The 144,179-nt window shown below is 38.6% G+C and overlaps 2 protein-coding genes across 8 annotated transcripts in view; both read left to right on the top strand.

Moving 5' to 3' along the window:
- The window catches only part of RNF217 (ring finger protein 217), a 117,485-nt gene extending 77,377 nt beyond the window's left edge, over positions 1 to 40,108 (top strand). The window contains exons 3-7 of one of the 2 annotated variants that reach the window (XR_012508634.1): positions 8,015 to 8,179; positions 24,185 to 24,386; positions 26,231 to 26,700; positions 28,884 to 28,955; positions 30,375 to 30,422. Coding sequence is in view for 1 of the 2 variants with exons in the window: in XM_010965507.3 (XP_010963809.3) it covers positions 8,015 to 8,179; positions 24,185 to 24,386; positions 28,884 to 28,955; positions 30,375 to 30,448 (513 nt within the window). In the remaining variant the exon portion in view is untranslated. Of the gene's footprint in view, positions 1 to 8,014; positions 8,180 to 24,184; positions 24,387 to 26,230; positions 26,701 to 28,883; positions 28,956 to 30,374 lie in introns of both variants that reach the window. The other variant, XM_010965507.3, reaches the window with a different exon arrangement.
- Positions 40,109 to 63,082: 22,974 nt separating this feature from the next.
- On the top strand, positions 63,083 to 141,205 carry TPD52L1 (TPD52 like 1). Of its 6 annotated transcripts, none has more exons than XM_045524500.2 (9): positions 63,088 to 63,337; positions 111,498 to 111,613; positions 119,550 to 119,698; positions 128,093 to 128,194; positions 131,443 to 131,457; positions 132,854 to 132,892; positions 135,903 to 135,963; positions 137,385 to 137,466; positions 140,011 to 140,554. In XM_045524500.2, the coding sequence occupies exons 1-8, from the start codon at positions 63,319 to 63,321 to the stop codon at positions 137,427 to 137,429; spliced, it is 546 nt and encodes a 181-aa protein (XP_045380456.1). In that variant the 5' UTR covers positions 63,088 to 63,318; the 3' UTR covers positions 137,430 to 137,466; positions 140,011 to 140,554. The 6 variants fall into 6 exon arrangements, with proteins under 6 accessions (XP_074224510.1, XP_074224509.1, XP_045380457.1 ...); XM_010965509.3 differs by lacking the exon at positions 140,011 to 140,554 and adding an exon at positions 140,561 to 140,698 and having other exon boundaries at positions 63,089 to 63,337; XM_074368408.1 differs by lacking the exons at positions 137,385 to 137,466; positions 140,011 to 140,554 and adding an exon at positions 140,561 to 141,205 and having other exon boundaries at positions 63,085 to 63,337.
- Positions 141,206 to 144,179: the final 2,974 nt, after the last annotated feature.

Here is a 144,179-nt window from a genome sequence, read left to right as displayed (position 1 = left end):
AATTCTGGTAATACCCAGTTTACTCTCTGTGTCTGTTAGTCAACCCTCGATGACCTGTCTTGTACTCCAGAAAGTCGCCTCTTTGAACTGCTTCTCCAGACTCCCTTACCATCTCAGTTTCTATTGGGGTTCAGCCAGCGGTTGGCACTGGCAGGAAATCAGAGGATGAAAAGAGACATAGTAGATGCATTATTTCCTCACTCCCTTCCTAATTCAGTGCAAAGCTCTGGCAGTAGCTGTGTCCTTCCAGGACTGTGGCTCCCCTAGGTGGTCCCTCCCCCATGTTTCTAATTCTCACCGGGCTCTGGAAGCTTCTTTCTTCCCTTCCCTTGTCTCTTGGGCTCCAGGGGTGTTGATGGCTTCCCACTATTTCTGCTTCTGGGGGGTCCTTGTTTGTCCAAAGCCCAGCTGCTCCTCTTCAGTTGTACTTCAGTGAACAATTTTCATTTATAAATAAACAGATACCAAGTAAATAAATAAAATGAGTTTTAGCTTCCTTCTAGTAAAGACGATTTGAGAATTTTTTTTCCACCCATAAAAATATTGAGAGCTTTCCCATGAAAGTGCAGTAAGCATGCCGCTTTGCTTTTCAGTTTTCCCTTGACACCATCACTTTCAGTTGACAGTGTCTACAAACTGAGAATCAGATTCTGCATCAGCCCAACAAGATCAGTTTAGCTTGTGACACTCACTGAATGCTCTTGGCAGTAACACATCATTGACGTCAGGAGCTGACAGAAAACAAGTGTAGTTTCTTAAATGATTGTTGCTAGCATAGAGTTGTGAGGGAGATAAAGATAAAGTCGTCAAGCCCAGTTCAAAGAAGCCAGCTTAAACAAGAGCTGTGTTATACACGTGACCTTTGAAAAGACACGCAGCACTCACCTACGATGCAGGCCCTCTGAATTTTATTAGGATGCATTTCTCCCTCTATTCCTAGTGAGGTGCTTTGCTAAAGTTGCTCGGTGTTTTCTTTCTTGTTGCATAAATTAGCCGTAATATTTTATAGACTCTTTATTTGTGCTTGGAACTTCTGACAACCAAAGCCAGATATTGGAATTCATTTGAAATTTGAGTCTATATCTGACTTTTAAAAAACAACAATAAGTGTAAAATTGTAATAATAGAGGCTCACAGGTACCATAAATTGACCTTCCACGGCATTGAGAAGTGTTTGGTTTTTTTGACTTCATCATGTGATCCCTTGGATCTTCAGCACAAGAGACAAGTGAAGAATCATTTGTCTCTGATGACCTGTGAAGACTGGGTAAAAGTAAGCCAAGTCTGGTGCTCATTTCAAAATGGGCTGGAAGACGTTACAACTGTCCATTTCTCACCTACCGTACTCTGAATTCCTATCTTGCCATATTTACCCTCTCAGAACTGTAAGGAAACCTCATGCATCAGTCTACATGTGCATAAATCCTCTACAAAATGCCTACCAAGTGGCCATTCAGACACTGATTGAACACTTCCGTTGTTAAGGAACTTGCTGCTTAGGGAATTGATCCCTTCCACTTTGAAAGATTCAGTGTAACCTTCAGGCAGACATCTTTCTCCTGCTTCACCTACTGGTCACAGAGAACACTCCCATTTTCTCGTGTATGCTGTATACTTAATACAGCCCTTGTACTTTTTTACGTTGGTATCTCTGTGAGATGTTAGCCTTTTGTGTTGTATTCAGCATAGGGTACCCTTTTGAAAACAGGATGATGCTATACTGTTCTGGCTAGTGAGTCTGAGTTATGCAAGTCAGAGCAGAATCTTCCAGTACCCTTTATATTCATCTCTGATGAAGGGGGTCCTCAGGTAAGAAACAGACTCAGATACTTCTCTGGGCCTTGCTTTCTAGGTTTAGAGAAAGAATCTATAAATATTTAAAGATGTTTCCAGGCAGTAGAAGCAAGATGGATTGGTATGAAGTAGTGATTCTCAAATTGGAGACCAAGGAAGGACTCTTTTCAAAGGACAAAGTGCCCATTCCCAAGACTGGACATACTGCCCAGGAAGCAAGCATGCCTCTTGGGTGAGAATAAAAGCTAGTATTGGAGTGATTGTATTGCACAATAAATAGTGTGTTGCATATGTAAAAGGAGCCTGGAAACCAGTATGAAGGTGGTCAGTAATATTACTTATATGAATAAACATTCTATGTCCATATAGGTTATTCTGCCATGTGTTAATTCTGCATTTTTGTCCACATTAGATCCTCAATCTTCAGGGAAGTTTCCCTTTCATTTCCAGTTTAGTTGAAGCTATGTTGTGAGAAATTTAGGGAAGGGTCACTTGGCCATGTTTGGACTATGTTCAGGGAGCAGTGCCTCCTGGAAGCCCATGTGTTATTGGCACTATCTTCGGGGAGAAATTCCCAAGTAGGAGGTAAAATCTGAGGGCCTAAAAATCAAGGCAAGAAGTCAAGTCATCTTTCCCACGTGGAGAACCTTTCTCCACTACCACTCTTGCTGTGGGATTTAATCTTAGGGAGCAGATGATGCTTCCTTGAAAGTTTTTAAAGCCATGACTCAGACTTCTTTTCTTCTCTCTGTTATACCCAGCCCTTCTTCATAATCTTTTCTTCAAGAAAACCACCTTAAGTTGTTACAAAACTTTTTATAACTACAATATGTCTCTACTATTTACATACATATAGATCAGTTTCTTTAGGATACACTCTAGTCTAACAGCCATAAACTTTACATGGTTCATATAAGGAGTTTCTGGACCACAGCATATTCTGAGAGACACATCAAGAGTCTAGGAACCTTGAATATTTATACCACATCTTCTTTATCCAGTTATCTGTCGATGGATATTTAGGTTGCTTCCGTATCTTGGCCGTTGTAAATAATGCTGCTGTGAACATTGTGGTGCTTGTATCTTTTCAAATTAGAGTTTTCCCTGGATATATGTGTAGAAGTGGGATTGCTGGATCCTATGGTAACTCTAGTTTTTTGAGGAAACTCCATGCTGTTCCCCAGACTGGCTGCACCAATTTACATTCCCACAAACAGTTTAGGAGGGTTCCTTTTTCTCCACACCCTCTCCAACATTTATTACTTGTAGACTTTTTGATAATGTCCATTCTGACTGGTGTGAAATGATACCTCATTGTAGTTTTGGTTTGTATTTCTCTAATAATTAGCAGTATTGAGCATCTTTTCATGTGCCTGTTGGCCATCTGCATGTCTTCATTGGAGAAATGTCTGTTGAGGTCTTCTGCCCACTTTTTGATCGAGTTGTTTGTTTTTCTGTTATTGAGTTATATGAGCTGTTTGTGTATTTTGGAAGTTAAACCCTTGTCAGTCACATTGTTTGCAAATATTTTCTCCTAGTTCATAGGTTGTCTTTTCATTTTGTTTATGGTTTCCTTTGCTGTGCAAAAGCTTGTAAGTTCAATTATTTGTTTATTTTTGCTCTTAATTCTATTGCCTTGGTAGACTGACCTAGGAGAACATTGCTACGATTTATCTCAGAGAATGTTTTGCCTACTCTCTTCTAGGAGATTTATGATGTCCTGACTTAGGTTTAAGTCATTAAGTCATTTAGAGTTTATTTTTGTGTAGATGTGAGGGAGTGTTCAGACTTCATTGATTGACCTGTGGCTGTCCAACTTTCCTGACACCACTTGCTGAAGAGACTGTCTTTTCTCCATTGTATATTCTTGTATACTTTGTTGAAGATTAATTGACTGTAGGTGTGTGTATTCTTGGAAAACTGAATTAGTTAGTTCATATTGTCAATGCTACATTTATACAGGGATATTGTGTAATTTTTTGAGTTGATAAGTAACCATTTTGTGACTTACTTAAAATAATTATAGATAGATAGGTAGATAGATAGATATACATAAGTGTATGGTATTTAGGCAAGAAAAGACTTATCTGAGGTGTTCTTTGGCTTTGAATTCTGTTTTTATTTTGTAGGTTATTTTTTAATTGGCATGATGAACTGTCAAGAGAAAGTACCAATCGCTTAGGGCAAGTGGGTTAGTTTAATTGGTCATCTGAGTGTCATTGTAGCCCAGGATTAGAAAAAGCTAAGAGAACTCAAAAGTAAAAACTGTAATATGAAGTTATTTTATCTTTCATGGGTTCTGGAACAAGTTAATCAAGATTCCTAACTCTAATAACTTTATTTTTGAAATACTTGTAGCCTTGCCTCTTGTAGAAGAGTTGCACATTCATCATGATGTTCAGTAACGTGTCATGTGGATAAAATATTTAGTAAGCATCAGCTGGTAATCTAAGAAGTAATGATACCATCTCAACCGCTGGTCATAAATTAGATGTGTTAGTTTTTCTTAGAATTCACATAATGTTAGCCATATGTAGTACTCACTCTGTGCAAAATAATTCACATTACAAAGAACTTAACTGAGTGCCTACCATGTGCCAGAAGTTCCGTGTTACTTAACTCAGGAAATGCAGAATGAGTGAGATACAGTGAACTTGCAGGCTGCTAGGGAGATTAGGCATCCACATGTCTAAGGTAAGTTCTACAGGACAGGTACTGAATGTGGTCGGGAGAAATAGGGAAGACATCTTGAAGCAAGTAGCATTTGATCTGGTTAAGATTTCAATAGACAGAGTGTGTTCTTTGGACTTTCTCCAATTACAAGAAGCAGAGCTATGCTCTCTCAAGCTCCCTCACTTAATGCCTTTTACTATAAGGCTGCACAGGAAGCAGGAAGAACAGGAAAGCAGTCTCAGCAGCCACCCGGGTGGGCCTCACGGAGAGTCGGACACTAGCTCTGGTAGCATGAGGGCCCCCATTGTCTTCCTAGGAGTGAGTGTCTGCTGTTCCCTTCTCCAGTGATCTGCACTGTGCTCACTCAGCTTTTCTCTGTCTTTGCCTGCACAGCAAGGATAGGGTGCCTGTGTATCTCTTTTTCACTCCTTAAGACAGAAGAGCTGTCTTGGCTAATCTCTGTTCAACAAGGAGATCTCTCTACACACAGCTCCTGCCGTCCAGTAGATACATGCTTTTAGCTTAGACTCAAAGCAAGCTCTTTAATCTTTGTGAGCATTAGTTTCCTTGTCTGTAAACTTACAATGTCCTGGTGTAACCAGTTGTGGCCAGTGTGATAGGGTCACATGGTATAGAGTAGTGCTTCTCAAATTTTAACGTGGGGACCTTGAGAAAACATAGACTCTGGCTCCGTAGGTCTGGGGAGTGACGTGAATTCTTTGTCTCCAACAAGCTCCCAAGTGATGCTGACGTTGCTGCTCCTCCAGCTACACTTTGAGTGGCAAGTACAGGGTGTGGTGACCACTGTATGAATAGAATTACTCAGAAAGCAGGCACTCCAGGCAGGAGGTCTGTGGTTGTGAGAGTGCGGTTCGTGCAGAGGAAGATGCAGTGTTAATGTCTACACGTGTTTTATTAGAAGGCCAATTTTGAATATGGTTAAGATCAGAAAGAGTAAGGCCTCTTCAAACCAAAAAGTCAGTATGTAAACAATTCAGGCGTAGTCTCGGAATAACACGATTGTTGGGATGGGTCATTAGTCTTTATATTATTTGAGTCTAAAGCAAGGCAGTGGTTATTTTAATGTTTTCAGTGAGAAACAGTAAGCAGGTGAGTCTGAATTTAAATTATTTATCTTCACTTGAGAGCTTGCTGCAAAACTCCTTTCTCAGTTTGCCACCAAAGTCTGTGTTGTGTGTCAGGATTGGCAGGAGGATCCCCAGTGGGACTTAGTTGTTTATTATGTGAACTTGGAAGCCAGAGTCCCTGGTGTGGACACTGAGTATCCTTTTCGTTATCGTTCTGGTGCCTTAGGAGAATCATGCATCTCTGATTGTCTTCAGTAGAAATCCATGGATATGATAGCTCAGAAACTCGGTCACGAAGCTCCTTGAACCATTATAATGTCAGACGTCCTTTGAGTTAATTCCAGTTTCAAAGCACCCATTACAGTCATTCTCCTACTATTCATTTCATAAATGTAATCTAAGACTGACTGATTAAAAACTAAAGGGCTTTTTAAAAAAGTTAACAGTGCTAGAGTTCAGTAGTGATTTTGAATTATGTGTAAGTGTAACAGAAGAGAACTGAATTAAATATCTAAGCCTTTCTGACCTAATAGGAGAAGCATGAGGCAAAGTGAATCTTTTTAACTTTTTCTCCATTTCAGTCATTACATTCAAAAATTACATTCATATAGGCCCTGTGTGATATTTACACCTGCTCTTCATTGTTTTTGAATGATCATTTCCCATTGTTTCATTATCTGGAGCATACCCACTTCATCACATTCTTTCTACCTTAGAAATAACTTATTTTAACTTTAATGATAAGAAGAGGCAGAAATGATCAATTTTAATGATTAAATAGTATCATCCCTTTAAAAAAAAAAAACCAGGAGTCTCCTAATTTATCTGAGTAAAATCTTGAAAAGGATTTTCAAAATTCACCTTATGTTGATAGTCATGTAGAATTCTGACTCACTGAATAGATTTACCACATGACCTTCTTTGACTTCTGTATTTTGGTTTTCAGCTGTCAAGGCAAGAGTGCTGTTTAGTATGAGGAAGTGTTTTAGTACAGTGAAAAGAATGCTGGCCTTGGAGTCAGACAAACTTATGTTTAAATTTCTTCTTAACACATACTTCCTATGTTTCTTTGGGCAAGTTATTTAATCTCTGTGAGCATTAGTTTCCTTGTCTGTAAACCTACGATGTCCATACTCACTTTGCAGCATTATTTTGTTGATAAAAATAAATAATGCATGTAATACAGCAGTATAAACATTACCATGTAACAGAATTTCAATAAACAGGAAGATTCTTAAAATTTTATGACAAAATACTATTGTGTTTTGATGTAAAGTAGAAGCAAAATTGCTTTTGTCACACGCATTTGCATAGGAAGAACATTTGCATTGTCATCTATTCTTGACATAGGTGAATGCTGTGGTGCTTCGAGTTACAAACGGAAGTGCTGTGATTGTAACTGCCGCAAAGTTAATCTATAGATTGGAACCACCATTGTCAAAAAAGTGGTTTTCAGAAAAAGAAAGCAATGATATTGTGCACAGTTTACCAAAAGAAATTCTAACTAATCTTCAAAATACTGTCAGTCAGTTCACTCAGGCTCAGTGAAGTAATAAACAGGAGCACAGGGAAGAGTCAGTTATCCCTGTTGTTTGTAGTGAGACATTTTATTAATTCACAAATAGGGCTAGGAAGGTCAAGTGATGCCCGTGTGCTTTTAGAGAGTGCGGGCGGGAAGTACTGTGTGAGAATGGGACACTCCGCTGTTGTTCAAAAGAAAGTCAGATAAGATGTCCTCCATGTCAAGTGGAAGACAAGTATTTTCCATGAACATACACATGCTCACACACACCTCCACGTGGTGAATGTACAAAGGCATCTTCCTGATGTTTTCCTAGGTACAGGCCACAGGACCACCATACATATATGTTTCTAATATGATTCTTTGTATTATTTTTATAATTAACCTTCCTTAGATTAATAGCAAGCCAGGGACATGCATTATTTTAGATGGTGTTTCATAGCAAATGCTGGTATAGCAGTTTATTTGCCAGCATGGTTTTCATTTGATGAAGCATCTGTGGGGCTTTGATTTTATAAAAGTAAATGAAGCCATTAGTAAGAAGAGTAATGAAAGTGCCTGGGAAATTGGTTCAAGGGACAGGTGAATTCACGGGCCGCAGCCTGAGTGTGGATTTGGGGCGTCACGAGCCTTCAGATTTTACTCTGTCCTTCAATCTAGGAGGTTTTCTTAAGGCCAAATTGATTTCCAGAATATCTCGAGTGTTTAATTCTCGTGTGGTCTACAAACAGCCACTTATCCATGTGAAAACAATTCTTTCCTCCTTTAATAACAGAGTAGTCATATCTTATCGTAGTTTTGGTCTTGAATGGGGGAGGTATTTTACATCTGGACATATTATAGCCTTGTAGCTAATTTCCCTGTGCATCACCATGCTTATCTTTTTAGCCACTTCAACTATATCTCCTAGTACTTAATATTACTTTTCCTTACGCAGATCCAGTGCCCCACTTGCCAATTCGTCTGGTGTTTCAAGTGCCACTCTCCTTGGCATGAAGGAGTTAGCTGCAAGGAATACAAAAAAGGAGACAAATTGTTGCGCCACTGGGCCAGCGAGATTGAACATGGGCAGAGGAATGCCCAGAAGTGTCCAAAATGCAAGGTGAGACAACCCTTAGGAGGAAAGGAAAGGAACATGTGCGTGTGGATATCACTGAGCAATACTGCGTACTATATTGAAGTGGATTCTGCGTGTAACTTTCTTAATGCAGGTGTGGAGAAAAGAATATTTGGTGTTTCATTTTAGAAGAGTAATTATATTACATAACTAAAATTGAAGATTTTATATATAAACAATGTATATTCTTATTCGCATTACATTTCCAAATTTAAGGAGGCTACATATAAATATGGACCTTAAACTTCAGAATTCTTATTTCCCATTTAAAAATCGAGATGTGTATACGGGAAACAGCTAGTATGAAAATGATATGAAAGTATTATTTCTAGTTTGTCAACATGTACTAAAATCACTTTTGAGTTGGATAGACTCTGAATCCTTGCAATGCTTTGCTTTTTTGTTTTTCCCTCTGCCATTGCTTATTGCTTTAGGATTACATTAAACTGGTCATTTCCCTTTTTGCAACTCTGGTGAGGTGGATGCTAATAGCTAAAATCAGGACTTTCTGAATCTCATTTTTCAGTTTTCTCTTGATAATTATGCAAGTAGTCAAGAGTTAGCAGGCATTTGAGCAGAGACCTAGATGTTAAAATTCAACCACGCAGACGGCCAGGGAATAGTCGCCTATAGAGAAATCAGCAAGTAAATCCAGCCAGAAAACTTTGAATTTGATGTTTACAGGATAGGGATCTGCTGAAGTTTGAAGTTTTTTTTTTTTTAAGCTCACTTTAGAAAATGATATGTGTGTATACGTGTATGTGCAGTCGAGCATATGTGATTTCCATTTTTTGCCGTATTTATTTTTGGAAATCATGTCTAAACTGGGCCTGTTTTCTTTCAAGAACAATTCGGCAGTTTCTTCCTGGAGACTTAGCACCAAGGTAAATGAAATTTAAATTATTAGAAAAAAATTTTTTAAATTAATCATGTGACCCCCAACTTGAAGTTAGTAAAAGTGTATTCTGAAGTCTATAAACGAGCATAAATACAATGCACAGATTCACTATACCAAAATCACATACCAGTTTATATATATAGTAAGTCAGAGCATTGCCTGAAATAACACGCTGCATTCTTAACAATTGGAAGACATTTTTGAAATAGTTTGGATGGCCTGGCTCTCTTAAAAATTATGTCTACAGATGTTTGAGCTAAAGCTTCCTTTGTTTTCCCTGTAGAAGGCAAATGCATCCACAGCTATCCTTTTGATTTTAGAGCTACTTCAGATCACTGCATCAATTGCTCTATACACTTTGATTTTTCAGCCACTGAAGAACAATGGGAAAATGAGGCCTTGCCCCCTTTCTCTTGCCTTCTCAGTTTATTCAAAGCTACTGCTCAGTTTCATACTAAATATAGGCTGGCAGGAATTCGGGCCTGCTGTTTAAGCCATTCTGCTTTAACACTGCTCAGAAGTATACTTTATATCTCTCTGGAAAGTTGTGAAACAACTACCAGTTAGCCTGGCTGCTCTACGCGTCTGTGCTAAATGAGGAATACTGCAGCACTCTGTGTTAGGGAAAATCTGAACAGGTTGAGGTAATACAGAAAAATATACATTTATTACTGTTATCCCACAATCTGACATTAAATGGACTCTGATGTTTTGAAAGAAAAAGCACCCAATTGTCAAGAATTTACTGAATGCACTAACAGCTGCCCACAGTTTTTACAAACATGGACAAGCAGTTAAAGAAAACATACATGCTGGTTCTTTTTTGAAATTATAGCCAAAAGGTCAGGCTTTTAAAAGGAATTACCTTTTTAAAAGCTGAAGGGAAAGGAGCCAAGGAACTATGGAATCAGTTTACATGACTACCTTGTAGCAGAGAATCTACTTTCTGGGAAGATTCAGGTTCAATAAAATTTATGTCGGTTTAAGTCATATTTTATGATTTGTTCTGAATACAGATAGTTTCAGGGATTTTTTTAAGCGTACGACTTTAAAGTTTTACAGTTTCTTAATTGTGATTTTTTTTTTAATTGGACCATAAAATTGTATTTTCCCATGAGAAGGCTTTCTACTCTTATAAAAGAAATCCATGAGATGTTACTTGATGAATTAATATTTATTTTATACTCCAAAGCTTTATTTCATAAATAATCCTTTAAAATTTATAAATATGAAAAAGGAAGATGCTAGGCGTTAATGAAAAAAAATCACACAATGTTTCCAGGTGAACAATTATCATAAATTTTCATATGAATATGTTTTCAATAATGATAATCAAATGTGTTTAAAATTTTGTTGTGACCAAAGTATATTTATGTACCCTACATAGGTAGGTATACTTGCTTAAATTGATTCATAATATTAACAATTATTCTGATTTTTAAATGATTGTTTGGGTTACAAAGGTCATATGACATATGATAGAAATTTGGAAGAAAGGGAAAAAATTCATCCAGAATCCTGCCACTCCAGTACACTCACTAATAACATTTTAATGTCTCCTCCATCTTTCCCCTTTTTAAGTAACTTAAAAAAACAAGTTTTAATTGTAGTATGAAGATAATCTGATATCCTTTGTTTTTCCACTTAACATGTCAAGCTTTTCTTATGTTAGTCGTTTTCATGTAACATTTATTATCTATGTAATATTTGTTTAAATATCCTTCTGCTATTAGATACTAAAGCTGGCTTTGAGTTTGGGATATTTTTGAAATCTGTATTTTTTATAAGTAATGTATTGATGACATTCATCTTGAGTATGTATTTTTCCATATTTTGGGCCTTTAAAAGCTTATATTTCTAAAGGTAGAATCCCTAGACTAAGGAATATCAATGCTTTTAGCATTTGGCACATACTGCCAATTTGCTTTCTAAAAAGATTGAAACTTTATAATTCCACCAGAAAATCTGAGAACCTATTTTTGTATGATCGTTCCTTATTCAAGCATTTTTAAAATACTGATTTAATAGTTTAAAAATATTTTGTTCTTATATTTTGAATTGTCTTATTTGCTTTTGTATTGAGTATAAGTTCATGTATTTTTGAGTTTGAAATATCCCTTTTTGAGTATCTGTTCATATCCTTTGCCCATTTGTTTCAGTCAGGTTGTGGATATTTTTTATTATCAAATTATATGAGCTCTTTATTTGAAAATATTAATTCCTTTTCTGACAATTTTCTCTGGTCTTCTGTTACTTTCTTTTATGCCAGTACAGGTTTTTGTTTGTTTTTTTTTTCCTAACTTAATATGTGTGTGTATTTTTTTTTAATTTAAAAAAATTTTTGTTTGACCAAAAACATCACTCTTCGTTTTTGGAAAGAAAGAACACAAACACACACATATATGTATTTACACACATATATATGTTTACATTATTCTATGAATATTTTGTTCCTAAGCTTAGAAATTATCTATCATCCAGAAGTTTGATAAATGGTCTATTTCTTTTCTTTTTTGTAAATCTATTTTATTTCTAAATATTTTAGCTCTTTGATCCACACATTACTTGTTTTGATGCTTATTATGCATTGGATATCTACACTAATTTTTTTCAAATTAAAACTAGCTAATATAATTGTGTCCCCCTACTCAGTGATTTGCGATTTTTCTCAAAAAAACATGTTAAATTAATAAATATAATAGTCTCTTTTCTGAGCTCCCTAATCTTACTATCGCTAATTTTTGAAGAAAATTTTGTGCTTTTAGTGGTGAGAGTTAAATGATTATGCTTTTGTAAAATTTGCCCATCCATACAAGGTTTGATAAACAATTCGTTATTTTAATTAGTAATCCAAATAAATCAACTTTTCTTTCATTCACTTATAATTCTTGTTTCTCCCATAATGACTTTTTATCTTTATCTCAAGTGGAAAGACCAGTTTAATATATGGTATAGTATTATGAAGAGATTTGACTTATGCTGAGAAATCAAAATTTTTATTTACATATGAATTTGGCGGATAATCAGTATGAATATTAAAATTTTTTTCCTCTCATACATGATCAAGATACTTATTCCTAAGTGTGATATCTTTATACTAGGGTAAAGGTATATGAACATTTCTGGAAGTTATTTATTTATAGGGTATTTTTATGAAAAGTTAATAGCACCATAGTAAGCTCAACTTTACTTAGCCATTTTTATTTGAGTCTCATTGCTTCTTAAGTCATCGTATTTTTCAATCACTTGTGAGACACCGTTTTTTATCTAAAAATGTTTTCTATTTTCAAATTCTTAACCTACAGAAAAATACATGCTAATTTTAAAATGTCTTTCTTGAAAATAATTATGACAAAACTAAATCTAGTTTATGATCATTTTAAGTTTAAATTATATTTAAAGCAAGTAGCAGATTTAAATTTTGTTGGAGGTATTAGAATATTTAATATTATGCAATTTATTTTGATACTAGTGTCTTATAGCACAGATTAGATATTAAACTCTTAGTTAATAAGAAAAGAATTGCTAAGTCAAAGAAAGGGAAAAATGAGATGCATACCTAAAAAATTAACAAACATGAGGTTATAAATATAACAAATAAGTAAACACTGTTGTAAGCATTTCCACTTGTACACTTTAGATTTAAATTTTTTATGAAAATTTTTGGAAACAGTATTGAGTCAGATAGTGCTTTTTCATATTGCGGTAAAAAAGACACATAAAACTTACCACCTTAACCTTTTTAAAGTGTGAATGTTTATTAAATTTATGTTTTTATTTGAAAGTTTGAAATACTTAAACTATTCCAAAGAGTACACTGATAGTTCTTTAAATGGTAGAGTAATACACCACTAACTAAATTAAAATTTTTTAAAAAGTAATTATTTTATTGTTTCCTTTTTTCCAGAAGCAGCCGCTACCTATGATTTTATTGTTCAACACATACTTTTTAAAAAGTCTCTTTATTTAAAGGAAATTTTAAAATAAATACTTACTTTAATTTATTAATAAATATGTGTCAGGTTGTAGAAAAACCCCAGCTGGATGTTTCTACAGGCCTGAACAATTTTAGATTTTAGAAAAATTAGAAATCACTAATATTATTATCTAATATTATAACAAACATCATTAAAGATAAAACCAGTCATGAAACCTTCAAGAATGTGAATAATTGTAACAATTGTTAATGATCCAATCTCCAATGTTCAAAAGGTTGAATACTGGTCAATTAGTGTTACTTATCTTAACCAGGTTTCGTATATTAGCTATATCATGTTTTTCTGTTTAAAATGTTAAAAAAAAAATGGGGTTTTAATATTCAAAACTTCACAAAGGTCAGATTTCTGCCTGAGTGTATTTTTTTAACGTATGTACTTTCAAAAGAGAGGTGGACACACCTTCAGGCCCTTTTACCGGATAATTTAAGGCAAGCCAATTTAAAGCAAGCAGGAAGTTAAAAGTTAAGAAACAACTATATTAAAAAAGGCAGTATATAAAGAAAGTGTTATCTCTTCAAAGAATATTTCTAAAAGAAATATCATAATATGTTAACATAATTAAATATGGGTGGCAAATCCATGCATGTCTGGTATGTCATTATCTTTAATTTTTTAAATGTTGTAAATGGCTCATGATAAAATTAAAATCTAACAAGGAACAGAGGGACTTGAACATCACAGCATTCTGGAGCTACTTTACACGCCTCTGTTTGCCTATGCAATCTCTAAAGATTTGGCTGTTATATTTTGTTCCCTTCCTTAGGTAAAAGTTAAATGTTACTCAGAATACTGGGCTTACTGAAGCAAAATTGGGGTTAATATTTCTCAGAATAGTTAGCTTTTTTAAAATTTGGAAAATTAAAGGGGAATTCCTCAAACCTCCCTCCCCAAATTACCTTCTTCCTTAATGTCAGATAAGAGAAGTATTTATATAAACATTTATATAATATGGTACAAATATAGTCATAGCCAACTAGATGACATGTAGCTGACCCCCTTTTATTCCTTTTATATAAATGATCTCATATTTCTATTTTGGACATTTTATAAGACATTGCATAGAGATAATTAGGAAATTATACATTTTCATAGGCTAATTTATAAGTAATATGGTTTATGAATTAATGGATCATTGAGTCATTTGTTTTATTTCAGAGTGTGAGCATAGTTCTTATATGTAGGAGGCAGGACATTTCTTTTTAAAAGAAATGCCAAGATATGAAAAGCGAGTGCTGAGTTCTGATATGCCATCTTTATTTTCTTCTGAAAATGCCTTTGTACAATGTTCTTCCTTTGTAATGATAACAGCAATACTACCTAACGTATACCTATGTTTACTACATATCACTCTCTATTGTAGTTATATACATATGCCGTCTCATCAGATCTTCAGATGTGATACTAAGATGCTCAGTTCCAATGTGCCATCCAGATCGTAATTATTGAGTGCCTTTCGGTAAAACTTTAAGGTGTTCCACAGTAATAATAAAACGATAGGCTTGAGTACGTAAGTCACATTTGCTGTCTCATTTAAATCTCAAAAGAAAGTTGTGAAAAGGGGGTAATTACCACCATTTCAAAATATAGAAACAGTTTCAGAGAGGTTAAGTAACTGGACCAAAGGGCAGGCAGGGGAAAGTGAATTATATTCATCCATAATTTATTGTGAATTTGGAATTAAAGGGATTTACTTCTCATGGTATTTCCCTTCAGGTATTGCATTCTCTTCAATCCTGTAGTAGGATGCTTTGGGCAAGAATGTACTGATTCAGAGAAAATGATTGATTTGATCCTATTCACATCAAATTAGCACAAAAAAGCCATGTCTGTGGGCTCTTATAACTGAGCTATAGCTATGTCACCTACGGTGGCTGAAGAAGGAATTTAGGGAATTGATGTTGGATTTTACAGTTAATCCCGGAAGTCTCTAGCACTTTACACACCACTTCAAAAGCAGTCAGGGGCTGGTGACTTTTTAAATAGTGCCCATTAAGAAAAAAATAACTTCTTCTTGACCACTATTTATCCATTTTAACTCTCCAGATTGCTTGAAATCACTAAATTTGAAGCAGTGGTTATCACTGCTACTGTTTTCTTGGAGTGTCAAAGTCTAGCCCTTAGTTGTGTGAAGACCCTGATCGTTTAATGGAAAATATCTTTTGATCTGCTTTGATCCTTGAGATACCTTTGGCATCTAAAGCAGTGCTGGGCACAGTGTAGCACTAAATAGAAAATTGTCGAATGAATGAATGTCACTTTTCTTTCCTCCTTGTATGCGCTTTTAGAATCCATTTTGTGCTCTGTACAACATGGTCCTTTTTCTCCTGAAACTCACAGAAGGGGAGACAGTCTTTAAACTGAAAATGATAAAACACTGTTGCACTTCAGTAGGGATTTGCATGAAGTGTTATAAGGAAGTTTATGATAATGGGAACATCTCAGTTCATCTTGGGGAAACCAGGGAGAGCTAGGCTGTTGAAGATTATTGGGTGGATTTTGGCAGGATGAAAGATATCCAGGGATGGGAGTATTGCCCTGGAAAGTACAGGGCACAGAGCCAGGAAATGAGTGCTGCATACCGGAGCCACGGGCACTCTGCGGTTCCCTTAGAGTAAGGTTCACAGAAGGAAGTGGTGAAAGATGAGGCTATAGAAATGAACAGAAGCCTGGGCTTTGCAAGCAATGTTAAGAAACTTGGATTTTACCCTCCAGACTGAAAAGTTATAAACAAGGAAATGGTGGTATCCAATTATATTTTAGGTTGGTTGGTGTTGGTTATCCGAAGGTAGTTGTAGACATCTAGAAGGAAGTGATGACTGTATGAGCTAAGGTCATGATCAAAGGCTGGAGAAAAAGAGAAGGATTAGATCAACATCCTGGGGCTAAAACTGTCTAATTTTGATGAATATCTGGAGGTGGGAAGTAAGAAGAGGATGGCAGCCGGCTATTTAGGTTGAGTATCTAAATGGATGGTGATACCATAAACTGAGATAAAATGATGGAGATGGACCTAGTTTTGTTGTTGTTGGGCCAGGAGGCCATGGAATGATGATGCGTTTGGTTTTGCTTATTTGACTTTGAAATGGTTGTAAGGCATAAGGTTTATGTGACCCCAAAACAGTTGCTACATGATTCTGCGGCTCAGGAGCCAGATCCACAGTAGAAATTAAGAAATAAGATCTAGAGGAGGGAGGTTGAAACCATTTGAGTATAGAAGAGTTCACCCAAAGAGTATGTGCAGAGTGGTGACTGATGAACAGAATGAAGAGACAGGTGAAGAAATAGGAACCTAAGAGAGATAAGAGAAGTACCTGAAAAAAAGTTGTCATTGAAGCAAGAGTATATCAGAGGTCAGAAGGAAGTAGTGATCAAGTGATTAAATGACACTGAGAGATACAATAAGATAAGAATTTAAAACATGGTCTTTGGATTTGGCAATTAAAGGGTCATGGATAATACTCATTTGTTCTTTTAATAAATATTTGCTAAGAACATGCTATTTGATAGGTTCTGTACAAGTCTCTTTACTAAAATAACGAACAAGATGTCCATGATCTGTGTCCTTTCAAATCTCATCAACTCTGAGAGGAGAGGGTTGGAGCAGAGAGAGAAACAGATAATTAAAAAGTGTTAAAATGGAGAGCGAGGAATGCTGTGACCGGTCTAGTACAGCTTGTTTCTCGTTTCCCAAGTATGCTGTGCTGGGAATAGTCTCCCTCCCTCTGAGTCTTCATAACTGTTGAAGTGAAGACCCACTTGTTCCTCATTTCTCAGATCAACTGTCACTTCCTTAGAGGAGCCTCTTGTGACCCTTAGACCAGATCAAGCTCCTCCTACTAAGTACTCTCTTCATACCTTGTTCTTTTCTTTCATAGCATTTGTCGTGGCTTCTGAGTGTATAGTTATTTGTACAATTGATTACATCTACTCCTTAGACTAAAAGCTCTTTAAGGGCTGAAGCTGTGTCAGATTTTTATCAATGAACAAATAAATATTGACTGACTGAATGAATGAATGGTTCCTGGAGAAACACAGCTGATCTGGATGTTTCAGTAACATGGGGTTGCAGTCAACTGAGGAAGAATTGAGACATTAGTAAGAAAAGCAGAGAGTATCGAGTATTGTTTTAAGAAGCTTGGTTAAAATGGAAAGGAGAGGGCAAACATTGGCTATATGGTCATTTGGAATCAAAGGAAGGATTTACTAGGATGAGGAGATACCTGAATTATTAGCCGGCTAAGCCGTCACAGTCCCAGAGGGGAAAGGGTGAGGATGAACGGAAAGGAGGGGGAAACTGGCATCTGAAGATTTCTTCTCAAAGAAAGGGCAGGGCATGGGGTTAAGGGAAGTATGGTAAAGAAGAAGGTAAAAACTTAGGGGCTAAATTGTAATACAGCTCTACCCTGAGAAATGAGAATTGCACAGTACAGTCTCCTTCAAAGAATTTGTCATAAATCAATCATGAGACAAATATGTATGAAATTTCCTATTACAAAGAAAGCCAGTACCTTGGAGGACAATTAAAATCAGAGTATTTGCTTTAAAAAACTGACATGGCAGGAGACACTGAATAGTTTTGAAATCAATGCCTTATTTATTTTTTGCAATATGATTTACCATAATAGAGGCAGCCACTTTTAATTTGACACAACAGATGAGGATTCATTCCACTTATTTGTCCCTTCCCTTTCTTCTCCTTCCAGTTTTTGATACTTATTATTTTAGTTCTTCTTTTGATTATATTTTACCTTTAAATAGTATACTGAAACCCCTGTTCAGTATTTAACAATTTTGGATGATGTATGAGGGTGTAGCCCTTCTGCAGTTCTTTTCCGCTGCTTCTCTATTTCTTCCCATTTTCTGTAAGCCATAACTTTGTTTGTACATTGTCAAATTTAATTATATTCTCTTCTAATGTAATTTTTAATACTTGCATCTTTTCTAAAGGACAGGTCTAACATTTGAAAATCAATTGAGTGTTTACAAAATCAAGAACATGTAATTATGGAACAAGGATTACATTTCTTTTTCTATAAGATCAAAATTTCTGGGAAAAATGCCCCTTGTACACTTGCTCACTGTCAATTACTCAGTCATGCCTTATTTGTTTATGCCTCTTATTTGGAACTTACACACTTTTCATTTTGTTTTGTTTTGTCTGAAACTTCTCATTGTTCGTCCTTCTTCCGTATTGGGGGCAGAAATAAGCACTTCATTTTCATGTTATTTAATATTTAGCTCCTCAGGAACTTTATTGCCTGGTGTATATTCCATTGTTATTTTTTTGAAGATGTTCTTGAAACCAGCTGACTTCCTGTTCTAAACTGGACTGATTGTGTTTTAGCTCTTTCTCTGAAATTTCTACACTGTTTTTTGTATGTGCTAACATTGTCTTTTCTTGACTTGCACATTCACATAATGAAGTGCTTCCATATGTCATGGTCCCAGAAAAGGAACAGAGAAGTCTTAGCATCTCTGGAACTGTTTGAATTTTGCCCCCATTATTATTTACTTTATAGGTGGACAAGAATTCTAGGTTCATAATATTTTAAATCAGATTTTCAAAGGCTTTGTGTATATGTTTGCTTTTTCAAAATCCCAGTGTTGTGGAGAATTGGTATAGTGACCCAAGTAAAGAACTCAAGAGTTATTCATGGGACTTTTTTTTTTTTAACTTTCCTCATAATTGTTGCTTCTAATGAATTCCTCCAAATATCAGAGCCATTAAGGCAAGCACATATGTTAAAAAAAAAAAAGGCTTTTAAACATATAGTAAATTATTTGTTGATGACAATAATACGTAACAATTAATTTAGTTACCAATTTCTGCTTAAAGTAAAATAAGCCTTCAGTTCTTCGTGAAAGGGGAGATAAATACTTATGGGCAGACTGTACTGATTTAATTATAAAATGGATTGGATATTTAGCAGTTCATTTATTGTTATTCTTCCACCTTATAATTAAGTAGAATCTGTATGAAAGTAACAAGCTGAATTCTTTTTTTAAAAACACCTTTATTGTGGTATGATTCCTGTACCCTGAACTACACATATTTCAGATGTACAATTTGATGAATTTTGATACATGTGTACACCAATGAAACCACCACCACAATCAAGACAGCTAGCATTTCCATTCACTCCCCAAGGGATGCAAATTTTGAATTCCCAATTTATGCCTTCCTACCCCCTTTACCCACTGGTAACCATAAAGCTGTTCTCTATGTCTGTGAGTCTGTTTCTGTTTTGTACATAACTTCATTATGTCCTTTTTTTAGATTCCACATATAAGTGATATTATGTGTTATTTTTCTTTCTCTTTCTGGCTTACTTCACTTAGAATGATAATCTCCAGGTTCATCCATGTTGCTGCAAATAGCATTATTTTATTCTTTTTTATGGCTGAGTAGTATTCCAGTGTGTGTGTGTGTGTGTGTGTGTGTGTGTGTGTGTGTGTGTGTGTGTGTATTCCACATCTTCTTTATCCAGTCCTCTGTTGATGGACATTTGGGTTGTTGTACTTTTTAGTAATTTGTGGTCATTTTATTAAACTAAATGTAAACTTGAAGAAGTCATGTACATATGTTGATTAATCTCTTATTACAGGTATTGATATGAATTATGAAGGCTGTCATAGGCTCAAACAGGGTCCACATTGTCATTTCTGTCTACTACAATGTGGACTTAATATCAAACTCTTATTAAAGAAATATCTGGCATATCCTTAACAATTTATCTCATGACTTATAAGTGTAGAGAGGTATAAGCAGCATTTAGTGTTTAAATATTCAACTCCTTGCATACCAGCCATCCTTATTCAGTATAGATGGTGAGAAGAAACCTTGTGGGTGATAACAAATCAAATGATGTTTGTGGTTTATGAGTAGTCAATTTAATCTAATGGATTAGAAATATCTCATCTATCCTGCTCTGTCTCCATCTCTTAAGTAAAAACAGAATTTTGATACTAAATTATAGCCACTTGGGTGATTCGTTTGTGTTTTTAGAAGAGCTAAAGTGATTAATGTTTTGAAGCTATAATTAACATTTTTTAAAGCTTCACTGAGAAATAAAATGGACTTTGCATAAGTATAATTTAAACCTACTTTTTAAGGCTCTATGTTTTGGAAACAGAGGGCATTGTCAAAGTGTGACCTTTAAAGATATTCTCAGGGAACTCATTTAGCATATGAAATTTGTTATCCCCTGGGTGTTAGGAGTTCAAAATTACAACTCACTTAGTAAATGTGAAAAGTAATATCTCCTGTTACAAGTTAACCTGCATTATGTCAGTTCATTTCTCTTTTAGCATGTAGTTATAAAATATTCATATATAATCGATATATATTTGCAGTCATATTAAAGGAAGCACTGTGTACTTGAGAGCTAGAAATTAGCCACTGTGTGTGTGAAATATTCAGGTTAATCCATAGGACCATAAAATCCTTCAACGTACAAGGTTCCTATATTGTCAGGGCTTAGAATTTTATCACTTCCTATGCAGAAATATTATTGGACTAACAGTATTTTAGTTGCCTGCCGCGTTTCAAATATTCTTTTAGAAATAAGAAAAGGCTGTTAAAAGAGGCTAGAAATTGCAGTCTTCACTATTTAAATAATAGGTGTACCACATAAAGATTTTAGAACACAATGAAACAATATTACAAGCAGATATAAAAAGACAGTGAAAATTGTATGTGCAATTTTGAGGCAAATGAACTGTCCGTGACAAGTTTAACTTATTGGAACAAATTTCCAGTCAGAGAAAGTTTTGATATTATTTTAACGAAGAATGTGAATTGGCCTAGAGAGCAACTAAAATAAGCAGAAAGACTCGGACATGCCTTGTGCCGGAGAGCGGGCATGATTGTGCGGTCAGTTAGCAAAGAGTGCCATTGACCCTCTGCTTTTATCTGTAAGTTTATAACAAGAGGCTGCTTAGCATAATAAAGAAACAGACAGAAGTCAAAATCCCCTCTCCATTCACTCAAGCAGATTAGTTTTCTGAGCCCTGGTTATGAATAAGAATGCCAGTCTCGTGGTGCGGTTTTGAGGCTTAAAGGTGCTAATCTATGTACAATGCTTGGCATATAATGGGCTCTAAACAAATATTAGTCCTTTTCCATTTATAGGTCACACACAACACAATGTTATGTGACCAGGAAATTTGTTAAGCTTTGTTATCTCCCTATTAAGATCTGATTCAACATACGGTTAAAACGTTGAGCACATGATGAAGTAACTTTTATTTTGGGTGCTCAGTGGTTGCCTCTGAGCATGTGTTCCCCTAGTGCTTGGGAGGTCTAAAGGATGAGAAATAGTTCAAGGATTCAGTAGGGCCTTGGCCTAAGTGTTCCTTAATGCCGTCTGCTGTGCTAAGTGGATATGGTCACAGGGATCATTCTTCAGAATCACTCACATCACAACGGGGAGAAGTGCTGGACCAGGGGAGAGATTACCAGGAAGCTACAGGGCTTCAGCTTCAGAGACCTTCCCCTGCACAGGTCCCTTCTTACACCTTGTGTCTACTTTATGTTTGTAAATTTGCATGCTTCTACTTTAAGAGGACCTCTCCAATTAGATAACCTTCAAGCCCCTCAAATCTGGATCCACTCTGACCAGATTGTAGGTAAAAGAAAAAAAATTCAATGTAATTTGAAAAGATGAAATGGCCAATGGCAGGAAAAGCAAGTTTTGCTTCTATTGACAAAATAACGATTGGTCATTACCCTTGACCATAGATGCTCATATGACCTTGACCACAAGCTAGCCCTGGCCTATCCAGGAAGGCGCTGTCTAGTCCAGGGTCAGCCTAAGAACCACCGATATGAAGAAGTGAGAAAGGGGACCACCTGGCAATCAGGGGGTGTGCAGTTACATTGCCCAGGTGTTTGGTTTCTGACATTTTTAGGTGGGTAAAGGGGAAGAAATAGATGGAACCAATATTATATTGATCCGACTCAGTATGTGCTAAACAGTGGGTTAGACACTGTACATATTTATCACATTTTTATTCTCATATAAGTAATATCATCTAAATTGTAGCTTGGGAGACAAGAAGTAACCTCTTTTTCTTACAGCTAGTGGAGCCAAAATTCAAACACAGGGCTTCTTGAAGTCAAAGCTCAGGTCCTTTCAGCCTCCCTGTGGGGCTGAGGCTTACCTGCCCAAGAATCAATCAGCCAGTGGGAAGGAATGGACATTTAACCTACAGTCTACCCAGATTTTGAATACCTAAGATCCTGCCAGCCATTTAGTAAACTTTTCTTTTTTGGTTTGTTCATCTATCATTTATTAAGTGCCTGCTGTGTGCCAGTGATTGTTCTGCCTGCAATGTGCTGCCCTTTATGTAGTTATTACATCTTCAGAATTTGTCATCATCACTTAAAAACTCTCCAGGTTGGTAGGTAGGTAAGTAGGTTAAATGAATGGTTGGATGAATGAATGGATGGATGGATGGATTCACATATATGTATATTACTCCAATGAAAATTTCACACTTACTATGATATCTGTTGTTATTTTCAAAGCCTCAGAAGTCCTTTTAAAATTGATATTGTTCCTTTAAATTGAAGTGTGCAATTTTGGTTAATCACTAAAACTTAAATATTGCTCATGATCTGGAGTTAGCAACTTCAACATTTTTATTCACAAAACCTATAAAATAAGGCTGTATTTTGAAATGGATAATTTTCTTTAACTCTCAACTTTTTAATTTCTCTTTTCACATTAAAGATCTTGTCTTTTTCCTGGATGCTTTTTTATCCCATGTCCATAATCATTGGCTAGTTTTTGAAAAAATATAACTGCTCTACTGCAGAAGCTCAGGAAGCTACACTGTGCAGCAGGGGAAGGAAAGCTTGATTTCAAATGAAATCTGTAAAGGTGTGGACTGTGGCCAAGGCTTAACTGGAAAGAATCAAGCAGCCACTGAAGGGTTTGTCTCACAGGTTACCTGTGACATTCCCAATCACATTAAAATATTCCCTGACACACTGGTCCTAAAGCAAAGTCACGGATAGAAACTGAAAGTAGTCAAAATAGCACTGGGAACATTTTAAATAAATTTTCTAAGGGAAAAACTTACAAGTAAATATATGTGTATATAAATAAATCAGGATGAATGAGATGTGGCTTGAGTGTAGTAAGTACCTACTCTATGGTGAAATGGGAAGACTGTTGTTTCAGGAGATCCTGTTTTAATCACAGGAAAGTTGGGCCAAGTAACCAAATTTTTTTTAAATGAAATAATGTTAAGTTTTGTTTCATAATTATTCCCCTAACAAACAAAGCATACACATACTTGAGTGAAAGATGTCTCTGGTGTATACGCAGTGTCCGTGAGGATTCTGAGTCAAATATCCAGTTATACCTCAACGGGTAGTAACTTGATTGTAATGTGGCCTCAGTGCTTTGAGACGGTGACTACCCCATTGAGGTGGGCTATTCAAGAGGAAAATCCTTGTTACACTCTGAGTGAAGCTGTATTCACATGGAACTTGATAGCAACAGTAGCAGGAGGTGTTTAGTTGCACAGGTGGCATTTGTCTACACAGTCCTGTAAAGGCATCTGCAAATGGTATTTGAGCTGGAATCTAAAATAGTATTGTGAATACACTTTCACCTGCTGTCATTTCCTCCCGCGAAAAGAGACATCTGCTCCTTGATTTTCACAAAAAGTTTTACATCATCCTTTCTTCTAAGGAATCCTCTTCATCTCTTCTTATTCCCCAAGTCACCTTTCCTTGCTGATCATGGCATCGACAAAATATACTTTCACAGCATTTTAAATTGCCTTGCAATGATTGAGTTAGGTCTGCGTCTAGAAAGATAATCGAGTTTCCTTTGGGAAGTGGTTGTTTATATCTGTATTAGTCAAAATAAGCCAACAGCTTGAGCCACCTGAAATATTGAGCTTTATATGTGTTAAAGGGTTTGATACAAAAATGGCCTTGGAGACAAGCCAACAGCCTCAGAAATACAATGTAAGGCTTTTATTTTGGTGAAACTTGTAAGTGTTGTTCCACACATTTGCCAGATTTTGCTTTTTAAAAAATTTAATAACTTGTTTTCTTCCCCTCTTTCACTGGTACAGATCCACATCCAGAGAACTGAAGGGTGTGACCATATGACCTGCTCACAATGTAACACTAATTTTTGTTATCGATGTGGGGAGAGATACCGCCAGCTCCGTTTCTTTGGAGACCACACATCAAACCTCAGTATATTTGGATGCAAATATCGCTACCTCCCAGAGAGACCTCATCTAAGGAGACTAGTGCGAGGGTCAGTCTGTGGTGAGTGTCGGACATGACTTGCAAGATTCTTCCCTGGGAAGTGAGCAATGATGATAACAGAACTCAGGAATGTAACAGAGTAGCCATGGTAAATCTGGGCACCTGCCAGGTATCCTAGTAGAACCTTAACCCCCCACAATAGTTGGGAGGTATTTTCTGTCCCTTTGAGTTTAAAATTTAAAAGTTTGTTAGCAGGACATTACTTACATGAGCAAGCAGACTTTGATCGAGAAACAAATAACTATTTACACTGCAGAAATATGAAGTCATTAATCTTCTGAAACCCTACTGTAAACCTCTTGATGGGAGAGGACAGTGTCATTTATTTTTATTTTTATTTTTCTAGTGGCAGTATCTAGCAGCAGGTCCTCTGTTCATCCATGGAAGACTTGTAGTCCAATTTGAAAAATCCCTGTGTTTCAGAGTCTGTGATGAAGTTCCATTTTATCTATATAGTTGATAAGCCATTGTATATATTTGTGTATATTTTCTACTGTATTAATAGTTAATAGTAATAGCTAACAGTTAGTGAAGTGACCATCTAATGCCCACATTGCATATAAACTCAAGTTTAAACATCCAAGTGCAATGCTTTTATGGATGGACTTTTATACCCCTGCCTTCATCCTCTGCAATATATAGTCTTATAAACAAATACACAGACATAAACACAGATTCCTGCTCTGGCCTCATGTCACCACCTCTTTGCAGTGCAGTTTTCTTCTGGCCTAATAGTTCTCCCAATAGCTCCCTACTCCTCTGGAACAGACCTGACACACATTTCTTTTTCATCATGTAGAGCTTCATTCTTTCTTTCTCTGGCAGTCTTTCACATGTATAGGCAATACTTTCTAACATTTTTCACATTTCTCCCTTTCCACTTGTTGTGCTAATTATAATTCATAAAGCTCTCTTTATATCTCTCTTTCATCCTCCATCACTTCATTACTGTTGTGAACCACTCCTCTCGCTAGAATCGTGTGATGGCAAATCGGAACAAAGCTAGTGGTAATGATATACTTCGGTCAGATAAATGATAGAACATATATTTTAGATTTCACTTCGTCGTGTAGAAACCAGTGCCATCATTTTCTAAAGTCTTTCCTAATCTCTATAAAAACACCATTTCTGAGCTTTAATTAAGCATAATTTTCCACAGCCAACAGCATTCAATATAGACAAAATTGGTTTTAATGATTTTCAGTGCTTTTCTGTTTATTTGTTGTGATGGTATATATTATAATTATACAACCAATGTGCACTTATTAGTTAAATACACTTTGGAGAAATAGCTAAGGAATCTAATCCCTATTTATAACAGTACTCCCATGAGAAAACTAACTGCAAATTAAGTTTTGAGCTGTAACCTACTTGTAAGCCTATATATACTATGAGCAACCCAACCACCAAACCCTAAATTTCCTACATTGTTAGTTATTTTCTTCCCTAGTTCAATGTCACTTTGAGGCAAGATGTTTCCTTCCATTTTTTATTTTAAATAATCTTTGATTTGACCATCTTTTTTTCCCTTCTTGTTTTTTCTGTTTAGTCATTCTTAAATAAGGAAAGTTATTTCCTGCACAGTTTGTCCAGTAATATTTTGGATGCATTCTCTTTGAGTCTTCTCACTGTTTGCCTAGATGCCACTAGAATCCTCTTCTCGGGTCAATAAAAATTAAAGGCCAGTTATTGAATAGCCTGTGGAATGGACAGCCTATAAACATTGTCAGCAGGGAACTATTTTCTTTGTACAGTCTTTTCTGTTTTTATTGAAATGTTTTATGGTCAGCTTTCTGTAAATGGTTCTCTTTTTGGCCTGTTTTCTTCTCTGTATGTGTGTGTAGTTGTGTGTGTCAGGACAAGCCTGACAAAGTAGGAAGCAGCTGGCCTTACAATGAGCTCTTCGCCCTGCACACACTAGCCCGCCTCTAGCTTGGCTGCCTCCAACTGCAGGTGGACTACCGCTGCAAGCAGATGGTCCCCACAAAAGGCAGGGAAAGGAGTCACTCTGGAAGTCTCAAGCTTTACCTTTTCCCTGCCATGTAAGAGAGAAGATGGATTATAGCAAAGCCTCCTGTCCACCATCCTTGTGTGATGTAACCCAGTTTGCTCCTCAGTTTGGGACCACAGCCTCCAGAGGTCCTTGGACAGAGACAGAGAAAGGGCCTGCCCTCCTCTCACAGCTGGAGGATGGAAAAATGGTCTACATTCCATGTGATCATGTGCCCAACTACAGAGGTTCTACCCCTACAGAATAAGGGAGAAGAGAGATTTGAGGATACATAGCAGCTTCTGACATGGAGGTGTCTCCCTGGTAAGAAGTAGGGAGGTTATTCAGTGAATACTGTTGGGGATAAAAGTGACAGAATAAATGCTGAATTCTCTTATTATTCCATACAAATATTCAAAGTATTAAATCATAAAATAGTAAAGGAAATACAGGTCTTTAACTGATTTCTAGATGGCAAATAATTTATATGATGAACAAAAGCAATGGAAACCCCTCCAAAAATAAATATCAATATTTTTGTAGAAAGAAAAGAAGTAGGAACCAAAGTTGAAGAAATACAAATAGCCAATAAACATGTTTTAAAAGGTTGAATGTTATTACCACTCAGAGAAATGTAAATTAAAATAAAATGAAATTTTTTTTTGACTATTGGTTAGCAAATATTTTGTCAAGTTAATACGAAATGCTGGCCTTCCATACTCTACTGAATGAAATGGAAATTTTGTGCAATTCTTTAAGAAAGAAATGTGACAGTAATATGAAGGACATTTTAAAACATGATAAATCTAGGCTGATAGTAGTTTATTCACAAGTATAATTTAAAATGGCAGAAAAGGGAACAAAAATTAAGACTAAAATATTTACATGAGTTAGGGTATATGGATGTGATAGAACATTGTTTCAGCTGTTGAGAATGGTATTTTAAAAGAATTGTTACTGATCTACAAATAAGAGAGTCCGCTTAACTGTCCTCAAGACAGTTTCAAAAGTAGACTTAAACATGTATCAAACATTGATTACATGATTGTAGTAAGTTTATTACTTCCCAAAGAGAGAGTGTGCATGTCTGGTTCTTTGAGTTCTGTGATATTTGGAGGGAAAAAAAAATTCAGTGCCATTACTGTATAGTCATGTTCCATCACTATTATGAAAATATATTGATAATTACCTAAAAAGGAAGCATAAATGAACATACTGAGCTACATGTACAGAAAAAAACAGATTCTTTTAGAATATGCAAGTCAATATTTCTAAACTCAAGCATAGCTTTAAGAATATATGAAATGTAACTGTTCAGTGAGATTTCGTATTACTTGATTGATTCTGTCCGTGCTGAAAAATGTAGGTAAAAACACAGACATTGTGTCAACTGAATGGCAATTTTTCAAAATTAGTTATTAAAAACTGTATTTTCTATCTGTTTTTTATGGTTTCAAAGACTGTTTCTTAAGAATAAAAAGGTTAATATTTTTCCGACAAACTTCCAACAAACGACTGCATTCTGTTTCTATTTTTTAATGTGATTGGTTATTCCAAGTTACTGTCCTTTTGAATGGTGTCACTGCTTTATTCTTCAACAGCTATGTAATCTGCTGTGAAGTCCCTCGGTCCCTTCCTCACCTCTTGTTGTGTTTGGGTTGTGCAGATGTACTGTTGCATCACATGCCTTAAGGGCAAGACTACTACATAATGACAAGATGTTAACTACTAGCCTCCACTGTTGTGCTAGTGCCTTTCAGCATCAGTGGGATTCCAGCTGTGAACTCTGTGCTGGAACTAGAGTTTCTTCTAATCATCTCTCAGTTATTCACTTAGGATGCCAGATGGCATCAGCCAGCATCCAGCCCTCTAAAAAGTGCTTCCATTTAAAGTTTGTTTAATGATTCACCTGAATAACCTTTAATATAATGTATGTTTATTGGTAATTTTCTTAAACAATGGTGTTGAAACATCCCCTTTGTAAGCCAGTGTATTAAGTGTTCATGGTGTTAGCTTCCTTTGGATGGAAGAAGTAAATAAATCACTTTCTCAGATGTGAGCTTGGGCAGAGCCCTCTGTGACTCCTACCTGCTAGCTCTCCATTTTGCAAACTAATTAGATTTTCTGCTACCAATTCAGAATGTGTCACTCCTTTCTTAAATCTTTCAGAATATTAAAAATTAAAAATGGAAGAGATCTAAAGGAAAAACACAAAGATGAATGGTTGTGGTAGAATAAAGTGAGCCAGTAGCTTTGGAATTTTTTTGGTCATAAAGGATAAGTGATCTATGAGATGTCTGACTCATGTGCCCAGGACTTGAGTCAAGTAACTGAACTTACATGTGTATGTTTGTTCTACCCCTGATACGTTTCCTTAGAGAAATACTGCCTTAATTATAAACAGACTCCTTAAAATAACATATGCTGTGATATTAAAAAGCATTGCGGAAATTGTTTTTAGTTTTAGTTTTAAAACTCTCTAAATGGTTTTGCCTTTTATTTTCCAGCTGGAAAACTATTCGTTGCACCTCTAATCCTGGTCTTGGGATTAGCACTAGGGGCCATAGCAGTTGTAATCGGTAAGAAGCACTTAACGTATCTGAGATAAGCGTTCTCTGAGTGCCACAGACAGAATATGAGTGTAAATGTAACAGTGTGAGCCGGTGATTAAGTGGACACAGTACCTGCTCCATGCTTGCTCTAGATAAGACATCAGCTTGTGATTTACAGTTTCAGAGAAGCTTGTATCACATAGGATGTATTTGTATTTTTCAGTTCATGAACACTTTGATTCATATTTCTTATAAAGCATTATTAAGCCCTTTTTAATTCCAAAACTAGTATTTTAGCAAAAGAGTCCAGTGAACTAGAACCCAGATTTTCCAATTCTGAGTTCAGGTTGGAGCATCAAAGAAAAGAGGCCTTGGTGCACCTTTAGGTGTTCGGTTTGTTCTGATAAAAGGGTTCCCTGGGTCAAAAAGATGCTTTTGATGTGTATAAAAACACATTCCCAACATATGCTAGAGCACTGACAAATAGAAAATATATCAGTGATAAATATAGTTTTATTCATACAAGTATATTAAAATGTGTATTTTAAATGAATGGTTCTCAGACTCTAGAGTACTTCATAATAACCTTGAGGGCTGGATAAAAAACAGGTTGCTGGTTCCATACCCACAGTTTCTGACTCAGTATAGGTTCAGGGCACATGATTTCTCACTCTAAAGAGTTAGGTGATGCTCATGTGATGGTCCAGGGACCACAGTTTGGGAACCATTGCCTTAGAGAATTTTAAATTAAACACTATACCTACAGGCTGTTTTGGTGATTATTCCACGTGGTTGATGGGATTTCTTTTTTGTCCTAAATACAGTGATTTTTATAGATAAAGTTCTATTTAGCAAGTAATTTGTATGTGCAGAACAGCTAGAATTATAAAGTAACTGATACTTTAGTTCTTACAGTAAATGAGACTTTCTGAAGTAGATACTGTTACTATCTGCATTTTACAGTCAAGGAAATGAAGGCCGACTAGGACCTCAGAAGAGGGTAGAACTGGGGAACAAACATGACATTTGCTCCCCAGCACATTTCTAAGTAATGTGCTACACTGCCTGAAACTGAGATGTGAATACCAGTATGCAAGTGACGTGACAAAGGCTGATAAAGAAGACTTAGACCTGACTTTGGATATTTTGATTTAAAAAAAAAAACTATTTCATATTCACACTGGTGTTACAGAGGTTGTTAAAAGGGAGAGAGAGACCTAACACAAAATAATAAAGAATGAAATCTTGAGGAATTAAGTACATTTCATAGCAAAGGTATCTTCCCTCTTTTTGTCTTCCTGTCTTACTAAATAATGATGATTTATAAACAGTTTTGCAAAGTGAAAATTTAAAACTAGAAAATTTTCAAATGTGTAAAACTAAATGCCTGTCCTCTGAATTAGCTTTAATCTTGTTTTTTTTTTTTTTTTTTTTTTTAATCCCCAGGTTTATTTGTATTTCCTATCTATTGCCTTTGTAAAAAACAGAGAAAACGATCACGGACAGGAATGCACTGGTGAATGCAGACGACCTCACCTAAGTCAGCAGGGCCGGGTAGGAGCTGCACAGAATTGTACACTCGTCCTGAAAACCGCCAAGAGGACCCTTCCACCATCTCTTCTCCACAATGCCTCTAGCTCCGGTGCATTCCCACCATGGTATCCTGTCCTTTCCTTATACAGATTGCTGCTTTTACAAAATGGTCACTTTCGTAGACTAGAAACATCTGTATCATAACTCTGATCTTCTTAATGGTTCTTGGAAGAAAATATTTTCATTAAGAACCAGTTATCCTCAGCACTGTCTGAGCATGCCTCTCCTGAGCATTGCTTGGACTGTCTTTGTACCTGAACTTCCCTCCAGGCCCTCTTCTGAGACTTGGTGTGAATAACTGAAGCCCCACCTGTACGAACAAGCAAGGCCATTTTTCAGAAGATGAAGGCTCACCGTATGCCCTTGTTTCCATCTGTGGCCCAAGCAGTGTAATTCCTTCATCCTTCAAATGCTATCTCTGTTAAAAAAAAAAATCTCAATGCCCAAAAGGGAACTAATGAAACTAAATTAATGAGAAGAATCGTGAGTTACTGAGGCGTATATGTGCAGGGCTGTGAATGTGTGTATCCATATCTATACTAAAACTAGGTCCAATAACTTGTACTTGTCAAGTTCCATGCCTCTACACTATTTTTCCACATTTTCATAGAAATATTTAAAGATGATCGTTCGTTCCTTTGTGGGCATAATCTGCTCTCATACTGAATTAAAGCCAACATAGACAACAGGTTACTTCAATGTTGAGCCTTTCTTTTCCTTCTCTCTGTCCGTCTCACACACACACAGACACTTGTGCAATGTCTCCTCAAGGATTATCAAACTTTATAAACTGAAAAAACCGATAGACTGCTTTTAGGAAATGCTCAGGACCTGACCATCAGTCTTTTCAGATTTCTTATTTGTTGGCATACTTGCTTTACTCTATATTTAATTTAAATAACAAGTTTGCTGTAGAGAGAACTGATGAAAGCAGCCTTTAAACAAATCCCTATTCTGCTAATTTTTTAACCAACATAGAATTACAATAATTAAGCTTTAGGTTAAACATATATTATTTAAAACCCCACCCTCTACCTCTGCTCTCTTTGTCTCTCTCATTTGTCCCCAAGTTTTTCATAAAAACAAATACTATTTTTGAAGGATTTCTATGTTTACTGCTTAAACACATAATAAATGTGTTGGTATCTTCTTACAGAGGGATGATTTGAAACGAAACTTTGTGTTTTTGGGCTTATCTAAAATATAAACTTCTTTTGGAGAAGAAAACAAAAATAAAAAATGAAGGAAATATTTTCAGGACATTTTACCAAGCTGAGAAGTCTTTAAAAATAAGAAAAGAACAAGTAACAAAACTATGGGGTTTGTTTGTTTTCGTCACGAATGTTCATCAGCAGAAGGGAAGTAAAGACTCTAAGAAGCCTGTCCCACTTGTCTCCAAATCCTTAGCATTAGCTATTGGCATAGATGTAGCATTTATCTGTCAGCAACCTCTTCTGAATTGAAATAGATTATGTGATAAAACATGCATTAACATGGATGGTTTCTCTTGTTGGGCTCCAGAATATAAGAACATGTATCTTTTTTATTTGATCTAAAAAGTCCATGATTGTGAAGATTACTTGCTTGGATAAACAAGCCAGCACTTCCATTCTTTCTGAATGACACTCAGAAAAGCTAGACTGCTCGACGGGTCTATTTCCAGTTAGAGGAGGGTGTACCACTGATGGTCCCGGAATAGCAATTTCTAAAGCATAGTATGATAACAAGAAGGAGCAATGCCTTGGCTTCACAAATTCATCTTTCCATTCATCCAACCATCTATCCATCCAACAAATATTTATTGAGTGCCTATTCTATGTGCTCTAGTATTAAAGCTGAGAGAATAGAATTTCTAGCCCTAAATCTAGAAAAAACAAATACTATGTAATTCTGTTGTAAGAGTGCTTAATTTTTGTAAATCGGTCTCTCTTTTCCTGGACTTAGGTGTTAGTTTGATGATGTGTGCATATGATGAATTCTAAATCTAGTGGGTGTGTTTATGTATGGTATATGTATGTGTCTATATTTAGATATATGTACATAGCTGCATATGAATACATATATACCAACTGGCTAAATAATATACTCTCTGGTCCTGGATAATCTATTTTCTTAGGTTATTGTATCTGTTGTCTTTTGCCTTCTCAGGGATTTTTATTCCTTTCTTTGAATAACTTATCTTTTGGAGGTATTTTTATATTATTTGGAAACGTTCCAATTTTCCAGTTACAGAGTGGCATCTGTCATCAGCCAATGCTCTTTCCTCAACGCTTGCAATAGTGTGCACAGTGTTGCACAGGATTTTCATTTTTCTATTGCATAAAATTAACGTAGCCATTTTTGCTTTCAAAGTTGGTATATATTAGGCCTTTCCCTGCTAGTGACTTAAAGCAGTTATTTGTGAATTTTTTTTTTTTTACTAAGTATCATCAAGATCTTAAAAAGGGAGAAGAAAAATAAAAGAGATTATTTATATGTTAGTGCCAACATTGAAGGTAAAACAATCGTACCTTTTGGGATAAATTCTAAAAACGACTTTAGAAAAAAAGAAGCATGCACTTACAATGAAGACCTTTTTTATACAAGGCTTGTCATTTTTTTTTATATGTTTTCACTGTAAATTTAATATATGCTCCTTTTAAAAAAGTCAAACTGTAGAGAATTATAAAACACAAATTCCTCTGCTTTTCCTCACCCCTTATTTTCTAGGGGTGACCACTGTTAATGATTTGGTCTAAGTGTCCTTCCAGACACTTTTTACAAATATACAAGTAAGTAAACAAGTGTGTGTGTTGTGTATCTGTGTGTGTTGGTTTTGTATGAAGAGAATAATAATATTCTTACTGCCCTGTGACTATTGTTCATTTTACGATGTATTGGTAGACACCCTTCCATAAAATCTTAAATAGATTTACCTCATTCTTTTATAAATTACTACATATTCTGTTGTGGGGCTATACTTTAATTTATTTAATTAGTCCCCCATTGAATGGACATCCGTATCTTTTTCCCTTCTCTGTTACAAAGCGTTAGTGAAGATCCTTTATATATGTATTTGTCACTGTGTGAACATTTCCGTAAGTTTTTTAATTTGGTTTTTATATTTGCAATAAAATTTTAATGCATTTTCAGTGAACGAGATCATAGAGATAATATACTTTAGACAATTTTCTTGGAGAAAGAATGTGTAAAATGGCATAATTTTTAAAGAAAAGCATCTTGTGCAGGATAATTTCTTCCTGTGCTTGATTAGCCAAATAAATATCTTGCCAACACATAAAAGAAAATTCATCTTATTCTAATAAAAATAAAATGCAGTGAGATGTCTGTAAGATAATGTGAGAAAGATGCATTGATATTTGGATTGCCTAGTTTTAAAACTTGAGGGATTTAAATGAAATAGCCAAAGTGGTCATGTTTGTCACATTTTTTAAAAACACTATCCATGTTCATGCATGTTGCTCCCCAAAGGAACTTAATTATGCCGTTGTGAAAAGTAGGAAGCAATACGTTGGCAATTAGGAATGACCACAGTTATCCACAGAAAAATAAATTTGACTATATGTAAGGCTTGGTGGTTTGTTGGGATGCTAATAAATTTGGAATAATATGAAACATTTATTTTATAATGAATCTCATCAGTTCCCTAAGAACTTCTGTATGTGGAGTTAGGAATAAAAAAAGGGGTCAAATCTTTTGGCACAAACAGCATTCTGTTGCCATCACCTTGATTTTCTGATAGGTGCTATTGTACCCTAAAGGTAGAACAGACTGGAAAACAATCAGAGATCATCAAACAGGCTACAACCTATCAGGCTACAACCTGATATCTTTAATTGTACTATTCTCTGCCATGATATCAGGATTCAGTGGTGCCTGTCAGGAAATTCCCTGTCCTGCACCACCCCCGATCTCTTAAATCCTAAGTCCCCAGATGAGTCTTTACTTTTCAATCCTACCCCCCAAATGTATGGCCCATCGCTCCCCTAAAAGACCTTCAAACTACACTTCCGGTTCCTAGTGACTCATCCCCGACTTCATTTTTCTACACTCCTCTGAGACTCTAACAGCTCCTGCACTAGGAAAGACAAGGAGAGACCGGGGGAGTGGGGGGGGGGGGGTGAAACACTCACTCCAGCACAGGCAAAGCATTAGCATTCCTTCTCAACCATTTTCAAACTTGAGGACATCCCCCCATAGCCCAACACATCGATCCAGTTTCTCCTGTGTTCAACAATGCAGTTGTTCCATGCTATCTGCTCAATTCATAATTATAAAAAAGTTAGTGGCCTAAATAACATTTATTGGTATATTTCATTAAGTACCAAAATAAAAAAATTCATGCCAAATGCCATTTTATATTTGAATTTTATAAGCAAGCTGCACATATGCCTTAATGTCAATCTTCCCATTGGACTGGATGCTTGTCCTCAAATCTTGTGGCTGAAATCTAGCCCAGCTATTGAAAGTAATCTTACTCATAGTCAGCTTTATTGTTTTGTGTTAATGTCTATTAAAAATATAGCCTTAAGATCCAATAATGCACTTTAAAAAGTTGTGCCATTTGAATAATTTGACAGAGTTGAAGATACTAATTACGATATTTTGAAGAGACAGTAGAATAACCGTTAGCCAATTTATGTCACCTCTTTAAATTGCTGGGGAGGGGTAGAATCAGAAGCTAAAAATTTTAAACAGTAAAACATACCTGAAAAAGATGTGGCCAAGTTTCTAAAATTACAGTAAGCCTAGAAATTGGTATTAGGAGCTGAAACATAGCAAGTAATTAATAAATGTTACCTAATAACCTAGTTGGAATGTTTGTTTAAAATGTTAACTTTTACTGCAAGTTTTAATGGCATTTTCATTTTTCATGAAATCTATAACATTAAAATCTATAAAAATAAAAAATGAAATCTCTAAATTCTACTGACTAGTAATCAACACTACCATTAACTGCCAGTTTGAGCATATTTTGTTTTACAGATCATTGTATTTTAATTGACATTTTCCTCCTCCTTTGGAAAATAAGTTGCAAATCCCATTTTAGTATGAATATTTATAATTCTTACTTTAATAAAACTGAAATAATGTTATATTCTCATTAAAAAATAGTCTGAACAAAATCACAGTTCCAAATTTGGGGAGTATTCAAGATTGTGAAATGGTACCTTTTCAATGCAAACCAAGGATATAAACCTTTAAAACAGAAAGGCACTCCTTTGTAGCTCTGGTTTAGAGGGTAGAACTAATACTCATTTCATAGCCAGCTGTTATGTGGGGCTTTTATTGTACATCACTGTTCTGGGGCTGGAAGTGTAGTCACCTTTATCAAAACCCAAGAAGCAAGAGAGTCACAGTAGTGTGAGACTTGTAACTGTCTGTTTGGAGCATTAGCTGAAGCCTCCGTATATCACATACTTTACATATCCCTATACGTAGTGCTAATTTTAGCAGCATGTAATTATGCATATTCTGAACTATATTCTTTTTTTGGCTAAAGAAGTGACTATTTTGAGAAAAACAATATAGACTTAAAGGCAATAAATCAAAAACAAAAACCCATGGAAGATTGCTACTGCCTTTTTTTTTTTTTTGCCACTTCCTTTTAGCTTATAAAAGAAATTCTAGTAGGTGTATTAAACTCTGAATCACTTAGATTGCACAGTCTTAATAGCATAGAAAATTTTTTGTTTGTTTTTCAGGTGTATCTCACATTTTTGTCACTCTATTCCATCATATTAAATGACTTTCTTCCCTGCTTGTTAAATGACACATACTTCAACATCAAGTTTCTGTTTTCTTTTTAGATTTCCTATTTATCTTGCTTTTTTCATCTGCAATCCCCTATCCCATCTTGACCAAGTGTGGGGTGAATTCTGTCTCACCATTAACTCTTGACTCTAATGAAATAACATTCAAACTGAAAGGACTCTGTAATTTGGCCTGCATAGTAAACATAATTTATCTTGGTTTCTTTCATCTGTAAGTTGAAGCATCTCAGGATACCTGGAACACTGTCCCTCTTCTTCATAGGGGTTGGAGAACCCTGCCTAGCCCTCTGACAAGAAGTAAAATGAATGAAAAGATGTCAGTTGGATCAAAGAGCCTAGAAGTACTCTATAACCAAGCTTCAGAAGTTGATTCATGAATATTGTAAGGTCCATATTGTGTTTTCATATTGGTTGGACAGAAAGCATTTGTGGTCAATCATCCAGTCTGACCACAAGTCATTCTTGATGCATCCAGGATGGCCAGATGTGTGGTTTGGGGTTTTTGTTTTAACAGAAAGTCCTACAGCTTAGCTTAGGGCTGGTTAATAATAGTGTAGCATTTGTATGTAAGACTTGACCATGGATTCTTACTCCGTAAACATTATTAGACTTTTTGATTATCTAAAGTAGGTGGCATTGGCTATAACTGATAATCAGCCCTATTCTAGAGAAACCATGTGCCATTTGCAAATGTTCTACTTTTTCATATGACTTAGATATAAAACACACTCAAGATATAGTTAGTATAGGTTTATTATATGATATGGAAAAGTTCAAGGGAGAATCAAACTTGGGTGTTAAAAAGCCTCAAAAATTGCTCGGATAATGTCACTTCAGTTTCTTCCTTATATCTGGCAGGTCATTGACTGCTGGAGGTCATTGGTTCCATATAAAGTTAGGCGGTCACCTCATGCCCTGGGTGGAGAAGTAGTCTCAATGATAGAGCCAAGTTCCTAAAAAGAATATTTTTCATTAACGTATTACTTCCTCTGTGTCCACATATTACATTTTTATTGTTTCTAAATATTTGATAGAAATATCTGATTTTTTTCAGTTTATATAAAATTAGCATGCTTTATGTTCCTTTATAAATAAAATTCTAGATAAATTATGAATTTATATCAACTGATTCCAAACCCTATTTCTAAGGCCATGTTTTAAAGTTCTGTACAGCAACAGATTAATTTTGTTATTTGATCATTTTCATCATAATTAAAATTCTATAGATGATGGTGAAAAAAGTAAACCAAACATTTCATATGAAACCTAGAACACTAACTGATACATATATATAACTATTTACCTTGACAAAGACAATCTTTTACAGATTTTTAATATGAAAATTAATTGACAGTCTTGTTGCTTATGAAAGAAATTTTTAACTTAATAAATAGTAAATTCTGAGAGGTCACAGAATAACTGTGTAGAAGGAACACGAACACAGTAGCATAAAAATGTTAACACATTATTTATTAAAAAGCCACAACAGTTAGTTGTCTTGTTTCTATTTTAAACAAATTGATTATCAGATATATTCGTGAAACAAATATATTTATATGTATATATATATTGAGAAACTGTGGGCCTATTATTCATAGTCTCTTTTTCCACAAAGAATTTAAAATGCTAAAAAGAAAAATGTTTGGGTGTTTAATCTCATTACTGTATGTTTAGAAACTGCAGTTCTAAAGAGTATTGTCATCTCCTGTTTGAATTACAAGAATATATCCCATTTTAATTACATTCTGACAAATAATTGCAAATGAGAAGAATTTCTTAATTTTAAGATGAATGACTTTAACTAGTACTTTGTACGAGATCTTGTCCATAGTTTCATTACATTACATGTTTTTCATTTTCTGTAAAATATGTAGCCATTTTCTAAATAGTATGTCATAATATTTTCCATATTTATATACAAGCCAGGTTGAAAAGAGATTTTCTTTACTTTTTCAATGATATTGGAAAATATTTATGTAATTTTATTTTTTAACTTTTTCTACATTTCATTAGTCATACTATTAACTTTGGTATTCATAAAACTATGTGGAGGAAACCATTTTGAATGTATTTTAAGAAAGAAGCATGTAGAAATAAAATTTTAAAATTAGAAAATATTACTAATACCTTATGTAGAAATCCATAAAAGAAAATTGGAAAGGAAAAAACAAAGTCTGTGGCGATGAAAATGTTAAAAAAAATCAGGAGTATTTAAGACTTTAATTTCTTACATTTTTAGAGTAATCAACATTTTATTTCCAAATGATTATTTAATGCTGCCGGTTCCATGAATTATGCTTTTAGCATAATACGTAATTTCCCCTGCTATTTTAGTGTTTTTACATTAATTACTGAAAAGGAAAGAAGAAATTAGTGAATAGAAGTCAGGGGAAACTAGGTTTATTTCCATTTTAAAATAGCACTAATACATAGTCCCTTTAACCTTCCATATGGTGCTTTGTGTGATGAGAGTATAAAACATTTATATACATTATTAGTGCCTTATTTTTTTCACTTGACTTTATTTCTTATCTAAAGAGCCATAATTTTTTTGTGAGTGTTCCTTGATCCCTCTGTTTAAAGTGCTGATGAGACAGTGTATCTTTAGGAATATATATAGAGAGACTGCATTCGCTACTTTCATTCACTGTATTAGCTCTAGAACAGCAGGTTAGCCGATATATTTTTCTTAAATTCATTGCTCATTTTTAAGCTAAGTATTTTTTAAAAGAATATTGAAGCCATTATAATTGAAATGTGTTTTTAAACCACCAAAAAGAATGCTGATTATTAAAGTTTAAAATGGGAGTTAGAATGGCTATCAATCTTTATAGCTCCAATTAGGACAAAATTACTTTACAAAAAGTATTAGAAATAAAAGTAATCATATGGTACTTCAAGAGTATGACCCATTTCCTACCTTTGTCTGTGGCAATATTTTATCTGTAATCTACTTCACACGGATGCTGAAGAATGATGGTGTTTGCTATTTACACAAAGTTATTCATTCACAGTGGGCTTTATCGACATTGAGACATTTTGTACAATATATTACCTTGCTCTTCTTGGTCTTTGTCTTTTGTGTTAGTTTTATACAAAAAGCTGATTTTGTTGTATTCTTTATGTAGCATAGAATATAACTCAACTTTTCCTGATGAATGTATAATGAATAATTAAAATAAATCATGTGCTTAGAAAAGACAAAGACACAGGTTGTATATGCAAATATGTGTAAATATTTGACAAAGAAAAAAGAGGAAACAAATCTTCCTGCCAACAGATAAGTCCTGCTGGACAGGACGTGGAAATTTACAGATCTTTTTTTTTTTAAGCAGTGAAATTAAAAAATCTATTACCTCAAGAATTTTCAATGGATATGTATCCATGTACTGCTCCTTCTTCATAAATACAATCTCACCTGCTGCTGGCGGTAAAAGCAACCCAAGTGTCAGATCACACAAATTTTAAGGACAAATCTTTCAAAAGATGGATACCTTGTGATGTTTTCGAGTTCAATTTTGAACTTTCGGTAAGGTCTCTATGGCTTTTTGTTGTGGTTGGGCTTCTTTGTTTAATTGTTTTTGGTTGATTGTTTTAGAATGGAAGAGTAATCTTAATCCTGAGATTAGATCTCATGGTGGGGTATAACAACATTCTTTCTGCTTGGATGAAAACTATGATGAGAATCAACTACTTTGGTTGTCACTGTATGAACTGTTGTATGGATTCCTGTGGAGTGCTGTTTACTTGCATGATGTGTGCAAGACATGTGCTGCATCATCTAGCAATGCCTAATAAAAGTTTTTAAGAGAAGACTCTTGGGGTTTTTTTTTTCCCCCAATAGACTTGGGAGTTAAAGAAATTAAACAGTAAAATTTGGCAGAGCCAAAATCACATGTATGTAAATCTGGAAAGTTACCTGAGTTAGTGACCATTTCATTATGAACGTGTCGGCCAACGCAAATGATTCTTTGATATCCGTCACAAGTAGTGGAAAATGCTAGCTTAGTATCATTCATAGACACCGTCTTTTGCAGAAAGGCAAATTATTTTAATGGATAATGCTTGACATGCACCTGCTATGTGTTCATATAGGATATGTGTTCACATAGTATGTTCACATGTATTCTTATACAGTCCTTACAGCCACCCTGTGGTGGTATATTATCCCCGTTTTACCAACTTTACAAAAGAAATGAAAAATAAAAATTCAGAGATCTGTTTGAAGTCACGGGGCAAAGGTTTCATTCATACTCGGGGCTGCTGCCTGCCAGTAGGTAGTGCGTTCCCCTGTGAAAATTCTGACATCCTTTAAGAAGAAAAAAGGAAAGAAAGAAAGGAAGGAGGAGAAGGAGGGAGAAAGGGAGAGAGAAAGAAAGAAAAGAAAAAAGAAAAGAGAGGGCAGGAAGAGGAAGGAGGGAGGAAGGAAGGGGGAGATATTCTTTCACAATTTCAACATCCTTTTCCCCAGTCCCTGACAAAAACTAATCGGGATTGCCTTTGTCCAAAGCAGAGACGGCGGCTCCGGGCAGGCGTCTCCACGCGGAGACCCGCACTGCGCATCCTCTCCCAGCGCGCCCAGCAGGCCGGGCCAGGCACACCCGGTCCAGGGGGAGGCGCCCCGAGGACCGGTACAGCCCTGGGATCCAAGGGGGCAAAAGCCTTCCTCTGGGGAGGCGGAGCCGGTGCTCACCTTGGTCCCCAGCAACCCCCGCACGAGACCAGCGGCTGCCCGAGCGCAGGCAGTCGGGTTGGGTGCGAGAGGGCGGAGACCACCTTCCTCCGGTGTCGGGCTCGCCGCTCCCTCCCCGGCTCGTCTCCACTGTTGCTCCCTCATCTGGACGAGGGTCCCAGGAGACGCGGGTCTCCGTGTGCACAAGCGGAACGACGTCTGGGCTGCAGCAACACATCCTAAGGCTATCTCCTTTACCTGAGTGTTTAAAGGAAGAAAGTTGTTTCATTTGTTTTTTAATTGAGAAGGTGAATTTTAAAATTAAATTAAGCTGATTCTTGGGGAGGCTAGAAGACGTTTGCCTGAAAGTGTCCTGGTTGCATCTTCCATTTGCCAGATCCTTTCTCATCAACCTGGCCGATTAATTTCCTACATCTCATTTAAAAAGTTACTTAAAAGAAAAGGAACAGAAGGAGAACAGGATGAAAGGGAGAAGGGAAAGGAAAGAGGAAAGAATGGGAAATTTAAGAAGCTAGACCAGGAAAGAGGAGCCAGGAGTTACCTGGAAAAGCCTAGATCCTGGTGGGGTTGAGGGGAAGTCAGGACAGTTGCAAACCCCATCTGATTTCAATCCCAAAAGCAATTTTCTCTCCAGTACATCAACAGGTACTGACCCAACCCCCAGCAAAACGTTAAAATTACCACTGTTAACATACTTATTAATGTTGACTGAGTCTGAACAACTTGCCCTGTCACATGGCCTGCCCAGGACAGAGCTAAGACCTGAATCCAGGCTGAGACCCCTGAGCCACAGCACTGCACCGCTTCTCAGTCTCCTCATATTACCCAGGGAATTGGAGGCAAGTTACCCAAATGTCTTGTAATGTCTGCAGGTTTTACAAAGGAAACTTGGAAAATAAGGAATAAAAACACATAAAGAGTTGAGGCTCCCATTGAGACAGTGTATCTGCAAGCACACAGTCTAAAGCCAATTATTTTCTCTTTGATTTATTCATTTGTTGAAAAAATCTTTGCAATATTTGTATTCAGTTAATTATTTTTTAATAAAGATGTATTGAACCCCTCCTGTGTTCTAAGAAATATAATATATTTGCATTTAGGAGAAGGCCAGGCCTCAACACTAGTCTAGAGGAGACAGTGTTAGCCAGATGTTTAGGACAAATGGATTCCATTCTTGAATTCTTTGTTTCATTTGCTCTGTGATATCTGGTTAGCCACATACCTTTCCAGGCTTCAGTCTAAATTAAGGAGTGCAATGGCAATCTTTAAGTTCTCCTTTGGTGATTAAATTTGGATCTGGGCAACCTATTTTTAAAGTTAGTTCAAACTATTCAGTTCTAGTATTTCTCCAGCCTGGACAGGCAGTGGATGGCAAGCCCCATTGCTTTTGCACAGACCAGCTCTCTACCTACTCTTGCTTTACCGAACCCCCTCAGCTCCATCGTCCTCAGGCCCAGCATCTTACCCAGCAGGATGCCGTCCTGCCCGTACCTCACAAGGCATATCACCCGAGCCTCTGTGGACAAGCACTCTGCAAATCACTACTGAGCAAGGCCCTTGTGTTCATTCCCTAGGGCTGCCATGATGAAGTACTCCAAGCTCAGTGGCTTATAATCACAGAATTGTGTTTTCCCAAAGTCCCGGAGGCCAGAAGTTCAAAATCAAAGTATCAACAAGGTTGGCTCCTTCTGGAGTTTCTGAGGGAGAATGTGTTTCATGCCTCTCTCCTGGCTTCTGATGGTTACCAGCAGTGTTTGGTGTGCTGTCTCTTGTAGATTCTTCACTGCAATCATTGGATTTAGGTCCCACTCTCACCCAGTATGACCTTGCTATGGGCTGTATTGTGTCCCCTGCAAACTTATATGTTGAATTTCTAAATAGCAGAAACTCAGAATGTGACTATATTGGGAGATGGGGTCTTTAAAGTAAAATGAGATCAGATGGGTGAGCCCTAATCCAATATGAAAAAAAAAAAAATGGGAGCAACAAGAGGACATCCTGTTGCCTCCTTTCTGGAGTGAGAACACTCTGCTAGGGTTACCAGACTGAATACAGGGCATTCAGTTAAATTTTGACTGTAGATCAACCAACAATTTTTAATATAACTATGTTCCAAATATTTTATATTTATAGGAGATATGTATCTAGTTATAGATTAGATAGATAGATATAGATTATATCTATATTATATCATAAATATATATAATATATATATATATTTATGCCAGGCTTAATAGAAAGAGCATAGACAGACATTGGACTCAGGCAGGCAAGGTCACAAATTTAGGGTTGCTTTTTAGCTTAGGGAACTGGGACTAGTTACATAACTTCTTTGTACCTCAAATTCTTCATCGGTAAAATCAAAATACACTTACCTGGAAGGGTTGTTATGGAATTAAAACATCTGGTATGTGGTGCCTCAGTCACTAGAACATTGATACATAGCAATCAAAGGCTGAACAAATACTTTCTGAAGGAGTGAAAGAACACTTTCCCTTCTTCCCTATATGGAACTCTCTGGAAGACTGGGAGAGTTTCCAGCCACCCCTAAGACAGAACATAGGACAGGCCACAGCACAATCTGGGGAGCACCCCAGGCTTCTGCTGGAAAATCCACTCCACATCCTCTGTTCCCCGGAATAGCCCACCTCTAGGATGCAGGGGAATTCTTTCCTAAGACTACCACCTGTTGGACACAGGCATTTCCTTCTACAAAATGTGTGACTGCTTGTTACATACAAAAGCAGCAACATCTCACATTAAAAAGCCACCTAACCTTTCAGGGCCTGTTTCTAAGTGTGTTGCATGGAAATTAAAAGCACCCTCCTACTTGTGAAGATGATCCTAACTAATTGAAATGAACCTAAACTGTTGTTAGACAGCAATACAGGCAAACCCCCTTTCATAAAGAAATCATTTATTTTCTAGATCTGGGATCAAATTTTTCTGCTTCCCTTTACAGGATGCACTTTTGTATGATCAATTATTAACAGTGAAAATTACCAAAAAATTATATTATTTATAGACATAAGGTTGTTTTTTTCAGAAATAAAATTCATTGTAAAAGAATTTTTTTCTTAATGCTACTTTCAACTAGGAATTTTGCTCTTGACTTGCATTTTTTTATTTTGAAAAATCATTTATTTTCATAGTATATTTTTATTAAGAAAATAATGTATGCTGATTATAGCAAATTTCAGACTACAAAAACATAGGAGAAAAAATATAAATCACCCATAGTTCCAGCCCCTAGTGTATTTTCTATTCCAATTTTTATGTATATATAATCTTGCTTTTAAATTTATATTTATTGTACAATATCAGTGTGTACTACTATATGTAAAGTAGATGAACAACAAGGACCTACTGTATAGCACAAGGAACTATATTCAATTTTTTATAATAAGCTATAATGGAAAAGAATCTGAAAATATATATATTTGTACATATATGTATAACTGAATTGCTTTGCTGTACACCTGAAACTAACATTGTAGATCAACTACACTTCAAAAAAAAAAAATAATAATAATAAAATAAAATATCAGTGTGTAAACATAACAGTAATAAAAAATTTTAAAGATCGCTCTCGATTTACTTGCTCTAATAAATCTACTGTTACTGAACTTTAATCCTTTCTAGCCCTGATCCACGTGCAAATGGCAACTTAGGTATGATTTGTAGCATCAGTACAGTTTCTTTTTTCTTTTCAATTTCTACAGAAGCTATTTCCATTAATCACTTTTCTTCCAGTTTGATTGAGATATAACTGACATATGGTACTGTGTAAGTTTAAGGTGCTGTAGAAGTTTAACATCGTGATCTGACTCACATATATCATGAAATGATGACCACAATAAGTTTAGTGAACATCCATCATATAGATACAAAATGTTTAAAAGTAGAAAAAAAATTTTCTTTGTGATGAGAACTCTTAAGATTTATTTTTCTAAGCTTTCATATATGAGATGCAGCAGTATTAATTATATTTATCATATTGTACATTACATCCCTAGTACTTATTTATCTTATAACTGGAAGCTTGTACCTTTTGACCACCTTCATCCAGTCCCCTTCCCCTGACTCCCTGTCTCTGGTAACCACAAATCTGATCTCTTTTTCTGTGAGTTCGTTTGTTTGCTTTTGAAGTATAATTGACCTACAACTACTATGTTAGTTCCCATTTCACAGCATAGTAATTCAGTATTTCTATATACTTCAAAGTGATCACAACTGTTAAATCCAGTTACCATATGTTGACAAAGATCTTACATATTTACTGAGTATATTCCCCATACTGTACATTTCACACCTGTGACTCGCTTATCTTGCAACTGGAAGTTTGCAGAGAGGTGCAAACTCCCAGCTGACTAAGTTCCTCCAACCAAGGAACACATGAATAAGGTGGTCTCGGGTAGTGAAAGAGCATGTCTTGAGTCCAAAGTCCTGGCCTCCATTGCCTGCTCATGGGTGTTGTGGCCTTGGAGCAGCTGTTCAATCTCTAACCAAGTTCCCTTCCTTGAATACGGGCGTACTTAGATCTCTAATACACGATCACATATCACACAAACAGTAATACATAATAAGATCAAACAGCAATTAAAAAGCCTCTTTCACAATTTTACAAAGTTCAATTTTGCTTGAACAACTTCACAATGTAAATAAATATACCATGGATACTGTTCATACAGGAGGCGCAAAGTAGTATTCAATGAATGGAAACACCTTTTTCCCTTCCCTCAAGCAAATCACTCTTGACCCAAGGAATATTCTTAACAATCACTGGGTTGTAACAGTGACCCCAAATTAACATGCTTATGACCCTGGTCATTAATTCAACATTGAATCACACATATTGGCTTAAAGAAGTAGAATTTTGGTTTGCCAAGTTAGACATGATTGCATACTTCAGGACGTTTTAAGGCCTGTTTCTCTTAGCCTATCTGCTATTTAAATTGGGTACAGGAAGTGCCCGGATGAGGACAGCCCGAGAAATCATCCAGGCATTCCATGAGGGAGGTTGGATGATTTCCCCCCTCAGCCAGCAGCACAGAGGCCCTTTCAACATCCAGAAATAGCTCTCCCATTGAGCCACTGTTTATCTCCTCTGACCATAAAAAGCAGCTGGCCCTGCAGGAAAACCTGGCTGCTGAAATTAACTCCAGGAGGCCATAAGCCCGAGTCCCCAGCGACATGAATAAAGGCTGCTCAAAGAACCTTTGGAGTCATGTGGCTAGCTCATTGCTAGAACCATTTGGTCCTCTGAGGAGGAAATCTGTGAGCTCAACAGCACACACGTCACTGCAACATTTCCTGGAACCACCAGGGGCACTCAGAATCATTCCGTTATTCTCAGAGTTGCTTCAGAACGACCATCAAATATCTACAATACGGTTAAATGCTGATGGTGCTTTGTTAAAAGAAAAGCAGGGGTTAAAAAAAAAAAAAAGGATTGATCCAATTGTTCTTATTGTCCATGACTTTGTATTCAAACGTTGCCCAGTATTAGACTAACACTAATGATTAAAAAATGAATCAGATTTTTAAGGCCACTCGAGGCAATAAGAGGTTATTATGGACACTTCACACATTGCTGCTAAACAATTAGCAGGTCATTAGGAAACAGCATCAAACATCTCTCATATCCTTGCTGAGAGCCCTTAAAAACACTATTCTTGTTGCTTATTTTCTATACAAATGAGTTAACAAAGGACTGGAAAATTGCAGTAATATAATTCATTAGTCACGGGCCCAGGAGCAGAACCAGGAAGTCTCAAGTGTGACCTAATGACCATCTGAAACTTACTTCAACTATTTTAACTTGATGCTATTGCTATTAAATAAGCCAGAAAAGACCCCAAGTCTTTACATCAAAACATTCTTTGGAACTGAACAAATGTGCTTAAAGCTACAGGCAGCCATTTTTTATTATAAAAGTCTAGCTCTTTGCTTTTGTTTCATCTAAAATTTGCTTTATAAAGCAAAAATAAATGTTTCTGCTAGGATGGTTTAAATCCCTTATAGCTGGTGCTGGCCCCTCCCTGTTGAGTACAACAAAAATAAAAAACAGCTACCTGAAAAGGTCAGAATAAATAAGATCAAGCAGATTGTGGTGGGGAATCAAAACAAGAAGAAGCAACCCTCAAGGTGGTAAGGGTTTCCATTGTTCTGCTCTAATGTTTTGCCCCAAAGGCATGGTTGTAGAGGACACAGCTGCTCAAATTCCCATAGAACCCTCTGCCCTCTTTATCTGCCTTCAGAACCACAGAAATAAGACAGGGAGGGAGCGGAGACTGGAGGGGAAAAAGTGGAGAAGGAGAAATAAATGAAGAGAGGAAATCTCAGCAGAGAAATAAAAACTATTTTTTAAAGAACCAAACTAAAATTTTAGAATTGAAAGATGCAATATCTGGAAAAATTCACTGGATGAATTCAAAAGTTCATAATGGAGATAGCAGAGTAAAAAGTTGATAAACTTGAAAATAGATCAATAAAAATTATTCTATCTGAAGAACAGAAAGAAAAATGATTTGAGGAAAATAAATAGAATCTGAAGAATCTGTGGGACAATATCAAAAGTTCTAATGTATGTGCACTTGGACCCCCAGACAGAGAGAAGACAGAGATTGGAGGACATTAACTTGATTGTGGTGATGATTTATGCATGTGTGGAAACTCATTCAATAGTACCCTTTAAATTTGAATATAAAATTTAATGTCAATTGTACTTCTAAACTTGTTTTAGAAGTTTAAAATTACATGTACATGGAAAGAAAGAAGAAAAATAAATGTTCTTACACCCAAATAAGATTAGAGTGATTTTTGTTTTCTTGTGTATTCTTTTTTGTATTTTCTAAATTCTCATTATATACATGTCCTTATTTTGTATTCAGTTTCTATGTTTTAAAATTGGGAAAAATTAAAACTATTTTATTCTAAATAAATGAGTTAGGTTAAATATAGTATCATTCATCTGGCTATGAATTTGGGTACTTTCCATTAACGTTTTAAAGAAGACTTAAATTTTATATTTGTCTTATCTATTGGATATGTTGCATGATTAGTGTTTTTTGTTTTAGTTTACTTGAATTAGCACGCCTTAGAATAAAGTTTTGATTTGTGGTATCTGAAAGAGAAGAAAATCACAAAAATGCATGAATCAAAAATAGTGTTTTACCATTTGTAAAGGGTTCAAACTAAGCCCAAAATAGTATATCCCAATCTATAACCCAAAATGTGTATGGGTTAAAATTACCTTCTAAGTTAACGATTAATTTTTTTTACTTACAATGTGAAAACCGGCACAATCACCACGCTTTCCTATTATAAAACTATGACAGTTGTTTCCACTGGCATTTTAAACATTACGTAAGAATTCTGTGTGTTCTTAAAACTGTTAGTTTCCATATGTAACTATAAGAACTCACACTTTGTGAATGTGGGCAGGAGGAATAGATCACTTATTGAGGAAGTGTGTATTTCTTTGTCTTTGACAATTGGCTGGTATATAAACCTTAAATAGAAGAAGCCCAAGGCAACGGATTTTATAAACCATTGTATTGCAAGTATTTTCTTCTTTATATGGGGCCATTTGGATTTTATCACATAGCTATCTTTTTCTTTATTAGAAGTTACAGACTAAGCCAAGTGGTCTTAATTTGCAGTTAAACTGAAGAGAAAGCAAATTAAGTATTAGACAACAATTTAGCAATAACCTATTCAGTGTTGCCGGTGGTGATTACATTTCCTCACCTCACTATCATATTAGCCTTAGCACTAGGCCTAGGGTCTCAGGCCATGCCCTCCAAAAAAGCAGAGCCCAAGATTCCATCTTGCTTGAAGGTCAGAGTTTATTCTGGGGATATGAATTCAAGAAAGAGAAGTGAATTTGCCCACACTAACTACTATATATAAAATAGATAAACAGCAAGTTCATACTGTATAGCACAAGGAACTATATTCAATATCTTATAGTAACTTACAGTGAAAAATATGGAAAAGAATATATGCATGTTCATGCATGCTGTACACCAGAAATTGACACAGCATTGTAAACTGACTATACTCAATAAAAATATATATAGAAATTTTTTTTTTAAAAGAGAAGTGAGCAGCTGGGAGAATGAAACAGGAAAGGAGGGCAGGCTTATTTAAGGATGCCTTATCCAGGCACAGGTGCCTCTGTGAGTACCAAGCCTCCATCAATCTACAGGTCCCTCTGAAGAGCCAGGTAAGATGTGCCTCAGGGATGCCCACCCCAAAGGCAGAAGTTTATTCAACCTGCTCTGATATTCATCCATCTGCTTTAATCCCCACTAGTTGAGGGTTGCTCCATGGAACAGTAACTCCCTTATGCTTCCACGTACACGAATCTCAAGGACTCAACAGTCTCTTCAGGGCATCCAATGAAGTAAAAGTAGAGAACTCCCAAGATGGAAATCTGAGGCAGTTGCCGCCAGGTTACTCCTGCCAGCAACTGATGGCTTCCGTGTGGCTGAAGTCAAAGGATGGGCTAAGGAGACGTGAGAGCATAAGAGGCAGCAATGTAATGGTGTAGGGATAAACAAACCAGCCAAAAAGAGAAATAAGACAATTTGTTAGGCATTTTAGGCAAGAAAAATCACATCAGCCTCCGATATACACACACACACACACACACAAAACACACACACACACACAAGTACATGTGCTTGTGCACGTCCCGACGCTGGCTTCCATCAGATTTTGAGAGTCAGTTATGTTCATCTCTTTCAGATCCCCTGTTCAATATCAAGTCAGTAGTTTCAAATCAGCCAAGATGAGAGTGTTTACACTACAAAAACTGGCGATCTCTACACACCAGAGCACTTTTGTTTATTTGATGAGAGTGGGGCAGAGAGCTGGTTTGCTGGTGCCCGACTACTATGTGTGTGTATATGTTTGCACGTGCGTGTGGACACATAGACACACATAATAAGGACATATAACTTATTTGAAAATTGTACTTTACTAAAATAATAAAAATAAATTAAAATTTTTAAATAGTACCATGTTGGTTTGAAAATAGAAACTATCACAGGAGACTTTCCTTGAAGGAATAAACTTGAAAACATGAGTAAAATGTTAATGCCACCACCTACCAACCCACAGATTAAATGGAGGAGGAGAGAAAGGGCCCTGCTGAGGTAACAGTCACATGACAACCTGTTACGGCCTGAACAATGCACTCATGAAATTTATCAGACATTCAAGGACGGAGCCACATGGTACCAGTAGCCCTCTAATCCTTTCAAAGTTTCTCATTTAAAACCAAGTGTGCTTTTATCATTCAAACATAGCCATTTGGGGTCTAAATTCAAAGTATTAAACTCATCATATGGCTTATTACTTCTGGCACTTAGAAAGATTTTACTTAAAACTTACGATCCACAAGCTTCAATCAATTTAGAGGACAATGTGGTGGCCAAAGGCAGCAAGGCTTGTCACAGAAAAGTATCTGTCCAAAGAGCCAGAACATATGAAAAGGGGAAAAACTTGACAAAAGCCACTACTTCAATTCTGTGATTATCTTTGCTGTCAGGAACCAGGGCTATTCTATTCACGTTTTTACCGAGCGATTTTTTAGTAAATATTCTAATGTAGGACTACTACCACATTTTAAATTCCACAAATTAAATTTCTTTCGTGATAATTCCACTTCAATATAAACTTAAAATGGAAGCTTCTTGTGGGGAACACTTTAGCTTCTGGTGAAATGCAGTCAGCCGCATATAGTAGCTGAACGAAGACATGATTATTAAAACCATAATAATTATAGTGATTACAATGGAATCTCTCTTTGGATCTCTATCTCTTTTCTTTAATAGAGTACTCTCTTGGTCCTGATAAAAAGGCATTCAGTCTTCTTACTTCCAAAATGACGCAGAGTCATATAGCCAACAACGACTTTCGGTTTGAATTTATTCCTACCTTGTTACATGTCACTTTATTATATCATGAAACGCATCCAGTGTACAATGGTGAACTTAAGTGGCTTCTTCTCTTGCTTCTTTATTTTTCTCTGAAAAATAAGCAAAAGAATATTGTAACAAACTTCCAACACTTGTATTGACATTGTTATTGCTTGTGTGATGACTGCTTTTAACACTTTAGCATAATATTACACTGCTATAGGCCAGATGTAATGAATATGCTAAATGTGATGTATTTAATGCACATGAAGAGAAGAAGAGATGAACTTAAAGATGTATGGTGAGGTCCTTGAGAAGCTGGTTGACAGTGAAATTGGAAGCTTTAGTTTCAGACAGAATTGTCTCAACTAATAACTGCCTTACCATGTAATTTGGGGCAAATTAATCTCTCTAAGCCTCAGTCTCTTTGTCTATAAACAAGGAATGCAAAGAATGCAATATAACCGAACTCACATCTTAGTTATAATTCTTGTAAATTATAACTCAGATGATCTATATCAAAGCCTAAGCACAGTGTATGGAACAATGTCAAATTCAAAAGATCAAATCGAAACAATGCATTTTTATTATCAGAAATAATCTCATCTATAAAATAGAGATAATAATAGCTCTTTTCAAGGGATATTGTGAGGAGTAAATGAATTTATATATGTAAATTGCCTAGCAAAATGCTTAAAACAAAATAGATAATCAAGAAATGATAGCTATTGTCATCATTGCATTTGTTGCCACTGAAATAAGGTCATCTTTTACAAGCTTATGTTTTCAAGACATAAGCTTTGGAGCCCTCTGGCGTTTATATTATACACTGCAATTTTGAATTGGTAGAATTAAGCTAATTTAGGTCCATATTTTCTCAAAGTATCATTTACATAAGACTTTGCCATATCCAAAAGAGCAGCTACTTTTAAAATATTTTTATTTAATCTGACATTTATTAAGGGAAAATCAATATATTTCCAACCAGTTTTCTATCATGTTAAACGGAAAAACAGTATTTTTTAACATTTGTTAAATACATAACTGCTAACAGAGAAAATTGCAATTTGGGTACCAACCAGAATTATATCTCATACAACACTTGAGAAATCTTATTTTATATTAGTAGATTTCATGATATGAAGTGTTAGGGGAGTCTTCAAAGAGGGAGCAATTTTTAAAACTTGAATCTTGAAGAATTATGAGACATTAGTTTGATGGACACGAGGACGAAAGACTCTCCCAACAGAAATTAAAGTACGTGTAAATGTAGAGATCTGTGGAAGCACTTGCCTCGTTGCAGAAACTGCAAAAGGTTACAGATGGTTGGACCCCAGGGTACCAGTGAGTAATTGGCATGGACGTGGCCATACCAGGGACGGCCTCCTGTGTCATGCAGAAGACTGTGGATTTGTTTCATGTAAAGTCATCATTTTCCCAAGAATAGAGTTTCCCAAGATTTTAGCAAATACTTCTCCTCACACCCCTCAAAATGTGTGTGTGTGTCAAGTTTGTAAAACGCTGAGTTAAACCAAATTACACAGTATTTTTTTTAATGCAGAAATAGTAACAGCACAGTAAAATTCTGAGAATTATAATATGCATATGTCATGAATTTTAAACTATAAGAGCTAAAAATGGTTCTAGGGCAACACCAGTTTGAAGTCAGTAACATAGGCCTTTAAAAAAGTAAAAAGAAATTCATTAAATAAAGTAACAGAGCTTATTGAAAGACATGACAAAACCTAAGAGATAAAAAGAACAGATAGAAGGAGAGACTTCTTAGGACAAGAGAGAAAAATCACACGCCAAGCAGAAATTAGTACAACAACAAGTAAATCTGAGTAACAGAAAACAGAGAATCACGATGATAGAATAAAAGGTATCATAAATGCTCAACAGTAACACTCAAATTATAGAAAAATTATTTCCTTTTTATTTGAATAATTATATTTTGCACTTCAAAAGTCTTTTGCTGCTTTTATGGAAGATGACAGATGTAGGTGGAACACTTCAGCTTATGAAAAGCAGAAATCAGTTGTGACTCCTAGCTGTGAGTTATCAGAACCAGAGGGCATGTGAGTGCGTGTACGTCTGTGCAGGGCAGTGTTTTGACAAAAGTGAGCTGGAGATAAAGAGAGGTGGAATGAAAAAATCTAATAAGGTAGGAAGAAAAGCTCCTTGAATATATGAAGAGAACAGGGGAGGAAAATCCTTTTTCCGGCAGATATTGAATTATTCAAGCAGTTTGATGGATCCTGTTTGCTCTCAAATTGATTTTATTAACTAGCATTTAGAGTGGCTGCTCTCCTCATTTGACAGTTATGGGGAATAATTACTCATTTTCCGTTCTGAACTGGTTTGGAATGTCACACTGCTTGAGAGTTCCTGCAGCTTGTCAGATCATGTTAATGCTCTTCATTTTTCCTAGTGAATGTTTTAAACTGTTAACCCAGCTCATGAATAGAATAGCCCTTTTCTTCCTCCTCCGAACAAAGATGATTGGTTAACAGATGTCATTGGATATGCAGAAAGTGAAGCATCCTGGTATAGATGTAAGTCAATATTTTTAAGAGAAAGTCAGCATATTTTTTCTTTTCTTTCAAATTCTTCCACTGATGTTATGCAACATTTATTTCAGATGAATTTTGTCAATTAAATTTGGTTTTTAATTTATATTTTCACTGAATATCCCCTATATTTTCACTGAAAAGTTTACATGGTGAACTCTGATTGTAATTTTTTTAAGTGTTCCCAGGAATGAAGGGAAAGAAAATTAGAAATTGGAGGCAGTCTGGCATCTGTGTTAAGAGCACAGGCTGAGGAATTTAATCTGGGTTCACAGACCAGCTCCATTGTCATCAGCTGTCTGACCTAAGCCAGTTAAACAATCTAAGACTCAGTTTCTTTGTTTGTAAGATGGGTTAAAATAATACCTCCCTCCAAGGAGATTTTATGTGTGTGAGGTTATTTTATTATTTTGGCATAGTCTAAAATTAACATGTTAATGTTTGACTTAATATCAGTATTATTACTTTGGGTTTTTTTTTTTTTAAATGAAAATTAGAATGTGACCTCTAATAGTACAGATAATGAACCATCAGGCATTCCAGGTTTTCTTTTGGTTCTGCTGATGTATCCAACCTTATCTACAACTAATTCCCAGAATTAACCCTCCACTGTACTGCGGCTGGTCTTGTTGACCAGCCTTCTCCTCCTGTACCATCCTTACACCTGTCGCCATGCGTTTCCCTCTCCCTAGAGAGCCCTTCCTTCTCTCCACCAACCATTTCTGACTGTGCAACGCTCTACTTACTTGTCCTCGGATGCCTGCCTGATTTGGCTGGTAAACACACTGATTCTGAAACTTTCTGATCCCAATCATGGTATGGAACGTTTCCATGTTTCTTTGCACATATTACTACTGTATTATAAATGACGAAAGATAAGCTTGTTTCTAACATTTCTCTGGATCGTCTTTGGAATTATCTTTCTTGCTTTAAATAACTGCCATTTTCTAGGGATTCCAGCTGGATCTTCCTTTCAAGGCAGGTCCCTAATTCTCTTCTGTGGTATCCATATATGATCATAAATCATTAGAGTACCCATTTGTAAGAACACGTTTGTTTTTTTAACAGCTGCCTTAAGTTATCTAGAAAACTGCCTACTGGGAGAATTTCAGGCATCAAGAGTCAGGAGTAATTTTTGGCAAAGAGCTGTACTGACACCTCCAAGTGGTTGCCTGTCTACTCTGCCCATATATAAACTCATCCTAGATCAATAGGGTAATATTTAAATGTGAGGTCTATTGCTTCTTCAAAGACTAGAAAATAAGGAAAACTAGGAATGAGAAAATCTTGCACGAGTAAATTTACATTTGGCAAATGAAAACTTCAAATTTCTAACTCTCATAATACGATAGATCAGAGAGCCTTATACCATCCCACAGGTAAAAATATAAATATTCCTAAATTATTGAAAACGTTAAATGCAGTTTTAAATGACAAGATGAGGCTAAAAACTAGTAAGGGAGATATGAGGACAGGAGTGGATTATGAGCAAATATCTGGGGAAGTGAGATACCTTGGAGGCATATTTCAGATTCTTATTTCCATTCAGAGAGAAATAAGAAAAAAGGTCTTGAAACTACAAAAAATGGACAGAGGGGCAAATAGAAAAATAGTCTTCATAAAGTTGAAACTCAACAGAAAATACAAGGTACCTAGGAATGAATATAACAAAAGATGTTTAAGGTCTTTAGGAAGACTATAATAAGACTTTATTGGAAGTTATTAAAGGAGACGTAAATGAATGGAGTTAGTTACTATGATTATGGATGGGAGATCCATAGGTTTTATGAATTTTTGATCAAAATTCTAATGGCAGTTTTTGTAGGATTTGTCTTGCTAATTCTGCAATATATGCAAAAGAATAATGAGCTATGTATAGCCAAGACACATTTGAAGTATAAGCTAGAAGACGTCCCTGAGTAGATTTAAATTTTAGTATAAAATTGTATTAATTAAGATACTACAGTGTTGGCCTAGGGATAGGTAAATTGATCAGCAGAACAGAATAGATATTCCAGAAATTAAATCATATACTTATAGAAATATCATATATGATAGAGTTGACATTGCAAATTTATTGGAAAAAAAGATGTACTCATAATTGACCTGAGATGGTATGGGGGAAAATACACTTGGATCCCTTCTTTACACTCTAAGTGAAGTTAAATTCACTTAAATTGAAAGAAAATTTTACTTAAATATGAAAGACTAAATATTTAGACCTTTAGAAGAAAATGCGTGGGGGTATATTAATAACTCCAGGGTAATACATATTTTCTTTTACCAAACAGGAAAGCACAAAAAGTAAGTGAAAACAGATCAGTTAGTTCACCATATTAAAATCAGAATGCCAATCAATTATAAAACACAAAAAACAAGTGAGAAGAGAAACTACAAATTGGGAGAAAATGTTTGCAATCTACGTAACTGACAAACGACTAGTACGTAGAACGTGCACAGAATTCCCAGAGGTTAACCAGATAGCGCAAACAACCCAGTAGAGAAGGGGGCAAGAGAAAGGAACAGGTGCATTACAAAAGAGGAAACAGAAGGGTAAATAATCATATGAAAATATACTTAATCTCGTTATTCTAGGACATGCATATGAAGACCACAATGAAATACAATTTTATACCCACTAGACTGGCAACAGTTCAGAAACATTCTATTTAAGTAAAAAGGTTCATAAAGAAAAACCTATTGATGACATTTGTGCAGATAATTATAAAGATTAATACTGATCATATTAGTCCACTCCATTGTACAGCCTAAAAATTTGCAACACATTTTACATATTGGCAAGGATATGGAACAAGTAGAATTCTCATACACTGAGAGCATGAGAGGGAAAGAAAATTTTAAAAATAATTTAGTTATATCATAAAATTGAATATTTTATACCATTCAAGCCAGCAATTTCACTCCTAAGTATACACTTTTACAAAAATGTTGTACAATTGCACCAGATTATATTTACAAAAATGTGCAAAGTAGCCCTGGTTTATGATAGCAAAAAAAAAAAAAAAAAAAAAAAAAAGGAAACAACTTAAATGATATTTGAAGGGAAAATGGTTATATAAATTACATTATGTATTTAGCCCAACAAAAATTATATGTGTTCCTTTCCCTAAAATAATTTTAAAAATTTAAATGTTTATTTTATTCAATGGAAAAATAATCTATGTTCATTAAAGCACAACTGGAAAAACTCAGAAATCAAATCATTTGTAGTCCAGTAACTCAAACAACTATTATTGGCATGTTGTATTCCCTTCATCTTTTAAAAACATAGGTTGCCTGACCTTAAACATGATTGAAATGGAGTTTTCTATATATTTCTACCTTGATCTTTTATTTTCTTTTGTGAACCCTATATCATATTCTTTTCCATGGTACCATACATTTTTGTTTTATTATCTACTCCTTGGAATCATAATTTTAAAGGACATTTCATGTTTTCAATTTATTTCATAATTTTCCCATAGTTGGAACTTTGGGGTTTTTGAAAATTCTTATGATGATCACTTTCCACAAGTGGATTTCTGTGCATATTTTTTCTGTGCTTAGAAATGATTTTAGGAGAGATGATCGTAAGTGGGATAACAGGGCCAGTGTTACTTATCAGAATAATTGTGCCAACTTACTGTCCCACATTACCCGGTTCATGGGACGTTGGCACTGGGTTAGCAAGTGGGATCATACTCATAAAACACAAAATTACAGCTCTGATGTTGTTTCTGATCTGGGTGAATAACACCGCCTTCTACCTGGTTGTGCAAGTCTGAAATCTGGGAGACACTCGTGACATCTGCGTTTCCCTCACGCCCACACGTAGTCCAATACCATGTCTTACTGTTTAACCTTCCAAATAGTTCTCAGATCTCTCCACTTCTTTCCAAAAATTTTCAATTTTTTCCCATTTTAAAAATGAACTTCAAAAAACATCTTGTTTAGTCTTGGTAAAATCATTTCACAGATTTTCACAATATAACATGGTTGTTTTATGCTTAAACAATTTTTTTAAGTTCTGAAATTAACTTATAACAACTCTGGATCCATGAGCAAAAAAGAAAATTTGCAAATTTTTTTTACATAGAGTATGTGTTTGATTGAAATTAGTGAAGGTAAAATGCAGATAATTCCTGAGTTAATTATGACTTAATACTACATGGGATATATTTGACTTGCTAATTTTTCCTGTAGATTTTGCTTCATCAACTTATTATAGAAAAGTTCTCTGTAGAAACAGATTTCTCCTCACTCATGAGGAAGACTTCCTACCAAACAACAACTTCTGAGAGAAAGCTCATGAGAGTTTTCTCTGAACAATTCTGTAAGTGCATTTTCCCTACTAGTTTTTATTAAAAAGTTTAAATAGTACAATATTAGATATAAAATATTAGAATATTTGAAGAATTGAGGTTTACAGTGCTTTTAAGAATTTTTCAATTCCAAAATGATTCTTTTTAATAATCTATTAATTATGGGTTTATTTTTTCTTCTTGCACAAATATGTTGGCACTATACAGTATATATTTTATATATATATAATATATTGGGCAATATACAGTATTTCAAATCAAATTTAAATTGCTTTATTCCATTTTATAGTTTGCGAAGTCAGAAGTTACTATTATTCACTTACATCCCTAGCAGAGCTGACATTCTGATTTGACCTTACCTGAGACAAACCTACCTACCAGGCCAGCTCCCTGGTGTAACAGAGGTTACATTGGCGCGCTCTTATTGACCTACTGCAGGTTTTATGAACAATTTGTATTGCCTATCACATTTATTTAAGACCCAGGTCAGATTATTTCAGAGTGTCAGAGTCACTTTGAAGCTTTAGAAAGTAGTAACTGCAGTCACTAAACAAACCTTTGCCATAGTGCAGTGTCGTCTGTGATCGACCTTGTGGCCGTAGACAATAGATGTGAGTACTGTCATTAAGCTATCACCCCGATTTCTGCTTACCCAAATAAACGAGCCGCCTGGCTCCTGTAAAACGATCCCTAAAGACCTTACCAATAATCCTTGTGATGTTCTACTTAACCTTTCTCTAATTTTTCAATGTCACTTGTAAACAATGAAGCCAGAAGTGTGTGCTGTGTTTGAAAAGGAATGAATGAAATCCACCTCTTTGTTTTTGTTTTACAAGCATGCATGGTAATGACCATTTATGGAGAGGCCAAACCCCGGCAAGGGCGACCCTGGAAACAGCACTAACCACAGACGCTCGAACAGCAACCAGCCATCCCAGAGGCTTTTGTATAGAAATAGCACCTCTGCATGAACAAGTCAGAAATCCTCTAAGGAATGAGAAAAACCAAGTAAGAAGGGAGTTGACTGCATGGTAGACGCCTTGTCTTTTCATTCTGTCCTTTTGTGCCTCTCTCTTGGAGTTCTCCTGTTTCTATCACCCCCCGCCACCTCCCGTGGTGGCCCAGCCCTGGTTGACAGCACTCTCCTTTTTTTCTTCCTGAGGGCTCCTGAAAGAGTTGAACGTTTTTGAAAGGAAACGTAATAAACTCTAAGTGGAAAAAAATACCAAGCAATAAACAAAAGAAATATAAGCAGCCTGAAAATAGCCAATTTTGCAAACCACAGATTTTGGGATCTGAGAAAACCAAACGCTAACCATAAAATGACTGGTGTAGGTGGGGCTTCCCTCCTCCCAGCATCTCAGATTCCTCGTGTCTGATGGTCATATTCCAATGTGTAAGTGAAGTCTTCCCCAACCTCCTTGCTACCTGTCTCTCAAGAAAAGAGATTGGGCTAAGAACGCTGTCACTGCAAAGTCAAGTGTCTCCCTGGGCAGAATGGATATGGACTTGTGCAATCTCAAATAAAAGAATGAACATCTAGCACTTCCCTCGTGCAGAGTTACAGGGCAAAGCCACATGGGTCCCTTTCTCCAGCCCCCTGGGAATGTGGGCTCACTCGCTGGTTCTCTCTGCTTAACTTCCACAACCCACACGCAGCTCAAGGGAACACCTAGATGTAGGTGTAGGTGCAGTGGTGTAGGAAACCACACTTCTTGGAAAGGTGGGAAGTTCAATGTGACATTCACACTGACCTACTATTTCTCAAAACTTTCTGACCTATGGCACTGTCAAGGCCGAGTCCCCTTTGTCTGCTGGGAAGAGGGAAGGACAGGGTAAGATATCCAGACAGACCAATGTCTCAGCTCCCCTTCAAACTTCTCTTCCCTCCCCAGCTCCCTTGGACGTAGGGGCAGAAAATCCTTGCCCTGCTCACATTTCTCTTCTACTTCATTATTTTCCGTCTATGTAGGTGGCAATTTTTTAATTTGTAAAAGCTTCATCATTGCTGTGGATAGTTTCCTTTTTTCTTTCCCTTCTTAACAGAGGTGCAGGGGATTGAACGCAGGACCTCATGCATGCCAAGCACAGCTTTACCAGTGAGCTATGCCTCCCACCCCCTATTGCTGTGGAGAGTTTCTAAAACAGTCATTCTCAATTTTAGAAGCACCTTAATATTACCTGGAGAGCTTTCAAAAAAATAAATCAAATCAAAATGCCTGGGAAATGGGGTCTGGGTATTAGAAATGTTTAAAAGCCCCTCATGTGGTGCAGATACACAAGTGGGCCGGGAAACACTGCTCTAGCCCCGTGGGACAGGAGGGAAAGAACACATTAATTAATACCTCATAGAGCATCCTGCTACAAAATGCAGAAACTCAGGCACAGAGAGGTGAAGAAACTTGCCTTGGGTTACACAGCTAGTCATTTTCAGAGTGGGAATCAGAGCCCACATTCCCCTTAAGTGTATTAGTAACGATCACAGAGCGGCAGTTTCATCTGTCCTTTCTTACTCCTTTCTCAAATTTCTGTGCCCTGCACATCTCCCAAGGGCACCCTCAGTGCCTTACGTTACAAGTGACCCAGAACTGACTTAGGCAGGACTGTTGGGCACACCTTCCCTTTGGACGTTTAAGATTTCCACTTCATCCCCACCTCTGCAGAAAGATCAACTCAGGAGGAGTGAACCTGGTTTTCGCTGACTTAACCAAACACCCACCCATGGTTTTCCATGTGAAGCAATTACAGAGACGAAGAACAAGAGGGTGCAGACGGATATTTCACTAAGCTTTAAAGAAGTGAAGGAAATTCACCATCCTACGTGGCAAGGAAAAGAGAGAGGACATAAGGACCGCCTCCCTTGGCTAAGCCGTTGTGTGGAGACGAACAAAACGTACCTGGTCAATTCCTTCATCCTTCAAGACCCAGCTGAGGCAAGTACCCTCAGAGCATCCTCCCTTTATCCCCTCCCTTGTCTGAGTTAGTGTGCTCACTTGCACACTCGGCTTTACAGATGCATGATATTGCCCTGCTTTATAAAGCATCTACTCTTCCCTCCTTCTCACCAGACCATGAACTCCCTGGGTAAAAAGGACAATGCCTCTACCTGCATCCACAGCATCTAGCACATTCCCGGCACATTGAAGATATCCAGTAGCTATTTCTGAATAAATATTAATATTTTATAATTATAAATTGTGATAAAAGACATTAAGGGGGCAGTACCTTAAAACATCAAATATCAGAAAAATGAGTCAGAGTCTGGAAGAAGGTGAAGATGACTCAAGCTGCGAAGTCATGAACTATTTTTAGTTCCTTTTAATAGCCAGGAGTCACCTCTGACCTCGCGTTTCATGTCCAGGGTAGAGAGGACCAGAACAACTGAATAGACTCTAAAAGCAATGTAATCATTGATTCAGGTTCGTCACTTGGCGCACCCATGGTCTCTATCACCGAAAGCCATTTAAAAGCCCTATGCTTGGTGTTGTGTACAGCAATTTTCATGGCAATGATTACAAACCAGGGGTATCTTCAATATGACAAAAAAACACTGCCATGTTTATACACGTGCCGGGAAATCATGAGTGTTCCTTCTTTCAAGCAAAAATGTAAGAGCCCATTCATGTTTATTAGTCTGTGCTCTGAGAGTAACTATGCTTTGAGAGATAAAATGGAACCTACTGGTTAGTTAACTGTTTATTCAGTAAATCTTGTTTGCTCTATGAATTTGTATAAGGCCCTTTGACAGGAAATATGAGAGGCTCAACCTAAGACCCACACTGGACCCTGACAGCCTTTACCATCTAAGAAAGGAGAAAAAAAGCCCTGAGAAATACAGCAAATCATTTAAGATCAAATGTAAATAAATACTGCAGAGTGTTTTGCAGATGAAGACTGTAGCTGGCAAGAAAAGGGGAGCTCTGTGACAGCTGAAGACCTGAGAGGAGAGGCAAGGGCTGAGATTTCTCAGTCCCTGTCATGTTCTCTAGTCACGTTGCCAGGCCAGGCAGAGGACTGTGAGTTTCTAGTCCTTTCTCTGAAAATGGGACTGCTTTATCAACCTATAGGTATGGCCCATAGGTTTCGAATTAGAAAATACATACACAGCTTTTTACTTGCAGATTCCATATTAGTGAATTTGCCTCCACACTAAAATTTCTTTGTGACACCAGAGTCAACACAGTGCTTCATGGTTCCTGCCGGACATGCACAGAGCCCTGAAAAAATTGGGGTGGACAGGTGCACAGCACCCAACAAGGCTGATCTCTACCTTCTTTGTGTCAGCTCTCAGAGTGTAAACAAGTGCCCCTCCCGCAGACTCACAGACGTCTGCGTGTTTTGGAGGATGACTTTGCTACTTAAAATGGCCTCCAAGCATAGTGCCAAAGTGCTGTCTAGTACCTCAGTGCCGGAAGGCTGTATGTGCCTTAGGGAGAAATGCATATATTAAGTAAGCTTAGTAAGTTTTATTCAGGTGTGAGTTACAGTGCTGTTGGCCGGGAGCACAATATGAATGTTAACAGTGTGTATTAAATGAGGTATGTTAAAACAGAAGCGTACAGAACACAAAGTTATACATTGATCGGTTGACAAAAGTCTCAGGTACAGAGGGTCAGAGGAACTTAACACAGTATTTCCACTAGGAGGAGTGGTTCCCTATTGTAAGTCCACCCTCCTTCCTCTCCCCCAGGGCAATGGCCCACTAGGCAGTGGTCCATGGCTCTCTCCCCTGGCATAGGGAGGTGCTTCACAACGAACTGTCCCATTAAAAACAAACACAAAACTTCATCTCCAGTATTCTGTCTCCAAGTATCAACTGTGGTACTTCATCTAGGATATTAGTTCATCTTTGTTTCTTTTTGTTGATGGTTGATACTCTCTCCCTTGATTTAGATTTATGCATTACTTTTACTCCACATTCCCAGTAGTCATAGATTCCAAAGCCAATGGGCTTGAATACATACGTGTCACTGTTTAATGAGAGACGAATTCAGGTCTGTAAACCTTACCGTGTGACTTGAAGTGATTCCTGCAGACGATTCTGACTTTGAGTATTTACGTAGACCATGGTGATATCCAAAAGAAAAATGTTTTATCTTTATGGATTACTTCATTGAACCATATACAATAGGTATCAACAAATGGATTTACTGAAAGAAAAAAACAATGAAGGCACAACCTACTCCTGGCGTCTTTGGGCTGAGCACGCGCCCTGAGCCCGGGGCGGGCGCCCCCCGCCCGATGCGCGAAGGGGCCGGCAGGGGGCGCAAAGCGGCGGGCGCCGTCCCCGCGAGGTCTCGGCCAGGTAGACTGGAAGGGGCGGAGGTAACCAGCAGCGGCCTGAGGAGGCCGCCCCGCGGTCCCCACCCCCTCCACGCTGAGCTCGCGACACGCGTGCGGAGAGAGGACGCGAGCGGCTGGGCCAGCTGCGTTCCGAGCTCGGGCACCGCAGCTGCTTCTCCGCCAAGCGCCAGGCGTCCCCGCGGCGCTCAGTCCGAAGTCGGCCACCATGGAGGCGCAGGCACGAGGTGAGTGGTCGCCGACCGCCCTGAGGGTCAGGCCCCGGCGCGTGGAAAGGCCCTTTCCCAGCAGCACCCAACTTTGCTCGCAGAGCGGACCGGCGACGTCTCCACACGCCCGCGGCTCTGCCCCTGCCCGCGCCTGTGGGAGAATTCCTGCTCCCCAAACTCAGGATGTGCTGTGGGGCTGGGACCGAGGAAGGAGACGTTACGGGGAGAGGACCCTCCGCAGGAAGAGAGCGCCCGCGGGATGCTCTACTCTCTCCCGGCCGCTCGCCCTCACGCTTCCCGAGCCTCGTGGGTGCCCAGAGGACCTGTTGGGCAGGCTCCGGAGTCCGCGTTCCGCGCCTTTCGCCCGCGGGGAGCGGTGGCGGAGCGCGGGTCCTGTCGCCCTGGGCGGTGGGCTCGCGTCCGGCAGCTCCCAAGGTCGGGGCTGGGCGCGTCGCGCGCGGAGGTGCTGGCTCCACAGAGACGCGGGTCTCCGGCTACGCGGGGGGTTTCTAGCGCTGGGACCTGCCTTTCGAGGCGAGGAGAGCGTTACCCAACCGCAGATCTCCAGCACATCGAAGCGTGCGTCCCTGTTCCCCACGGTCGGGGAGGGACCTCTGCCTCCGCACCCGCGCGGGGTCACTGGCCGCGGTCTGGCCGCCCGGCTCCCAGCTTCTGGGGTCGCCCGCTCGAGGAGCCCGAGACACATTGACGAAGGGCAGCTTCGTGTCTTGGGGTCACTCTGCGACCAGAGTTAGGGAATCCCGGTGGAATCGGGACAAGATTGAAAGTAAATGGACGGTGGAAAGAAGCAGAGGGGGGCGGATGTGGAGCACGAGGCTGGACACTGACTCTGGAGTCTTGGGAGCAAGCAACATTGCCCCCAAGAAGGAAAGAGATGCGAGATCAGCCTTTTTCAGCCCTTAAAACAGTCATCACCACCTTTCTCCCACACTGCAGGAAATTCTGTGATGGCTTTGAAAATAGATAAAAGCCCGTCTGGGGGAAATAAAAGGGGGAAAAGAAGGAAAAAGAAGAGGTTCATGACCCTGTGCGCTCGCCCTTTAGGGGCCGAAGCGTCCTTAATGCCAGCAGCTCGGCGGGTGCTTGGGCCTGGAGCCACCCAATAGGTTTGCTGCCAGAATTACAATGGTCTGAACAGCACAAACCATCCTCGTTCATTCCATCAGCCAAGATCCTGTCCATAAAGCTGCCGCTTCCAGTATATTTTTTCCCCATTATCTAAATAGGAAAGGAGAATTCAGTTAAGGGTAGGGGGTTATTGGTCAACTTCAAAACCGGAGGTCAGGTTGGACCTAAGCTGAAGCAGGTGGGAGCAACACTGGAGTTTTCCAACCTGCTTTGCAGAGTAGAATTATTTGCAGAATCTTAAATACTGGCCCTGGCTGATCCCAGACCAATCAGATTGGAATCCCTGGGGCCTGGGCATCCGTATCTTTGAAAACTTCCCAGGTAAATCTATAACTCAGTGAGGTTGGAGAAAAACTGCAGCCAGTAGGAAACATTCATCAGATTTCTGAAACTACAGATTGGACCCACTGTCACTGCCTTGCTTTACTTGTGAGATTTACTCAACAAATATTCCAGTGCTTTCCTTTGCTAAACGCTGTGCTAAGATGAACCAACACAGCCTTGATTTCTGCTTTGGGAAATTTACAGTGGAGGAAAAGGCAGATAGTAACTTGATAGTTATGTGATAAAGTGTGGAATTGCAACTATCTTAGTGATACGAAAGAGGGCCAGAGTGCAGGGAGAGCCTGAAAAACATCTGGCCCAGTGGGTAATAATCCATCGAATGGAGTTTGTTTACTGTGTCCCTGTTTCTGTTCTTTGTGCTTTATGTGTGTTGACTCATTTCTTCTTCACAATAGTCTCATGAGGTAGGTAGTGTTCTTCCCATTCTCCAGAAAAAAAGGAAGCAAAAGATGTACCTTCCTTGTGACATCAAGTAACCAGTAGCAGAGTTGACGCTGGGAGAGCCCAGTTCCCGCTCCCCCACCCCGCCCCTCAAAGCCTACCACTTTCAGAGGAAAGGTAAAACTTAAGTCCCCCCTGCCCACCATCTCCCCCACCACCCCTCTTCCACCTGGTGTGAAGCCATCCTAGGGAGACTTGGATTAGGGTGACAGTCACCTGGGAAGAGAAGAGTGAACAGACTTAAGAAATACTTAGGAAAAAAAAATCAAAATAACTTGGATTGCCTATGAAGGATGGTAGTGTCAAGGATGACCTCAGCTTTATATTTTACAATCAGGTGGATGATACTTGCCTTTTAAATCTGCATTTTCCCAGTACTTTAAGTTCTTCATTTTCAGACTTTTGTGGTAATTTACACAGCAGACATATTAAGTTCTTTAACAATAAAACTTTTCACAAAATGTTTATAGTTTATCTTAAAGGGAAAATCTTTCCACTTGGCACGTTTTTCTGGCTCAATGAACTGCCTCAGATTCTAAGAGAGTCCTGTGGTTTCCTCCGTGCAAGTTTCTGTCATCAACATGGTTTACTTTAGAATTGTCTAGAGTAGGGATGGCTTATCTTTCTGCCTCTTGAACTAGAGAAAAGCAAAAATGAGTGAGGTTAAGTGGGCAGCTGCTGGTAAAATGTCCCCCGGAACTTTACAGGGGGCCACCCACATGCTGTGGACCTGATTTGCACACATAATTCGATAAATGCAGTAGCAGATCCTAGAAACTTTTCCATAAGTGACACGCTGCAAATAATATGCTTTGACCGATTACTTTCAGCAAAACAGGAAGACATTCTGGGAAGGTTACTAAGTCCAAACTCATTCTGCTAGCTGCACAACCAGCCAATAAATCAGGAGATGAGGTGTTGAGGCAAGGAATAATGACTTTGTTTGGAAAGCCAGCAGACCGAGAAGATAGTGGACTAAAGTCCTTGAGAACCATCTTCCCCAAGTCAGAATTCAGGCTCCTTTTATACTAAAAAGGGAAAGGGGTGTGCTTGGTTGTTGCAAACTTCTTGATGTGGAAATTCTCTGTTCTTGCAGCTGTCCACCTAGGCAGGTCATGATGTTCCTGTAAATCTCCAACAAGACAGATGTTATTCTCTGTTCTGCAACTTTTGAACTCTATATGCATGGAAAAGTGTTATACCCTTAAAGTCAGAGCCTTGAGAGTGGGCTGTCCTGTATATTTCAGGCAGTATTATTTTACAAAAGGTACAGAACCATCATGACTAAGACGAGGAAACAGAGCACAGGGTTAGAGCTAAAGGAACAGATCTAACATGGAGTCAGATTTGTTCTTCCCTATTACAGAAAGTTGGTAGAACAGAAACACAGAAGTGGGATTAGGAGCAGAGCGATTCGACGGTGAGGGGCTGGAGCACAGTGTGCAGTGCGAAGCCCGCAGGAGGCCAGTGGTACCAGCTGTCTTCCTGCTACTAGAGAATTTTGCTTTAATAAAATTATAAATTAGAGAGAGAAACTGGTTAAGAATGTAGCATTTTCCTGAAATATATGGCAGTCCTTTAAAATAAAAAGTTCCTGACCTTTTTAAACTATCTTGCAGTATTTCACTGTTCTGGGAAATAACTTGTCTTTCCCAATGTCTTTAATATTAAAAAGAAAAAAGTTCTCTTCACTTAACACTTGTATATATTCAGATTAATAATTGTATTAGTGTCCTATGATTGCTATAACAAATTACTATAAATTTGTTAGCTTAAAACAACAGAATGGTATTCTCTCATAGGTCTGGAGGCTAGAAGTTCAAGATCACTTTCATGGCTTCCACCCTTCTGGATGCTCCAAGAAGCACCCTCTTCCATTTCCTTGCCTCTTCCAGCTGCTGTGGCTGCTGGCATTCTTTGGCTGCATCTCCTCGATCTGCCCTTGTGGTCACCTTGCCTTCTCTTCTGCCAAATCTCCCTCTATCTCTCTTTAAAGAATGCCTGTGAGTTCATTTAGAGCTCACTGGGATAATCCAAGATCATCTCCTCATCCCAAGATCCTTAACTTCACCACATCTATGAAGACCCTTTCTTCATATAAGGTGGCATTTACAGGTTCCAGGAATCAGGACCTGATATCTTTGGGGGCCATTATTCAGCCAATTACAGTAACTATTTTTTATATTCAGACATTCAACTCAGGAGGATTCCCAGAAGTCCCTGAATGACATAAAGTAATAAACGTCAGATTAATCCTACCTGTTTGCAGATTCCATTAAAGTGAAAATGTCTTATTTACCTTTCTTTATACTTTGCTCACAGGTCATTTATTGGCACTCATCTTGTTCCAGGAAGAACTCAGGGTAGTTTATACAGGTGTATGAAACACAGCAAGAAAATGCAAATTAGAAATACATGAAAGAAAACAAACAAGGATAAGAACAGAAAATGAAGCGAGGAATGAAGCTCTAGAAAAATGAGTACAATTATATCCTTTTTATTAACATTCCATGAAAACAAATTTCTTGCTGTGAAAACAAAGCCTTTTTTTTTTACAAAACAGTAAAATAATTCTTTCTCCCCCAAATAGCAACAGGTCAAGTCTTTTGTATTATAGGGATCAGATTATCCAAGGAAAAAATCTGTTTTCCAAATTTCAGACAATATAATTAAAAACCTCAAACTATCAAAGCTAGGTGTTATACATTTTGGCTTACAATTTTTTAAAATATTATGAAGAGCATTCTTACTGTCTTCAAAGCTACCTTCTCTTATATTTTCCCTCCTAGTAAAAGTTTTCAGTAGGTAGTGATGTATACATAAGATAAAGTCAGTCATTTGCAACAAATCATATACCATTGTTGCAATTAAAATTCTTATAAAATCAAATTATACAAATCGTAGATATTACAGTGTATTGGAACCTATTTTGAATTGCCTCCCCTAATATACACCTTGTTTTCTTAATACTCTCAGTAGGCAGCATCTGAGAAGTTGCTTCAAAAAACTTATAGGCAAGAGTCCATTTTTCTGGTCAATTGTAAGATTTGGTACTTAGGGAGCCATAGTAAATAATAAATAAGTACTTTAGCAAATACTGATTTGTTAAATAAATATTTCAACAAATATCTATCGACTACTATAGTGATAGCAAACATTCAACAAGCACTTACTATTGAGAGACAGTTAGGGGATAGCGGTTAAGATTCCAGATCCAAGTCAAACTGCCTGGATTTTAATTCTGCCTTTGTCACTTATCACTAACATGACCCTGAACAACTTTCTTGATCTCTCTGGGCCTTGGTTTCCCCAGACATAAAGTGAGGCTAATAATAGCATCTATATCATAGGATTGTAATGAGGGTTTACCGAGTTAATATATGCAAAGTGCTTAAAACAGTGCCTGACACTTGGAAAGCGCTCTGTAAACATTTGCTGTTGCCCTTAATAGCATATGCCAGGAACTTTGCCTGCATCATCTTATTGATTCCTTTAATGACCCCACGGGATAGATACTAGTATACAGACAGGGAAAACTGAAGGTCAGAAAATTGTGAGAAGGCAGACTTCGACTCCAAGTCCATCTGAGTGCAGAGCATGAGCTCCAGCGCTGTAGTGCACTGCTTCTCTATATGTGCTGGGCTGCACGTGCTGATGGGAACAAAGACGGGTTCGACATGGGTCATCTTTCCAGGGAGGATGTCAAAGAAGAGGCATCCCTGTGTGATGACACATGGAAGTGATGAGATGATGTATTTCCATCTCAATGGGATTTTTGAGTATTAAAATACTAATTAGAACTAATTCACATTGAGGGTGATTAAAAAAAACAGTAATATTTTAGTGGGGTTTTTGAGTGCCAGATACCATCCTATTATGCACTTTTTAAAACAACCATATTTTTTAATAAATGTAACAAAGTCACCAGGAAGGTAATGTTATTTTCATTTCACAGATGAAGAAACTGAATGACAGAGTAGTTACACAACTTTCTCCAATTCATAGAGCTTGGATGGGTTGGAATCCAGATTTGGAATCAGGGAATTTGACTCCATACCTTGGGATCTTATTAATATTCTATACCATCTCCTTAAGTTGGTGTGTATAAGCATTCAGTGTGCCAAGTTAAAAATAATAGATTTTGTATTACATTCTGTACAGTCAAGGGGGCTTTAAGGGACAGAATTTAATCACACTGTCTGTTCCATATGTGGGCTGCATCTCAGTCTGGGACTATGACCAGAATAGCTGAGGTCTGCAAGAATAAGCCCCATATTATGGCCCTTTGGAGGAGGGCAGCAACAGTTTGCTGTTTGAGTTCTGTTTTCAAGATGGGAAATCCTATAAAATCACACGACATATAATTCTTAGAACCTATATAGAATTTTACTAGTAGCTGCAAGGAGAAGCCAGTTGAAAGGTGTAGTGTTTGAAATACGTTGTTCCTCTTGCTGTTCATCCATATCTTGTCATCTTAGGACTTTAAAATAAATGAAAGGCATAGAATCAGCATGTTTGTTTCCAGAAGGTAGGATCTGTACTGTCTAGATGCTGGCAAAAAGGACCAATCTCAATGAACACCCCAAAAAGAAAGATGTTTATAGTCTCATGAGTATTGTAATTACTTGTTTACACAGATATGTTTTAATTTAACCATTTCCCAAGCATGTTAGCATAATACCTACTTTAAGAAGGTTCCACGGTGAGGGGAGGGGTATAGCTCAGTGGTAGAGTGCCTGTTTAGCATGCATGAGGTCCTGGGTTCAATCCCCAGTACCTCCATTAAAAAGATGAATTAAATAAATAAATAAACCTACTTACCCCACCCTCCAAAAAAAGACCAAAACAAACAAAACAAAACAAAAAGTGATATCAACCAACATGTACCAGGAAAAAAGAAGAAAAAAATTCCTACTGGAAAAAAATGAATGATCAGAGGATTTGTCCTTAAACTACTAGCTACTGTAGCCATCTCTATGTTAATTTTGTGGTCTAAAATGGCAATTGAAGAAAAGCGGCTAGCAGCCCCAGTCATCAGCCTGGCTTGCTCTATGTGTGTGTGGACGTTCATCCTTACTGAGGTTCTGGAACGTCCCCAGCAACACCTTGAAGCCACCTCTTAAACTTACTGAACTAGTATGCGGTTAAGAACACATAAAGGATGTCCCCACACTGGATTTTCAAGCCTGTCATTCTACTTGTCATTGAATATTGAAGAAATGAAGTATAATTTATTTAAAATATATGCATTAAATTAAGAATCAGTTTTAATGTACCAGGGAAGACAGCAGAACATTGTAATGAATTTGCATTGGCTAAAAGAGAGCTTTGGGTCCTCAAGGAAAGATGTGTTTTAGATAGTTTCTCACCATGTGAGTTGTTTATAAGTGTTGCGTTTTGATACAGAGGTAGTGAAATGCCCAGAATAAAACCACAGATTTCCAAGAATACCCCTTCATCATCAATATACTGCTGCTTTCTCAAAAGACAAAGAATCTGACACTTGGCTATTTGTGCTGTAGCCAAATAATGTACTGCACCCTAAAAATATGCATATATGTTACATCTCATCTCCAGACTTATCTGTGGTTATTTGCACCTTACACGAATTACATTTTCCCTGACTTGTATCTAAAAATGTAGAATCCTCCAACCCCTTGAAATTACAAAATGCAATTTTCTTATAATTAGACATTTCTTATGTCAATCAATAGCAAGAGCACCTTGTCAAGGATCCTGGAAGTAGAAATGATTCATTCAAAAGAAGAAAGATAACTAGGGATGGGGGATGTGGGAGGGCATCTCTTCAGGTCTCTCAGTTTCATAGTCTCTGGCTGTTGGATATTTGTTTGTTTTTCACTGATTTTTCCCAGGCACATGAATGAGCTGAGAGTGTTAATAATGAGAGCTGAAAAGAAAATTGTCTACAAATATTTCCAACATTTTCGGTTTCAAAATAGATTCATTTCGACATGAAGACATCATGGAAAGATGGTTTCTCTTACTTAAGAGTTAGGACAGGCCTGGAGGAAAGTGGACTCCTTGGTCCTCATTATTCCTCTTTAGATACTGCAGGGCGCCATCTGGAAGTTTCAAGATATTCATGCTTCCTGCAAAATTTATTTCAAATGATTGGAAGTTTCCTATAATGAATTCATCTCTTTCTTCTATTTTCCCCAATCCATGAAAAGTGTTACTAACAAGGAAGATATCCGTATATTGTGGGCCTATTTTGTGCCAGGCATGGTCCCAGTCATTTATGAGATGTTCCATCAGGTTCCATCCTGTAGACCAATAATGCTCTCCCTAAAAGAAGGAAGCATATTCTGAGGATTAAGACTTGCGGTTTTTTTCACTGTGACAGTTGAGAAAATGTGTAGAGATGAAAACACATGCAAAAAATCTTTGAAAGATGATCTTTCCATTTTGAAAAAACTGCGTGTGAAGATGTGAGGAGAGTACCCACCAGCCAGAAGGCAGACGTTGCTTCACGGCGGAGCTCAACATGTGGGCTTTACAGATTCTCTGGCATGCGGGAGAGCTGAGTTGGAGACCCTGGCCCCTCCTTTCCAGACATGGTTTTGGCATCCACAAGGGAGGAAGACCCTTGTACTTAGAAATAAAAAATCTAATACATTTGAAAAGCAAATCTTACATTGGGAAAAAAAAGGTAGGGGGAAGGAGCTGGGTTGAATAACAGTAAACAGAGGGAAAGCACACATCTAAAAAGAGATTCAGATGTAAGTTTAAAAAGAATGAGAGTCACAATATTGCCCACCGCCCACCAACTTACATTCTTCTGATTGTGTACGTTATAGGGTTGCTGACTTCCTTCATAAAGAGAACTGGGCAAATAGTGGATCAGTGCTATTAGCTATAACATTTTGTAATCTACTATCCTAAGCCTTAAAATTAGACATAAATATAACTTGTTATGACCTTTGCTAAGGGAGGGAAAAAACCCATTTATATTTAGCGTCATCCCACATGTTGTGTACTTACAGTTAAATGGGCTTGTTTGCAATGACCTGGGAATTCACAACATCTAGAAGTACAAAAACTTTCTCCTGTGGAGACCTGACCTCAGGGGAAAAAAAGACTTGATGTCAACATTCTGTGTGGCCCCCCCTCCCCATGGTGCCCTATGCCTGACCCTGCAGGCTGCCCTCCCCAGATCTTTGTCTGGTCTTCTTATCCCTTCCCCAAAGCTGAGGGAAAATACACATTTTGGATTAATGTAATGGGACCTGTTCTATGTGGTGAAGTTACAACGGTCCCATGTAATAGCTTTGAACTTGGGTTCTCTTTGATGAAAGATAAAATGAGCTCTTCCTCTTTAAAAAAAAAAAAAAATCCAGTGGTCCATCCTCAGTCCTCATCTTGGTTGACCTACCAGCGTCTCTTGGCACAGCTGCTCACTCCCGTCTCCTTGGAGCGCTTTGTTCTCTTGGTTTCCAGGAGGCCAAGCACTGGTTCCCCATCCTTCTTCACAAGCCCCACCTCAGTCTGCTGTGCTTCCCGTCTGCACTCACTCTCTCGCTGAGCTCCTCGTGTTTCGTGCTTTTAAATTCCATCCATACACCAACAACTCCCTCATTTATTTTCCCCACCTGGACCTGGCTCCTCAGTGTCAGCCTGCCCACTTCATATGTCTGCATGAATGTCTAAGAAGCATCTTGAACTTAACATGTCTAATGCTGAATTTCTGATCTTCCTCCACAATAACCCGAATGTCCCAGGATCTCCCAAAGCTGCCCCCATCTCAGCTAATGGCAACTCCATTTCAAACACAGAAGCCCCAAACCTACCCATGAAAGGTTTTTGTTTTGGGGTTCTCCCCCCTCATCAGGTCCCATTTCCGGTCCATCATGCCCACTCTGCTTTCAAAATATATCTAGAGTCGAACAACTTGCCACCCCCTCTGCTGATAGTGCCCTGGCCCAGGCCACCATCATCTCTCACCTGAGTGTCTGCAGGAGCTTCCTGGCTGGTCTCCCTGCTTTGGCCCTGGCCTGTCTTCAGTCTGTTCCCAACATAGTAATGAGAGTGAGCCTCTCAAAACATGTAGCGTCGCACTGCGCCTCCCTTCAGAACTCTGCAGTAGCTCCTCGTTTCACGCAGAATAAAGGCCACAAGGGTGCTATGAGATCTGTTCCCCTTCCTCCCCATTACCTCCCTGACCTCATCTCCTGATGCTCTTTCAATTTACTAGTCCCTGTGCCTGAAAAACTCTCCCTCAGCTGCGTTCCTGGCTTGCATCCTTATCTTCGTTGCCGGTCAGTGTTACCCTTAGACCTGGCAACTGGACCTCTGTTATCAGGAGACAGTTTTAAGTGGGTCTCTCAAGTTTCTGCACAACTGGTCTTGTGAGCAAAGGCATTCACAGCTAATTTTCTCTGGATTGTCTTCTCAAGGAGGTTTTGCATCGCAGGGAGCCTTGGAAGACAGAGACTGTCTCCCTTAGAGGCAGGTAGATTTACTGTACAAGATAATAAAGATCAGGTGTCCCTCTGGTCCAGACGTCGTGATGATTTGCTGGCAGCCCCTGTATCAAATCGGAGCCTCCGAATCTCAGTGTCACTCTCAGAAACACACCCCACTGTGTAAACAGGCAATGCCTGGCCTTTATCACATCACCCTTGCGGAATTAGGGCTCAGGGAACCAGTGCAGTGATGTTGCTATGGCTACTGCTATTGCTGTTTTTCCCTGGGTGGATGCTTTTTGTTATTTCTGTCATTTGTCTTTGATCAAACTCTGATGGAGAGAAAGAGCACCGTCCCAAGAGCCCGGAGACCTGCCTGGTCTCGGCTTTGCTATCACTCTTACTCACCTCCTGGATCTGTTTGCTCACCTCTTACCTGGAGGGGATTGGATCAGATGCTCTTTGAGGCCCTGACTAATTCGTTCTTGAGAGGCTCATTCAAATTTTTTCATCATATGTTCCTTTTTTAAAATAAAAAATAAAATAGTGTTTATATATATATATATATACACACATACAAACGTGTGTATGTATATCTATATATAAAGCTGCTGTTCCTATGTATATAAAGCAACCATAATGAAACTATGCTTTCTTCTGTTTATATAAGGAAAGTTTGTAGCCAAGTTAGATATTTTCATTTCCTAGTGTAATTCCTGAAAGTTTATTCTGGATGCTGGCAACTTCTCATTTAGAGAATGACTGTGTACTCACATAAGCTGTTTCTCCAGGCTGAGGAGGTGAGTGTGGTCACGTGGGGAGAAGTCAGGAGAAAGAAAATAGAAGGAAGGAAAACAAAGGTTCTGTCCTATAAAGGGACTCTAGCCTCGCGGTGGAGAGCATGGATGTTGTCACAGAAATTTGGATACGTGCCCCAGTTCAGTCGCTTTTTGGATCTGTGACCTTTCGCTTATCCAAGTCTCAGTTGCAAAATGGTGGAAGTGGTGGCCACCCCGTGGATCTGGTGACGACTGAGTGAGATGGTTTGTGTGAGGTGCGTAGGATGGTGCTTGGATGCTGTCACGGTAATTAAAAGGAACAGTGAGAATGACTTATTAATTTCTCATGAAATATGCATTGAGTGCCTCCTGTGCTGGGCTTTGCACTAGGTGTTAGGGAAACAGAGGTGAATGAACCAAAGTCCTTTCATTGTGAGCTTATCACCCTATTTTTGTTGTAACACTTAGATGTCAAGCTACTATCTCTAATGCATTCTTCTATTAGAAAATCCTTTGGATTTTATAAACCACCTACCACACAATTAAAAATAGCTTTCTGGAGCTAAGGAAAGATGAGTAGGTTGAAAATAGAAATAAATATATAATTTGATGGAATTTGGACATCTGGCCCGCACGCAAAGATCTTTTCTGAAGTGTACATTTTACCTACTAAAGCACACTGTGGTTTTGCTAACAAGAGGCTATTTTAAATGATTGCTCTTTTGGTCCGTCCTTATTTACTTGGATCAGAGCTTAGCGATACGCACACAGACTAAGCACCACTTGTTGTTTGGACACATGTTGAGAAGGAACAGGTTAAATTCTTTGCTTACGTTTCCGTTGCTTCTCGCATAGTAATTTAATAAATCACCGGGGGAAGGGCTGGCAGTGCTTATCTTTTCAGTTAGCAGATCTTATTTCTGGTCTCTTGTGGCTTGGATGTTGGTTATTACAGGGCAGCCTTGCTGAAGGAACGCAGAGCCAGCAGAGCAGGGTGTGTGTGCCGGACGCAGGCCTTTGAAGATCCTGGTGTCTGCAGCTTAGCAGCGTGCTTGAGATTTCTGAGTGCTCTGAAAAGCCCCTGATGACAAGTGTAGATTTCTGCTCTTGCTGTATCAGATGGTTCAAAATATAAATAAGGCACAAATGAAGACTATCTGTATATATACAAAACCCTATCACGATCTATTCCTTTCACTCTGCTTTATTTTTCTTCATAGCAGAGTAGCATTTTATACTTACGCATAACTGTTTGTTTTCATGTTCTCCCAACGAGCGTTTAAACTCCTTGAGGGCAGGGGCTTTGGCTGTTTTCTCCACTGCTCCGTCCTCAGTGCCTAGAACAATGACTGGTTCATGGAAAGCACCCTGTAAATACTTGTGGGGAAAAGGATGAGTGGATGAATAGTGCTGAGTGGATAACATCTTTTATAACCCTGGCAGGGTGTAACAGAGGATAGACTTTCAACTTTTATAAGAAATGAATGGTTTTTAGAAACTTTTATTATAACTTCTTATAAAAGCTCTCCAAGTGAAAGAAGTGCCAGAGTGACAGTAAGAATTCTCAGTCTTCTGTCATTGCCATGAAATGTCGTTTCCAGCATGGAAACTGACATATTAAGCTTAGGAGTTGGGGGATGTCGGCATAAAAATAGAAGCTGGGATAGAACTAAGTCACTCTTCTTAAGAGAAGGCGAGCGAGGGAGCTAAGGAGAGGTTGAGGGAGAAACATGGGAATTGGGCAGGGAGGGACCCAGGAGAGTGAGCCTTAATGGGAGTAAAAAGAATACCGCGGTGGGTGGGAGGAAGAGATGCCTGGAGGCCCGAGGAGAGGAACAGGAAAGAGATACCCCTAATGCTGCTTTCCCGGGAAATGCTGTCAATCACCCCCTCATTTCCCCTATGAGATCTTTATTCATTGTAGAATTTCACATTTTTTTTGTGTGGGAATAGAGTTTCATTTGTGGGGCAGCTCAAAAGGAAAGAGGCCACTGTATACCTGGCACATATTTTACAAAGAAATAGATTTTCAGTTACTCCCAATCTCCATTGAACAAATAGGTACTGACTTGAGGATGAGATGTACAAATGAACTGTGTGCTTTGGGTGCCCAGGTTTTTCTGACTCTCCACATGGAGGGTCCCATGTGGTGGCTGAGGGTCCAGAGGGAGAGAGGGAATGAGCAGCCCGCTTCCACGGGGAATGCTTTGTCCAGGCGGCTGACTTTCAGTGCAGTTGAAAACCTTGGATCAGTAACACCTGTTCAGATTATTTGAGCTGGACAGAGGGAAGTCTCATTTATATAAATAAAAGCTATGATAATTGGGTAGCCCTTTCTTCTATAAAGCACATGTGGCCTGCTCTGCTTGCTAGTTTGTAGAGATTTGTGAGGAAAAAAAAGTCCCCGTTCTTGTAGTCTTAAAAACATTATTCTACACGTTGCAAGAAGTTATTGAACTAAACTTGAAAAACACTTATTTCCTTCCCTGAATGTGCCACCCCCCCCAAGTCTTCGCTGAAAGCTTGTGAAGGTTTGAAATATTGATGAATGTGAATCCACTCATCTCCAAATTTCACTGACCTTTTACTGGGGAGCATTTTTAGCTTTGTTGAGAATGTAGGGCAGAGGAAATCTCCTACAGAAATATCAGATTATGTGAAATTTCTTTCAGTTTCATAGAATTCAAGATGGATTCTGGAAAATGAATATTTGAGTCATGGTTAGCCTTTATACTAATAAAGCAGTACAGTATAAGGTCACTTTAAAATAAGCTCCCGGGGAGGGTAATAATGGAGTTCATTGGCAGAGCACGTGCTTAGCATGCATGAGGTCTGTGTTCAATCCCTAGTACCTCCATTTAAACAAAAAACAAACCTTAAAATAAACTCCCAAGAAATTACCGTGCAATATAAAAGCATACCCTTCTTGCAAAATCTAATTTTAATGCAAATAGATTAATAATGTAATAATGTAATAGTTTTGAAAATCAAATGTTTGTTTAGGTCCTATGTAAATAATACCACTGTGCTGCTAAAACATCTCTGACATCCTAGCAGATGTGGTAAAGGCTGCTTCTCACACAGTAGCCTTTTGAGCAATCAGACATAGTCATCAACACACTGGGGAAGTGCTCTCTTGACCAGACTGGGTGGCTTGCTTATCATTGGACATTCTCCTGTCTCTCCATTTTCCAAACCCTAAAGAATTTGCTAGGGTGATTTTTGTCCTCCTGGGATGCTGGTCCTCTCATTTCGACTTGTGAGAGCCCATCCAACTATTAACGAACTTCTGATTTTCTCCTTGGAAGTAATCGCCCTCTTTTCTCGATTCCCACAGTGCTTTGAATCTGTTTTACGTCCTTAAGGAGCAGCATCAGAATCGAGAGTTGGGAGGGGTCGGCAAACGATCTCATCCAGTCTCCTGGTTTTGTAGATGGAAGCTCTCCAAGAGATCTGGGCGGTGGGGTGGGGGTCAGACCCAGGGGACACTAGACCTGAACTTGAGTTTCCTTCCTGCCTCGCTGCCCTGTGATCCTTCCACAGGCAGCCTTTTACCTTCTGCAGTACATTGTGGTGATTTGTCCCTATGCCTTGTTGAAAAGACTATTTGTAGATTTATTTTTCATTTAAAAATTAACATTTTTTTCATTATATAGTCAGATTCAGAAAACTTACCCTCTTAAGTTCTGCTTGCAAATCTTATTCTGTTTATAAAATTAGCAAATGCTAATTACTCAGAGGCACTGTGAAGGCTATTCAAGTAGTATAATGTTAACTGATACACAAATTTAATTGACATAGTCAATTTCATATTTAAGTACTTCAATTTTCTAGTTGACTATCCTCCCCAATTACTTAAATATTATGAATCTAAAAATTAAATATATAAATATAGCAAATCTAAAATTCTCTTAAATGTTCTAATATTACTTATAAATTTAGTAGGCTTCCCACTTAAAGATCACATTTAAATCAATTACCTAACTGAACATTTAAAATTGTAATTATAAACCTGATAGTCTCTCAATAGGCAAAATTTTCTCAAACGTAATACAAAATACCAAATAGTCAGATGCCTTCTCACAAATACCCCAGTTCTATGGTTCTAGGGAAGAGGCAAATAGTAAACAACATAAATTAATAAAAGATGTAGCATACTAGATGTTGGTAAGTGCTAAGGAAAACAATAAATTGATGAAACAGGGATGTCTGAAAGGGGTGGCAGGTGGAGTGGCATTTGCAGTTGATTCTGCATCTCTCTGGGACTGATAGCTGTACAGAGGTTTTATCGGTTAACCGAGCTTACTTTCCAAAGAGAAGGGTGGCTTTCTGAGTACACTTGAGATTGCACAAGGACTAGAGATTTGGGTTGGGACGTTGCCGGCGTTCCCACTGGTGACCCCGGTGGATGCTCTGAACTTATCATTGCTGTGTCCACAACTCCCATGACTTCTAAAGGGAAACCTGCAGCCCCCACATTACTTGATTGGGTTTTGTATTTCTTTGCCTCTTGCAAAATATAAACATAATCTCCACCCAACTCTAAAGACCTTGAATGCACCTCTGAATTCCTTCATTTCCTTCAGACCACTCTAAAGACCTTGAATGCACCTCTGAATTCCTTCATTTCCTTCAGACCACTCAACAGACAGGTCTGACTGAATTCCAGGCATCCTTCATGGTTCTGTCCTGCAGTTTGAACACAGCTTCCCCAGTCACTTTCCTGATCAACTTTAGCTCTCCAGACGTCAGTGAACTTCAAGAGGAAAAACACCGTGCCTTAGCTCTGTTCTGTTCCTCATTTACCATGTATTCTAGAGAACGTGATGCGTTACTCAAGCAGACCCTCAGGAAGTGTTGTTTAAGGCAGTCAGTATAGTGCTACCCAAAGACAGGCTGTCCCACTCAGCCTCTTGGTTGCAAGCAACTGCTCAGAGACTGGACTCCCCTAAATGTGAGTAGGAATTATAATAAGCCCCACATGCCTCAGAGCACTTTGTTAACTAAGAACCCCTATAAGGAATGCTAACTTTCCACAGTATTAGTGGTTGAATGTTTGTTCCTTTTTTTGAATACGGGGATTGCTTTTTAAAAAATATTTTACTAAAGTGTGGTTGATTTATGTTAGTTTCAGGTGTATAGCAAAGTGATTCAGTTATACATATACATACATACATACATACATATATTTTCAGTTTCTTTTCTATCACAGCTTATTACAAGAAATTTAATATAGTTCCCTGTGCTATACAGTAGGTCCTTGTTGTTGAATGTTTGTTTTAAAAATCACTCAAAGCATTTCCCAAGCAGATCGTCTTTTTCCCTTCCTGTGTAGGCTTTAGGATAATATGAGTTGTACTACTGTCAATGCTGATAATTTTATTGTATCTGGTATGTATTTAAGGCACAAGTCCTTTTCTACAGGATAACATTGATGCAGCAGAAAGATCTTTCATTTCTTTCTTTTCACTTTGTGGTACTAACTTCTTTTTTCTATTCCTTCAATTTACTGAATTACTCTGAATGCCAGCAATCTTTTGATGGATGGAAATGCTGAGACGGCAGCTCTTATTTGAAGTGAGTCTTTCCTGCTTTCATGCATGTTAGCTCTGTTTGAGCATTCTAAGAAAAAAATCGGAAATGGTTTCTAAGAAGGCTGTGTTGCTCTGGGAAGCAGCATCTTACAGGCAACCTGGTTAAGGGAGAGTGTGGGAAAGCCATTTCAACAAGGAAAGTCACTTTCTACCTGGAATCTGAGTGCACCGGAATCCATCACCATGCAGAACTCTGATACCATCCTTGACACTACCTTCTTATTACCTGGTAGCTGTGGTTTTGCTGTTCGTCTGTCGGTGCTTTATCATGTGAGTAATTGTTCTGAGGTAGAATCATTGGACGTCTCAGTTTCCCTCTGTCTTTTCACAACTGCTGTGCCATCTCTGTCTTTTTTTTGTGTAATTATTATTTCGTTTTATATGATGTTGTAAGGCATGTTGACTCTGCCTGTTATGGAGTGAAGGTGGAAGGGAGGGAAGGAAGGAAAAGAAAGGCAAGCTTGTATTATTACATTTTCAAAGACAGAAAGTGAGTCTTTTCCCAGAGTTACCTACCACCTGCTATGATTAATTGGACTGTTAGTGCCAAGCATGGTTTATAACTTTTGTTAATTGGAGCAAAATTTCACTTGAACTTTGTAGGTCCTGAAATTACTGACAAATTAGAATTTGAAAATTAAATGTGGTACATAATTTTAAAATAAATAAATCAATGTGGCATATGTATATATGTGTGTGTGTGTGTGTATGTGTATATATATATATATATATATATATATATTCAGCTTTTCTTTATCAGAGAACACAAAGGAGAGTGTTAATTACCCCATTCTGTTGAGTTCAACTTGTAATTGAACCCGTGAAGTGGGACTATTTAGCATCTATATAAAACATTGTTTCCTGGTTTGTCTAATGATACATTCAGGTATCAAAAATGTTTTCTATTTACTTGCTCAAAGTTCTTTTAAGTAAAGAAACAGAATCACACAGCTTCCTGCTCTGGGGGCCCACAGAATGGCAGCCAAATGACTTGCTATTTCTGTGGCCCTTTATACTTGCTGAATGCTATTCAGTACGCTTAATTGTGGGTATTCACAGTGCTTTCTGCTGGTGCGAAGGAGGCTGGCATTGCCCTTGTATAGATTACAAAACTAGAACCAGAAGAGGGGAAAAAAAATGATGGCTTAAAGTAATCTTTGAAGTTGGGTTCAAGCCTACTTTTTTTTTTTTTTTTTAAGATTTAAAAGGTCAAGAATCTGATGGCAGTGAACCAGGTAATGAATATGATGTCAAATTAATTAATTAATACCCCATAGTGGTTAATTTGTAGCAGTTAAGTAGCAAACCTGATAATACATAATCTAAATAACGAGCCTAAGTAACAGTGCCAAGAGCAAAATTCAGAGAGACTGAGAGGTCGTAATATAAGATACCTCTTCAAGAGGATTTAGGAATAACCAAGAGAACTACGTAACAGACCTCAACATGCTGGCCGTGGTACAGAAAAGAACTAAGGTCGTTGGGGAGTTGGGTGATAGTATCGAGGTAGACTAGCTGTTTTACCTGATTTTGCACATGCTGTCTATTTTCTGGAGAAAAAAGAAAGAGAGGAAGACCAACCCGAGATTTAACCAGCATCATGGGATACAAATATTAGACTATGACGAGCTATAGAATTTGGGTGTTTTACAGTAGCGCCAAGGACAGAACTAGATAGAAGCATGTGTTATTTTATGATAACATTTATTTACTGACAAGCATTTCCTGAACATCTTCTGTGTGCGGGGCAATGCAGAGACTCTGGGGATACAGTGATGGCCTAGAATGTGCACTAAAATGTGTCAGCACAGGTAACTATGCGCATCCTGGCCTGATCTGCTTCCCTCGGTGTGGTGTGAGCTCTGGATCTCTGGACAATTTCTCTCTTCTCAGGTTGTCAGAGGGCAAGATTCTCTGGGACAGCTGGAGCAAGTCGGTATTGGGTGGTGCTCTGACTGCAGGGTATGTGGATTCTCTAGGACATTAGGGAGACTCTGGGGCAGTTGGCTTTCGTTTGGAAAGTTGAGTTTGGACTGCTCCTCTCCTGGTGGCTCCTGTCTAGATCACCCCTTCCCTTCAGGGCCATTCCTACGGGCAATGCTGCCTCCAGGACACGTCTGGCTTTAGGGAGGCATGACTGTGCTCCTCTGCAGCTGAACTTTCTGGAAACCAGTTCAGCATAAATGACCAAGAGTCCCTAGGAAGGCAGGGAGGCATAGAGGCTGAGTGACTGCCAGGGGCCTTTATTAAGCCAGTATTTGTAAGTGTGTGTTGCTTGGCTGGACATTGTACAAATCAGTTTAAACAGCAACTGTGCCTTCTGTAAGGCAGATGTGCAAACATCAAAAGCACGTGGAGGCGCAGGGGAAGTATGTAAGCCATGAATAAACTCACAGCGCTATGTCACTTTTGACCACGTATAAGCACAGGCTGCCTTTTTTGGGATTCGTGAGCTGAAGTCGTGAGCAACGTGTTGTAGGAGTTGCATTTTTAGAGCATGAGGTGGAGAGCAGTGGCTGCCTCTGTACAGGCAGCTGGAGAGGCTTGCTGAGGGGGTGGTTCTGAGAGCTGGTTGAAGGTAGAAGCGGAGGGAACCTGCCACTTGGATGCCTGATGACATTCTAGGCATTGGATACAGCTTCTTACAGCAGCCTTTGCTTTTGGAAAGAAGAGACTCAGTTAATTTGGCTGAGAACAGCTGAGGGAGTCAGGATGTTAGAGGACTGGCTTGGCCGTCACACAGTGTCATCCCGACCACTTCCTCACCTCAGGACCCTGCACCGCTGCAACATGAGCATGGCCATGTAGGATCCCATTTAATGTTCTCCAGAACATAGCTGTGCAGTAGGTGACAGCATCTCCATTTTGCAGATGAGTAAATGGAGGCCTAGAGGATTTAAGTAACCTGTGCACCAAGTACTCAAAAATTACTGTGCATGTGTGTACATGTTTATATATCACCTAGGAATACACACACACACACACACACACATACACAGTGGGGATTACGAATGCAAGGAATGTTATTTTGAGTACTTCATGCCAACCACTGTTGTACACTATGGAGACAGCCAGAGAGACAAATTCCCCTTTTTTGAGTAATTTCCAATAGAGTCAGTCCTTATACAATGAATAAAAATGAAAAGGAAATAGAAATGAAAAATAGCGATGAAAAGCAGCAGCAGTGAAGGTGCACACACAACACGGAAGCCTCCAGAAGTTTCCCAGGGGCCAGCCTGCGTCAGAGCTGTATAGGAGAACTTCTTGGAGGCATGAGCTTGGAGCTGGGTTTTGTAGTTACAAATGCTAGGATATAAACATTTGAAAGAAGCATAAATAGATGAAGAGTGCCTAGTGGAGGGCCTTGAACAGAAGCACGTGTCGAAGTTTATATTTATCTGTATGACTCTGCTTAAGGGAAGGACGTTTAATAAAAACAATGAACAAAGCATTGCTCGATTGTATGAGAATAAAATTGGAAAAAGTGTAGGAACCCCCAGAAACTTGTGAAGGTGACTGTAGAGCAGTGAGACAGGGGTCAGGTTTTATCTATTTTTCCGCCAAGCCCAATCCCTGGTAGCTTGGTTGACACTCAAATGATAGTTAAATGTAGATAAATAATGGTAGTGATTGGGAGTGTGTACTGAGCTAAATAAGGAGTCTTGATGTGGAAGAGACAAACTGAAAGGGAAACTTTGTATAAAACCAAATGTACTCAATTATTATCATCTAGTAAAATCTGGGAGTTCTATGGGGAGAAAGGAGGAGTGTCATTTAGAGTCCAGTTGCAGAGGACAGAATCCATCCATCTGTTTTAAACAGGAAGGAATTTGTTACAGAGCCATGTTAAATGGCCACAGAATCATTGAGGGGCTGTAGTCATAGATTCCTCAGCTTTCAGGAACAACCCTTTTTTTTTCTTTTTTTTTTTTTCCTTAATAGTTATTTAATTTGAAAGGAAACCAACTTATTTATAAAAATTTTACTTATATCCCCAAGTCATTATTTTGCTTTTGTTGTTGTTGTTGTTATTTTTATTGAAGTATAGTCAGTTTACAATGTTGTGTCTATTTCTGGTGTACAGCACAATACTTCAGCCATATAGGAACATACGTATATTCATTTTCATATTCTTTTTCACCACAGTTAGCATAAGATACTGAGTATAGTTCCCTGTGCTACACAGTATAAACTTGTTGTTTATCTATTTTATGTATATTAGTTAGTGCCTGCAAAGCAGGAACAACTCTTAAAGCTACTCCCCAAAACTGAGTTCCCATGCTGCTACTGCTGCTGCCCCCGTGGCTACTATTAAGAAGCAGTTGGGATCAGGAAGCCACAGCCATCGGGACCTGCCCCCTCCCCAAGCTGCTGCTCCTGCCATCAGCTCCAGAGCTGTGCTGTACCTGCTCCTGTCTGCACCAGCAAATGGGTCAGTCATATCCTGAGGTAGGGGGTGGGGGTGTAGATACTGGGACCTCAGCCACAAAAAGCTGATGCCAAAACGATGCTTGGCTGCAGGAGCAGCAGAAGTGGTTGAAGCACATCTTCTACCTCTCTGCTGTCACAGATCTCCTGGGAAAACCTCCGACTGACCAAATCAAAGTCCCATATGGCCCTCTGGCTCTAAGGAGTCCAGATCCTGGGACTTTGTAGTGTATCTACAGAGAGAAGAGCTCAAACTCCCAACTTGTAGGGACAAAGGGGGAAGCGATCTAGGATTAATGTATCTGGAAGGAAGAAATATTTAGAAGAAAGGTTATTTTGTTGTATAAGATAGCAAATATTTGATTTTTGTCTGATTGCTAGAAGTACGCATTTTGTTTTCAGAAGATTTTAATACAACTATTTGTGAAGAGAAGGCAACAACTTACAGAATTGAAAAGAGTAGTAGAACTTTCAAGTTAGCAAGAGAAAAAAGGAATGAATAGAAAGTCTACCAAGCAAAATAATAAAGTGAAAAAGAGGAGGTAATAATAAACTAAATTGTAAGTATAAGATTTTTTAAAAAATCAAATATACCATTGTTACAGTAAAGTGTAAATGGTCTAAATACCCCTACGTAAAGAGAGCTGTTGGGATAAAAACAAAAACATGGAGGAAAGTTGCTACAAAACATATACTTAAGCAATATTTTTAAAGGTTGAGAGAAGAAAGGGATAGGCAGAAATACACAGGGCAGAGAGCAAACAAAATAAAAGCATGAGGAACAATGTTTATATTGGCAAGAAAGCAGAGAACAATAAAAAGAGGCCCAATTTGTGAAGTCATAAATGTCTATGCCCAAATGGCGTAGAACAAGAAATGCATAATCAAAAGCTACCACAATTGCAGGGAGAACTATTTAGTAATTCAGTTTTTAGTGATGTATTTTAATAAGGAGATGGTAGATAATAAGTAAAGACATAAGGGCCTTGAACGATCCAGTTAAATTCACTTAATAAGATATATTATAGAACTTTCTGTAGAACTTCATATTCTTAGCCTAACTGCCTTGGTGTCATGAAACACAGGAAAATTAGTGAAGTGCTTGGCCCAAGAAAGAGCTGAAAAATTCAGAAAAGCGTCTACAAACCACATTCTTTATTGTCCAACAAAATTAGAAATACATATTAAAATATAACCCTAAATTTTTAAAAACTTGGAAATAAACACACTTGGACCAAAGGTAGAATCAAAGTGAAATTCTGAACTGTCTACAAAACAGTGAAAAGGAGAATGCGCCAAACTCCGTGAGACACAGGAACTACAAACAGTGAAAGTCACTACTTAAGAAATTAGGAAAAAACACACTAAAAGAAGAGAGAATTTTAAAAGATGGAAGCAGAAGTTAATGAAAACAGCAACACACAAAGAGTAGAAAAGGTAAATCAGAAGTTAGTTTTTGGAAATATGCAAACCCCTGGGGAGCCCATTTCCAGAAAAAAAAGAGAGCAAAGGTTAGAAGTGAAACAAGAAAACTAAAATATTGAAGAAATTTTAGAAGCTGGAGAATACCGTGTATAAGTTTTTGGAAACTAAATTTTAATCCTAGAGCAGGGTTCTGCAAGCATTTTCTTTTTCTTTCTTTCCTTTTTTATTGAGGTCACAATGGTTGATAACATTATGTAAGTTTCACGTGTACAGCATTCTATTTCTACTTCTGTATACACGACAGCGTGCTCACCACCGAAATTTCATTTCTCTCCGTCACCGTCCAGTTGACTTCCTTGATCCATTTCACCCTACCCCTCCCTCTTCTCCTCTGGTAACCACTGCTCTGTTCTCTGTGTCTGTGTGTTTGTTTTGTTTTGTTCATTTATTTTGTGTGTGTGCACAGACTTTTTCTATAAAGGAACGTATCGTAAATGTTTCAGGCTCTGCAGATCATATGGTCTCTGTCACAACTACCCTGTTCTGTCACTGTAGCACAAAAGGAGCCATAGACATTATGGAAACAAATGAGCATGGCTATAATTTAGTAAGACTTGACAAAAATGGGCCATGAGCCAGATTTGGCCTGCAAGCTATAGTTTGCTGACCCTAGAACCAGAGGAAGGATAGCAAAATATAAACTACCAAAACTGATCCAAGGAGAATTTAAAACGTCAATAGATTAATCAATCACTGTATTTAATATAAGACCGTTTAAAGTACCAGTGAAGATATTTTGGAATTGGGCAAGTGCTCTTAGAGTAGCTTTAAAGAATAAATGTGTGAGATTAGACAGGCATTATGATAAAGAAAACCAAGTAGGGGAGAGAGTTGCCTTATGGACCATTAATCCATATCATAAAATCACTCTCATCAAAACAGCATGGTATTGCCACTGTAGAAAAGTACCAGAAAATGGAGTCCAGAATGGATCTTAGAATCTTCTGGAATTTAATATAAGCAATTTAGTGGAGAATATGCTTTATTTATTAAAGAATGTTAATACAATCGACTATGAAGAAAATAAAGTCTGTCTCTTACTCTATGTCTTACAAAATTAATTCTACATAGATTAAAATCTTTACTGTAAAAAATTAAACAATGCAAATATTGAAAGAAAAATGAGATGACTATTTACAGTGTGATAGCTGGGGAGACTGTTTTAACTAAGAAAAGAAATATAGATGGTACAAAAGAAAAATAATAGACATTTTATCCTATATCAATTTAAAAATATTTGCATGGCAGAAAGTATTATCAAATTCAATAAGCAAACAATAGGTGGGAGAAAAATTTGGTCATATATAGCAGTTAATGGATTAATATCAATGAAGTATGAAAAAGCTAGTACTTTGATATGCCAATAGAAAAATAAGCAAATTATCTGAATGGACAGTTTATAGACAAGCAGATGCAGTTGGCCATGGCATATAAAAAGATGCTTCAATTAATTATGCTATGGAAATGCAGATTTGAGTAATGACATGATACTGTGCTGTATATCTTGGACAGGCAACAAATTAAGAGTAAGCTAACTCCGTAACTGAGAAGGAGGGAGGAAATGAATACTTCCACACGTTGCTTGTTGAAGTGTGAACTGCTCTCAGCTTTTGGAAAACAATCAGGCAACATCTACTAAAATTTAAATTTTGCTCTTGGAATTTTTCGGAACTGAAACTTCCTTATGTAATTATGCATGCACAGAGATACTCACTGCAGCACTGATTATAGTAGGCACTTCTCCATCCAGAAAAATAGTGGAGTAAACAAATGTCCATCAAAGGGGCAAAGTTTGCATATGTACAGTATTTGCTTATCATGGAATATTCACCAGTCACTTCAAACAGTGAGTTATAGCTGTACCATTTAGCACGTATATTCATCATGAATTGTTAAGTATGAATAGCAAGATACAGAGGAGTATATAAATATAATGCCATATTTTGTGAGTGGCAAAAAGTGCATGTTCACACACACACACACACACACATTGCTAAAGGATAAACAGGGTCTTGTATTATCTTAAAGCCAGAAACCATCAGATGCACTTGTATCTTTGTATCTCTTCATCTACCAAGGTTTTTTCTGGTGTTGAGGCATAAAGGGTTTTAACGGGTTCAGAAGGTGAGTGAGGGCAGCATTTCCCATTTAAGAATAGTTAAGAGACATCTTGTTTTGAAAGTTCCTTTTGAGAAGGTGGCCAGGTTTCATGGCCTTGCCTGTTGAAAAGACATCCCACAGTTATCCAAGCATATAGTACCTTCCACCAGAGCCTTCACAGCTGGTTAGGTTTCAGAACAAGCTACCAGAGCTGAGAAAATGAATGACTCCAGTGGAAACTTTATGGTGCCTCCCTCCTCTGTTAAGATACCTGCGTCATCAGCTTGTTGTCTAAGTGGAAAGGCGCGTTTTTATCCCTCAGTGGACCTGTCTTCTTCCAGTAGTAAGTGCTGATTCTTCCTCCCACAGCTATGTTCTCAGTATTGCTAAAAGCGGCCTCACTCGTACTAGTTTACTCCCTCCCTTTCCTTGTTGCAAAGAGGGAATTATACTGATAGTGTGTGAAAATTTAGATATTGCATGAAACAAAATTAAATATCCTTCTTAGACATGATTTTCAAACTTTTCAAATGTTGGTACAGAGTAACAAATACATTTTATGTTGCACTGATATATTGGTATGTGCATGCATATATGTGTATGTGTATATGTTTGTGTGTGTATGTTTATATATGTGTAAAATACTATCACTGAAAATTTCATGCAATAGTACTTTCCCTTACTCTGTGCATTCTTAATAGTTTCTACTCTATTCTAGTCTATTTTATTTAAAAAATGCTGCTCACAGCTCATAAAGTTGACTTAATGATTCACTAAATGGGGTAGTGACCTGAGGTTTGGGAAAAAAAAGCAAAAAAAGACTGCATCAAAAGACTCCTATCAAGCTGAGTGCTTGGAGTTCCACCGTCAGAAGATTTCCACTGAGCAGATAAGGCAGTTACCCAGTGAGGGCAAATCCAGACCTAGGCATCTTTGCCTCACTGAGTATATGCCAATAAGGCCAGCAAATGTGGGAGACATTTGGGGAGCAGGTACCTTAAGATAGTTTTCAGTCTTAGGCAAAGCATTGTGATACTTCTAGAGAATTAACTTAAAATGGGAGCAATTTTTTTTTTTTTTTTTACTGCTGTGACAGATGCCTTAGGTAACGATTTTTCTCCAACAGTTGGACCTGTCATGAGAAGGCTGGTCATCTTGGTTTAAATAGGAGGCATCTCAGTTGATTTCACCTCTGCTGTAAGCATTCTGGGATTATCTTTCTTACTTAGACTTTGAAATTATACGCTCAAATTGGAAGGAATTTCCATACCAAACTTAACAATTAAGTATGTTCTTTTATAGTAATATCCCAGGTGAGCAAACCACTAAGTTAAGTCTTCTTAGGACCAGTAGAGATCAGTTGCGAACTTCGTTCCAAACACAGGGTTTGTGTGGGTCATAATTGATAAGGTGGCTGATGCAGACATTTAAAGTGGAAGTGTTTAAAAACCTGACTCATACTTTACCGCAAAGGAAAATGAGGTGTGCTGTATCTAACTGGGATTGGGAGCAAGAAGTTTCAAAAAGAAGGTGGAAAATGGACTCTGCCTAAGGCATCCCTTATAGTTACCTAATTAATTTAAGATGTATATTACTAACATTTTTAGATACTCATTTGGATAAAAAGACTTTATATTCTACCATCGACTTTATTTTTTTTAATCTAACTTGTGTTTTTCCTAGTGATTAACACTGATGCCTTTGATTTTACAGGTGTTGTCAAAAGACAGTTCATCCCATGGGGAAAGAGCAGAGATAGGGATTGGCAGCCTCTTTCCTCTTGGTACTTTTCCATCAGACTTCTCTCGACGACCTCATTGTTCTTCCCTTTTTACTCTAAAGTAGTTCCAAATCTGATAGTGTAGGAACTTGATTTTGTTTCCTTATTACATGAGTATTTGAAATAAATTGAGCCATTTTTGTTTTCAAGATATTTAGTGAGCATCACAGAAAGAAGAATGCAAAGTAAAAGCCATAGCAATAATACTTACAGTTGACAAAAGACATAACAAAAAGGGTACACTGAGATATTGGACATCAAATCATAGGTACTCCCCAAATTTCCCTTTCCATTTTCCTTCCCTTCCTAGAATTAATTCTCTACCAGTGTTGAAGTATTGGAGGTTAGGACAGAAAGGCGGTATGGATAGAGTTTTCTGCTCCTGAGTCATGTGCCACTTCTTTCTATAGATGATGACAACCTCAAGTGCCAGACTGGAAATAGGTCCTATGAACTATATTGGTCATAATTTGAACTATTTCTACCAGACCAGCTGTGACTTTGTGACTAGCAAGAATTAATACACTTTTCTTGGCTTGTAGGACTGTTGAAAAATAAGATATCAAACTTGTGACCGGTCCCAAGTGAAATAGACTGTTGTCTCTGGTGTTCCATTTTCAGAGTAAGTCCTAGGTCATTCTCTCTGAAAACAGTACTGAATAGGTGGCACAAGGGAACCACTGCGAAAACCAGGATGATGACAGGAAATCGATGAGGCTGAGGGCCATCCACATTACATCAGCATGCTTTAGAATTTTTGTGATGTCCTCAATGTATTCTCTTCTGCTATAGCGAGGAAACAGTATGGAGCCTTCCATCACTATTGTCTCCACTCTACTTACTGATTACAGTAGTTCATATTATATCATATGATGTTATATGGAGTTTTAACATGATTTTAAATGCACTTGTCTTCCAAACTATAACCAGCATTTTCCCTAAAACTGAATAACTTCTTGGTGACCTGGGAATTTTGTTTTGTTCTTGGTGTGTGTGTTTGATTATTTTGTTCAAATTATATGTTCTCCATCTCTTTATTCTCAGTAATATTCCTGACCTTATTTCCTAGTGGATGATTTTGCAGGAGAGCAAACTGTCCTTTGACGCTTGGATCTCACCCATCATCTACTTGCCTAATGTGTTTCCCTGAGCACAGGCATTTCTAAATGAAGAAGAGACTGTATGTCCTTTTCCAGTTTCCATCAAAATACAGGTTTAATTCTTTTTCTTTAATTATAGAAGGAAATGGTGAAGGTAATCAAAACTGGGTGAATAATATTATTTCTCCTAACTGAGGCAGTGTAGAGGAACCCACTCACTATCAAATATCATTTGCACAGCATTGCAGATGCCCAAGAACAGCACTGTTTTCCATTTGGTTGGCTATTCTCACATGCAGTTTGTCAAAATAGAGAAACAGGATGCAGATATTCTAAGGATAAAGCCAGACATACTCTGAACCTGTCTCTCTCGCTGTCATCTAAGGAGAGAGAAGGGTCTGAGCAAAGGAAGAAATGACATCTGTGGGATGTCACAGTCCTCCCTGGCCTTCAGATCCTTGATTTTTCTCTCTCTTCCTCCTGTTCACTGGACACCAACACACCTTGTCTTTATGAACTGTTACTTTTTTTAAACAAGGTAGGTTCAAGGAAAATAAAAAAGAACCAATATTCACATGGTATATTAACATACAGAACTTGGCACAAAGTTGAATCATTAAAGATTTGAACAGAGTTATGAATGAAGGACTTGAAATAGCTTACTGCATAGCCACCAAGCTTTCCTGACTATGCTGTTAGCGAAAGTTGTCATTATTCCCTAAGAGCCTTTGTTGAAGGAGATTGGTAGGAAGAGTTGAGGATGTCCTTGACTTCAAGTGGAAATTTTTGTTTTCCTGATGAACTTGGCAGGCACTCAGGACATCAGACATTTAGCTCAAGGCTATGACTATCACCCACCCAGACCAACATCTGCCCTTTAATGCCAAGGGTTTCAGAACCAGCGTTACAAAGTTCTTTTGGGTTCATCCATAGCAGTCAAAATTTTGAAAAAAAAAAAGAGAAAATATTCCTTTTCCGTATCTCAGCAGGATCCCCACATGTACATGCTTGTAACTTGAAACATAGTCTAAGGGGAGGAGAAATGAACATCCTGATGTGATGACTCTTGTAGGCTTAGTCTTTTTCACAGAAAAATACCTACTATGACATCACCTGGCTACCAGGGGACATGCTACTAGCACCTCATAGGGAAAAAGAAAGGGTTGGGTTTGTGTGTGTGTGTATGTGCACACCCACATAGCAGCACCTGACAGTGAGTCTTCCTGATGTCCATCTTCAGTTCTAAGGAAATAGGCATCGATTTTTTCCCCCTTTATTTACTTGCCATCTAGTGCTGAGTCCACTTTTCTGAGAGTTAGTAAGAAGTCAGAATATTAACCATCGTTTCAAAGACCAACCAACAGTGTTGTGCTTTGGTGGTGGGCCTGAGTCTGCACTGACCTCTGTGGGACTTGCCTCCCCCATGCTCTGAACCTGACTTGCACACATATCTTACTGATCAAGTCAGGCCCATGTGTGGCCACTCCAGTGAGAGCTGGTTGCATCAGAAGTGTACCACCTGATTTCTTGAAAGATTTTATTAGCATCCATGTCCTCCACAGCAAAAATTTCATTATAAGTGCCCTGATGGTGCATTTCAGCTCTGCCTGGCTGGTTGTTTATAATAATCATTGCAAACATCTATTCATTATCCTTATGTGTTAGACATTGTACCCAAGAGTTTACATAATTTCATCTCATTCAATCCTCCAAACAACTTTTTTGAGATAGTTACTATTATTTTCTCTATTTTACATGTGAGGAAAATGGAGCTTAGAGAAGCTGAGTGAACTAGCCGGGATTGCTCAGCTAATAATTATGTTGCTGGGACTAGATTCAGGCCCAGCTTATTCCAGAGGAGACATTCTTAAGTCACACTGTGATTCTCAATATAGAGAGTGGAGACAGGCTAAGACCTGCCTCCAGCGGGGTGAGGCACCAGGACTTGGGGGATTGTGTTTCAAGCTGCTTATGTTTGTATTCCCCTTTCCCGGGCCTCTCCTCCCTCCTTGCCTCCTTCCTATTCTGATAGGCTTCCCTGGGTAGACAGGGTGGGGGTGCCTGTCGTCACCATTGACTCTCCCGGCCGCACTGAGTCACTGTTCCTAAGGAGTGTGCCACAGCCCTTAGAGTGTGGTAATGGAACATCGCTGAGAACCAGTGGCTGAAGGAAGGCTGACAAATCCCCAAGCAATTTTTCTGTCACTTCCTGTGTGAGGCGTTCTCTCTGGGATGGCGTAGCAGGGGCCGCACGCAGCTGCAGAGTGCTAAGGAAGGCTGGAGAGCAGCCTCTGTGTATTTGAGAAACGTATGTATATAAAAAATAGGAAACATATACATAAAATGCATATATATGTGGAAAAAATACATACACAAAAATATACACATATGAGAATATAAATATACATAGATGTTGTTGGTAGATGTAACCGGTTTCCAGGTTTTTGTCCCATCCCAGAAAGAATTCAGAGACAGGATGCAGAGGTTAAGAAAGTAAAGTGGGGATTTATTAAGGGGTGGATGGTACACTCTCAAGGGAAGAGAGCGGGCAGGCTCAGGTGAGCAGCTGCCCCGAGTTTGTTTGGTAAGTTATTTACGTAGGATGTAAAAATAAATGGGCAGAATATTCATTAGGGAGGGAAGGGTCTGGGGTCGTATTCCCCAAGTTTCATTCCAACTCCACCTTCCCAAAGGGAGGAGGGATTTTTGTCCTTATTTAGTCTGGATCGGAAGGGTCATGGCGTTAGTGCATGATGGTACTTCTAATCTGCAAGGCTAATTTTACTGAAATAAAGGCATAATGAGCAAAAGGTTACGTTCGGATGCTGGAGATTCCTGCCTTTTCCCACATTTGTTAGCCTCCAGGTTGCTCATCACCCCAAAAAGTGTGACCACTTTTCAGCCCTAAGGTTCCTGCTTGTCCTTCTCTGACCACAGACCCCTGGTGCTTACATGATGTGTGGTTTCCTGCATTTGGCCTGTGCCCCCTGCCTTTCTGCCCAGTTCCTGCCATTAGGCCTGCATTCCCCTTTCTCTGCTCACATCTAGCTCTCTGCCTGCTCTAATAACATGTATTTTGTATATGAATCTGTGTGACGCTGTATATCTAGGTATAGCTATTTCTGTGTTGGACTCTGAGTGTGTATTTCCGCCTCTCCCGAGTCCAGCATCAGCATAAGTCAAAGTGCAGAGCTGTTACACGGTCCCTGTGTGGCAGTCCTCCTTTGAGACTAGCAGGAGGGAGCGGGGAGTCGCCCAGGCCTTCAAGGAGCTCACCACCCAGAGGATTTTTGTTTTTCTTGAGGATAATAGTGACAGTTCAATTTCTAGATTAGCTCTTCTAGTTCGTCCTGATTTAGACAGCTAGAGAGAATTCTGTGGAAAAGTTTTCTGAAAAGTTAAAAAAAATTAAAAAACTAATACACGGCCTCATGTCTTTTAGTCCCTGAGAGCCGACTGGGACCACCTTTGGAGTTCAGGCGTATTTACTCAATTATATGATTAATGTTGAGTGTGACTTCTTGGTTTCCCTTGGCAACATCTGGTTTACAGGCCATTTTAAGCGGCAGTTGACAACAGGGAAAGATCTGGAAGAAACATCAACTCTACGCTGTCAGCATTTCTGAGCTTTCTGTTTAAGGATGAAAGGGCCGTTTACAACTCAGCAGCCCCTGAGGTCACCCACTAGTACGTCAGAGTATCAGGAAAGTTGCTTTGGGCACAATGCAGCGGGCTGGTGATGCGGGTTGATAAAAGAAATACCAGAGGTGGGGAAGAATTTAGGAAAGTGTAATGGGGACGCTGCTCTAGGCAGCAGCGGGCCACACAGACAGAGGTGCCTGTGTGAGCACCGAGGGTGGGCGTGCGGGGTCTTTTATTGGGGGAGGGTGCTCTGCACACAAGGAGTAGGGGCTGCAGGATCAATTTGTGCACAGGTACCTGACTGGCAGTAAGATCTGTCAGGGACTTCTCCGAACAGTGAAGTTTACAACTTTGATAAAGGCAGTTGTGTGACCTGTCCCCTAAGGCATTGTGAGATGGGCTATTTTGGGGGGCAGTTTAGCTTTGTTAGAGTAAACACACATCAAGAGAAGGTGTTTTTATCCTGCAGAAATGTAGGTATGCAGAGAGTCCTGCGGTGGGGAGTTGGGTGTTAAGGTGTCAACGGCTCCAGGCACATGGAGAGCCCAGGAGCTGGGGGTTTCATGACTCCAGAGAGCACCAGCCAGCTCCACAAAAGCGGTGTTTTCATCCTTAAGCCAGTCTCCTGTCCCGTCATCCTCCTGCTCAAAAACCTGTGCTTCTCTTTTCCATCTCCTACCTCCAGTCTCCTTTCCATCTTTTTTCCAATTCAAGGTCCTCCATGATCTAGACCAAATGTCCTATTTGGTGTGTTTCTTACCACGTTTTCCTAAAAGCCTCACTTCAGATAGTCAAGCAACTCTTTGTTCTTTTACTCTTCCTGATCTTTCTTGGTTCTTACACTTGGCCAGGGCTCCTCCTACGAGATCAGCACCCCAATCTCTACCTGTCAGAATTCTCCTGTTTTGTAAGCCCCAAATCAAACAACATTATCTCTATGAAGACCTTCAGGAATAACTTTTGGAATTAAACATTTCGTATTTGTGCTAATAGTACATTGTTTTAGACTTTGGCTAAAGTGTTTAATACTTTCTTGATTTATAGTTAGCTGAGTAACTGAGGATCTTACTCTGCTCTTTGAGAGTAAGAAGCATGTCGTGCTTTTCTCGTATCCCCTTTAAGGAAAGAAAAATCTTGTATAAAATGAGTAATTTTAAAATAGTTTAACATGAAGTACACTTTACATCTATGGAAAAGGCACTGATGTGAAATTCCCTGATAACACTGGGCAAATCAGCATTGTCATCTTGGCTTGCTCTAATCAACGCTTGCATCTTTTGACTCTCCGATGTTCCAAACAGGTTTTAACCTAAGGGCTTTTGAACTGGCTGTTACCTCTCCCTAGAAATCTCTTTTCTCTTGGAGTTTTCAACTTCAGCTCTTTCTTGGGGCCAGCACAACTGCCCTGTCTTGGAGAGGCTTCCTTTGACTTCTCAAACCATTGTTGGTCATGTGTTGAGACAAAGGCCTGTCTCCAGTCACCGTCACAGAGCCCTGTCAAACCATAGCACTACCACAGCTAGGTAAGTTGTTGATTATCTGCGCATCACATTTCTCTTAAGCTTCATGAGAGCAGAGGCTCTGCCTGCTCTGACAATCATTGTATTCTAGGACCAGGGCCAGGGCCCTGGCTCACAGGGGCCCCACTTACATCACATTGTATTATTTGAAATTAGTGGTTCTCAATGTTGACTGCCTGTCAGTGTCACCCACCTGTGGGGCTTAAAAAAACACAGATGTGCAAGGTTGACCTGAAAGATTCCAATTCATTTGGCTTGGAGTGATACCCTTCAATTAGTCTCTAAATGCTTGATCATCAAAGACTCAGGAAAACAAAGAAAGATAAGCTTTCCACAGCTTCCAAATTTGTGGTTGTTCTAAAGACTTTCTATATTTTATCCTGCAGAAATGAAATTATCCTGCAGCAATCCTATATTTTATCCTCCAAAGTCTACTTAAAGACTTTGTATATTTTAAGTTCTGATCTCATGCCCTTAATCCTTGGGACTGTCACAGAGAGGGAATAAGAAGATCAAACATGAACTTACCTTAGCCACAGAAACATCTGGGATAGTTCCAAAGTTTCCTTTACTGTTTCAGTAATGTGAGAGCTTAATTATAGTTTGAATGTTGAAACAAGTTTGGGTATGTTGCCCTGTAAATAAAGGAAATGTAAATAATTATCATCTGGGCTTCTGTCTCAATGCAAGACTGACAATCGCCAAATTATTTTCAAGAAATGTACTACATGTTAGATGGTTATTTTTCTGTTAGCTTATGTAAAGTGTGTGACATTGAGTAATGTCCTTGAAATAAATGTTTATGTTATCCATAATAGGTGCTTTGGTGTTTATCAAATTCCATTAAAATTGTACGACAAATTTCCATGAAAAGAGAACTTTCCTTTTTTCTTCACATTTGTTTATTTGATATCAGACTTTATTCTTAGAATCCCCACCTCCCTCATCATCATGGTGTCTAAACAGATTTATAAGTCTGACCTGCTGCCCCCTGATTTTATATGTGAGGCACAGAGGTGAGAGTAAGACTCCTGCTCGGAGCCACCTACCCAGTGAGTGGCAGATGCAGCATTGGGATTCCTCCCCCTTAGTGACAAAGGGGTAGTCGTGTTCCGAAATCATTAGGCAGGAAAAGAGAAGCAACAGCCTGAAAACTATTCCTGGCCAAGCCTGTGCAATTAATCAGAATAATCAAGTGCCTCGCCCACTGAGGAGCTCCAGAAAAGATTTTCCCAACTTTTTCTAGACCAGGAGGAACTACATTTAACTTATAATCTAAAAATATACCCTAAAACAGACTCATAACTGTGCTTGCTGATCTTATTTCATCTTTCTTACAGCTTGCTGGGGAAAAAAAAAAAAAAGGGCTGCTGCCTTTTCCTTTTAACACGCCTCGTGATAGGAGCAGTCTAGAGGGGTCCCTCTTCCAGACTAAAATCTCCTTTATGTGTTATCACTTTGACCTTCTAAGCCCTTGAATCATTTTACTTTTTGATCTTGGTAGGTCTGTTCTCTTCATAATCTCTAATTAAGTGGTTCTAAACAGCACATGTCTCTGCCACTCCATCCAGTTCTGTCTAGAGGGATATGAATCAAGTCCACATGCTCAGAAATGCACAGAATGTAACTGTCCTTATTTTTCTGCATTCTCATTTTCATGTCTCTTTTGAGTTCTTTTTCTCCCAGGGTGAACTGGAGAGAAATGTTTGTCACCCAAATCAGGAGACACTCCCCTCTTTTTCCCTGCCAGGCCCCAAAGGAAAGACTTTCTTGAGTGTAGGTGTATGACTCAGAACTCTAAGAGGCAGAATAGTTGGAAGAATTTTTTTAAATGAAGTCTGTTTTCCACCCAAAGTAAAATATAACGTTCTAATCAGTTATGCAAACTTGTTATTTCCCAAATAACATATAATTTAATAGTTTCTTAAAGTTAAGCCACACTTTGGAGACAAGAATGTTTGGGGTGCTCCAATGAGTACTCTCAACTGAGCTGTACCCCAAATATTATAAAACCTTGTCAAGTTGCTTTTCCTTCCGTTTTAGCGGTCAGGATTCGGATGGGTGGCAGGCACTAAGTGAGTGAGAGTGTGCGGAATTGGTGACGGGGAAGAGCCCGCTGGGAAATGAGCCCACTGGGAAATGAGTCCACTAAATCTCAGAGATGGGGGCTGCCCTGTTCAATTTTTAGAGTCTGAACAGAGGCATTTGGGTGTTGACCTGAGACAGTAGTCATCAGTGTCTCCAGAAATAAGGAAATAAAAGGAAACAGTAGGGGACATCACAACAGCATGGTTAGCAGCAGTCACTGCTGGTGTCCACATGAGTGAGGCTGGCAGGAGCCTCTGCAGCCCTAGGTCAGCGTGAGTCTGGCCCAGGGATCCGCGAGCCCGGGGCCCTCTGCCTGAGCCGGTGCCTCCAGTTAAACAAGTAGGTGTCAGGCTCTGGGAAGGTCAATACTGCCAAAGCCCTAACAGGAGCTAGGATTATGCCCAGGGCTCCACACCCAGACCCCGGCTCTCTGCGCTGATCTGCATGTGATCTTGATTGTCTGCTTTGTTTGCTTTGCTTTTGCTTGAGCGGGGAGCTCAAGGTCTGTCCGCCTTTAGGGACAGAAGATCTGCTCTTAGTTTCCAGTGGATCCTGGACACAGCAGAGGCAACCCTAGAGGCTTGCAGCCACTGCGAGGCACTGACAGTACTTTAAACCCTGTAAAGCAGTTTGAGTCTTTTGTGTCTGTTGTCTTTGAAGGCATCTTGTGTAGTATTTGAAACACGTAATGGCTGGGTTGATAAATGATTTTTCAGTTATTTGCTGGAGATAGAAAAATCACAAAGTTCTTTATTTTACATCTCTACTCACTTGCAGTGGCTGCCCCAGTTTTATGCCTGTACACACATGCTTGGATGCATGAGGTAAGGGAAATCTATTTACAAACACATGACCGGCTTTCAAAGCGGTAGGTCCAGGGACATGCTCAGATGACAAGTTGCCTGAATATAGAAAAAGCAGGGGAACCCAGAGACCAGTTTCTCTCTGTGAACATCAACTTTCTCATCTATGAATTAGGGCGAGTGATACCTCACCATGTGAATTAACGTGCATCAACTCCCTGACCTAGTGCCTGACCCCTGCCACTCCTCTCCCAGCAGCCGCAACTGCGGACATGGGGCTGCCCTGTGCCCCAGCAGAGCTTCCTCAATGGTTCTCAGCTGCGTTTGGTTTTGCCCTGCAGGGGACATTCGGCGACGTCTGGAGACAGTTTTGGTAGTCCCAGCCAGGGGAAGGGTACTACAGGTATCTATCTGTCCGAGGCCATGTAAACTACTGAACATGCGACAGTGGACAGGACCGTCTCCCACAACAAAGAATCCTCTGGCCCCAAATGTCAAATAGTGCCAGCGTTGAGAAACCCACCTGGCTGGAAAGTCATAGCAAAAAAAGGAGGTTGGCTCATTTTACTTCATCCTTAGGAAAAAGAACATGTTAACATACTAACATGTTAACATAACATTACTGACCTCTTCTGGCACTTAAAGATACAGACAACATATAGAATCTAGACATTGCTGTGAAACTAAATCTGATTCTAAAACTTTTCCTTAACAGTAAAAGTGTTTTTGTTTTAATTTAAAGAAGCAATCCTAACTACTCAACTGGCTTATGGAATGATGGATTGAAGGAGCCAAAGCTGAATTTTATTGATTTTAATTTTTACCAATAATATAACCTAAAAAATGTTTTGCTAAATTGTGTGATTTACTAAATAATTACTGATGTTTTCATAACTCATGAAACCAAGAAAAAGTCAAGTGTTAAAATTTCGTGTTTGGATACTTATTACAATTCAAATGAAACTATAAGGGGAAAAGATACTAAGTTTAACTTGCCTTAAATTTACAAGTAAAATGTGCCAGAATTGGAGTACCTATATCACAAAACATCAGAAATCAGATGTTGAGAAAAATTTAAATGACTTAATGCTCTTAAAGAATGCTTTGGAATCATAAGGTGGTTTTTAAAGCTCAACTTTCCTTGGGTTTCCACTTTGTTTTATTGCTAGATGAAGTCTCCCTAGTTCTGCAGTGAGTGGTTGCCACCTAAGCGCCAGGTTGGTTCACCTGGGACACATTGCCCTGTTTTATAGCTGCTAGTCTGTGTTCAGCTTCTGCGGTGGAACCTTTCTAAAAGAACATACATTTTAAAGCCACTAACTGTTATTTAAACTCTTTTTTCAGTCATTTTATTCGAAGACTGATTTTTTAGTTTTGTTTGCCACCAATTGGGAAGGATTTTAAAAGCGATCTAGGACGCTTCCTGCTTCTATGTTTAGTGTGCCATAAATTCCACTAATAAATTCCTAAGATAGTTTGATCTTTAAAAAATAATAGTTCTAGGTTTAGTCATTTGTCAAAAATGTGTTGAAAATTGATTATGTGTATATGAAATTGTACTGGCCACAAACAGATTTAAATACATATTTTCTTTGAAAAAATTTGCATTCAAAATATCAGAAATGTTTTCACAAAATGGAGACGCATGATACACAGTTTCTCAATAATTCAACATGACCTAATTTTTATGTGTTCCTCAGTTGTCATTTATCCCCAGTGGGAGCTTGGGGGTCTGTGACTCCTGATTGCAGTGGGGATGTGAGCAGTGTCTGTGAAACACGGAGAATGGGCACTCTGAGCCTGTGTGTCTTCCTTGTCCCTCCCCTACTGCTCTCCAAAGACACTGTCCCCCCAGCCACCTTGTAAAATCTGGACCCACTTTGCCTGGGTCCAGTTTGCTTGCTTTGTTAAGATTTCTTCATACACATCCTTTCATGCACTCTATATTTGAAATAAAAAGCACCTTTCATGATTTAGAAATGTGCACTTGCTTCCCATTGATACCAAAACTGTAAAGTGAAATGAATTATTTAATCGTCGATACGCTTATTGTATATATATTGTCCTTTGACGATCACATTGACAAAGCTGAAAAGACTCATCTATTCCTTCTGCTCTTATGTGTATAAGAACCTATCTTCTCTGAGTATGGCTGAAAAAAAATGGCCCTTGATTTTGATTTTTCATTGCAATTTGTAGGAAAGTTTCTCTTCCAAAACTCTGTGACACTCTTGCTCAGAAAGGACTCCCTGATCCAGTGATCCTTCTTGGTTTTGCTATTTTCTTGGACATTTTTGGCCGGAGGTTCCAATAATTCTATTATATGCCACAACTGTGCTAAGTGCTGGAGATTCAGACATGATTAAGACAGGGTCCCAACTCTTGAAGAGTTCGTGGGTAAGGACGAAGAAGCACTACGTCCAATGTGACGAGTGCTGGAACAGAACCAGTGAGAACGGATAAGACACGTACACGAGGAAGCAGTTAATTCAGAGAAAAGCTTCGTAGGGTAGGCAACATTTGGTCTGGGCTTTGAGGATGAAGCAAAGTTGGACACATGAAGATGGTAGGAAAGGGCGTGACTTGGCAAAGGGTAGCATGAGCAGAGGGAAGAGAGCAGAGAGGGCCTGGTGCTCTGAGGGTGACTGGGGAGCTGGGGGAGGCTGCAGAAAGGCTGGAGAAGGGCTCTGCCCAGTCGTGATGCCCTGCTAAGAGGGTTACTCTATTCTGTATCCCGTAAAGAGCCACCCGGGGCTCTGCTGTGATGTGACAGACCAGCTTATCCTTAGCTGGGGTGGATATGATGCAGGGGCCCCATGGAACCCAGCTGGGAAGATCTATACTTTTTTCTTAATATACACTTATTTTAGAAAATTTGAAGAATACAGGAAAGTAGACATAAATTTAAAAATTGCCTATAAATTCACTTCCCAGTAATATTCCTTTTTAAGATTTTTGTGAATTTCCTCATAGTCTTTTTCTATGCATAGAAAATACATGCAATTTATATAATATTTGAAACAAGCTTTGAAATTATAGTTTTGTATGTTTTTAAATTAACATGATAGTTTGAGCTTCTAATGTTATCATTGTTTTTCTAGAAAATGATTTTTTTTATTATGCAGAATGTTCCTTTGCATAGATTCATATAAAATGTATAAATAATCCTCTATTTTTGGACATAACATATTTCACTCTTTTGTTGTTGTTAGTCTTCAATATTTGCCTTTAACATAGTTACTAAACATAGTTAACATTGTTAAAACATAATAATATCACATCAATGATATTGTCTATTTGTTCACAATTCCACTGAAAAAGGATAGTGATAAATGAATGTTGATTGACCTGGATGGAAATGAGGCATTCACCTTGATGGTAGTGAGAGTAACTTGAGTTAGACATTAGAAAGGACTTCCTTACTATAACAGTTGTGAGGTGGTGTTTGTGACATGGGACTCCTGAACCTAGTCTTATTTTCTGGATATTTTAAAAATAAAAAGCCAAGAATTTAAGTAATATCTTTCTTACCAGAATCGACTAGGTTGGATAGTATCTTATGCTACTTAAATTTCTGTAATCCTTTAAAATTTTGTTTATATTTAAATTGGAATTTAAAATAAAATTTTGAAAAATTTTGACAATTACATGCTGTATTGGTCCATTCAGGCTGCCATACCAAAAATACCATAGACTGAGAGACTTAAACAACAGAAACTTATTTATCACATTTCTGGAGTCTGGAAAGTCCAAGATCAAGGTGCCGGCAGACTGTGTGTGTGCAGCCCACTTCCTGGTTCATAGATGACCGTCTTTTTCTCTGTCTTCACGTGGTGGACGAGGGAAGAAAGCTCTATGGGGTCTCTTTTATAAGGGCACTAATCCCATTCAGGAGGGCTCTACCCTCATGACCTAATCACCCCTCAAATGTCCCCATCTACTAATATCATCACATTGGGGGTTATGATTTCAGCACATGAATTTGGGGGCACACAAATATGCAATCTGTTGCACATGCTTATTGTAACCAGCCAGGTAATACAGAGGAATGTAAAGCAGTTCATCTCTTCCCTAGCCAATCTCACCCTTCTGCATTAACACTTTTGGTGTTTATCTTTTCTCACCGTTCTCAGTGCTCTTATAAACACATGGACATTCCTGTTCACATACAAAAGGTATTTTTGTTGAGCCAAGTACTGTGTGCTGGTTATTAATCCCGAGGGAGGAGAACAGTGTGCACCAATCCTAGGAGAGGACTCCAAACACTTCTGTCCATTGTATCATGATATTAGAGTTGCCAAGGAAAATACAGTGCAGTCAAGCACCAGATGGATCAGTGCTTCACTTACACAGAAAAGTGAGCAAGGGCAGCCTCAACAGTGTGCCTCTGTCCTGCATGGCCTCACGTCCCCTCCCTCACCCAGCAGCTGACTGGGGCCATTGACCTCATTCTCCTTTCTACCACCATAAGCAGCAGAGAGAAGTGACCTCAACCCCACCCCTCTGGAGTGTGAAATACTGAAAGCTGGGGTGCACCTGAGGGCCATTGGCACACAGGCTTAAGCAGAGCAAAAGAGCACTGGCTAGGCCTGAGCAGGGGAGAGTCCCTCACAGGGTGGCAAGCTCTCTATCTCTTATTCAGGAGGGGTTCCAGGCCCAAGGCCCATTCTTATTCAGCCAAGTGGGGGACCAGAGACTGCCTGCTTGGGATTGCCTTCCCCAGGCATTTTCATTCCTGTCCCCAAATGGGTCCCCTGCCAACGTGACCCAGCAGCAGGCTTTACACATTTAACAGTGTGCCATGAAGAGCCCTCCTGGTCAGTGCATGTCGATCCAGTTCATTATTTTTAATAACTGAAAAGCAGTACACAATGTGGGCATCCCGTACCTGTTTCAGGTGTTTTCTTACTGATGAGCATCCAGGTTTTTTAGTTTTCTACCACTACCAACAATGCTGCGATAAATATTTTATACCTATCTTCTTAGGTCTCCTCCTTTTTTCCTATAAGACTGCTTCTCAAGAGTGTGGTGGCAGGGTCAGAGGCTCTCCCCGCCAGCTGTCACAGTTCAGAAGCCAGTGAGGTCATGGAAGACCCATTTCTCCACAACCCGGCCAACACAGGCTGGCCTCCAACGTTTGTATTTTTGCTTATCTCTCAGATGAAAAATGGTACAACTTTGCAATTATAATTTGCATTTTCCTTATTGCTAGTAAAGGATGTCTTCTCATATTTTATTTAGTTATTGCATTTTCTTGTGTATGTCTTGCCTTAAATTTTCCTAATTCTTGAATATTTTATTTCTGCTAAACATTCATGATTCAGAAACACATCTTTCTCTCTCTCTTAGCCTTTATTTTCCTACTCAGATTTCAGGAGAAAAGGAGATTTTCTCCTGGACATTATCAAGAGCAGCTGTTTGAAATGCTAAAGATTTGATAAGTGAAACTGTGAATGTTACTGAACTGATGGCTTAAAGTCAAGGGAAGATTGCCTGTACCTCTGAACAACACTTTTTAAATGATCAGGCCTTCAAGTCTGGCTGTGGTACCACTAGGCTGTATGCTAACATCATTCTCTAACCCTCACCATAGCCATAATGTTGTGTAAGGACTAGAGAGCTTCAAAACCTTATTTAAAAAACAAAACAAAAACAAAAAACCTTGAGTCAATGGAAGTCTTTCTTTCTGTTTACTTCTTTCTGTAAATATGCCATGGGGAAAAAAGTTCTATTTGGTTCTTCTTGTGTCCACAGAAGATGTCTTCTATTGCAAAGGGAATGGTTTTACAATTTTTCCTGAACTCGCCCTGAAGAATGACATAGCCCTTTACAAAGACCCATGATCACTCAAGGAATGACCAAGGGTGATCTGGAGTGTAGCCAATCCAGGTGCAAGCTTGTGTCTGTCTCCCTCCCTCGGGGGTTGGAGGAGAGGAGAAACTGGTCCCAGGGCCCTCGGCTATAGCATAGGTATCTCAGGTTGACTCATCAAATAAATGAATGGAAAACTCAATTCTCAAGTCTGTTTCTGAGGTGTAAGAAGAAGGAAGATGGGAGAGGTTTTTTAAATGAGTGTTACTTTCTATTTTTTTGAATTTGCTTGAATAATTTATTACTCTGAGCTTTTCTTGTAATAAAAGTGAGACTGTCTTCTTTTTTGTTTGAGGCAAAAATATATGGCTGAGTGTTAAATTTGGAGGGTTTATGCTTTGTCAGTTTCAGTTTCCTTTTCCATAAGTTCCATGAGAGGTAAATTTGAATATGTGTATATGGGGCGGGGGTTGTGAAACGAAGATGGGGATACAGAGAAAAAGATGATCTAAAGGTTTAGATGGTCTACCTATTTTTGATTTGTCTGTACACACTCCTGCCATAGTTTTATTTTTCCTCATGTATGGAGAAGTTTATTCAGAAAAGGAAGTTCCTGGAGTCTATCAGGACGATAAACTGTTTTCTGTTTTTCCATAACTATTTGTTTGGTTTTTTGTTCACAAATTTGTGGCTGTGTTTTTATGACTTCGTTTGGGGTTGTTTTGGTCTGAGTTGCAGATTTATCCAGGGCGCATCTATTGTGTGGGTATCAAATTTTGCCTTTCAAGAGTCGCAAATAGTGGTTTGAAATGGGAACAATATCCCAAATGCCTTAATCTTCTACTTGAAATGTAGGCAGTTGGAGAAGCCAAGAAGATTCTCGATAAATATTTTACATCTTTTAATTGAAAATTACCTTCGTGTTTTTTTTCTGTGATTTTGAGTGTGGTCACTGAAATGCTTGTAACCAGCAGAAGCCATTTGTGTGGGTAGGACCAGGTGACCTCGTGTGAGGAATAAAAGCTCAGGGCTGAGCGGCTCACTCTTGGGCTGTGGTTCACGTTGGCCCCACGGGAGTGAAGTTCAGAAGCAGCCCCTGGAGGAGCACATCCACCCCATCAACTGTAAGGAACTTAAGCTTCTCTATTTCTGGCTTTCATTTCAGAAAACCCAATGTCTTCTATTCTTGTTCACTTGACCCACTTATAAAACATTTAAAAAAATTTTTGTACAGTATTCACAGTTAACTAAAGTTTTCCTTTATTGGTATATTCTAAACAACATAAATTAACATGGAGGTTGGAAAGCATAACACAGCTATGTCCTGGGTGATACGAAGAGACGCATTACTACTACAAATAGTTCCAGGTATACATCAATTTTCACCTTATTGGGATGTTGTATAAGAACCTGCCATAGGTGTTTTCTTTTACCAAATGTAGTTAGCATCCTAGGGTCACCCATCATGTCTTGAGGATCCTAATTCATCCAATCTTTCTCACTTTATTTACTTGTATCTTTTTCAAGGAAGTAGAAACTTAGAATTGTTTTATCAAGGAATAGAAAAGTATAAACTCAGGGAGAACACTGATAGAATGAAAACTGGCCTCTGGCTTAATGCAGTCCTTGAAGGGACTAGATGCAGTGACAAAAATGGAGTGATGGTACCAGGACAGCTGATATACTGATGTGTGCTGGTGCTACTTCGCTGCCACGTTATTTACTACTTCTGTCAATGGCCATTGCGTTGGTCGTAAGTCTTGGTGATTTTGTCTTCAACGCTACAAAAAGATAGACGCTCCCCTGACTGAACATCAGATTTAATTGATAAGCTTTTGAGTAGTACATATGTAAGGTCATGTTAGCTAACTAAATGATTCCATAAATAGTTACGGAGCACCTAGGGTTAACAGGGAATGAAATTCCTCATAATCCAAAGGAGAAAGAATGAATCATGTGGTTGAAATACAGAATAAATGCTGCAATGCCTTGAAATCGTCTAACTCTCTCTGTTCTTCCCAAATAATCTTTTGCTGCTCATTTGATTTCTCAAGTAGATTTTGCTCTGAGAAAATAAAGAGCACAGAATTACCCATAAGGAATTTGGTCTACCTGGCAAATCAACCTCCCAGAAGATTTGTTAGTAGAAATTGTCTTCTAAGAGGTTGATCACAATGTGAAGTATCAAAGTAAAATATCTGGACCTAACAAACCCCAGATGACAGCGTGGACTATGACATCTCTCAGATATGCAGCCAACCTGGGGATCTCAGCCTGCATAGTCTTACACAGTAATTAAATCTGTGTCTTCATGCAGTGATACTTTCTGTAATGAGCCCAGTAAAATGATGCCACAAAGTAGGCCACTCCCATGGCCTGGGGCTGTGCCACTGTAGCCATAGAGTGAGCAGGGCCTCTCCGTCCCTCAATTTCTCACAGCTCTCAGTGCCTTCAGAAGCATCCTGCAGTCATGGGTTGGGTGTGAGACCAGGGAAGCCTTGGGTGAATGGGGCCAGTTCAGGCTAGCTGGCATTCCTATCCCTGGAGATGAGTAAAAGTCCTAGTCAGACCGTCATCACAGAAATGGTAATTTGGGTTTACATGCATCCCTGATTGGTTCGAGCTCCTTGAAGACAGGCTGCCCTTCAGCGCTTCACAGTACTTATGTATTGGGTGCCATATACTTTCTGCTAACTTAAGCATTCTGTTGAATTTTGGTGGCCTCATCAGTACACAATGTACTTAAAAATCTTCTATCAAACATATGTTTCCTTTTGCAGTCAGAAGACAGCCACCTTGTACATATGGATGAATGAGAAATGGAAGGAAATACTTTGTTGATCTCTATCTGTAATAGGATGTCACTTCCATCCTTAGCCAAAGTTAGGTTTTGACCAGTCACAGATTTTTCTTTGGAGATTAGAGTCTATTTTAATCAGCATCTAACTATGTGGATTATCACCTACACTGCATATTTAAAAAAAAAAAGTGGAAAGATGGAGTGTAAGTAATTTAATCTTCTACAACCTCAGGAGCATCTTCAGATACAATACTTAGTAAAAAGCATAGTCTCTTTATTCAGCTGATTAGTGCATTTTCAGGCTGAGCATTAGAGTTGACTTTTTTTAGCCACATTATTAAATGACACCAAAGCTTTAGGAAACAATGCTATTAATAGTGATGACTCATGTGTGCTTCATATTTTAAGAAGGATAGTAAACTTTTACAGGGCAGTGTCTGAAATATTTTCTTCATAAACTTGTTTAACTGTAATTATAGTAATATATAAGATTATGTGTTTTACTGCAATTTATAATGTAAGTTATAACGTAGCTTATACTATATATAATATTTAGTAGTAAAATATAAAGTAATGTATATCATAATATAGAAAGCAAAAAAGCCAACGTTTTGGAGTAATTTAAGGCACACAACATGTGAACTTGTTATTCTTGTTGGCAACTTGGTGCGATTCTTGGAAGGGAAACTGAGGAGGAAGCAGGCAGAGGCTTTCAAGAGAGATAGGGTGGCACAAAAACATAGGCATGACTAGAACCCAGCTGAGGGACACTGCATATGGCAGCCTGGTGAGTTTGGAGGCCTTGGTGGGAAAATCATAGGCAGGCTGGTTGGAATCATCACTTGTAGTCAGCCGTGGAAAGTTTTGAATGCTAGTATAAGAATGTTCAAATGTAAACATCCATTTAATGTTTAAAACTGGGTTTTGACATGATGATAGTAACATGTTCGTAATATTAATTTGAGTGTTGTGTAGATTGGGTGCTGGGGAAAGAGACTGCAGGCAAGGAGATAAAATTTAGCTAAGGGAGAGGGGAGGGTATAGCTCAGTGGTAGAGTGTGTGCCTAGCATGCACGAGGTCCTAGGTTCAATCACCAGAACCTCCATTAAAAATTAATAAATAACCAAAAAACAACAACAATAACAGCAAAATTTAGCCAAGATTTTAAATAGTCTGAGTGTGTAGTGATAAAAGCCTAAATCACAGCAAGCAGTACTGTGTCATAGCAATGAACGTTAAAAAGGATGGACAAATGTGATAATGCAAAGATATAGAAAAGGCATCGAGAGTGCTGGATCACTTGATCTTCTATTCTAGGGGATTAACTTAATAAACATTAGTTGAGCAACTCCTATATGAGAGTGCCTGGGAGAGGAAAGCCCACTCTGGGGTCTTCCCAGTGTTCAACAGTGGGGAGGCTGCATATATGAAAGCTGCAGACTGCCACAAGTAGCAGCCATGGTTTATGTGTCTCCCCCAGTCTCAAAGGCTAGAAATAGGTTATCCCAGCCCTGGCAGAACCAGTTATAAAATCTATTGGCGTGTCTTGCATTAGGGTTCAAACCTTGATTTTAGGATGTGGAAGTGCAAAGTTCCCATTATATTGTTCTTAGCATTTGAAGTCTCTACCTAAACTCCAGGGCAACAGGGAAAACATTTAAAGTCTTATCTACTGTATATATGATTCAGTAATGGGCTCGATTCAAGTTATTGGTAAATGAATGAAAAGAGTCCAATAAGGGAGGTGAATAAAAAATATTATTTTGGGTTTTTTTTTTTGTGGTAGATTTAGTAAATCTGCTGAAGAGATTCTAATATATAAACTTGTTTTATATCTTTAATTTTTACCCCCCCCCGAACTAACGTGTATTAGTTTTTTGTGCACTTAGAGATAATCATAAATCCAGCAGTAATGATATGAGCGCAATAGTTTTTCTCTTAGGGAATAAATGGAGATATTTTGAAGTTTTACGTTAAAAGAATGCCTGAAGTTATTTTTGCCAAACATCATGAGGAAAATATAATTAAGTAATAAATATTACAGTCTTAAATTTATTATTTAAAACATGGTAAGTTTTCATTTAAGCTATTTTATTGCATTATTTTTTATTAAGTCCTAAGATAATTTTTTACTCATTTTGAAAATACACACTTTTCTTTCTTTGCTTGGTTACATAGCCAGATTTGTTTGTTAATTCCTAAATATGGTGCACACAGACCTACATGCAAGATTATTTTGCCATTTAAAAGAAGTTCTGTAGCTTTTGTATGTTTACCAACAATTTAGGATATGGTCAGTGACCTGAAATCATAGTTCATAATCATTTTAATTCATAGCTGTCTGTACTGTTTCAGTCATGTGCATGAAGCCACAACCCAAGCCATTGGAGTGCTTGACAGGATACAGAATCATTATGTTGCACACCAGAAACTAACACAACATTGTAAATCAGCCATACTTCAGTTTTAAAAAGTATGTTGATACCAATGGGTGAATTCATTTCAAGGTCATGGGAGACGCCTTAATCCAAACTCACTCCTGAGTTATACTTGCCAACATTTTGTTTACTATTCTTCAAATGGTTGTAAGACAAGGAAGGGCATAGGCTTTGGAGTTACACTAGCCTAAGTTAGAGCCCAGTGACTTGTGACTGAGCCAGACTCTGAACCCAGGTCCCATGAGTGAGGGTCCCATTAGCAAAGGCTGAGACTGGCCCACAGTGACTTCTCAGCTGGATCTGGTTCCGCCCCGTACGCGGGACTTAAGTGAGTCGTCATTGGTTGATTGTAGGTATAGTGAACGAGGGCATATGGTAGCATTTGACAAGTACTTGAAGACCTTCCTGCTCCTCCAAGATGTCACCTGGCCAATGGAGAAGCACAGTTCCTGCGTGAGAGTCAGACCTGTGGGCATTTGTTACCTTTATTAAAACAAATCTATATACTTTGTTGTATATAAATAAAAGCAAAATGGCTGTCTTTAGGCACAAAATACTCCAATAGCAGGATTGCAGAATTTATTCACACTACATCTCGGTGTATATACATGTGCTCCATTTTGTTTTTTAAACCTGTACTTGACCTAGACCTATACCCCTACTATCCTCAGGCTTTGGGTAGTAGGGAAGAAAAATAGGTTTCATCCATTCAAATGCAATCATTTTAAAGTCCCTTTAAATAATACTCAATTCCTCAGTGAAATGACCCTCTAGCTTAGATTTTTCTATTTTCAGCTCCCCCTTTCCCTTGTCCCCGCCTGGTATATGGAAGCAGGAGGGCCCATCCCTCACAGCTGCAGCTGCTCCGGGTCCCAGAGCTGCGTGTTTCCACATCCGAAGTGGGAAAAAGTTTTAATACTTTTTTATCTCGAGCTTCTTTTGGACCACCCAGGGAGGTTATGAATTCTCAGAGGGAGCTCTTTTGGTCTATCCATTCCAAACTGAATGTCAAGACAGGCGATCTGCCCAGTAGATCCCTGAGGGGAGTGAAGGTATTTATTTCCGGGTCACCTTATTCTTAGGATGTAGCCCTGTAGGGAGGCAGGTTTATGTAGGGACCTCACTGGAAACTACTCTCCTTGGGTGGCCTGGGCTTTGTCCTCTGCCCCTGCACCCCATGGGACAGAGAAAACCAACGCTGGGATTCCTCTGGGTGGCAGATGTAGAACTAATGAAGACTTGTTTTGTTTACATCTCTGACTTCCCACTTCCACTTGGTTTTTTGATTCTTAGTATTCTTTACTTTCTTGGCAGCTCATCCCACATTTAGAAAGATTTCTTTTTTCTGGAATTTTTAGTTGTAGGAGTATCTAGTCCTCCAGACTGTAGAACTAGAAGTTGGCTAAGTTCATTTATTAAATTGCATTATGTTTTATCCATCTTACCTAAAGGTTTGTTGGAGACAGAACCACTGCACGAAAGAGATGAAGACACGGTAGCTGGTGCAGATTTCTCTAGCATGCTCTCTGAGGAGGAAAAAGAAGAGTTAAAGGCAGAACTAGTTCAGGTAGGTTTAGTAATCTTCCTATTGTTACTATGTCTGTCTCTGGATTTTGAGAAATATTAATAGTTTGATATAAGTTCCATATTACAATTATGTTGTCTTTCACTTAACAAAATTTAATAAGTGATATGTTGCAAGATGATTCCTTTTTCCAGGGTATTTTTGTAATGCTAACAGTCCATTACTCATTGGTGGCTGTAGGAAAACAAATGGTTAAGCTTCTTAAACAACAATAATTATTTGTAAATATGCACCTCTTACTCTTGTTAGTATCATAATGCAAGGGGGACCATAAATCACTTACTAACCTGATGGAATTCGTACAAGACCTTGGTACAGATACAAGCTGTTTAAGAGCCGTTCTTGTTTTAGGTCAGCAATTTAGCTCAATAAATACTATGACATGATTTATTTTTATAACAGAAAAGTCAGTCATAGAAGCAACTGAATTTATTAAGTTGATATGTTCTTTGTCAGAAAAACAGAGCTCTAGGGGTAGAGAGGAAAGCTGCAATGATCTTGTGCAGCTGCTGTGGGCATCTGGACCTAGAGTTGAGGAGGATGCCTGGCTCGTCATGAAGACGGCTCTTGGTTCAAGCCATTTGTTCGCAGCACCCAGTAACCTGTGAACACTTTGCTAAGCAGCATTCACACTTTAGGAGAAAGGGGCAGGAGAAAGAGAATTTCTCAAGTAAAATAAGTGGTCGTGCAAGAAGGAGAGACCCCGCTCTGAATCCTTGGCTCAGTGGGCAGGAGGCTTCTGGTCCAGCTGGAAGCAAGGCTTTGCCTTCCTTCTGCTCTGGCCTCCTCTACAGGCTGGAGACAGCTTTAAATTAAGCTGCACCTTATCCTCCTCTGGCTTTGCCCACTCCAGACTCTCCAACCTCTGTGGTTCTGATAGTGTGTGTTTATGACAGCTCATAATATTAAAGACTTTTCAGGTGCTTTCACAGGACATGCTCTAAATTAACTTCATGATAAAGTAAAAGAGCAGCTTGTTCTCCTAGAACAGCAGAAATTATTTCCGTAAGGACAGTGTGTCAAATCCAGTAGTCTGGCTCTTTAGCAGGGCCTGTCTGTGGCCACTGATCCAGAACCACCTCGTTTACTTCAGATTGGCCGTTCCTGCCAGAGTGCACAGACCAAAGTCAGCCTTCACAGAGAACATCCTAGCTCCACATTTTCTTAAGGCCGAGAACCCTGGTTCATGACCTGTTCATGTTAGCTATGGTGTCCAAAGATTGTGTTCTGCAGACTGGGGTCAGCCAACTGATTCTAAGCTGAAAGTTAACTTCTTCACTGTTATTGTCTAAATTTAAGTTTGTACCTAACCTCTGTAGCGGAACAACTTTCATCAAATGACTTGATTTTTCTGGGTTCTGTGATTACTGGGTTATAATACATATGTAACCATATATCTGTCTATAACCATATATATAACCATATATACATATACATAACTATACATATATAGAGAGAGAGCCTTTTTTTTTTAACAAAGAGATGTTTTATTACCATTGTTATGGCAACGCGTCCCAGGAGGGGACCAATCCTTAGCACACAGTACCGCGCTGCAAGCAATAAATCAGAGCGAAATGATTATTGTACACAGTGCAGACAAGGGTCACCCCAAACCTCAAACAGAAGACTGAAAATCACTTTACAAAAAAGTAAATAAGAATAACACCCATTTTTCCTACTTAAAAAAGTGCCAGCCCTCAAGTGGCAAAGCATGGAAAGACAAGGACCCGGCCCCTCAGTAGCCCCGATGCTTGAGGGGCGGGGCCCACCCTGGCTTCTAAAGATGATTGAAGCGTCCCAGATCTTCATCTTTTGTACTCCTGTTCTACGATTCTCGCACTCTGCTAACTTCTTCAGCCTGTCAGCCTCACAGCCACAGCCTCCCTCCGTCAAAATGTTAAGACCACAGACTCTCCCTTTGTAAGGCTTAAATCTGAGTGAAGAGTGAAGAGACCAAACACCAGAACCTTAAAAAGCCAAATGGTAGTGGAGCCAGTGCCAATTTAGGAAAGCAGTCTTACCCCCAACCCCTTTAGAGTTATACTTCTAAATATACGCAGACACTCACACACACACACACATACACACACATACACACATACATACATATATATATATATACACATACTTACATCTGTGTTTTGTGTGTGTGTGTTCTGTATTTTCTAAACTTTCAACAATGAGTATGTGTTACTTTTATAATCAAAAAACAGTAAGCCTTACTTCTCAATTGATGCCCCCATAGAATATTTAAAAAAACAGCAGTTTTCGCAAATTTTTGTCTCATTTGACCACGTTAATAATCTTCCAGCATGTCTCATCCTTAAGACTCTTTGAGCCTGACTTCTGAAAAATAACATTAGACTCCTTGTTTCTGTGCTCAAGTTACGAGGATTGATGTTTTCATCCTTTAGAAGGCATTAGCCTCCATGCCTTTTGTCTGTTATTTCTGGATTCTTAAGAGATGAAGGAATGCATCGTGCCAAAGGTGGCAGCGTGACTTCCAGAGGCCCTGGGCACCCTGTGTGCCACAGGCCCAGCGAAAGCAAAGAAAGTGTATCTTTGCTGTTTTTCCTCTTCACATTTACATTTCTTCTCCCTCTACCTCAGGCCACCTCTGCTTTATGCTCTTTCTTTTTTTAAATCCACTTTCTCCCTTCTACAGTGCCTGTAGCTTGTATAAGTACCCCTCCCCCCCCCACACACACATACACCAATCAGATCACACATGCATTCAGACTGCCTGAGGTGCTAGGGTTTCATTGTATCAAGGATACAAAGCACATCCTCTCAGCAGCCCCACAGCTGGCTGTACGAAGAACTGAGAGGTCTGGCTGACCTCTCAGCTTCTCTGCCTCAACTCTCTGCAGACATTCTCCCAGGGCCCCTAGTCACAAGCAACTCCCCTCTCTGTGTTTGAGAGAAGATCCTTCTGGGTGTGTTAGCCACTTGGGTAACAGGGCACCTCACAGCCTATTTGATAATAATTTATATTTTTATAAAAATGCTATTAGATTGCGTTTTTTTCAAATTAAAGTATAGTTGATTGCAAAGAAAATCATCAAACCACCAAAAGGAAGATAAAAAGAAAAAGGAACAAAGAAAAAATACAAAATCAACTGGAAAACAAGGTTTAAAATGGCAGTAAGTACATTCCTATCCATAATTACCTTAGATCGCTTTTGAGTCAGGCAGTCAGTTGTGGCCATGATCCAGAGCGAGAGCTTTGTGTAGGAGGCCTTCTTACCGCTGACTGCTTTGCTTATTAAAAGGGGTCTCAGGCTGTGCCAGGCACCCTGTGTCCTCCTCTGTGCACTCCTCTCCCTAGTTTCCTCAGATTGTCCTACTGTCTGCTGGCTGTGCTGGATCCCACCCTGCAGCCCCACGTGGCTTTACTTGGCCCTGTTTTGTGGTTTATATCCCCACGAGGAAGCCCTCAGACCTTGGGCGAGTCTGCACCTGCATTCAGCCCCACAGCCAGCATGCTGTTGTGCATACCCGGTGCTGCCCGTAGGAAGGCCTGTGCCCGGCAGGGGAGACATAAAATAAGCCAGTACTGTCCGAGAGGCTGCATCCCAGACAAAGTCTGCATTTTAAAAGAGGAACCTGTTATTCACACGCTTTGGTCGTGAGTTTGGTATTGTGGTCATGCGATATGTGTGTTTTCAAAAATTCCTTCAGTGTGAGACCAGTATCACCTCTGATCTGGTGCCGTGGCTTGTGCACAGAAGGAGCTCAATTTAAGACTTAACAATTACCTCGAATCATTTTATAGCATCGACAAATATTTATGTTTGTAAATACTAGAAATGGAATGTGTTTTTTCTACAAACCTTGCCAACACATAAAGAAATACTATTTTGTTTCAGATATTTGTTCTCATTAGTCTCACCGACAGCTGCTCTTAACATCTTTTTTCACGGCTATTCTGTGGGGTTTTTTTTTCCCTCTCTCTCCCTTTTTAAATAAACTTGCTCAATATGTCCGTACTACTAACATCCCGCTCCCACTTTGATTTCGCTAAGCTGCATTGTATGCTTAGTATTCCGTAATGTGACTTGGCTTTTGAAAAGGATGAAGTGTTGGCATCAGTACTGTAAATTTATGATTATATAACAGTCATGCACTGCCAATGTCCCCTAGATAAAAGGACTCAAGAAAAATAGCATTAAGAAGAGTAGGAAAAATACCAGACAGCAGTATTAAGTCAGCAGGCCTTTTCTGGATCTTCCTTGTTCCTTTGGTGTGTGGTTCCCCAAGAAAAACACTCAGTGCCCTCAAGCCACCTGTCTCTTAGGCTTACAGAGTGCCCTAGGTTCTTCCTTCCTCTCTCAGATTTTTTCATCAAGACTTTCCTTCTTTCTGGACTGAGCTAGTGAACAACCAAAGTCTTCATAACCAAGTGTCTTATTGTAACACCCCTCTGTATTAATCAGGGTTCTCCCGGGAAACAGAACCAATAGGAGGTACATATGTATGGAGAAAGACGTTTATTGTAAAGACTTGGCTGATGTGATTCTGCAGGCTGGCAAGTCCCCAGGTCTACAATCAGCAAGCTGGAGACCCGGGGGAGCTGATGAGGTAGCTCAAGTCCGAAGGCCTAGGAAAAGCTGATGTTATCATTTGACTCTGAAAGCAGGGCAGAAAAAAACAACAAGCAAACAGAAGGACAAAACAATGTCCCAACTCAAAAGCAGTCAGGCAGATAGATTTCCCTTTTACTCAGGGGAGGGGCAGCCTTTTTGTTCTATTTAGACCTTCAACTGATTGGATTAGGCCCACCCACTTTGGGAGTGCAGTCTGCTTTATTCAGTCTACCAATTTAAATGTTACTCTTACACAGACTCACACTCACAGACACACCCAGAATAATGTTTAACCAAATGTTGGGGCAACCCATGGCCTGTCACACCCTCCCAGATATTATCTACATTTTAATCTTAATTGTTCCATACTCTTAGCCAAAGCAGGGGTAACAAGGAGAAGAGGCAGGACTTGAAGCAGTGTGTACAAGAGACCAAATACTCTTAATCTTAAACACCATACTGATAATTAATAGTTTATGAAAATACTTCTCTTTTCTGGATTTCAGTTAGATGTTTTATGTCATACAGCAGATTAAATAGAAAAGTAAATTTTCAGTTTTCTAACATAAATTTCATATTGAAGCTAAATTCATTAGTCAATTTATAATTTTTGCATTTTTATTGAGATAAGTTGATATAACAACATAAAATTAGCTATTTTGAAGTGAACAGTTCAGTGGCATTTAGTACACTTACAATGTTGTGTAACCACCACCTCTATCTAGCTCCAGACCATTTTCCTCACCCCAAAAGGGAACCTCATACCCATTAAGCAATTGCTTCTCATTTCCCCTTCTTCTCTACTGCCATCAGTCTGCATCCTCTCTCTGTGGATTTCGCTATTCTGTGTATTTCAGATAATGGAATCATACAATATGTGATCTGTTGTGTCTGGCTTCTTTCACTTAGCCTAGTGTTTTTGCAATTCATCTGTGTTGTAGCATATATCAGTACTTCATTCTTTTTTGTGACTGAATAAGATTCCATTGTATATATGCAATTTGTTTATCCTTTCATCCTCCGATGGATGTTTGGGTTGTTTTAACCTTTTGGCTATTGTGAATAGTGCTGTTATGAGCACACATATACATGTATTTGTCTGAGTACCTGTTCTCAAGTCTTTGGGGGCTATACCCAGGAGTAGAAGTGCTGGGTCATATGGTGATTCCATGTTTAACTTTCTGAGAAACTGTCAGACTATTTTCCACAGTGGCTGAACCATTTTTCATTCCCACCAGCAGTGTACAAGGGTTTCAGTTTCTCCACATCCTTGCCAACACTTAGTTCCCGTTCATTCATATTTAGGTAATCAAGTTTAAATATCAAATTTTGTGCATAAATATTTATCCTACAAGGAGATCTTCTATGGGTCAAGAAAGCAAAGAACCAGACATTAGTTTCTAATGAGGACATGATTAATTTAAAATTAAAGGACAAAAGATATCTTAAATACTCTAATTAATGATTTACCTGCACTCCAGCTCATTCCTAAATGAATGTGATATGGCTTATAGAGGTACTTAAAATGTAGTATTTGCATACTACCTGCATCAGAATATCTGGAAATGCTTGTTAAATAATATATGTAGACTGGCCCCATCAAATTTGAGAGATTAGAACCTCAGGGCATTAGAAAGGGCCTACTTCTGGAATCTGAGTGACTTTTATATAAACTGAAGTTGAGAACCACTGGTGTAACTAGGCCAAAAAAATCTCATTAGTCAAATAAGGAATTGAATCTCACCAGGGTAGTCACTTAAAGCATTTGTGATTAAAGGCCTTTCTGCTGTGACAGGACTCTCTGCTCTTCAGAAAGAGATGAGATTGGCCATTTTCAATCTTGCAGTTTAATATAATTTAAGATCATCTGTTTTCTTCACCTTCTGGGATTTGTTTAATAGATATTTTGGCATATATTTAGATCACTGCTAAATAAATGAAAGCTTTAGGAGGTATGTCTTATATTTTATCGAAATGGTGAGAATTTCTTCATAGAATCTGAGAATAGACCCAACTGAGTAACTGAGTTGGTGTCTCCATCATTAGAAGTATTTTCTCTAGAAGTGGCTTTTAACATATGCTTTGATTTTTAAATTATCAGACGTGGGGTTTTATATTTCTTTAGGATGATGCTTGGTAAATTGGTCACTTCAATGTTTCTATCACTTTTTTGGGATCAAGGACTTCGTTGGAAAACTGAATCCTTTACCCACTCCTCCTACCCCCAAATAACTAATGAATATTCCATTGCCTCCCCTAATTTTGAATAAATATCTTGGGTTCCATAGATATAAAGTTGAGACCATCAAGATGTTTAGCTCTTTCTCCTCCTCTACATTTTAAATTTCTTTCTGCAAGTTAAAAATTTTCCCATTATTTTTGTTACACATTGGAAACTACAGTAATGCCTGGTATAACTACAAAACTAGGTTCCCAGTGATTTCAGCCACATGGTAGTGCAGCAACGTGGACGAATCAGATAGTCTCACATTATTAGGTTCAGTGAACAGAGTCAGGCAAGAATGAGCATGAACTGTGTAATTCAATTTATATAAAATTCCAGAAAATGCAAACTAAACTCTTGTGAAAGAAAAATCAGTGGCTGCCTTGGGAGAGGAGAGAAAAAGGGAGGGAGGAATTACAAAGAGGAACTAGAAAACTTTTGGAGGTGGTGATATGTTCATATTTTGATTGAGGCAATGACTTCGTAGGAGTACACATATATCAGAACTTACAGATTGTACACTTTAAGTGTGTGCAGTTTATTGTATGCTAATTACATGTCACTAAAATTGTTAAAAATAATATTCAAGACAAATCTCTCCCTTACATACATTCTCTCCTCTTTTGTTCATTCCCTCCTGAGGCACGAGCTTGGCAAAACCACCAGGTACACTAGATGTGGCTGGCAAAAAAGAAACAACACTCTTCAGAGACAATTAAAAATAAGTTGTTTATAAAACTAGGCATATAGTAAAAAACCCAATCTTTTGTTCAGAAGTTATATCTGTGTTTAATTTTAGAAAAACATTTGGAAGATTAGAAACCAAAAAATTAAGCAGTAGCTATTAGTAGATTCCACATGATTTTTATTTTCTTTTCATTTTTCTGTTTGAGTGAATTATTTTACAAGAAGGAGTGATTACTTTTAGAATCATTAAAACTAAAAAACAATCTATCTTCATTTTTAAATATTAGACTATCTTCTCTACAGGATGTGTTTGCTAAGGCCACACTCAGGCCGGCGTAAACAAGAGGGTGCAGAGAGCCTTCGCTGGTGTGTGTTTCAGCTGGTCTGACCTCTTTCCCCATCGTTTTCCCTCTACCTGTAGCTGGAAGACGAAATTACAACATTACGACAGGTTTTATCAGCAAAAGAAAGGCATCTGGTTGAGATAAAACAAAAACTCGGCATGAACCTGATGAATGAATTAAAACAGAACTTCAGCAGAAGCTGGCATGACGTGCAGACCACCGCTGCGTAAGTACATGGACTGAATATCTAAAAAGCCACTCAGCCTTCCATCTTGCCTCTTCTGTTTTATTTTTTTTTCTGTGAGGTTGATTTGGTCCTGGTGGCTAGGAAAAAATCATTTCTCTAGAAGTAAAATAAGAAATATGAATAATCATTAATATGTTACATGATGCAGACTCTATCAAGTAGCTCCATGAAATCAAACTTTTTTCACCAAAACTCTGTTTTCACTCAGACTACTTTTATGGAGTTGCATAAAGTTATTTCTCCTAAAAAATTATATATATTTTTTTAATATTTGTTAAGTATATATATTTTTCCTTATGTTTTCTCATAAAATTCTAATGGGCTCTTGCATTTCTAATATCTAGGTGGGAAGCAATTTTTGTCTTTGCTGGTACTTTTCTCCTGAACACAGAGGGGCCTGGTGGTAAGAAAAGGCACCCGTGATGGACAACAGTTATTTCAGTTTGGCTGGGGCCGGCTTTGCCTGCTGGTACCTGAGGACTGAGATTTAAGGCGTTAGTGAAGGTGCTTTTTGCATGAGGATTTCAGTCTAAGAGGAGCGGGACGTCTCGCACCGTGGTTCTCTGAGTTTCTGTGTAAAGGAGAATATTCTCTCCACCTACACGAGCCTAGCAGTCCTATATGCTTCTGTTCTCGTGCACCCCAAGAGCACATCCAGACAGGTCAGGGCACAGCCCAGAGCAGGGCGGGCTGGAGCCAGGTTGACCATCAGTGTATCTCCAGAGGTGAACCAACCTTCCCCAACCTGATGATGACAATTTTGGAAAAAGATACGAAACTACACGTTGGTGTTTATCAGTTTAAAATATATATTGCAACACCATATGAACAATCTCCTGTAAATTCAGGATAGCTGAATTTTAGGCACTGAATTAATTGAGCGTATGTCAGCAGTTTGGGTTTTTGTCTTTGCACTTTGGTGACCTATACTTTGTTTGGTGGCCCTGACAGCATGAGGCTGAGCCATCTCTGATTCCCTGGGTTTGAAGGCATCTGTATTTAATCCAGGTTTGGGGCTTCCACTCACACTGATCTGAACTTCCTTCTGGGGCGTCAGAACCAGGCAGGATCTTTCTGCTTGGCCTCCCTGACCACACTGGGGGGATACAAGAACCCAGTGGAGGACGGGGCCGTTCTGGCTCTTTTGTGGCTGAAGGGAGGGAGGGAGCAGGGAATACTGGGCAGAGGGTGTGTCCAGTTTGCCCTGGGTCTGAAGGGCCAGGGCTGGAACGGGGCGGTGGGGGGAATGATTCATAGTTGCCCTGAGCCATGAAATTAGAGTGGGTGAGTTCCAGGAAGGCCTCTCACAGGGGAGAATACGTACTTTCTGGTTTTCCCGTGTTTGAGAAAACAGATTGGTTTTCTAGTCAGGCAGTGTGCTTAGTTTCAGGCTTTTTGTTGAATGACTAAAACAGACTTCTTCCCTGGGGTTATTGAGTGTAAAGTCTAGTCAGGAAAACAGAGCTTTGTTTTTGTTTATTTTACAAGATGTTACAAGTAACGCGATCCCGAGAAGTGGGAAAAGTGGTGTGAAGGGAGACACAGGGTTTTGTGGGGATGTAGAGCAGGGGATGGAGATATTTAGATAGAACTCTGAAGACAATTTGGAGTTTAGTCAGGCCACAAGCGGCCAGAGGAGCATCCTAGGGGAGACAGCTGGTTGAGGCTGGCTGAGACAGCTCCTTCTAAGGAAAAGCCATTCGTTACTGAGCGCTATTGAGATGGAGGAGAAGGGGCAGGGGCTGTTGCACGGGGTCTTGTGATCTGTTTATAATAGTTATTTTTCAACCACTGGCAATAGAAAACTGTTAAGGGGTTGTGACAGCTCATCCACTCAACAAGTGTTGGTTGGTGTCTGCTACTAGGCACTGTTACCCAGAGGTAATCTAAGCCCTCAGGATGTAGGGCTCAACAAGATGGACAGAGCTCATAATCTCTCTGACTGTTAAAAGAGCAAAGAGCAAGACACAAGCAACAAACCGATGAGGAACTGTCAGGAATTGCTCTGCTGAAGTGGTTATGGACTGTGACTTGCGGGAGAGAGTAGACGCGGATTTGATTGAGTCCCAGTCAGGGAAATCCTGTCCTGAGAGGTTTCTTTGGGCCGAGACCTGAATGACAAAAAGATCTGGCCTTGGGATCACCTGGGGAAGAGCTTTCAGGCTGAGGGAAAAGTTGCTCCAAAGACCCCGAGGCAAGACCTAGCTTTGCAGGTTTGCGGAGGCCAAGGAGAGCGCTGTGTCTGGAGTGTAGTGAGAGGAGATGCGGTCTGAGCCTCTGTGGCCTCCCAGACCAAGGGGAGGAGTGAGGATTTTATTCCAAGAGTTTTGGATGCCGTTGGAGAATTTGCAACAGGAAGTGTCTTGTTCTGATTCACCTTTGGAGAAGAACACACTGGTTAGTTCATATAATATAGGTTGTGGAGAGGCAGGAATGGAAACCAGAAAGTCGTTTACGAGGCTTGAAGTAGCCCAGGTGGGTGATGACAGAGTCATGAACAGACTGGGGACAGGATCTGAGGATGAGCCAGTGGGACTTCCCAGTGGTTTGGAGGTGAGGGATGAGGAAAATAGAGGAATCTAATGTGACTCTTAGGTCTTTGACCCGGGTTACACATTGAGTATTGGAACTAGTTACAGCAGTCGGGGTATAGCATTGTGGTGAGGCCCATGGGCTATGGACTCCAGGTGCTTGGTTTGAAATCTAGCCCCGCGGCCTCCATGAAATAAGGTCCTATCAGTACTGTCACAGGAGGTGAAGATTCAGTGAGTGCAGAACGGCGTCACTTTGTAGACCTGTTTGCTATTCTAGGAAACAGGCCTGGTGGGGACACCCAAGAATTCTGTTTCGGCTGTGCGCAGTCTGAGCTGCCCAGCAGAGAAACAAGTTTGTGTGTGGAGAGGGTAATGCAGAGGAAAAGTCCGGGATGGAAATGGACATTTGGGAGTCATTTATGTATCGCACTGAAAGCTACAGGATTCGACGAGACTTCCTCTGAGATTACTTAATAGACACAAATGATTGTGGACCACTAACCTCTAAGAATGATGTGAACTTTCCTTTGTAAAGAATAGATCTCCTTCTTAAGATGGAGGTTTATGTCTACCAGCAACTTAATTTCGGGAGAGCGTCTTTCTCCCACCCCTTTTTCATGGCTGCTAAGGGAAGGTGGAAAGTCCTAATAGTGTGTTGGTGGGTGGGGAGGGGGGACAGTGATAACAGAATCTATTTTTCCCCTGAATATTTAAATTCCTACTATTAGTGTCCATGATACCCATTGTAGAACTAGACCTACACCTCACAGGATGCAAACTTTGATGTGAGGGAATGATGAGCTGGGGTAGGGTTAGGTTGGATAGAATGACATTTCAAAGCCCTCAAAAGAATTTTAGCTGTCAGAATATTGCACGTATCCCAGAAGCTATGCTTTGCATACTGATTAAGCAATCATGACCTATTTAGTTTGATTTATAATGAAAAGAAAATCTATGATATGTTAATGAAAAATCTTGGCATATTTTAGTCTATGGTAGGGTTCAAACTGGAAAAGGACCAGATGAGTAGGAATAATTACATGGCAGACTAAAATTATGTCCTTTATAGAAAGATAACCACACAGTGGGAGGTCAAGAGGTCATCTGTGTCCCTGGGTTTGTTGTTGCTGTTATTTTTGTCATCGTTTTTTATGTGCCTTGATTTGAAAGAATCCAAGAACACGCACCAAAAAAATTTCCCTCCACCCTCTTTTTTCTTCTCTGCTGCTTTTTAACATTTTTAGGCTTCGAGGAGGCACAGGGGAGGTGGGTGTTTTTGGGGAGAAGAGGTGGGGAGGCCACTGAAGGAGAAATTGAATCTCTTCTGTAGTAGAAGGAATAGGAATTTGGAAGTGTAGTGTTGGCTTCATTTTAATAAGTGTTCAACCTTTGCTAACCCATGAAACTGCCCCACTAACAAACCCCTTTGAGTTGTACCACAGACCAAATGGTAAGTGTATAAATGGGGAGAAGTTCGTGGGATGGAATTTAAGCCATTCCATCTTTTTGGAAAGTAAAACTCTAACAGAGGAGTAAAACTCTTAACATTGAGCATTGACAAAATGCACAATGCTTGAAAATTGAAACTTAGTTTATGATTTATTTACTCTTTGATTCTATGCCTCTAAGACTCCCAGACCATTATGGTCAGGAAAGATTATTATCTCTTTTTACGAGGAGCCTGTTGTGGTACCCCTGGGTTCAGAAGTGCCGGTGAAGATTAAAAACCTAATTTTGAAAGATCATGTAGCCAGTCTCTCACATGGTCACTCATTCTTCTTACCTTTCAGCTTTCATCTTATCACACAAGTAGGTTCTACTTTTCTAGATTCAAATGGTAAATCTGTGTTTTGATAGCATGTTTAGGGAATCTTCGGAAGAAAAGAAGCCTAAATTTTTTGTCTGCCTTTGGTGAAATGCTGCAGATGCCACTGTTAAAATAATGCTCTCTTTTAAGTCCTGTAATAGAAAGTAGATTCGGGCTAGAAAATATCTCCTTGTGAAAAGTGTTGAATTTTAAAATCTGTCTTCTTTCTATATGTAGAAAAATGCTCTAAGTCAGAACACTTTAGAAGATGACATGCTTTCTCCTTTTGATTATTAATACTGACTTTCAAATTAGTAAGACATGAAAAGAGGAGTCTGCATGAAAATTCAATAGAATTCCTTTTATTTGGCTTGCAGAGAAGCTTACCCAACACTTTGAAACTCACCTGTCTAACCGTTAAATGTTACCATTCTGTAAAGAAAAAATATATGTACAGACACACACACACACAGATATTGTGGAATATTATTTAGCCATGAGAAAGAAGGAAATATTGCTGTTTACAACATCGATGGACATGACTAAGTGAACTAAGTCAGAAAGAGAAGGATGGATGCTCCATGGTATCACTTATATAGAATCTAGAAAAAAGTCAGACTCCTGGAAATAGAAAGTGCAAGTGTGATTGCTGGAGGTAGGGGTATGGGAGAAATAGGGAGAGGCTGGTAAGAGTACACATTTTCAGTTATAAGATGAATAAGGTCTGAGGATCTAATGCATAATGTTATGACTGTAGTTGATAACACTGTATTGTATGATTAAAATTTACTAAAAGATAAAACTTAAATGTTCTCATCTATATATATATATATATATATATATATATATATATATATATGTGAGGTGATGGATATGTTAGTTCACTAGATGGAAAGGAGCCCTTTCACAATATATATATAAAATCATCACAATGTACACTTTAAATATCTCACAATTTTGTTTGTCAGTTTTACCTCAGTAAAGTTGAGGTGGGGGTTAGTGGGGGAAGCTACCTATTCTAGCAGCCAAACTGAATTACTGCAAAATAAAGCCTATTTTTCTGTTGACTTTCACTAGAAAATAGGAAGGTTACTTATACTCAAAACAAAACAGTATGCAGTCTTCAGTGAGTTCATGCATATAAAGTATTTAATAAATGAGAGCTGCTATTTGCTTATTACAGTTAAACCTTTGCCAAAGAAAGGTTCAACACTGGACCAGATTCAAGCCTTATTGAGAAGTGCGGGTTCCTGCAAAGCTGATATTTGCTGGAATTGCTTTAGAGCACTCAAGGACAAATTCCCCTTGCTCACCTTAAGGTCACCATGGCTCTTCTCCAGATTTAGAAACTTCACGCTGCAAGGTCCTGACTCGCACCTGTAGCTAAAGTCTGGAGATCCGCCTGGACTCTATTTCCTCCCTTTGGCCTCATGTGGCTCTTGCTCTAGTTGATTCAGGCACTCAGGATACCATGATGATGAACAAGATGCAGTCCGAGGCAGGAGGGTATAGCTCAGTGGTAGACTGCATGCTTAGCATGCATGAGGTCCTGGATTTAATCCCTAGTACCTCCATTAAAAAAAAAAAAAAATGTGATCCTTGCCCTCAGGAATTTCGGCAGTGGAGGTTGTGATACAGTAGAGATTCCAGATCTGTTTTTGAGGTTGAACCAACAGGTCTCTTGGTGTGTTGGATATGGAACATGAAAGTAATAGAAGGGGAAAGATGATACAAACTCTTCTATTTGGGTATTGAATGGATTACTCTATTTCCTCACCAATATGCATGAGAAACTTCTGCATAGAAAAGTTTTCTCTCATATTTTTCAAAATCACAATGTATGCAGGAAGAGTCTCAAAAATTAGAATTGAGCTTAATTCCAAATCCCAGCCCATCGTGTAGGAACATGTTTCATCTATGTTTAATATAGTGCTTTCCTCACTTCCATCATGTGTGGATTCCATTTTTTAAGTGCCATTTCTCATAGATCTGATGTCATGGCCCAGGTACTACTTTGTGAAAACTTTGTCAGCTTCCTAAAAATATAACTGGTATCACAATTCCACATTTTTCTTTATTTGTAAATAAATTCTTTTGTTTTTAAGGCTAAAACTACTACATTTACATCTTTGTTTTAAAAGCTATCTCTATGCCTTTAAAACCAAGCATTCAGACACTGCTTTGGAAAGCTATTTAATGGCATGTTTCTTCTGAAGAATTCTCAGTATGTGCCATTTTAAGATCATACCTCCTAAAATCTCGTAATAATGATTAAGGTTTTTATTTCTGGTCTACTTTTAGTACTATTTTAACTGCCTTACCACTAATAACAAGTTAGATGTTAATATTTTATTTTGTCAACTGCCTGAAATTGTGTGATTTCATATGATCAAAACTATTTTCCCGCCATAATTAATACCTACAATCCTGTAGTAAAATGTAAAAATAAAATTGTAATTTGAATAACTATACTTTTGTACCTCTGCAGGAAGCAGAATTAGGCAACTACTCTAAAAGCCGTTCCTTCCCTTTATCTTCTCATGTCTCATTTTCTCTCAATCCAGGACTGTCTGGGGCCCACCTTCCCCGTTCTACCCACACTACTCTCTCCAGAGACACGAATTACCTCTCGTTCACCTGATTCGTCTCTGACCTTTATTCCCCTTGGTCGTTCCCTAGTCCCTAGGAGATGTCTGTTTAGTGGGGACATAGGCTATTTTTTCTTTTTTTTTTTTTTTTTAATTTAAGTATAGTCAGTTACAATGTGTCAATTTCTGGTGTACAGTACAATGTCCCAGTCATGCATATACATACATATATTCATTTTCATATTCATTTTCATTAAAGGTTATTAGAAGATATTGAATATAGTTCTATGTGCTATACAGAAGAAATTTGGTTTTTATCTATTTTTATATATGGTGGTTAACATTTGCAAATCTCAAACTCCCAAATTTATCCCTTCCCACCCCCTTTGCCTCAGTAATCGTAAGATTGTTTATTGCGTCTGTGAGTCTGTTTCTGTTTTGTAAATGAGTTCATTAGTGTCCTCTTTTTTCTTTTTTTTAGATTCCACATATGAGTGATATCATACAGTGTTTTTCTTCTCTTTCTCGCTTACTTCACTTAGGATGATGATCTCTAGGTCCATTTACGTTACTGCAGATGGCATTATTTTATTCTTTTTTATGGCTGAGTAGTAGTCCATTGTATAAATATACCACAAGCTCTTTATCCAGTCATCTGTCAGACATTTAGGTTGCTTCCATATCTTGATATAGGTTTCTGAACAGATCCATTGCAGTACTATACTCCTAAAACTGTTGAAAAAAAAGTCGCTATATTATCTTAAGATTTTATACCCTTCTTATTCCAAGCTCTAAGTATTAGAAAAATAAGTGCTAGTTCTATTTTGCCTTTTTGTCATTGCTTTTACCCACATAAATAGTAAAAGCTTAAATTGCCCTTTGAAATATGCATTTTCTAATTTGTGTTTGCCTTTGATGGCTAGAGTTTTCATTGTCTCTCTTTTTTTAAATTGTAGTATAGTTTACTTACAATGTTGTGTTAGTTTCTAGTATACTGTGTAGTGATTCAGTTATACATAGATATATATTATTTTTCATATTCCTTTGCCTTATAGGTTATAAGCTGTTGAATATAGTTCCCTGTGCTATATAGTAGGTGCTTGTTGTTTATCTATTACTGTTTCTTCATAGAGTTAATACACAAATAATTCTCTACTCTCAGAGCAGTTCCACTATTTGTGATTAAAGATCTACACATTCAGATCTAGACTTGTATCTGTATGTTTTTCCCAAATTCAGATTTAATGGTCTGACTTCCTGTCCGGTTAGCAGCTGCCAACCTGTCTTCTCCAAATAATAAATAGAAACAGTTACTTCTATGGATCATCTTCTTCCTAAATTTGTTTAAGAAAGGGAAATTTCAAAGTTAGGAGAAAGGCGATGAATGTTTTATAGGCAATCATGCTATATAAACTGTGTTCTTATTTTTGTGTTTTATTTCTAGCTATAAGAAAACACATGAAACCCTGAGTCACGCAGGGCAGAAGGCGACTGCAGCTTTCAGCAACGTCGGGACGGCCATCAGCAAGAAGTTTGGAGACATGAGGTACTGTGGGGAGAAACATGGGCCTGGGGCTGAGAGGGAAGGGGAGCATTGTCTGTCCATTGGCTGGTCTTCTTAACATATTCTTTTTTAATGGATTAAAATGTTACGTGGCTGACAGTCACTGAAATACATTTTTATATTGAGATGTTTTCTGCCTAAAGGTAGTTTAGTGGGGCTGGTCTCAGAGATGCCCTTTCCACTAGGACCCGACCTAGTAAAAATAGAAGATAGAGGGTGCCCTTAATCCCCAGTAATAAGGGAGGATTTTGAAAGAATGCAGCACACACTGAATTTTAATCATTGTCATTTAAACAATAAATTAAAATATGCATTCAGTGGACTATGCTCTGATAAATTATTCTTGGTCACATTTTTGCATATAGCCATCTATTATATATTTTTTCTATGCATAGATATATAAATGGATAGATATTTATTCTTTTATGCTAAAAAGTACCATATGGTGTGCGCTTCTGGTAGTTTTATTTCTTCACTTTAGCAATATATTGTGAATACGTTAATAAATGTTTATTACATCTTCATTTTTAATGGCTATTATCTTCCAGGGCATAGCTGTAGTAAAACTTTTAAACCAGCCCCCTGTACATTTTGGTTATTTTCAGTATTTATTATATAAAATTAGGGTAAACATCAGGATTTTGACCTGAGAACCTAATGACCTCACCATAGACACTAGAAAAACAAAAGTAGTATTGACCGTTTTAATTTTTATATCATATTCCAGGAAATTATTTTATATAGAATTGCTGCTCTCATATTTTTTGCTTGTTTAAATACCTATCATAGTTTATTTTGAATTTGGCCAAGGAGGTTTTTTTTTTTTTATAAATCAATGTCATCTTTCTCTCGAGAAATCAAGTTCATTTTTAAAAACCTTCTCAAGTACGCTTTACATTTCTTTTTAAAAATGTGTGTACTATTTCACTGGATTCTTAAACTGTTACTTTCTTTACTACCCTGCAGCTTTGATACCTAGAGGCAATTATTTATATCTTTATGTTTAAGTTATTTTTTTGGCTTCAAAAATTGCTGGATTGTGCCCAATATTCATGCATCATCTTAACAACTTGGCATTCATGAGGCTAGAGTTAAGTAAGTACATATGCATGAATCTGAGTATATTGTTTTAGCTTCATTTTTGCTAATAAAACAATAATGAAAAACAATTAAAATTCTTCAGAGGCAGCGTGTGATAAACAGGTAGCCATTCTGGATTATTAATTAACCCTAATTTTATTATGAATAAACTTTGTAGTCATTTCAGTGGCATTAAAACATTTATCTAAATGAATTAATTTCTTAAAAATAGGAAAGACTTTATCACATTTTGTATCCAAGAAAATATATTTTTCTATGTTTATAAAATAGAATAGAACAGAAAATAGTGTGATTGTTCACACACTAGTTGAAAACTTTCATTTGAACACCAGCATCGCAGCATAGTAACTGCCAGCTAGAACAGTGTTTCTCCCACTTTAGAGGCCCTTACAGACCCTCTGAAGCGTGCTTAAATGCATATTTCCAGATTCTACCTCTCTACCCGACACTGTACCTCAGTAGGTCTTGGGTGGCGTCAAGGAATCTGTAACAAGCTCCCAAGTAATCTGACTTCAGGTGGTCGGGTTATGAGAAGACCAGGCATAGCTTAGCTCACCTGGACCTGGGTGTTCTCAGTTATAAATGAAGATAAGACTTAACACGGTCATCAGGTTATTATACAAGTGGCAGAAGAGAGTCTGTATCACACACTAAATAAATGCTGGTTTTTATCTTTACTAAGTGACCGTCTCAGTTACAAGGTGGCCTCACAGGCCAAAACTTAGGGAGAGCCATGAACAAGAGCATGCTGTGTTTCATAAAGACTCTGCTCATTTTTCTAAGTTGTGAAGAACGAAGACTGTGTTTTCACAGTTGACATACTCTTTGAGTATAGTACCAAGGTTGTGTTGACTGCCTTTCCTCCTGTTTCAATGTGGCTTTGTTTTAGCATAATGGATAACCTATTTCCCAGGAGTTCCAAACTTTTCATTAATTATTGCTCTGTGCAGAGGACACAACACTTTCATTATAAACTGTAGCTAAAAATATTGGGAAATGGAGCTTATGTTACTAGACATTCAAATATGGCCTTGTAATATTTTGTAGACTTATATTTTTCTCAAACTATAATAGCTAACATTCACATATAAATGATAAGCCCCTGTGAAAGTGACAAGTTTCCACAAAGAATTTTTAGTTTTAAATTATACTAGAACAGATACTATACGTAAAAGTCGTATTTGAAAATTGCTTAAGTTTAACATAATAAGGATAAGGATTCTCAAGTGAGAAAAATTAGTAAGTTTTAACTTTTTCATTTAAGTTAATTTGTCAATTTATAAAAATGATAGCAGGGAAATGTAAAAATTTTATTGCAGGCATTTTACTTTGAACCTCTTTTTGGTTTAAAAATATCATATTATTTTATATTTTGTTAGTTACACCATCAAATCCTTTTGTGAATTCTGGGAACAAATTTCTGAACTTGTTCAAAAAGGTTGCCAGCAAAATTCAGATATCTGAGAAGAAAAACAGTACCTCTCAGTTTTTCTTTAAAATAATTACAAGTTAATACTTAACAGATTTTGAAAAGCTAGACTTTGGGCCTTTTAATAATTGGACGAAAAGCATAATGTTAGGATTTAATTTAGATATTTTATAAAAATAAATAATATTTCCTGAGCAAGGTTCTCCTTTTACCCTCATTCCCTAAGCCCAGTCACGGAACTGCTCCGCCTCCTTCTCGGTCTGTAGAGTAACACTGTTAATAGCTACCTAACCAAACTGTTTTCTCTGAAATTAAAATAAGGGCACATTTATGAAAGCACTCAAGAAACGCAAGCTGTTAGAATCATTTTTATAATGATAACTCCACTTTCTTGGAACTTCTCGGTGAATGTGTTACAACTGCATGTGATCTAGTAGAGATGCAATCTTGGAGGGGGCATAGGGCTTTGTAAGAGTCCAGGCATCTCTAAGGATCCTTGGGAAAGACAGAGAGAAGCACAGGTTGGTAAAGTCATTGTGAGGACGAGAAAGTCAGTGGACTCAAAAAAAGCAACGAATGGAGTCCTCTCATTTTGGGGTGGCTCTTGAAAGCGGGACGGCGGGTAGTGCGGGCATTTCCTCGTATCCCGCCGTGCTAACTAACCCTGCTCTTCCTCTCCCCTGTGCTGCCCCGGCCGCAGGTCTCACTCCATCGGGTAAGCGCTGCCCCCGCCCCGGGCCCCTCACAGCCCGCACCCTCCACCAGCCCAGCCCGCTGTTCCCTTCACACTGTGGATGCGCCTCGGTCAGAAAACCGAATCTTCCTAAGAGGGTTCACCCGAGGGGGCTACAGAGTGGAGGGCACCTAATGCATCTGAATCCATTTAAGTCTGTGTTTATCATTCCTTCCTACGTTGGCAGAGGTCCTTAACATTGAGAGAAGGAGAAAAGGAAAGTGGTAATTGAGAGCTGTGTCTGTTTATGAAACTTCTAGAAAGTGAAGTCAAGAAACAGGGAATTATTTTCTCCAGATTGTAGTGTGTAATTGTCGGTCCCAGGTCTCTGAATAAAGCCTCCGTTTAGGTAGAATCTTATATTCATTTAAAAAAAATTTTTTTTTCCTAAGAAAACTGCCTGTATTTAAAGAGAGAAATAGATTGAAGATTCTAATGGATTTCTCTTAGTAATTCTTTTTTTTTAATGTAATTTATGAGGAAATATTTCACCCATGACTTCTAAATGGAGTGTCTAGGGTAAGACTGCAGGTATCCCCTGAATTCTCTGCCCTTCTCTTTCTGAGTTCTAGTAAAGAGCTGCCCCTACTAGTGGCCTCAGTGGGTGTTGTCAGGCAAGGTGATGAGTTTGATCCCTTACAGGAGAAGAGAGGGACTGTATTGGAAAGTGTGATGCGGGAATGTTAACCTAGGAAAATGGACCCCATTTTGCTTCCTCCCTCCGCCCAGCATGATTCTGAGTGGAACTCACATAGCAATAACGGGCAGGCAGTCAGAAGGAAGATGACTCAGCCACTACAGGATTAATGGAGTGAGAAGCTGATGCTCTTAGAGCTCTCAGAGAAGTTGATCTTTGTACCAGATGCCCTAGGGTGGATGCAGAAGGCCTTGCTCCCAGGTCGGACTGTGTACATTGTGTCTACCTGGCGGGTTTCCTTGATTGGCTCATGTTAACTACGTCAAGTCCTCTGGAGAGCTTCTCTACGATGGAATGAGTAGCTTTTAGCTGCCTGGCTCTACCTGATGGGCACTATCCCTTGCCCCTTACTGTCTCCGGAACAGGAGAAGGGAATTGGACCAGGAGAACATGTTCATGGGCTGTTGGGCTGACCTGGGGGAAACCAGTCTCTGGATTTCCTTGCCTAAAGGGAACGACAGGAAGTAAAATAATATGCAGCCATGGACCATCTCTTCTTCCTTTATGCCTTTGGACGTGACTGTCCTGCCCAACAGAAACAAACATCTTGGTGGGGGGGGCAAGGGGTACTTCAGATAGTTGAAATTGCTGTTTTGAAACTGTGAGTAAGGAGTTTCTCATGTACTTATATTGTATCTTCTTTTTTCTTTCTTTTTTTTTTTTTCCTCTTTTGCCCTGAAGCTACTCCATTCGCCATTCCATAAGTATGCCTGCTATGAGGTAATGTGGGTAAATTATTTTACATAATATCAATGCAGGATGTGGATAAAGTGTTACTTTATTGATACTTTGTGGGGTTTTTTCCTCCTTTATCTGAAAGGACGTGCCTTGACCTATCTTGTTCTCTTTTTTGATGCCCCTCAGGAAGAAAGGCTGACAACCGTGCAGAAGTATTGCAGGTGTGATGGGCTTGGCTGTTGCCCAGACACACCAGCTTAACCCCAGCCTCTCCTGTTTTGTGTGACCTGAGCCTAGTCTCCATTCTCTCTCACATATACTGGGAGAAATGAGACCTACCTCATATGGTTGTTGTGAGATGTGTAGCCTGGGTAGAGCACTTAGCACAGGGCCTGAAACATGCTGAACACACTTGCCAAGGTGGGAACCCTTTTATTTCCACAGAATTAAATGCAAGCCTGGGAGAGAGTTTCAATGAAAAGATAGGAGACGAAGAGGGATGCAGTTCTAGAAAGGGCATCATTAGGGTTTTTTAAGGTATATATTAAGGCAAGGTGTCTGTTGAGCAAAAATATCATTAAAATGACTAGTCAGATGAAAACTCCCGAGAAAGATGTTCCTTGCTTCTAGGTGGCATGACTCAGTGACACAGTCAGATAAAATCACACTAATAGTAATAGAGTGTAGAGGAATGAATGTTATGTTGAAGATCAGAAGATGCAGGTTGCAACCCAGTTCTGCTAAGGATGAACCTGGCAGCCTCAGGAAGGTCACCTCAGTGATACCCGTTTCACTATATTTAAAATAAGAGCCTGGAAGCAGATTTGCTGTTCTCCCCATGGTGCTTCCAGGACCCCCAGCGCTGCCTTGGGCTGCTGCGCGGGGGCACAGTGGGAGGGGAGCCTCTGGGACCCTCCCTCACTTCAGTCAGAACTGTGCCTCTCCCTCCTGCTTTGTATTATATATTGTGGTGTGAGTACCCTCTAGAGGGAGTTCGCTTACTCTAAATAATTTGAGACCACTGAAGCCGAATTCTTTCTAGGGTCACTTGCAGTGCTATAGATCTGGCTTTGTGTATGATATGATTAAATCTGAATAAAGAGTATCCCCCTATTCTCCAGCATGCACTCTAGTGTAATTTAATTAAGGGAAAGTCTGTTTAATTATATCTAATGATGTCTCTTCAACACTGGGGTTATTCGGTTACTTTCGAAATTTAAGCACAGCATTTGATTTCTCTAATCTAATAAGTAGAGAGCATAGGTTCCAGATTGCTTATTAGTTCCTATTTGAATGACTTGCTCCCCCAGCATAAGAACACCCAAACTAAGTGCAACCTGTGGCTCTGAGTGCCTGTTCTTGTTCAATTTTAAGTCTGGGTGTCCAAAGAAAGCTTGAAAAAAAATTAATATGATTTTCCTCTCTGAACCAGGAATCCATCTAGTGACTTACAGGTCAAATGTGCCCCTCGTGAGCTTGCCTGAAATAACTTTTTAAAAAATGATTTAAAAAATGATTTTACTCAACTAACATATACCCATGAACCATTATACTGGACTGTCTGCCCACTGTGGTCCTGTGTAACTGATGGATGACAGGTAGTCATGTGACCAGCTGGGCCAAATAAAACTTGCCTTGGAAGTGTGGTGCTAATAATTATCTTCTGAGACATTCGTGTGTAATTTCACTCATATATCACCATGAGGTAGGTACTGTGGAGGATTACTCATAGGAATTTGACTCATGTTTGAATCAGATCCAAGACGTGATGCCAGGCTTAGACTCTGAACTCACTGTTGTTAATTCATACAGCCTGAGTTCAGTACATTGACTACAAATGCATTTCTGACCATCTGGAGCGTCAGCATCCTGGGAGACAATCCATCACAAAGCCAAATGCATTCAAAAACGTATTCTCTACATTAGTTTCCTCTTAATGGTATTAGAGCCCTGCTGCATCCCACACTATACAATGAAGCCCATATTTATAACCATCTCCCTTATGAAGTTTCTGTGGGCCATCCCTTTATTTTATTTCTTCTGCACTCAAAAGAGAATGGCAAGTGACTTATCAAATATAGTGTCATTCTTTGACCTGAAAATGATGACAGTCGTTTTGCCGAAAGCTGACGTGAATACAAGATTTAAGACACATTTTTAATTCAGTTCCTGTTTCCTTGGTTGGACTTGGTGATATCATTTTTAATGGAAATGATATCATTAAATTGTAATGTGTGGCCAAATCCAGTATAGGAAACCAAAAAGCACCAAACAGAAGATCTAAATATTAAAGTAACAAGATTATATATAGATTATTTAACACACTGAATGAATCATAAATAAAATGTCAGTAAACTTCAAGGTTTCTGTCTGGCAAGAAAAAATAAGTGTGTATTCTTTGGGAGGAAATATAATACATGGTAATAACACCATTTTGATCAAGCATTAGACAAATGATGAGTGTATTTCCATTTAAAATAATGAAAGCATTGGCTTTTAGAGATAGTACTTCCTGAATGTAGACAAAATACTTTTAAAACTTTAAAGTTTTAAAAACATATGTACCTTTTTTTTTAGCTTGAGATATTTCTATCTTATCTCACATTCACTAAAATAAATGACTTAAAATTCCAACTGACATTCTTCAGGTAGACTTTCCGTTGTTTACAAAACAACTGAGTTGGGAAAGGAATGTCATGACAGAAACAATTAACTAGTAAATGAAAAAATTAAGCTATCACTCCTTGGACATATTGGAAATGATTTATGGTGCACCATGGAATTATTACAGTTCTGTCATTGCCGAATGCTGTATTATTTATTCTATAATTGAGTATTTGACTATCATACTTAGAAAAATTCTACATCAGGTTATGGTTTCTGAATCTAACCTAGTAGAAGTGAAATACATTTTAAAACACGGTTGGAGGAGGTGGCAAACCAACAACCAGCTCTAGTGCAGAGGGGATGTTTACAAGCGCAGAACACGAGACAGCACTGTTGCTAAGAGCTAGGTCTTTGGAGCTGACCTTTCTTTTTTTTGCTATTTTAGGAATTCTCCTACTTTCAAATCATTTGAGGAGAGGGTTGAGACCACTGTCACAAGCCTTAAGGTACAGATGAAGTGAATTTCGTGTCATTGGGTTCACTGAATCAGGACAGCTTAGTCACTGCTGCTGTTGGTTCCAAAGGTGGGGCTACCAGCATTTGGTGCAGCCAAGAAGGCAACCTTGCACAGAGTCACTCCTCTTCACATATAAGTCTATAAACAAAACCATCGTTGAATGGTGTTGCTGTATCCATACAACATTGTTCGTACAAACCATTCAGAAGTGAATTATTCATTAAAGTGAATTGGGGTTTGTGTTCATCTCTTTGCTGGTTGGAACTTTATGCTATCCCCCAAGAAGTAGATACATGGTAGATGACTGTGGAGAGGACAAAGGATATGTGAGTTCTGAATTTAGAGTGTCAGTGAAAATTCAGTAACAGCTCAGAGCTCCTCTGGTTTGGACATGAACTTGGCTCCAGGCATTATGCTGCCATACACCACCCGTCAACACCTAGACTTGTTTACTCCACTCACATACTGAGCACAGCCTGGTATCGTTGTCATGGAAGGAAATAAAGCTGAGTCAAAAAATGCATTATTTTGCAATAGTGGATTTGTGCCCTGGGTATAAACTGAAAGTATCCCTGTTGTATGGGAGGTGCTAAAAGATATTCATTGAATGTATTGCTTGAGCATAGATAAGTTCATCCACAGGGGATAAAAGAGCAAAAATAAAATCAGTCTAGTCTTAAAATGTATGGAACTTTTAAAACAGGAAAAAAAATCATTGATACTACTAAGTTTTTTTTTTTTTAAGATAGCACCTAAGCTTAATATCATTAGCACTATTTCATATACAATCCAATTCTGTGTTTTCCTATTACTGGAAAAATTAAGTACGATGTGATCTTTAACCAGATCAAAGCAGATACAGGCACATGCTGATTACTGGCTGCTTCTGAATCAGGCCCTTACATGTGCTGCCTGACAAGAGTCTGTGAGGGTGTAAGTTAATCCTTACTCGACATCCTAGGTGCTCTTACTAATTTTGAACTGGAAGATCCTTCCCATTAGAGGAGGGTTTTCACATAGTCTTCTCTTTACTGGGCCTGTGATTAGGTGTTTAAGGCCCAAGAATGAAATTATTACTCAGCATTTATCATGCCTTCATGGGTTCCATGTACCAGTTGCTTCTGGTTGTGCACTTTTACTCCTCTGTGTGTCCCCATTATCATTTACTGAGTGGATAGAGACCAGTAGGAGCCATGAAACTGCCCCTATTTATAGGGAAAACTTTTGATAGAGAGGGAGATGCAGTGTCAGAGACATTCCTCTTGCCAAAATATCTCGTTTCAAAACAAAAGATTCCAAAAAACCCTAGAAGTGAATTACTCGACATTTGGTTCTCAGCCTTAGACAATCCAAGGAGGGTGGATTCTGCTGTGAGACAAGTTCTGACGTAGGACAAGTTGTACTTTTTAGGTGATCTATGGAAGAAGGAAATATGAAGAAGCAAAAGAAGAATAAAGAACAGCCTATTTTCATTTGCTTTTAGGAAACTCTGGTAAGCTCACAGCTCACATAGTTAAATCCTAAGTGTTTGATCCAAACCCTCAATCTCTCACTTTTCTCACTTTCTTGGGATGGAAGGCATAGAGCCTGCCTCCGCCTTCACACGTGCACAAATCTAACCCTGCCGACTGGATCCTAGCCTGTGTCAAGCACTCCTAAAAGGAGATTCTGTATCTGCATGATTGTCCATTGATTTAACAAGAGTAACATCCCACCCACCTCCTGTCACGGCCAATGCCTAGTTTCTCTTTTTCTGCCCACACAGGCAATGGAGAAAAGCTAGTAATCATGTTTTGTGTCAAACCTCCCACTTCCTCAATAATCACAAATTTCTCATTCCTTTTTCTTTATCTCCATACTAAATAATAGACGTTTGACCCTTCTTTATATAGTGTATTTTTTGCGTAGTTTACTTCCGTGTTCTGAATCTTCTCCAAAACTTTTAGAACTTTCTTCAGTTAAGGATCCTGAGGCTGTTTGCAGCTGAGGGAGTGACTCGTGAATCAGTCAGGATGCGTGAACGTCCTTGCAAGTCTATATGCTGTATTTCCACTCACACACACTGCTTGAAGTTTGATTTTTTTTCCAGCACCACTTAAAGGGAACCGTATTCATATTTGTGTTCTATTAGAAATAATGTTCTGCAGTGAAGTGGGGTCCGTTCCTGCCATCTTCTCACCCAGTCTGTCACACCATCTGGTATTTGCACACAATGGACTGTTCAAATTTTATACCCAATTGTGTAGCTGGTTTGATTTTTCATGAAAAACTTGCCAGAGCCTCATAATCATATAAAATTTGGTCCTGTCTGCCTGCATCCTTTTAATACACCAATGTATTACTTGACATCTTGGGCAGTGTCACCTGTACACTCAATGAGCACAATTTCTATTTAATCTAAAACAAGCAAACAGAAAGCAAACCCAGAATCAGCTCCTACGAAACCATATTTGGAACGTTCTACCATGTTCCAGTGATTCATGAGCAACCACATCCCTTCCAAACTGTTCTGTACTCGTGTCAAGGAGAACATATTTTTAGTGCACCTAATTTTTGATGAGCACATTAAACCTGAATTAAAAACCTTTATAAAAAAATAAAAGGCGAGATATATTATACTTACTGTTTCTTTGTGTCCTTTCAACCAGATATTTTATTATGAGAGATTAGGATGCCTAATTCAGTAATTCAAGGTTTTGGGGGTTTTTGTTTGTTTGTTTTTTTGTTTTTTTGCAAAGAGCAATTATAATGTTGGGGACAAAGTGACAAATTCTTAGATGAAAAACTATTTTGAAGGGAAGGGTCCAGGAGAGGCTTACTGTTCACATCTTTCCTTAAGCAGATCCTTGCCTGAAGTACTGTAGTGTGCAGTCATTCAACCCACATGGTTAGGAAACCCCTTAGTCCACTCCCTTCTTGGCAAATTGCTTTATTTCAAAGTGGTTCCCTCCTTCTTTATTTTTCTTATTTTGATTTGAGAAATCAAGAACTAGAAGAGAAGAATAAAACAAAACCTAGAAGAAAACATCAGTCATTGGTATTCACCCAATTCGATACCATGGGTGACTTCTGTTGCAAAAGAGAATCCAAATAAAGAGAAGGATGGGAACTATTAATAGAATCCATTACATGGAATTAATCTTGTCTTGCTCGGAAAAGAAATAAGCAGAGTGAAAAATCACATAGTTGAAACCAACCCCCTGCTTCTTCCCAGGGCTGCGATAACACAGAGTGGAGGAGAACTCCATGCTCTGTGCCTGAGGTCTGCAAACTAAGGCTTGTGGGCCATATCCAGCTGGTTGCCTATTTTTGAATGGTCTATAGGCTAAGAATGGTGGTTTTACATTTTTTCATGACTGAAAAAAATCAAAGGAACAATAGCATTTTATGACATGAAAATTAAATTACATGAAATTCCCATTTCAGTATCCATACATACAGCCTGTATAGAACACAACCGTGTTCAGTCTCTTACGTATTATCTCATCTGCTTTCTACAGTGGCTGATTTGAGTATTTGTGGCAGAGACTATGTGATTCCCAAGCCTAAAATATTTATAATCTGTCACTTTCCAGAATGAGTTTTCCAACCCCAAGTAGAGTGGAAAAATTCACTTTAGTAACTGAATTTACAGAGGCAGAGAAGTGTTTTAGTGACTGGGAGAAAAACGTGTGTGTGATTTGCGATGGTTGACCTGCTTTTAAACCCGGGTTAAGGTTTTAGAAAGGGCAGGTCAGGCAGTAAGTAGCTACATTCCTCAGTGTGGTTTCTGTCCTTGTGAGTGATCACCTTGGTGACAGTGAGGTGTAGGCAGCATTTTGGGAGTGCCAACATTATCTGTTCTATACCATTCTTTTTCTCAGAGTGTTTTTCCATATCGTTAATGGTTAAAGGAGGGCCAATGTGACCATAAATAAGCTTACATGTAGACCATTGAATAGTCCTTTAAAGGATTTTTTTAATAAATAATTTTTCAAAATACTTAACGGTATTTCTTAATTGTAAATTGATTTCTTTCTGATTATATTCTTATTAGCCAATAACAGGTACACAGAAAGGGAGCCTCGCAAAGAATCTTAACTTTACATTTTAAGGGATGTTCCGCCTATAAAGACAACTGCCTGGAAAGACGTGAGGTGACCAGTGCCTAAACTATGATTCTTCTCCAACTCTCAAGTTGCTCAATCCCAAATTGAAAACTTAAGCTGAAGTCACTTAGAGGCGTTCATCCATTTGTAAAATTGGGGGAATTTTTCTAATACCCAGTTCCGTTTTTATGAAGTCGGTGGCTGCGTAGATGGCGCAAATCCACAGATCTGGAGCATCTCCAGAAGGGATTGAGAATTTCAGATGTAGGGGAGATGAAGAGAGCGCTGATAAAGTTGTATAAAAGTAGAGTTTCGAATCCAATCCCAGAACCCAAATATGAATGACATCCTAGCCCTCTGCTAAAGGAAACTAACTTCTGGACATCTTTTGCACCCCCTCTCAAGGAAAAATGCATTTCTGAACTTGAAAGTAATCGCTCTTACAAAACAAGGCAGATACAAGAATTAATTGCGCCCTTGCGTCTCTGCCCCTTTCAGACGAAAGTAGGCGGGACGAGCCACGGCGGAGGCAGCTTTGAGGAGGTGCTCAGCTCCACGGCCCACGCCAGCGCGCAGAGCTCGGCCGGCGGCCAGCGGCGGCCCGAGGAGGAGGAGCTGCAGTGCTAGGCCGCCCCCCTGCGCCTGCGCCGCCTCCGGAGGCCCCTCCCCGCCTGCCCGCCCGCCCGCCCGCATCCTGATACCAAGACCAAAATCCCACTGGGAAGACCCAGGCCTCGACCCTGTTCTTCAAATGGCTTCTCTTCAAATTTTAATTAAATGATTTTCATTTGTATTTGTGTTGATGGCGGACCACCTGACCGTCACACTTAATTATTCATAGACTGTCATCTTTTAAAATGTCCTGACTTCAGCAGGTACACAATTGTCCATGGCCCTTGTCTGTGTGTAATTCAACATATTTTCCAAAACGTAGCTATTATTTGCTATGAGTTTTGCTTGGACTCCTGTACGAAGTGCATGTCTTAGAAGGCTGAGTACCCCCTTTCAGTTCTCTCCGCGGGATGGAGCTCTTTCTGACCATCTCCAGCAATGAATGGGCACATTTCATCAAATTGCTTGTGATCTCCCTCACTTACTTCAATTCCTTATGTTTATTTCAGCAATTAAAATAATTGATTTTAATGATGACTTTTGAATTCTTAATTTCTTTACACTTCGGGGCTGTTGATGACCTTAAAAGTGGTAGCTATGATACTGCAGATGCTACTTTAAATCAACTTCTATTAATTTGGTGAACATGAGAGAGGTTATGTAAGTAATTATAACCTCAGCTACCTTAGGATGCTGAAACAATGTCCAATTCTAAAATTTTCTCTGATCTACGTAGAGTAGTAGTTAACTCAGGTAACTACTGAGTAAATAGGCAACGGAGAGCTGAAAAGGAAATAGCTAGAATATGGGGGAAGCAGAGTTCTGCAACCCCTTCCGGTCTGCAAATTGCTTACACGTGAGTGAAAAAAGCATATACTAATACAATCAGATTTCTGCACTAACGTTTACCTTCCACATCATACGTTTCTCTTTTCTTCTAAATGGGAACATACATTTGTTATTAAATAGCAGAGATACATCATATAGATAATTTTTTTAAATATACACAGAATAGACCTACTAACTAAAAAAATCACAATTTAAATATATAGTAATATATATAAAACATACAACTGCATGTTATATATAATATATCATCCATGTAATATACATAATATAGATCTATATTGTTACTATGTTCATTGTTCATTTTTTAACTTATTATTAAATAGAAGTGGGTATATGTGAAATAAAGTCAACCTAAAAAATTCTATTCAAATTAATGGAGTAGGACAATCTGTACACCTACTGAAAATCAAGTTTGTTGAGGGCCGCATAATCTCTGAGGCTTGGGATCTTAGGAGCAGTAGGTATGGGGCTGTAAATTTGAACCAGAGAAGACAAATGTGGATAAAGGAGCCCTGCCAGTAGAAGAGTTGGCATTCTCCCTAATTTATCCTTCCAGCCTGGTGGTTGAAGCCAAACCCCGTCCAGCTGGCTTGTAGCTGTGTTGCTCTCCCACTGCATGGTGTGTCCTTGGTCTCTCTGTGCCCAGTCTGCAGTTGCCTGGTCACCTTTTGTAAACTCACTGCCATCTTCTCTTTGACTACATTCAGCACACTGCGTGGATTTGGAAGATGCAGTTATGGTGCTATAAACAAATATCTTCCTTCACCAACCTATTTCTGCATACAATAGTGTCAGTCTTACAATCTGAAAACACAATATTAAAATTAGTAGAAAATAATCAAGAAAATTAGCTTTAATGCCTCAAAACTAAAGTAAAATATATTTTAGCTGTTTATTTTAAGCTATTCTTCAAAAATTGTCATCAGTTTTGTAAAAACTACATTCATGTCTCCTGTATTGAGAAGTTTTTTAATTACTCCCTCTGATCTGGAAGTAATGTAATGGCCATGGTGTGAGTAATCTTGTTTTCATTTTGTCATGAATGTGCGTGATAAGCCATATCACTCGAATGAAATAATTAAATCAGTTGCTGTAGGTGGGAGTCTGAGCCTAGAGGTCTCATCTCCTCGCTGCCTAATCACTCAGGAGCTGCCTGTGTCTCCCTGATTTTGCATGTGCAGGCGTATCCCAACTTGACTGGCTGCTGAGTTGCCCTATTATGTCCAACTGGGCCCAGTTCCCAGGTGGTAGTTTCAAGTGTTCCCCAACTTCTAAATGGTATTTGCACACAATGGACATAAACTTCTGCTAACAAAGCAAAATGACTTCAGGTCAGATCAGCATCATATACATGAAATGATACCACGACACGTATGATACTGACAATGCATCTCAATAATCGAAAATTCCAGTGTGAATTGTGATTACAAAATAAGCTGATTAAGAAAGTAAGCTATTCTGTAACATAATGATTTACCACCTTTTAAATACTGTTGCTTTAATGCAAGATACTCATAGATTTATGCTGCAACTTTATCCTAAACTCGTCTCTCACAGATTATGACTATCGGTAGGTTATGTCAGCAAAGCAATCTGCATCCTTCCCTAAATTACACATTTCCTTATAAGTCTGCTCTTGAACCAATGAAAACAAATCTGTGTACCTTACTATGGTCCATCATGACAAGCCACGCCACTCACAGTGGCCTACGTGAAGAGAACACTGCGTATCTAAGCGGCTCCTCTGCCAGGGTTCAGGAATTACCTGTCAACTTGAAAGTTGTTGAACTGCACTAGAAAATACGGCATAAGGTGATTTAACCCCAACCCTCTCTTCTCACTTATTTTCAAATTGGGAGTCTGGGTGTGTGCGATAAAGGAAGATGGTGATAAGGTTTAAAAAGTGTTTTAAATATGAAATATAAAGGAACTTCTTCAAACCTGTTGTTCACATATAATTTCAAAACATAATATTTGGCAAAATCTTGTGATTATTTCTGATAATCTTTATTTAAAAATGGTAAAATTTTTATTCTACATTTCTACTTAGCTTTCAGTTTACACCAGAGTATATACCAAGGCAAAACAGAACTAACATAATCCTACATCTCCCACATAAATCATCCCCAATTTCACTTTGAATATTAAATTACTTAAATAAAAATGCCAGCTACAGATGATGCTCTTCCCCAAGGCACTTCGTCAGTCACTTATCCCAGAGCAGCTATTACAAGGCTTTGAGCTGAACAAGTTGGACATTCTGTTAGAATCAGTATTTTTCAAATACAAGGGCACTGAGAATTATGTAAGTTAGGGAAATGGCAATCCACAAATAAGGGGAAAACAAGGAATTGTTCTGGAGATGGAACTGCTACCCCCAACCCCAGTCCGCCCCAGGGACGGGCAGGAGAACTGGCTGGAGGTGTTCCTTGCAGCCCTGCCCTTCCACCCACTCCTCCTGGCAAGAGGGGTTGGTCTCTTCCTCATTACAAAGAGGTAACAAAGAATTTTTTGTTGAGTTCATTTTGGAGGAGGTCATCCAAGAGATGTGACCATCAGTTGACTAGAGAGCTGGACCCAGGCAATTGGAAGCTCCTGACCCCATCACACCTTTGGGATGCATGTATGTTCCACCTACCATTCCTGCACTAGGAGC

The sequence above is a fragment of the Camelus bactrianus genome, chromosome 8, assembly GCF_048773025.1.
Source record: "Camelus bactrianus isolate YW-2024 breed Bactrian camel chromosome 8, ASM4877302v1, whole genome shotgun sequence".
NCBI lineage: Eukaryota > Metazoa > Chordata > Mammalia > Artiodactyla > Camelidae > Camelus > Camelus bactrianus.
Note: the sequence above shows the minus strand (reverse complement) of the source record. Positions and strands in the feature narration are given on the sequence as shown.

Coding starts and splice junctions, on each gene's coding strand:
- TPD52L1 (XM_074368408.1), top strand. Junction 111,614..119,549: donor TAAAGGCAGAACTAGTTCAG/GTAGGTTTAGTA, acceptor CTCTACCTGTAG/CTGGAAGACGAAATTACAAC. Junction 132,893..135,902: donor ATAAGTATGCCTGCTATGAG/GTAATGTGGGTA, acceptor TTGCTATTTTAG/GAATTCTCCTACTTTCAAAT.